This window comes from Esox lucius, chromosome 11 (assembly GCF_011004845.1).
Source record: "Esox lucius isolate fEsoLuc1 chromosome 11, fEsoLuc1.pri, whole genome shotgun sequence".
In the NCBI taxonomy this organism is placed as follows: Eukaryota; Metazoa; Chordata; class Actinopteri; order Esociformes; family Esocidae; genus Esox; species Esox lucius.
The window spans coordinates 17693064-17811085 of NC_047579.1; the positions used below are offsets into that span (position 1 = coordinate 17693064).

General features: G+C 42.2%; 2 protein-coding genes across 5 annotated transcripts; one reads left to right on the forward strand and one right to left on the reverse strand.

The window, feature by feature from the left end:
- Positions 1-19169: 19169 nt before the first annotated feature.
- Positions 19170-72837, reverse strand: LOC117595152 (ribonuclease inhibitor-like; the record flags this gene model as incomplete). Its single annotated transcript, XM_034294951.1, has 9 exons — positions 72627-72837; positions 57669-57834; positions 42194-42299; positions 40480-40550; positions 40031-40204; positions 33334-33507; positions 32588-32761; positions 25967-26140; positions 19170-19236 (listed from the first exon to the last, which is right to left on the reverse strand). Coding segments are annotated over exons 1-9 (1317 nt in total), but the record flags the coding sequence as incomplete, so codon positions are not given.
- A 15820-nt stretch (positions 72838-88657) lies between these two features.
- LOC117595336 (NLR family CARD domain-containing protein 3-like) lies at positions 88658-112396 on the forward strand. 4 transcript variants are annotated; one of them, XM_034295618.1, is made up of 10 exons: positions 88658-88928; positions 91188-91234; positions 96006-96211; positions 96467-98384; positions 98470-98643; positions 100244-100417; positions 100494-100667; positions 102985-103158; positions 108002-108048; positions 110982-112396. In XM_034295618.1, exons 4-10 carry the CDS (start codon positions 96601-96603, stop codon positions 111539-111541), a joined length of 3087 nt encoding a protein of 1028 aa, XP_034151509.1. In that variant the 5' UTR covers positions 88658-88928; positions 91188-91234; positions 96006-96211; positions 96467-96600; the 3' UTR covers positions 111542-112396. The 4 variants fall into 4 exon arrangements, with proteins under 4 accessions (XP_034151509.1, XP_034151508.1, XP_034151507.1 ...); XM_034295617.1 differs by having other exon boundaries at positions 88658-88923; XM_034295616.1 differs by lacking the exon at positions 96006-96211.
- Positions 112397-118022: the final 5626 nt, after the last annotated feature.

Consider the following 118022-nt stretch of genomic DNA (forward strand, 5'->3'; position numbering starts at 1 on the left):
CCTCACGGATGGCTGAGCTTCTCACCCTATCCCTAAGGGAGAATCCAGCCACCCTTCTGAGAAAACCCATTTCAGCCGCTTGTACTCGTGATCTTGTTCTTTCGGTCATGACCCAGCCTTCATGACCATAGGTGAGGGTAGGAAGGAAAATTTACCGGTATATCAAGAGCTTTGCCTTCCGGCTCAGCTCTATTTTCGTCATAACGGTGCGGTAAAGCGAATGCAATCTCCCGCTCCATTGTCCCCTCACTCGCGAACAAGACCCCGAGATACTTGAACTCCTTTACTTGGGGTAACGCCTCATTCCCTTCCCTGGAGGAAGCACATTATCGGTTTCCTACTGAGAACCAGGGCCTCAGATTTAGAACTGCTAATCCTCATCCCAACTGCTTCGCACTCAGATGCGAACCGGTCCAGTGAGTGCTGAAGGTCACAGACCGTTGATGCCATCAGGACCACATCATTCGCAAAAAGCAGTGATGAGATCCCCAGGACACCGAACTGCAACCCCTCCCCACCCCAACTACGCCTCGATATCCTGTCCATAAAAGTTACTAACAGGATTGGTGACGCAGCCCTGGCGGAGGCCAACCCCCACCTGGAACGAGTCTGACTTACTACCGAGAACCCGAACACAGCTCTCACTTTGGACATACAGGGATTGGATAGCCCTCAGAAGGGACTCTTAATAAAAACACTCTTCTGTAATGGAATAGTTCAATTTTGTGATTTACTTTTGTCATAACTGAAAAAAAGATTATTAGCCGAATCCCTCATCAGAATCTCCCTTCTATCAGATGTTGGCCCCTCTGTAATAATTACAGTCCATATAAGGCCCCTCTGTAATAATTACTGTCCCCATAGGGCCCCTCTGTAATATTTACTGTCCCCATACGGCCCCCACTACAATCCTGCTAAATTTACTTCATCTGTCTCTGCTTGCACTGAACTCCAGATAGGTGACACGATGTCCCTAGATAATTTTGCCTGCTAACCTGAATCATTTTCAGCTAAATATGCAGGTTTAAAAACATTTTAAATTATTGCATAGTTGTCTATGCAACCAGCACCCATTTGGCCCATTTCATGTTAGCTCCAATATTATATGTGCATTATACACTCATTTACTGAATTGTATCAGCTATGTTCAGCTAACTAGTGATTTTGCTACGCGTCTCCTCACGTAAATGATGAGGAAGTGGTGTTGTGTTTGTTTGTGTTGCATTTATGTAAGGTGTGTGTGTGTGTGTCATTGTGTCACGTTTTTATATGTCACTGAATGACAGTCTGTTCCTCTACTTCTTCCACAGTATGGATGATGGTGAAGAGTTGAGGTTGAAATCAGGACAGAAGAGTAAGTAATTTATTATACAGAACACATATACAGCTGTGTGTGTGTGTGTGTGTGGTGGGGGGTTGTGTGTACATGTGTGTCTAAGTTTGTGCTTTATTTTTATGTTTTTACGTGAGTGTGTTTCTGTGTTTTGTCTGATCGTCTTAATATCCAATATATGACAATAAACAAATACAAAATACAGGTTTATAATATGAATGATAATGTGTTTATAATATGAATGTTAATGTGTTTATAATATGAATGATAATGTGTTTATAATATGAATGATAATGTGTTTATAATATGAATGATGATGTGTTTATAATATGAATGATAATGTGTTTATAATATGAATGATGATGTGTTTATAATATGAATGATGATGTGTTTATAATATGAATGATGATGTGTTTATAATATGAATGATAATGTGTAATATTGTGTCTTTTCCCTCAGATGACTGTGATCTCACCAATGTTTTATTTTTTATTATTATAATGTTTATATTTTATTTTATTTTTTAAAAACCTTTTTTTAACCAGGATAGCCTCATTGAGATTAAAAATCTATTTCCTGGCCAAGAATAGGCAGCATTAAGTCATTACATAAAATGTTTCAGAATACAATACAACAAGTATAATCAATACACTGGACCTAAACACAGTAAACAGACAACTCTCTCTGTCTGAAGAGAACAGAAAGGTGAGATTGCTGAGAGGGGAGAAGTCATATCCTGATCACCCAGAGGGATTTGCCTACTGGCCACATGTGTTGTGTAGAGAGGTTCTGACTGGACGCTGTTACTGGGAGGAAGAGTGGGTTGGGAAGTGGGCTGATATAGGAGATATATACAATGACACATCCTGGGGTCTCTTGTGTGATGATGACCGTTACTCTGCCTGGCTCAATGAAGATATAACCTGTAAACTAGATGTAACCTGTCATTAATCAATAGAATGAATCACCACACTGGTCTGTAAAACCTTCTCATTTAGAAATCTTTAACCTGGTTGTTATTGTTTATCATTGGTGTTTGTATATATTGATTTCTGTAAAAATTTTATTTTGACAAATCATTCCTGCTGCTGGAAATAAATTACAATGTTCCAGACTTCAAAAACCCCTTAATGATGATAAATAATTTGTGTCCTGTGACGTCGCCCGGCATGGCGCAGCCGGGGCCCCACCCTGGAGCCAGGCCCGGGGTTGGGGCTCGTTCGCGAGCGCCTGGTGGCCGGGCCTTTCCCCATGGGGCCCGGCCGGGCCCAGCCCGAACGAGCGACATGGGGCCGCCCTCCCGTGGGCTCACCACCCACAGGAGGGACCATAAGGGGCCGGTGCAGAGGATCGGGTGGCAGTCGAAGGCGGGGGCCTAGACAACCCGATCCCCGGACACGGAAACTAGCTCTAGGGACGTGGAATGTCACCTCGCTGGCGGGGAAGGAGCCTGAGATGGTGCGTGAGGTTGAGATGTTCCGACTAGAGGTAGTCGGGATCACCTCTACGCACGGCTTGGGCTCTGGAACCACACTCCTTGAGAGAGGATGGACTCTTCACCACTCTGGAGTTGCCCATGGTGAGAGGCGGCGGGCTGGTGTGGGTTTGCTTATAGCTCCCCAGCTCTGCCGCCATGTGTTGGAGTTTACCCCGGTGAATGAGAGGGTCGTTTCCCTGCGCCTACGGGTCGGGGATAGGTCTCTCACTGTTGTTTGTGCCTATGGGCCGAACGGCAGTGCACAGTACCCGACCTTCTTGGAGTCTCTGGGAGGGGTGCTGGAAAGTGCTCCGACTGGGGACTCTATCGTTCTACTGGGGGACTTCAACGCCCACGTGGGCAACGACAGTGACACCTGGAGGGGCGTGATTGGGAGGAACGGCCCCCCTGATCTGAACCCGAGCGGTGTTCAGTTATTGGACTTCTGTGCTAGTCACAGTTTGTCCATAACGAACACCATGTTCAAGCATAAGGGTGTCCATCAGTGCACGTGGCACCAGGACACCCTAGGCCGCAGGTCGATGATCGACTTTGTTGTCGTTTCATCTGACTTGCGGCCACATGTCTTGGACACTCGGGTGAAGAGAGGGGCGGAGCTGTCAACTGATCACCACCTGGTTGTGAGTTGGATCCGATGGCGGGGGAGGAAGCTGGACAGACTCGGCAGGCCCAAGCGTACTGTAAGGGTCTGCTGGGAACGTCTGGCCGAGTCTCCTGTCAGAGAGATCTTTAACTCCCACCTCCGGCAGAGCTTTGACTGGATCCCGAGGGAGGCTGGAGATATTGAGTCCGAGTGGACCATGTTCTCCACCGCCATTGTCGAAGCGGCCGCTCGGAGCTGTGGCCGTAAGGTCTCCGGTGCCTGTCGAGGCGGCAATCCCCGAACCCGGTGGTGGACACCGGAAGTAAGGGATGCTGTCAAGCTGAAGAAGGAGTCCTATCAGGCCTGGTTGGCTTGTGGGACTCCAGAGGCAGCTGACGGGTACCGACAGGCCAAGCGGACTGCAGCCCGGGTGGTTGTGGAGGCAAAAACTCGGGCCTGGGAGGAGTTCGGTGAGGCCATGGAGAAGGACTATCGGCTGGCCTCGAAGAGATTCTGGCAAACCATCCGGCGCCTCAGGAGAGGGAAACAGTGCCCTACCAACGCTGTTTACAGTAGAGGTGGGCAGCTGTTGACCTCAACTGGGGATGTCGTCGGGCGGTGGAAGGAGTACTTCGAGGATCTCCTCAATCCCGCCGTCACGTCTTCCATTGAGGAAGCAGAGGATGAGGGCTCAGAGGTGGACTCGTCCATCACCCGGGCTGAAGTCACCGAGGTGGTTAAGAAACTCCTCGGTGGCAAGGCACCGGGGGTGGATGAGATCCGCCCTGAGTACCTCAAGTCTCTGGATGTTGTGGGACTGTCTTGGTTGACATGCCTGTGCAACATCGCGTGGCAGTCGGGGACAGTGCCTTTGGGATGGCAGACCGGGGTGGTGGTCCCTCTTTATAAGAAGGGGGACCGGAGGGTGTGTTCCAACTATAGGGGGATCACACTTCTCAGCCTCCCCGGGAAAGTCTATGCCAGGGTTCTGGAGAGGAGAATACGGCCGATAGTAGAACCTCGGATTCAGGAGGAACAGTGTGGTTTTCGTCCAGGCCGTGGAACACTGGACCAACTCTATACCCTCTACAGGGTGATGGAGGGTTCATGGGAGTTTGCCCAACCAGTCCACATGTGTTTTGTGGATTTGGAGAAGGCATTCGACTGTGTCCCTCGCGGCATCCTGTGGAGAGTGCTTGGGGAATATGGGGTCCTGGGTCCTTTGCTAAGGGCTGTCAGGTCCCTGTACGACCGAAGCAGGAGCTTGGTCCGCATTGCCGGCAGTAAGTCAGACTTGTTCCCTGTGCATGTTGGACTCCGGCAGGGCTGCCCTTTGTCACCGGTTCTGTTCGTAATTTTTATGGACAGAATTTCTAGGCGCAGCCAGGGGCCGGAGGGTGTCAGGTTTGGGGACCACACGATTTCGTCTATGCTCTTTGCGGATGATGTTGTCGTGTTGGCCCCTTCAAGCCAGGACCTTCAGCATGCACTTGGACGGTTTGGACACGCTGGAGGGACTATGTCTCCCGGCTGGCCTGGGAACGCCTCGGTGTCCCCCCGGAAGAGCTGGAGGAAGTGTCTGGGGAGAGGGAAGTCTGGGCATCCCTGCTTAGACTGCTGCCCCCGCGACCCGGCCCCGGATAAGTGGAAGATGATGCGATGCGATGCGATGCAGACTTCACAGAATTAATAAAGGACTTCTTAAAAAGTTGTGTTGTGTGTGTGCGTGTGTGTGTGTGGGTGTGTAGAAAGATGCTGTTAATAGTTTCTTATCACAGACCACCAAAGCCATTAGATTGATATGACAGTTGACCATCCAACAACAGAAACTTATTGAACCTCCTCCTGTCAACTTGGCTACTAACCATGAAGAAAGAGAACCATGTAGCACACGAGGTGAACAGAAACTGATAGAAACATGGATAGAAAACACACACACATCTTCTCCTGTGTTTCAGGGTGTCTCTGTCCCCTCTGATCCAGTGTCTCCTCTCTACCTCCCTCTCCTGTCCCCTCTGATCCAGTGTCTCCTCTCTACCTCCCTCTCCTGTCCCCTCTGATCCAGTGTCTCCTCTCTACCTCCCTCTCCTGTCCCCTCTGATCCAGTGTCTCCTCTCTACCTCCCTCTCCTGTCCCCTCTGATCCAGTGTCTCCTCTCTACCTCCCTCTCCTGTCCCCTCTGATCCAGTGTCTCCTCTCTACCTCCCTCTCCTGTCCCCTCTGATCCAGTGTCTCCTCTCTACCTCCCTCTCTGTCCCCTCTGATCCAGTGTCTCCTCTCTACCTCCCTCTCCTGTCTCCCTCTGATCCAGTGTCTCCTCTCTACCTCCCTCTCCTGTCCCCTCTGATCCAGTGTCTCCTCTCTACCTCCCTCTCCTGTCCCCTCTGATCCAGTGTCTCCTCTCTACCTCCCTCTCCTGTCCCCTCTGATCCAGTGTCTCCTCTCTACCTCCCTCTCTGTCCCCTCTGATCCAGTGTCTCCTCTCTACCTCCCTCTCCTGTCCCCTCTGATCCAGTGTCTCCTCTCTACCTCCCTCTCCTGTCCCCTCTGATCCAGTGTCTCCTCTCTACCTCCCTCTCCTTTTCTCTTCCTCTTCTCTTCCTCACTTCCTCTCCCCTTTGCCATCTTTATCAAACCCTCTCCTCTGTTTCTCTCTTCCTCACACCCTCTCCTCTTTTCCTTTCTTCCTCTTTCTTTGCTCTTCTCCCCATTTCCACCTTTATTCACCTCCCCTGTCTTCCTCTCCTCCCCCATCTCTTTTTCTTTGGTTCTGCTCCTCTCTTCCTCTCCTCATCTCCTCTCCTTCTTTCTTCCTCTCTTCAACTCTCCTGTCCTCCTCCCCAGTCATCCTCTTATCCTCTTTTCTCCTGCATTCTACCTCTCCTCTTCTTATTCTCCTTACTCCCTCTCCTTTCTTCCTCCCATTTCTCATCCTCTACTCTCCTCCTCTTCCCCTCTGCTCCTCTTTTTCTTTTCCTCTTTTTCTTTCCTACCCTCCTCTATGCTTATTTCTTCCTCACCCCATTTCCTCCTTGACTCTATTCTTCCTCTCCTTCACACACAATTTTTCTCTACCTATTTCTTCCTCTCCCCCTCTACTCTTCTCCTCTTTCCTCCTCATCCTCTGTCTCTCCTAACCTCCTCTTGCTCTCCCACTTCCTTGTCCATCACCTCTCTACCTCTATTCCTCTCCCTTTCTCCTTTCCACATCTCTTCCCCTCCCTGTACATCTCCCCTGCTCTCTCTCTTCTTCTCCTTTTATTTTCCTCTCATCATATTTTCCTCTCCTTTCTTCCTCCCATTTCTCATCCTCTACTCTCCTCCTCTTCCCCTCTGCTCCTCTTTTTCTTTTCCTCTTTTTCTTTCCTACCCTCCTCTATGCTTATTTCTTCCTCACCCGATTTCCTCCTTGACTCTATTCTTCCTCTCCTTCACACACAATTTTTCTCTACCTATTTCTTCCTCTCCCCCTCTACTCTTCTCCTCTTTCCTCCTCATCCTCTGTCTCTCCTAACCTCCTCTTGCTCTCCCACTTCCTTGTCCATCACCTCTCTACCTCTATTCCTCTCCCTTTCTCCTTTCCACATCTCTTCCCCTCCCTGTACATCTCCCCTGCTCTCTCTCTTCTTCTCCTTTTATTTTCCTCTCATCATATTTTCCTCTTCCTTTCATCCTCTCCTGGTCTCCCCCTTTCCTCCTTTCTTCCTCCCCTCTTCCCTTCTCCTGTTATTTCTTCCTCTCCCCCTCTTCCTGTCCTCCTCCTGCTCTCCCACTTCTTTGTCCATCACCTCTCTAACTCTTCCTCTCCCTATCTCATTTCCAGCTGTCTTCCCCTCCCTCTCTCCCTCCCAGAGAGATTTGAGTACTATCCACATGTGTTGTGTAGAGAGGGTCTGTCTGGATGCTGATACTGAGAGGTAGAGTGGGTTGGGAAATGGGCTGATATAGGAGTGACATTTAAAGGAATAAATAGGAAAGGAGGGATTTTTCACTCTATTATACACTGGCAGCCATTTTAAATAATAAATGGCAGCCATTTTGTGGGTCTATGGTGGGGGATGCAAAGAATGCTTTGGTTGGTTGGTTGGTTACCAGTTGAAGGGGGGTTGGTTTTAGAAGTATGTCCCTGGGGTGTGGCTAAATAATCCAGTGTGTCGCCAGGCATTTGTTTTCACAGTTTGATTTAATGCCTTACAAGCTCATTTGGAATAGTTGTAAAAGGCATGTTGAGACATGTCATGGCCTCTAAGAACTACCCCCACCCCAAAGGCCTACTAGCATCAGCAATTTTGTTGGTTGCTGTCACACTTTTAACCAGATCCAACAGGTGGGAACCCTTTAGGACAAACCCATCCGCACACATACACATGCAAACTTTATCTTAATATTTACATTTAATTTTATTTTTAAACGACATAAGTCTATAATACAGCATACAAAATTCTGAATTAATTTCATGCTGTAATACCCAGAGGTCTCACATCCCTGCACACACAACACAGTATTTACGCATCATTGCCTGTTAAACAATTCTACCAATTTGAAGACAACATTCTCACGATAATCACTGTTGTACAATTTGATAAGACACAAATGTTTTGTTTTCCAGAAATAACTTATCTTTTGCTGGCACCAAATCAGTTGTTCATGCAAATTTATACTCCACATTCTGGGTACGTTTGTAACCTTTTGTCATATAATACAACTCAGAGGTTAATGATGACCTAAAATACCCATTCTGATTTCACAAATAATTATTGATCATACATACACATGTACCAAAGTCATTACTTAACACTATTTGTAAATCCAACCATAATGCAATCAACCGAGGCATAATGTCTGTTCGACCCAAGTTACATTTTCAATTAGAATACTGTCATCCATATGATGTATGTATTAAGTAGTACAATGATAGATTAAAAAGCATGAAATTAGTTGTGTTTATCAACAACAACATTTTGTGCTGAGGATTATTTTCTATTATTGTGGACCATTACAATGGGCGGATCTGATGTTAAGACCCATTTCATGTTAAAATAATAAATGGGCAGAAACTCGTAAGTCCCAACACCCTCTTTATATCTTACGTAAGGAATTCTGTACTTGTTTAAATGGCAGAAATCCATTTTACACAAACACTGCAAAACATGAAAGGTACCACCCACTGGTTAACTGTTGTACACACTTAGAACTTGTCGTAACAGTCTTTGTCTTGTTGACAAATGGGTAGAGACTACAGACATCATTATACTGAATAGTCTCCCCTTCTAGAGCCGTAAACTTCAAATGAATGTTGTTGGTATGACCGCCCTAAAGAGCATCCCAAGGGTCAAGGCGCTCTGGAGCATCAAAGGTCTTCAAGAAAGTTTGTACATCTGCAGATGTGTTTTTAAGCTGATTCCACTCATTCCCATATGTATTGAAAATGTACGTTGTGTTGTTCTTTTAAAGCCTCTAGCTTTGTCAGCCATTGCTGGTGCATCAACCCGTACTGAATCTTTGTCACTGGATTGATGCTTGTTGAACAATGACACTTTGGGTGACCGTGCCAGAAACAGCCCAGAAATACATAGACTGTTCACCCCCAATCACGTTCAGCATATCCATCAACGTAGTAGGCACCGATTTTCACTTCCCCCCTGTTCAGGGCGTGCTGTATTGATATATTCTCATCGGAGGCCACATATTCAAGCCACTGGAATAAGCTGTTTGAGAATGTCTTCTGACAATGGTTGTAGTTGTCTGAGGGGACCAATGCAAAGGTTTCCTTGGTGAGGAATCTGTTGCAAAAGACATTCATGCAAGCCGAAGCAATCGTAATTGACCAGAATGGGTCAACACCACCACACTCCAGGAACTCGAGTCTGTAGCGCATACAATCCTCTCTCAAGATGACCACATCATTCACGCAGTAAGCCTTTATTTCATCCTGCATGACAAAGAGGTCTGCGGAAACAGTTGCATACCATTGCAAAAACTCGTCTTTTTCTTTAGCCATCATGGTATTCACACCATAGTAATGCGGTTCCGGATGGGGGCCAACATAGTTCTCATTCTCCTTGATGTTAAACTTGTAAGGAAAGTAGCCTTTTTTCAAATCCTTAAAACCCATAGCACGTGGCAAGGCCGACAGTTTCATAGGTAGGAAGCAATGACTATCAATGTATCTCTGATTGAATGTGCTGTCTGTAAAAATCATGAGCTTGCTACCATTAGCAATGTGTCATTCCAATACCATTGTAAGCAAGGTACTGAATCAATCGAAACCTTTAGAGTTGTGTGCTATAAATGTGTAGTCATTATTTCGGCTGCCTAAACTTTTGGAAAAAAGCAGCGACACAACCATCTCCGGCTGAACACCACGTCTTGTTATCAAAGCTTATTGCGCAGACAAAATTTGCAGTGTGTACACCATTCACCGGAGTGGCAATTGTCTCAAAATCATAAAATATGTAGCGCTCAATGTGGTCCTCGGGCTTGGAGGGTTTTATAAAACACTGATGATTCATTTCAACCGCCAGATCCACGTTACAATTGGGACACTTTTTAGCCATGCACCTGTGCGCTTTATAAAACTAACATTGTAATGACGGTCGCAATTGAGACAGTATCTCTTCTGGTCACACCTACTAACCCAACGATCCACACTTTTATGGTGCTTCAAGCATTCATGCTGTCCATTACAAAAGTCAGAAAAACATATTTGCTTACAGTCTGGGCACTGCTTTGTGTTACGGGGTTGGGTATGACAATCTTCATGAAGACAGACACTACAGCTATGTTAACAGCCATGATCACCTTGGGTGTTAAAACCTGTACAACACCAATCACAAACATATGACACACCCAGAAAACCCTTCAGATTCAGGATGCCATAGAAATGGTTATCATGTGAATATATTCTATGATGGGTGTCCTCGCTGTTTTGAAACTTGGTAAAGTGACCATCCCATGTTCGATGAAAGACAACAATTTTACACCCTGTAATTTCTTCAAACCGAACAATATCTGTGAATGCCACACAATCATCTAAAGCTAAACCAGTGCCCGTATGTAGCTCACAACAACTAACCAGGGCCTCAGCGTGTGTACTGTGGGTTCAATATACCCATCAAACAAACAGAAAACATGTAGAAACATTATTCACAGCCACATATAAATGCCTTTGTTTTTTTATTGATAATCTGCTCTATCAACAGTGTTTGAGCTTTACGTCGCGGGGCACCACCCTCACGGTTTTTGACAATTTGTACCACCAGCTCTAGTGATTCATCAATCAGAATCTCTGCATTACTCTGCATAACACTTTCAAGTAAATTACCAAATGTGCGTTCATTATATTCATCCGCTCTCATGGTCACATGTACGGGGTCTATCAGAGATTCACCAATCAACTCAATCTGCAGATGATCACCAGGCCCGTGTACAAAGTCTGAAGCTCTAACTATCAAAGTATCCAAGCTTGCCATAATAATTGCATAGAATGTGCCAAAATCACCAACTTCACCAGTATTTTGTAAATTTATCAACTGTCGTAATTCAACATTGTCAAACGCATTACGCTGTATAACTCTAACATCGCCATCACTGCAATGAGTTTTCATCAGAGAGCTCGAAGGAGTGTCACCTTCATCATGTGAAAAATGAGGGCTGCTAAACTCGGTTAACAAACCTTGCATCTGATGATTATTGTGTGCATTGCTGTGTAACAAAGTAATGGTTGGTTCATTTGTATTTTGGGGTGTGGTCGGTTGATTAAATGTAGATGGTTTTTTTTGTTCCGTGTCTGGTCTGTTAGCATTATCATTCACAATTTCTCTAGCTTAACCTGTAAATAACGATCCACTTATGGGTTAAAATATTCTAACTCAAACATACATTTACTTATATCACAGTTTTGATGAGTCGACAATAAAATATGTATTACCTTCAGCTTTCACGCATGAAAGAAAACAATGAAACAAAAATCCCCTGATGCTGTGCAGCCACAAGGTGGAGTGTCTGTACCTGAAACCATTATGGTGATGTATTCTGTATCATTACCGGGGGTCCTCAATCTGTTGGTTGGTAAATAGAGTACAAAGGTTCAGTTGTATGCATATTGTCCTAATTGTTAAAAACATTTTAGCACAAGGCAAAACATTTCTGTAAATAATTAGACTTACCTAAAAAGTATATGCTCAGGCTACAACCAGCCAGTCCAGCTGACACTGATGCTGGTCACTTGGTCTGAAATAAATACATTAAAGAGTATTAAAAAGCCTATATGGATAATTAAAGCTGATTAACAATAATATCAGAAGTCTACTTACCAAGATTTGAAGGCCCAAAAATGTGTTTAACAAACTAGGCAGAGTTTAATTCCGCTTAACCTAAACCACAGATTTAAACAGACCATATGAATGACAGATAAAAGCGCAAGGATTGCTCAATCTTAAATTTATTTAAACATTCTTAAAAAGGTGGTTTGTTAGCGTTGGTAATTACAACACAATTCAAATCAACTACTTCAAATTAAATAACTTGTACTTACAACGTAAGTCGCATACTCCACACTGGAAAACAACAGCTGACTTGTGTTGAATCTGCTGATTTAAGAGTCTTAGTTGCAGTCTACATGGCAGCCGGGGCGCCTCAAGCAGGTCACGCCTCTTAACTTTGTCATTGGTTACATGTCATCGTTCTTCACATTAGATTAAAATTGTGTGAGAACTATACAGGCTACAAAGATAAAAATTCTGGATAAAACAACTAGTTCTGGTGATAGTTGACCTTTGACAACCAAATATATTGATACTTCCTGTCCGGTAGAAACGCCATTCTCGTTAGTTATCGCGGCTCAGCCGTGACATCACGTCATATCATTTCATATGTTAACGATAAACTAATCCGCTTACATATAAACGCTGGCTACCATGGTCACCATATTGCCATTAATCTCTTCAACATTTAACAAACACATTTTCATAATATAGCAATCAAAAATCGAATTTCACAAGAATGCAGCCCATCTTACCTGGAAGTCCCAGCATCAGCCCACACTAATACAGACCGGTATTCTCAAATACTAGTTTGTAACAGTTGTTTAACAGCAAGTTAAACATTTCTACCAATGTGAAGGAAACAATCTCGCGTTGATCTCCGTTGTACAATTTCAAAAGACGCCTTTACGAATGTTTTGATTACCTGAAATAACATATCTTGACCTGTCAACGATTTACCGTTGTTCATGCAAATTTAAACTGTTGAGAAAAAGGGCAGAGTACAGGAGGTGGGTCGAGGGTTTCGGGAGCAGCAGCCGACAACAGATCAACAATCTACACCAGGACCTGAAACGGATGACGTACAACTACCCCCCTCCCCCTTAGTGTTAATCTACAACAGGACCGGAGACGGATGACGTACAACTACCCCCCTCCCCCTTAGTGTTAATGTACAACAGGACCTGAGATGGATGACATACAACTACCCCCCTCCCACTTGGTGTTTGTGTATGAACCGAACGACCCCAGTACAACAGAAAACTTTAAACAGCTCTGTGAAGAAATAGGGAGGGCCTACATAAACCCCAAATAAGGACTATGGGAGGGGTGGTAATGTCTGGGGTCATGTGATAATGATAAACCAATCATTGAACAATGTGGTATAATATGTATATACCTCATACACAAAGGGAAGGAACTGAAATATGATATTATGGTAAACCAATCATTGTACAGTTACGTAAAATGTGTAACTCCCTCATGAACCTCATGAATAAAAATAATTATAAAAGGGCCTGGAGGGTCCGCATTCATGGTGGCAACATAAAAATGTCCTCCGTCGGAGGATTGGTCGATAGAACCGTTCCAGACTTAGGACGCATGTCATAAGCCAGGGTGGCCTTGCAGTGGGTCAAGTTACACCTTACACTACATTCCAGTGCCTGGTAAACTGAGTTCGGTGTAATCCCTCCAAATATGTAAAATCTAACTAAAAAGATCCTAAGGCAAGTGTGAAATAACCAAAGACACTTGGCGCTGTCACCTGATTAAAACTGAGGCCTTGTAAATAACAGCAGGTATGTTGATCGGTGATTCCAGAGGTAAAAGCAGCGAAAAAACGCTACCTTCCCGGTAACTATGTAAAGTTTTTCCGTATAATGCAACTTAAAAGTTAATGCTGACTTAAAACAACAATATTTATTATAAAATTCACCATTGCACATACATACACATGTACCAAAATCCTTGGTTTTATTTTAACAATATTTTAAACCCCAACCGCGACACAATCAACCTAGGAATATTGTGTGATCGGCCCAGGCCATGACTGTTCTTTCTAAATAATAGCATTGCTCATGCGATGTTTGTTTACTGTAGTGCTGTGTTGGACTATAAACCGTGAAAATTTTTATGATTTTCAACCTGCATATACTACAGTTTGTAATAGTGGTTATTAAGGGATCATTACTACAGGGCAGATCTGAAAAATGGGCTGAAACTCTCCAAAGCGTAAGTCCCGACCCCTTCTTTATATTTTATAAGATTGTTTCCCACATGTAATTCTGTGCTTGTGGAGAAACACCATGCTACACGCACATTGTAAAACCCACCGGTTGTATGACATCTGTTGCACCACTTGTCAGAAGATAAAACCCAGGGGGGGTTTATAGAATAAATGCTGGACCCTGGCACCTATTTGTTGAACACCAAACATCTTACCGCTGACACAACACTTATTTATTGCCTGGGAATTTAAAATTCCGGACACCTAAGACCCATTTGTTAATCATCAAACATAACCCACCTGTTATAACACTAGTCTGGATTGTTCATCAGTCGTTGTAAAATGTCCGGGGTCACAAATCACAAAGTCACCGGACATGCACACTCCAGAAGTCCCGCCCTACAAACCGGGTGTCCCTTCCCACCTGTCACATCAATCTGGAAGCCCCGCCCTCCATTCTGACACATTATACCCTACATTTACTACTCGGGATCACAGTTTTTAGTATGAGCCTGACATTACTTACAGAGACGGGATCAGGGTCCTTAGTATGAGCCTGACATTACCTATAGAGATGGGATCAGACATTTGCACACAGAAACAAACTCTGGTAGTAGGATAAAGTCCCGTAGATTAGCAAATAACCTAGAGTGACAGATTGTCTGACCAGATGCTGTTAGGAACCCACGCTGGTGCCACAGAGTACCAACATTATGCACGACCCCAATGGCATATCTGCTGTCTGTGTAGATATTAAACATGTCAGCTTCTTGAGCAGATTGGTGTGAGGGCAATATGGCACTTTCCACAACCTCGACTACTGAAGTGAAGGCATATGCTACCAAGGGCTCGCCTTTAGGGGAACATTGGGCTGAGCCATCAACAAAAAACTTAAGATCAGCATTATCTGCTGTAAAGTAGATAATGTGTAGGTTACTTGAGAAATTCCGCTATCTCAAACAAAAAAATCATATCACGGTAGCCATGAGCCCTCAGCACCGCCCCCATGTCCGGTAACCCCAGCGCCGGTCCCCCGCACCAGACAGGACCCCAGTGTTGGGCCCCTACACTAGAGCCTCCAGTGCCAGTCCCCTGCCCCGAGCCTCTCTTGGAGGGGTGGGACGACGAGCTCCTATAGGCACCGCCTCCGGAGTGGCTCCCAGTGGGTGGATAAGCCATATCATGACATAAAATGTGAACAATGTCAGGGTTGTATTCACCATGCAAAAGACATTCACTAGACAGTCCCTTCGCCTGTCCCACTAGATAATTTACTAGACAGTCCCTTCGCCTGTCCCACTAGATACTTTACTAGACAGTCCCTTCATCTATATGTACCAATTCAGGGAACATCATCCTCCTCTCAGAGATGAGTCCAGACCCAAAACACCCAGCCACCCCATCACCTCCAGGTCAACCTGCTCCAGATCCAGATGGAACAATTGCCTATCATACCCAAGACCTCCTGCCCTCCTCAGAAAAGTAGTGTCTCTCCAGAACACACCTTGTATATGCAGACTTCTCTGAGCAGCTTAGAAATGGAACACTTATTCCAGATACAATGTCCACATATCTCTGGAAGAGAGAAGAGAGGAAGAGAAGAGTAGCAAATGGGAGGAAAGAAGAAGAAAAGAGGAGATTGGAGAGATGGACACTGGGAGAGGAAGAGAGAAAAGACAGGATTGAGAGCAGGATAAGGAGAAAGAAAGTAAGGTGAGCAAAAGGAGGAAAGAAGAAGAAAAGAGGAGAGTGAGGAAGAGAGAGGAAAGACAGGATGGAGAGCAGGAGATAAGAACAGGGAGGGGAAGAGAGGTGGAAAGGAGAAAGGGAGGAGAAGTAGAGAGGTGATGGAGGGAGAAGAGGCAGAACAAGAGGAGGACTGGAGAGACAGAGGATGAGGAGGAAAGAGAAGAGAGGAGGAGAGGAGGAGAGGAAAAGAGAAGAAGACAAGGGGGGCAAGAAAGTGATGAGAACAGGTAGAGGAGCAGAGGGGGAAAGGAAAAGACTGGAAACACAGAGAACTAGAAGAGAGGAGAGAGGGTGAGGAAGAGAAGAGACGAAGAGGATCAGAGAATAGGACGAAAGGAGCATCGGAGGAGAGGGAGAGACAAGAGAGAAGAGCAGAGTGTAGGAAGAGACAAAATGAGAAGGAGAGGGGGAGAGGGGGAGTTGAAGAAAGGAGAAAATGGGGAGACCAGGAGAGGATGAAAGGAAGAGAGGAGGGAGAGCATGGGAGAGAGAGGGGGGGAAGACAGCTGGAAAGGACACATGGAGAGGAATAGAGTTAGAGAGGTGATGGACAAGGAAGTGGGAGAGCAGGAGGAGGACAGGAAGAGGGGAAAAATAGGAAATAAGAAGGAGAGAGGGAGTTGAAGAAAGGAGAAAAGGGGGAGTGCCAGAGATCAGAGGAAGAGAGGAGGCGAGAAGAGGAAGAGAGGAGAGCTTGAGAGGAGGTGGAAATTGGCAGAGGAAGAGAGGAGCATGGGGTAAAGGAAAATAGAGGAAGCATAGAGGACATGAAGAGAGGAGAGGAGGTGAGAGGGACTGGAAGAGAGGAGCAGAGGAAGAGGAGAGACGACAGGTTACATCTTCAGTGGTGTTTAATCAATTTACAATTATATGATATATTTACTCACTACTAGAGAGTTATTGTCAGTGTTTTACTACAGTGCGTCCTACTGAACATGACCAAGATTAGAGTGAAACATCATGTTGTGTTGTGATTTGACTATTATCATCAACACCTGATGATAATAGTCAAATCTCTCTGGGAGGGAGAGAGGGAGGGGAAGACAGCTGGAAAGGAGATAGGGAGAGGAAGAGTTAGAGAGGTGATGGACAAGGAAGTGGGAGGGAGAACAAGAGGAGTTTATGAGAGACAGAGGATGAGGAGGAAAGAGGAGACCGGAGAAGAGGGGGAGAGGAAGAGTAGAGTCAAGAAGGAGATAAGGAGAGGAAGAGAGGAGCAGAACCAAAGAGAAAGAGATGGGGGAGGAGAGGAAGACAGGGGAAGTGAATAAAATTGGAAATGGGGAAAAGAGCAAAGATATAGGAGGAAAGGAAAAGAGGAGAGGGTGTGAGGAAGAGAGAAACAGAGGAGAGGGTTTGATAAAGATGGCAGAAGGGAGAGGAAGTGAGGAAGAGAAGAGAAAGAGAAAAGGAGATGGAGACAGGAGAGGGAGGTAGAGAGGACACTGGATCAGAGGGGACAGGAGAGGGAGGAAGAGAGGAGACACTGGATCAGAGGGGACAGGAGAGGGAGGTAGAGAGGAGACACTGGATCAGAGGGGACAGGAGAGGGAGGTAGAGAGGAGACACTGGATCAGAGGGGACAGGAGAGGGAGGTAGAGAGGAGACACTGGATCAGAGGGGACAGGAGAGGGAGGTAGAGAGGAGACACTGGATCAGAGGGGACAGGAGAGGGAGGTAGAGAGGAGACACTGGATCAGAGGGGACAGAGACACCCTGAAACACAGGAGAAGATGTGTGTGTGTGTTTTCTATCCATGTTTCTATCAGGTTCTGTTCACCTGGTGTGCTACATGGTTCTCTTTCTTCATGGTTAGTAGATCAGTTAACAGGAGGAGGTTCACTAAGTTTCTGTTGTTGGACGGTCAACTGTCACATCAATCTAATGGCTTTGGTGGTCTGTGTTAAACTATTAACAGCATCTTTCCACACACACGCAACAACATCATATTGATAAAAACTTTTTTAGAAGTCCTTTATTAATTCTGTGAAGTCTGGAACATTTTTATTTATTTCCAGAAACAGGAATTATTTGAAATAAAAAATTTACAGAAATCAATGTTTACAAAAACCAATGATAAACAATCACAACCAGGTTAATGATTTCTAAATGAGAAGGTTTTACAGACCAGTGTGGTGATTCATTCTATTGATTAATGACAGGTTACATCTAGTTTACAGGTTATATCTTCATTGGTGTCTAATTAGTAATGTTAACAATCATATTATATATTTACTCAATACTAGAGAGTTATTGTCAGTGTTTTACTACAGTGTGTCCTACTGAACATGACCAAGATTAGAGTGAAAAATCATGTTGTGTTTGACACAGGAACCATCTGACAGAGAGGAGTCAGAATAAACAATAAACCCTGGATAGAGGGGCTCAGTGAATGTGGTGTTGAATGTGTGCAGGTGGGTCAGTGTGTCAGAGGAGACCCTGTAGAAGGACAGAGTGCCACTTTGCCAGTCAAGGTACACTCCTACTCTGTGGGAGCCTGAGGAGGTGACAGATGTGACAGCTCTCTTCTCATTGAGCCAGGCAGAGTAATGGTCATCATCACACAAGAGACCCCAGGATGTGTCTTTGTATCCAAGCCAGCAGTCATCATCTCTTCCTCCCCTGTTGATTCATTCAGATGTCACTCCTATATAAGCCCCTCTCCCCCTCCACTCCACCTCCCAGTAACAGCGTCCAGACAGACCCTCTCTACACAACACATGTGGCCAGTAGGCAAATCTCTCTGGGTGATCAGGATATGACTTCTCCCCTCTCAGCAATCTCACCTTTCTGTTCTCTTCAGACAGAGAGAGTTGTCTGTTTACTGTGTTTAGGTCCAGTGTATTGATTATACTTGTATTTGTTGTGTTGTATTCTGAAACATTTTATGTAATGACTTAAGGCTGCCTATTCTTGGCCAGGAAGCTCTTGGAAAAGAGATTTTTAATCTAAATTGATTATACTAATAAAACATTGGTGAGATCACAGTCATCTGAGGAATGAGACAATATTACACATCATCATTCATATTATAAACACATCATCATTCATATTATAAACACATCATCATTCATATTATAAACACATTATCATTCATATTATAAACACATTATCATTCATATTATAAACACATTATCATTCATATTATAAACACATTATCATTCATATTATAAACACATCATCATTCATATTATAAACACATCATCATTCATATTATAAACACATCATCATTCATATTATAAACACATTATCATTCATATTATAAACACATTATCATTCATATTATAAACACATCATCATTCATATTATAAACACATCATCATTCATATTATAAACACATCATCATTCATATTATAAACACATTATCATTCATATTATAAACACATTATCATTCATATTATAAACACATCATCATTCATATTATAAACACATCATCATGCATATTATAAACACATCATCATTCATATTATAAACACATCATCATTCATATTATAAACACACACAGCTGTATATGTGTTCTGTATAATAAATGACTTACTCTTCGGTCCTGATTTCATCCTCAAATTTTCACCATGATCCACACTGTGGAAGAAGTAGAGGAACAGACTGTCATTCAGTGACACATAAAAGGTGACACACACACACACACACACCTTACATAAATGCAACACAAACACACACAAACACAACACCACTCCCCCATCATTCACACACCACACCAGGGTTGGACAACTGATCAAATTATGATCAAATTGTGATATAAACATGGACAATATTTGAATCACAAACTTCTGTGATTCCTAAAATATTTTGAATGAGACACGTCAACACCAGTCCGGGCTTGTTGTTATTCATAGAAAAGTGTCCATGAGGAGACGCGTTGCAGTCTGACCACCTGTCACACATCACAGCATCAAAAGGACCTTTTAAATTGCTAGCTGGCATGAAATATATCTTTCAGAAAGAAATCTATCTATATAAAATCACTAGTTAGCTGAACATAACTGATATGTTCGTGTCACCTCTCTGGAGTTCAGTTGGGGCATGATATAGAGGATGAGTGGGGTCAGAAGTGAGTGGGATTATCCAGTGTTGGATAGTGGGGATGATATAGAGGATGAGTGGGGTCAGAAGTGAGTGGGATTATCCAGTGTTGGGTAGTAGGGATGATATAGAGGATGAGTGGGGTCAGAAGGGAGTGGGATTATAATGTGTTGGGTAGTGGGGATGATATAGAGGATGAGTGGGGTCAGAAGGGAGTGGGATTATCCAGTGTTGGGTAGTGGGGATGATATAGAGGATGAGTGGGGTCAGAAGGGAGTGGGATTATAATGTGTTGGGTAGTGGGGATGATAAAGAGGATGTAGTGTTTTCAATCTGTTTAGTGATGAGGTGCTGGACACGGTTCTGGGTCTATATAATAGAGTGTGGGAGGAGGGGAAACTACCAGGATCCTGGAAGGAGACAGTAGTGGTGCCGTCTGGAAGACAGGGAAAGACCCAACCAACACAACTAGATATAGACCAATAGCATTAACATCACATGTGCAAGATTATGGAACGTATTGTTGATAGGTTGTTGTATTTCTTGGAGAGCCGGGGGTTGGTGGCACTGTATTAGAGTGGTTTCAGGAAGGGGAGGGGCACTATGGACACTGTGTTCTGTTTAGAAGCAGAGGTCAGGAAGGGGATGGGTACACCATCCGCCTCTAGCATCAACAAGGCATTTTCGCCCACAGGACTGCCGCATACTGGATGTTTTTCCCTTTTCACACCATTCTTTGTAAACCCTAGAAATGGTTGTGCGTGAAAATCCCAGTAACTGAGCAGATTGTGAAATACTCAGACCGGCCCGTCTGGCACCAACAACCATGCCACGCTCAAAATTGCTTAAATCACCTTTCTTTCCCATTCTGGCATTCAGTTTGGAGTTCAGGAGATTGTCTTGACCAGGACCACACCCCTAAATGCATTGAGTGGGTCTACAGGTGCTGGTCATAAAATTAGAATATCATCAAAAAGTTGATTTATATAAGTAATCCATTCAAAAAGTGAAACTTGTATAATGTACACATTAATTACACACAAACTGATATATTTCAAATGTTTATTTCTTTTAATCCATCCATCATCTTCCGCTTATCCGGGGCCGGGTCGCGGGGGCAGCAGTCTAAGCAGGGATGCCCAGACTTCCCTCTCCCCAGACACTTCCTCCAGCTCTTCCGGGGGGACACCGAGGCGTTCCCAGGCCAGCCGGGAGACATAGTCCCTCCAGCGTGTCCTAGGTCTTCCCCGGGGTCTCCTCCCGGTGGGACGGGACCGGAACACCTTCCCAGGAAGGCATTCCGGAGGCATCCGAAACAGATGCCCAAGCCACCTCAGCTGACCCCTCTCGATGTGGAGGAGCAGCGGCTCTACTCTGAGCTCCTCCCGGGTGACCGAGCTTCTCACCCTATCGCTAAGGGATCGCCCAGCCACCCTGCGGAGAAAGCTTATTTCGGCCTCCTGTATCCGGGATCTTGTCCTTTCGGTCATGATCCAAAGCTCATGACCATAGGTGAGAGTAGGAACATAGATTGACTGGTAAATCGAGAGCTTCGCCTTGCAGCTCAGCTCTTTCTTCACCACGACAGACCGATACATCGACCGCATTACTGCAGAAGCTGCACCGATCCGTCTGTCAATCTCCCGTTCCATCCTTCCCTCACTCGTGAACAAGACCCCTAGATACTTAAACTCCTCCACTTGAGGCAGGCACTCTCCACCAACCTGAAGTGGGTAAGCCACCCTTTTCCGACTGAGGACCATGGCCTCGGATTTGGAGGTACTGATTCTCATCCCCACCGCTTCACACTCGGCTGCAAACCGTCCAAGTGCATGCTGAAGGTACTGGTTTGAAGGGGCCAACACGACAACATCATCCGCAAAGAGCAGAGACAAAATCGTGTGGTCCCCAAACCTGACACCCTCCTCAATATCTCCAGCCTCCCTCGGGATCCAGTCAAAGCTCTGCCGGAGGTGGGAGTTAAAGATCTCTATGACAGGAGACTCGGCCAGACGTTCCCAGCAGACCCTTACAGTACGCTTGGGCCTGCCGAGTCTGTCCAGCTTCCTCCCCCGCCATTGGATCCAGCTCACCACCAGGTGGTGATCAGTTGACAGCTCCGCCCCTCTCTTTACCCGAGTGTCCAAGACATACGGCCGCAGGTAAAATGTAACGACAACAAAGTCGATCATTGACCTACGGCCTATGGTGTCCTGGTGCCACGTGCACTGATGGACACCCTTATGCTTGAACATGGTGTTCGTTATGGACAAACTGTGACTAGCACAGAAGTCCAATAACTGAACACCGTTCGGGTTCAGATCAGGGGGGCCTTTCCTCCCAATCACGCCCCTCCAGGTGTCACTGTCGTTGCCCACGTGGGCGTTGAAGTCCCCCAGTAGAACGATAGAGTCCCCAGTCGGAGCACTTTCCAGCACCCCTCCCAGAGACTCCAAGAAGGTCGGGTACTCTGCACTGCCGTTCGGCCCGTAGGCACAAACAACAGTGAGAGACCTATCCCCGACCCGTAGGCACAGGGAAACGACCCTCTCGTTCACCGGGGTAAACTCCAACACATGACGGCAGAGCTGGGGAGCTATAAGCAAACCCACACCAGCCCGCCACCTCTTACCATGGACAACTCCAGAGTGGTGAAGACTCCATCCTCTCTCAAGGAGTGTGGTTCCAGAGCACAAGCCGTGCGTAGAGGTGATCCCGACTACCTCTAGTTGTTACCTCTCAACCTCACGCACGATCTCAGGCTCCTTCCCCACCAGCGAGGTGACGTTCCACGTCCCTAGAGCTAGTTTCCGTGTCCAGGGATCGGGTTGTTTAGGCCCCCGCCTTCGACTGCTGCCCGATCCTCTCCGCACCGGCCCCTTATGGTCCCTCTTGTGGGTGGTGAGCCCACGGGAAAGTGGCCCCATGTTGCTCGTTCGGGCTGAGCCCGGCCGGGCCCCATGGGGAAAGGCCCGGCCACCAGGCGCTCGCGAACAAGCCCCAACCCCGGCCTTGGCTCCAGGGTGTGGCCCCGGCTGCGCCATACCGGGCGACGTCACAGAACACAAAATGTTTTTCATCATTAAGGGGGTTTTGAACCGCTCTTAGTCTGACCCGTCGCCTCGGACCTGTTTGCCTTGGGAGACCCTACCAGGGGCATATAGCCCCAGACAACATAGCTCCTAGGGTCACTCGGGTACTCAAACCCCTCCACCACGTTAAGGTGGCAGTTCAAGGAGGGGCACAATTATTTATTTTAATTGTGATGATAATAACTGACAACTAATGAAAATCCCAAATTAAGTATCTCAGAAAATTAGAATATTACTTAAGACCAATACAAAAAAAGGATTTTTAGAAATGTTGGTCAACTGAAAAGTATGAGCATGTACAGCACTCAATACTTAGTGGGGGTTCCTTTTGCCTGAATTACTGCAGCAATGCGGCGTGGCACTGCTCAGGTGTTATAAGAGCCCAGGTTGCTCTGATAGTGGCCTTCAGCTCTTCTGCATTGTTGGGTCTGGCGTATCGCATCTTCCTCTTCATAATACCCCATAGATTTTCTATAGGGTTAAGGTCAGGTGAGTTTGCTGGCCAATTAAGAACAGGGATACCATGGTCCTTAAACCAGGTACTGGTAGCTTTGGCACTGTGTGCCGGTGCCAAGTCCTATTGGAAAATGAAATTTGCATCTCCATAAAGTTGCTCAGCAGCAGGAAGCATGAAGTACTCTAAAACTTCCTGGTAGATGGCTGTGTTGACCTTGGACCTCAGAAAACCCAATGGACCAACACCAGCAGATGACATGGCACCCCAAACCATCACTAACTGTGGAAACTTTACAATGGACTTTAAGCAACATGGATTCTATGCCTCTCCTCTCTTCCTCCAGACTCTGGGACCTTGATTTCCAAAGGAAATGCAAAATGTACTTTAATCAGAGAACATAACTTTGGACCACTCAGCAGCAGTCCAGTCCTTTTTCTCTCTAGCCCAGGTGAGACGCTTCTGACGCTGTTTCTTGTTCAAGAGTGGCTTGACACAAGGAACGCGACAGCTGAAACCCATGTCTTGCATACGTCTGTGCGTGGTGGTTCTTGAAGCAATGACTCCAGCTGCAGTCCACTCTTTGTGAATCTCCCCCACATTTTTGAATGGGTTTTGTTTCACAATCCTCTCCAGGGTGCGGTTATCCCTATTGCTTGTGCACTATTTTCGAGCACATCTTTTCCTTCCCTTCGCCTCTCTATTAATGTGCTTGGACACAGAGCTCTGTGAACAGCCAGCCTCTTTAGCTATGACCTTTTGTGTCTTGCCCTCCTTGTGCAAGGTGTCAATGGTCGTCTTTTGGACAGCTGTCAAGTCAGCAGTCTTCCCCATGATTGTGTTGCCTACAGAACTAGAGTGAGAGACTTTGCGGGTGTTTTGAGTTAATTAGATGATTAGAGTGTGGCACCAGGTGTCTTCAATACTGAATCTTTTCACAATATTCAAATTTTCTGAGATACTGAATTTGCGGTTTTCATTAGTTGTCAGTTATAATCATCAAAATTAAGAGAAATAAACACTTGAAATATATCAGTCTGTGTGGAATGAATGTAAACATTATACAAGTTTAACTTTTTGAATGGAATTACTGATATAAATCAACTTTTTGATGATATTATAATTTCATGACCAGCACCTATATGTAGCTGGGCTGAAGGAGCAAGAGCAGGAGGGGTGTCAAATTACTAGGGTTCCCTCCTGGTCTTCCCTGGTCCACTGGTTGTGTGTGTTATATTACATCAGTTATGTATGACGACGGACCTGTGAGGGATGTGATTTGCCTTCTTGGTTGTCGTGGTGCCCAATATGCCTTTTCACCATGTTAGCTGCAGTGTAGTGTGATAGCCGCGTTGCGGTTGCCAAGTGTGTCGATGAGTGGGGTTTGAACTCAATTATTCCAGCCTGAATGCATGTCAGTTCGATAGACCCTGCTGTATCCTTGCCCCACCCCTCTGGTAACTATAGAAATCAGTTGGATTGCCCCTGCTGTATCCTAGCCACACTCTTCCTGTAACTATAGAAGTCAGTCACTGTGCCTTCAGCTACATTTTACTGATCTGTTTGTTATGTGTAGGGAAGGAGCTCATACTAATATACTGTCTTTGCATAATGATGTACCAATAAAGATACATGGCTTTGTAAACAGTTTTGCATGTGTTTTGGTCCTGGGGATCTGAAAATGTTGTGGGCTTTTTTTTAGGCCTTTTTTGAGAATTTTGAGGCCAATGTGAGAAGCGTCTCAACAAATACCATGCAAATGATGTCCGTTTCCATAGGATAACAGAGCGTTTCATAGCTATAGCTATAATGTTATAGGTGCAGATCGTTTACGAACACTTGTTTGCTTCTAAATTTCAATACATTTAAATATAGTTTAGAATTGTTTTGCAATGCATCAAAATGTAGCCACATTTTGCAGCATTATTATTTAATAGATAAACGCGTTTCAGACGCTTAATCGTCAGCCTTAACTCTGATCGACCAAAGAAAGAAGCAATCAAGCGTTTGTAAAATATTTGGACTAATATTGTATGTCGAAATGTGTCATTTTCAACCATATTTTCAAATTAAATAATGCACATTAAAATGTATGGATATAAATATGTTGTACTATTGCATATTAAATGTTGAAATACAAATAAGGAAGTTTACTTCAAATAACTACACTATTTCAAATAACTACGCTTTTCTGTGGTCTTGCTGGCATCTAAATAGGCTCCACATGTATACATGTTTAGGACTAGAAACATTTACAGTGTGTTTATTACTGTCACATCCTGATTGTGTTCACCAGTGTTGTCTTGTCTCACCCCCACCAGGTGTCTCCCATCCCCTTGTTATCCCTGACTACTTAACCTGTCTTCTCTCTTTGTTCCAGTTTCCAGTTCGTGTTGTGCATTTATACTGAGTGTTCCCGCAATAACCCCGTTACCAGTAACTAGTTCTGTCCCTGTCCCTTGCTGACATCAAATTCAAAGTGGGTATATGTTTTTCCAGAAACAAACACATTTTTCAACATTTGATATGTTGTCTTTGTACTACTTTCTATTGAAAATGATTTGCACATCATTGCATTCGGTTTTTCTTTACATTTTACACAGCATCCCAACTTTTCTGGGAACGGAGTTGTAGTACAGGTAGGTAGGTCTGAATTTGGTACATATACATTTTGCAATACCACATTACTGATATCGATAGAGAAAACATCTACAGGACATACTTCAGTTTCCCCAGTCTCCAGTGTGGATCCTCCAGTCCAGCAGAGAGCAGTCTGACTCCTGATTCTCCTAGTTGATTGTTACTCAGATCCAGTTCTTTCAGGTGTGAGGGATTTGACTTCAAAGCTGAGTCCAGATAACCACAGCCTTTCTCTGTCACCAGACAGCCTGACAACCTGCAGAGAGTCAATCATGATTTTACAAACTTCCATTAAAATCATGTTTAGTAGGGCCCAATAAAAGCTGTGCTATTTTATTCTAGTTCTGTGATATCCTTTTCATTTTTATGTAATTCAATTTTCAATGTCACACGACCATATAAAACCCATATACAGTAGTGGGATGCAGGTGGGTCAGCTATTTCTTCACCTGCAACAGCATCCAATTCTTAGTAACTCATCCAACTACATGGGAAAGTGAAATTCTCAACCCACACCAACCTTGAACACACAAATATAGAGGCATCATTGGTCAATAGGCTACACTGTTTGCAGAAAAGTTAGCTTAAATATATTTGGTAGATTATCTGAATCACATGTAAACATGTCAAAGATAAAAAACAATAACAGGCAGGTGCAGGCTTAGATAACTGTATAAACATTTATCATTTGAGTAATCTGCTACACAGTATGTTTGTGGATAGGACAAATAGCCCTAGTGAGTGCTGTTAAAACTTACAGATTTACATTGGTTTGTTGAAATATTGCTCTGTTTCTGCACCGTTAATGTCGTTTATTATTTTGGTTCTGGGCAAATGTGTCTTATATTTTTCACAACAGTAACATTATGTACAGTGAGTGACAAGTTCCAAACGGAAAATCACATGACACTGCCATAACCACTGAGGTAGAATTAAAGAAAAACACAGAGACACACATACCACTTGCAGAGCCCAATGTCCTTCCAGATTCACTGCACTTTTAGAGAAGACGAAATGCAATGGTAATTATTGTTAATATCGAAAAGTAAAATGCCAATATCTGTGTTTACGTCTAGATTCTGTGATCAAGTGCAACATCTGCACCACGTGGCACCGTAGCTCCTCTTCCAATCCGGCGCTCCACCTCACCGGTGTTCTAACCACTGGCTGGAGAGTGATGGCAGCAGCACACCCCACTGTTTTCACTTAGGCCTTAGTTCAGTTTATACACCTGTGCTCATATGTTTGCATACTCTGGCAGCATGTGTGAAATTTTGGCATTGATTTTGAAAATATGCAAAATAATGTTATTTATTTATGGATAGTGATCATATGAAGCCATTTATTATAGCATAGTTGTTTGGCTCCATTTTAAATAATAACAGATATCACCCAAATGGCCCTGATCAAAAGTTTACATACCCTTGAATGTTTGGTCTTGTTACAGACACATAAGGTGACACACATAGGTGAAAATGGCAATTACATGTTCATTTCCCACACCTGTGTATTTTTAAATTGCAATTAGTGTTTGTGTATAAATAGTCAATGAGTTTGTTAACACTCACGTGGATGCACTGAGCAGGGTAGTTACTGAGCCATGGGGAGCAGAAAAAAAAGGTCATAAGACCTGCGTAATGGAACTTTATAAAAATGGAAAAGGATATATAAAGATATCAAAAGACTTGCAAATGCCAGTCAGTACTGTACAATCACTTATTAAGAAGTGGAACATTTAGGGATCTCTTGATACCAAACCAAGGTCAGGTAGACCAAGAAAGATTTCAGCCAAAACTGCCAGAAGAATTGTTTGGGATACAAAGAAAGGTAAGCTCAAGAAAAATACAGGCTGCTCTGGAAGCATGGTGGTGGCTCACTGATGTTATGGAGGTGCGTGAGTTCAAAAGGCATGGGGAATCTTGAGAAAATGTATAGCAAGATGAATGTAGCATGTAATTAGGAAATACTGGCAAGACTGAAAATGTGCATTCTTCTCCACAAAGCTACACATGGGACGCTCTTGGACTTTCCAGCATGACACTGAACCTAAGTACAAGGCCATGTTGACCTTCCAGAGGTTACAGCATGAAAAGGTGAAGGTTCTGGAGTGACAATCACAGGCTTCTGACCTTAATATCATCGAGCTACTCTGGGAGTAGATCCAAAACTTGCGGTTCATTCAAGACGACCAAAGACTTTGCATGACCTGGAAGCATTTTGCCAAGAAGAATGTAGACCTTTTTTTTCACTGCCAAATTTTTACACACACACAGCACCGCCACAGAATAATCACCAATGACACATTTATTACTTTCTTTTTGCTCCAATTTGATCCTTTTTTCTTTTTGCCTCTCGATGCTCCGTACCATTCACGGACAGATCACTAGGTTAGTAACAGCATTGGGCGAGATGATGTCCCACCTGGCAGCACCATCAAGAGAGGAGGGGCCTATTGAGGCTGCCGGTCTAGCGGCTCCCCCTCCGGTTACTCGGGTGGAGTCTAGTTGAGATCAGGAGAGGGTACTTCGGAGAGCTTTGCCGGAGATGTATGACGACAATCTGGAAAGTTGTTTTCGGTTTCCTTGTCACTGGACGCCTTCATTGCCTGAGCGATTGCTATTGATTGGCAGCTCTGGGACCGCCTGGCGCACATTTCCCATGTCATGCCCACTTGGTGGTGCTGGAGTCTGAGCCTATAGACCTGGAAATCAACAGACTCTCCGCGGAGGAGAGAGAATGCCGGAGTCATCAGGCTGTGCCAGTTCTGTGGAGAGAAGGGGCATTTCCGGAAGGGGTGTACCTTGGTCCAGACTGTGGAGCAGGAAAGGGGTGAGTAACAAGACTGAACAATCGAGCACAGTAGGTGCCTTGTGTCTAAGCAACATAGCCAGCCCATTCTGTTACCCAATTATTCTGTCCGATGGTTCTTTCTCTCACCCCACAACAGCCCTGATTGACTCCAGAGCCGTAGGGAGCTTCATATACCAGTCCCCGGTTACTGTTGTCATTGCAGCGTTTGAGGTCCTTGATGGATGGTCGTCCTGTGGGGGTACGGCTCAATAACCCACGTGACTCTCCCTCTCACTCTTACCATCAACGGCTGCCATCAGGAGAGGCTTGAACTACTGGTGCTGTCGTCCTCCATACATCCTGTGACCCCTGGCCTTCTGTGACTTCAACAGCACGACCCTACCATCAAATGGTATAAGCGGAAGATTCTGGGATGGTCGACGAGGAGCCGTAAAGCCTGCCTGGCCGTTACATGTGGATCTACGATGGTGCAGAGCCCCTAAGCCGCCCCTCCCAGCAAATATCCCTCCTGAGTATGCGGACCTCAGCGGGGTGTTCTCCAGCGAGAAACCCAGGTGTCTCCCTCCCCACCGCTCCTGGGACTGCGCCATTGACCTCCTCCTGGAGACAACGCCCCCTAGGAACAGGATCTACCCGCTCTCTGTGGCTGAGAACTAAGCTATAGGGACCTACATAAAAGAGACGCTGGAGCAGGGTTACATACGCCACTCAACCTCCCCTGCTTCAGCCAGCTTATTTTTTGTGAAGAAGAAGGACATGGGTCTGAGACCCTGTATAGACTATGGAAGACTGAACTCCTATACTGAGAAGCACTGCTAACCAATGCCCCTCCTCCCGTTGGCCAAAGACCAGTTAAGGGGGGTGCGCGTCTTCACCAAGCTTGAGCGCGTACAATCTATCGGAGCGCGTATCCGGGAGGGAGATGAGTGGAAAACTGTGTTCAGCACGGTGTCGGGCCACTACGAATACCTTGTTTTGCCGTATGGGTTAGCCAATGCAGCAGCGTTTCAGGCCTTTCCAAACGAGGTGTTCCGGGATATGTTGGGGAGGTACATTTATAATGATGACAACTTGATTTACTCCCCAACATACTCGTAACACGTGGCCCAAGTTTGTGCTGTCCTGCAATGTCTCCTTAAACACCATCTCTAAGTAATAGGGGAAAAGGGTGTTCCACACCCCCACCGTCTCCTTCCTCGGGTACCACATCGCTCTGGAGGGCGTGCGAATGGAACAGCTGAAGCTGGAGGCGGTGAGGTCAAAGCGATTCCTTAAGACCATCAAAAAGCTGTACAGTTTCATTGGGTTTCCCAACTTTTACAGCCGGTTCTTCAAGGATATCAGCACCATCACCGGGCCAATCACGTCACTGTTTAAAGGCCAACCTCAATGCCACCGCTGGACCCCGGACACGGAGAGAGAGTTCCTCCATCTTAAGGACAGGTTCACAACGGCACCACTTCTGAAACATCCAGAGCCCCTCAGGCCATTCACAGTGGAGGTGGTCCTCTCCCAGGAACACGGAAACCCCCCTTAGCAACACCCCTGTGCCAACTATTCAACACTGCTGTTGTTTGCTCCTTGGGGTTTAAGGCAGAGTGTTTCTGTAAAAGCACTTTGTGACAACTGCTGTTGTAAAAAGGGCTTTATAAAAATACTATTTTATTGATATTCCAAGAAACTGTCTGCTGCGGAGAGGAACTACACATTGGGTGACCAGGAGTTACTGGCGGTTAAGTTGGCACTGGAGTAGTGGAGACACTGGCTAGAGGGCACCAGGGAGCCATTTAGTGTCCTAAAGGACCACAGGAACCTTGAATACTTCAGGGCAGCGTGGTGCCTCAAACCCTGCCAGGCCCGCTGGACTCTATTCTTCATGCACTTCCAGTTCACCCTGACGTACCGTCCCAGAAGCACTGTCCCGCCTCTATGACCGGGGGACTGAACAACCCAGAGGCATGCCCATCCTCCCCCCTCGTCCATCGTGGGTCCTGTCTCCTGGGATATTAACACAGACATTCAGAAGGCATGAAGACAAGACCCTACACCAGTGATGTGCCCCCCTGGACAAGACCTACATGCCCCGGAGAGTTCCCGGGTCAGCTAGTGATGTGGATGCACCCCGTCACAGGCCATGTAGGCATCAGTCAGGCCCTGGAGGCTCTCAGGGTGATATACAGGGGGTTTGGTATGGGGAGGACTGTCCGAACACTGTCATGTAGTGTTTCTTGTGCACAGTCTTAAGATGCCGCGAACAGCTCCAGCAGGGAAGCTCTACCCCCTCCCAGTTGGCTCAGCAACCTTGGTCACAACTGTCAGTGGACTTTGTCAGGGACCTACCACCTGAAGAGGGGAAAATATCCATTGTGCAAAGTAGTGTGGTGTAAAGGAACAGTGAGAACAAAAGACACAGACAAACCAAGCTACCGTCAAACATAAGATTTTTATTATAAACACACGTTGAACAGTTTGTGAAAAGGGGCTGAGGTGGACAAAATAACAATGAGTAAAAAAATGTAATGAACTGATCTTGCCTGCCTCAAGAACCGCTTAGCTCACTACTAACCTACACAAAAATACAGTGGGTGGTCCACTCAATTCTATCTAGCGTTTTCATAAGACAAACCTGTGATTAGGGCAGATGGAGGGGAAAAACACAAATTCACATAAAGGGTGCATCCCTAACATCCGGGTATCACCCACATGCTAACGGGCAGGAAGAGCACACTAACCAAGAACTGGGAAGGTTCTTCCGGTCCTGCTGCATGGACCATCCAGGTGAGTGATCCCGCTTTCTCCCCTGGGCGGAATACGCCATTCCTCCACAGTCTAATACCTCTAACTCCCTTCCCAGTGGTGCTCGGATTCCAGCCGCCGCTGTGCCCCTAGGTGGGGAGGTCCAGTGACATCCAGGCCGCTGAGGAGTGGTACAGGACGTCCGACGTGTTCTGATCCGCCTCCCGTGTCCGCCTGCAAGAGGCCGGCCAACGTCAGAAAGGGCAGGCAGACAGAGGTCAGGGCGGCACCCCTGAGTAGCACCCATGGGACAAGTAGCACCCATGCTGACCACGAGGGATCTTCCTCTTCGTTTGCCCTGCCGTAAGCTTGGGCACCGGTGTGTGGGTCCGTACACCTTACAGTTAACACCCCCATACGATAACATCTCTCCCAGCTTCCATGTCTCTCTCCTCAGGTTGGTGGTTCCTGGTCCGCTGGGGAGATCCGGCTCTGCAGGTTCACCTCCACTCCCGGAAGAGGTAGCTGGGGGTTTGTGGCCCGATGCCGGGGTACTGTGATGTCTGCTCCGAATGTCACCATAGCTCATCTTCCTATCTGGTGCTCCACATCGGTGGTGTACTAACTACCGGCCGGAGAGTGATGGCTGCAGGGCACCACGCACCTGTTTCCACTTAGTCCACTTAAGTATTTTGTTTTTTGTCCAAACATGATGTGTATTTTTCAACTCCAGATAAACTATTGAACTGTTTTCAAAGATTATTTTCCTTTTTTTCACTGCCTCATGTTTTTGCACACTTTGCACTCGGACCATGACATTTATTCCACAATCTCTGTGATTTTAAAGTTATAGGTCGCTACTTGAGTGAAGAACAAAAGTCTGTCAATAAAAAATGTTTGGGTGTCTCTACCAATTTAACTGCCCTCCCAGTTTCAGGATAACCATAGGTTTATTAAGGCCTTTCCATATCTCAACATCACCACAGAAGTTATGTGGTAGTCAAAAGATTTACTATAAGCATGTTTTACCAAGCTGTTCTGATTCTTATCACATTGCTCACTCAATCAGGAAGTGTTTATCTGATACATGTGTTACCAGGTAAAAACCTCCCCATATTCCCCATTGTCAGTTGTGTTGTTGTTTATTATTACTCACCTAAGAGTCTCCAGTCTACATTGTGGCTCCTTCAGCAAAGCAGAGAGCCTCTCCACTCCTGTATCCTTCAGGTTGTTGTTACTCAGATCCAGTTCTTTCAGGTGTGAGGGGTTTGACATCAGAACTGAGACCAGACGAGCACAGCGACTCTCAGTGATTCCACAACCTGACAGTCTTGAGAGAAATTGTCATGATGTTACAAACAGAACAATAGTTCTGAATAACTTTTGAATAGCTTCTATATATTCCAAGCTGAGAATATTAACACTGACGGTACAGACACATTTAAAAAGAAAGAATGAATAGATGTTTTCCTCAAATCATACAGTGTGAAATCACATAAATACACATTAAAATTGAAACTGTGTTCATGCAATAAAAAATTAGTACATTATGCCATAATGCAAAAAACAAACATGCCAACATTATACGACATTACCGACTACAAATAGAGAAATATCTACAGGACATACTTGAGTTTCTCCAGTCTCCAGTGTGGATCCTCAAGTAAAGCAAATATCAGTTTGAACCCCAGGTCTCCTGGGTGATTGAAGCTAAGATCCAGTTCTTTCAGGTGTGAGTGGTTTGCAATCAGAGCTGAGACCACAGAAATCCGGTATTTCTCTGTGACCAGACAGCCTGACAGCCTGCAGAGAGTCAATCATGATGCCACAAATTACTTCTTCTATTAACATTAGAAACACCAGGCTCTTCAAACCCTCAGAATCTGCTGGGGCCCAACTCACCTCAGAGTCTCCAGTCTACATTGTGGATCCTTCAGCAAAGCAGAGAGCTGCTTCACTCCCGTATCCTTCAGGTCATTGTTACTCAGATCCAGCTCTTTCAGATGTGAGGGGTTTGAATTCAGAGCTGAGACTAGAGAAGCACAGCCACTCTCAGTGATTCTACAACCTGACAGTCTGGAGAGAGATTATAATGATGTAACAAACAGAACAATAGTTTAGAATAACTTTTGAATAGCTTCTATTTCTTCCATCCTGAGAATATTAACACTGACGGTGCAGTCAAATTTAAAAAGAAAAAAATTATTAGTGTTTTCCTCAAATTTGTATTTTTTCACAATTATTTAGGATGAAATCATAAAAATATACATTAAAATTGAAACTGTGTTCATGCAATAAAAAATGAGTACATTATGCAAAAAGGCAAAAAAAACATGTCAAATTTATACCACTTTACCGATTACCAATAGAGAAAATATCTACAGGACATACTTGAGTTTCTCCAGTCTCCAGCTTGGATCCTTCAGTCCAGCATTGAGCCGTTTGACTCCTGACTCTCCTGGATGATTGAAGCTCAGATCCAGTTCTTTCAGGTATGAGGCGTTTTCCTTCAGAGCTGAGACCAGAGAATCCCAGTATTCCTCTTTGACCAGACAGCCTGACAGCCTGCAGAGAGTCAATCATGATTGAATCACAAACTACTTCTTCTATTATCACTAGAACCACCAGGCTTTTTAGACCTCCAGTATCCACCAGAGCCGAACACTGTTTCTCATCATTAGCATACGAATCTCCCTATTACCGCTTGCAGAGCCCAATGTCCTTCCAGATTTAGTGTTCTTTTAGAGAAGACGAAATGCGATGGTAATTACTATTTATCTTGAAAATGAAAATGTTTATATCTAGATTCTGTGATCAAGTCCACGATCTCTGTGGTGGTATAATTATAGGTCCTATGTGTGTGACTGTCGAGGTTAATGCTTGTTATGTTTAGATTCAAAGCGCAACAGTAACCCAGTGAGCAATCGCTTTTGACGCTTTTCTCCTGATCTCAATTTGCACAAGCTAATTTGCATCTCAGGCAAATTTTCCACCAGCGGCCCGACTGCGTTACGCTGGCGGCTAGCCGCCAAAAAGAGGGCATGCTCTTTAGTCTGCTGTATCTGCTGGTGTTGCCATTTTCTTCCAGCAGAGATGCTATTGTACTGATTATTTGATTCATTTAATATTGTTAAATCTTAGTGTACAGAATTTTGGTCAACATGGGTAGTTTCTAAATAAAATAGACTTTGACTATTGCACTATTGCTTGTGTAAAGGACCTTTGTGTAGACATGCACAGTAAACACATCTCGTCATTGCTTACCATAATATTTTCCCGAACTAATGGCCATTTTCCACTGCATGGTTCCAGCTCAACTACTTATCTATAGCCTCAACTTTAATGCTTAATGGGGGGCAGTTATATGTCGTGGAGCTCCGCCGCCTAGAGGGGGTTTAGCTCCTAGTGGTTTACCCATGCCGCATCCACGGCCGTACTGAAAACTCATTATGCAAGATGCGTCAGCCAATCAGGGCACGCCTGCCCCTATATATGACCCGTGAGCCCAGAGAACGTCCTTTTTTTTAATTCAGCAAACGCTTGTTGAGTACTACTGATTACTTATTCAGCCTGATAATTTTTTCGCCGTCGACATTCTTTAGCTCGACGTCTCACAATGAAGAAGTTCTTCGCCACCGCTTGCCGTGGCGCCGACCTGTCTCCTGATCAGGATTCCCATCTCTCGTGTGTTTCCTGCCTGGGACCGGCACACGCTCGTGAGGGTCTCACAGATCTCCCGGCTTGCTCCTCCTGTGCCGCCTTGTCCCTCTCTACACGTGTAGAGAGGGCGGGCTACTTCGAACAGGAGGTGGGCGTCTCTGCCGTGTTAAGCTCCAGCGAGGACAACAACGAGGACGATGAGATGTCCAAGGAGGACGCTCCTACGCAGGACCGAACTCCTCTGACACAGACGAACCCGCCCCCTCCCTCACGTGGGTTGTGGTGGCGTTTCTATTTACTAGACGTATACATCTCATAGCATTAAAGATAATATTCTGCCAGCTGACAAGGAGTATAAAGAACTAGAAGCCATAATATGTAATCAGAAAAATTATGACACTACTCTGTTGGTCTCTGTACTTGCACTCTGTTTTGTGAAGGCAACTGTTCCCGTGGATATGCAATTGTTCCCGTGGAACTCCATATCGAATGGATTCCAGATCCATCCTTATTACCAATTCTCTATTTTTCATGTCTGTCCTGAGATGAAGGCCAGTGCGGGTTCAGGATGGTCGTATTTGTCATTGTTCTGCATTCACTCATGGTGTCACTTTCCATTGACTTAATGAAGTGAAAGCAGGGGGGATGTATTAATGATTAATGATTATGATTGGAAAGAGTTGAGCTTAGGGCCCAAAGCAAATCAAATTGGTATTTCACAAAATATTTTTTCGGTTTGCATAGTTATAACGGACTATTGGCATCTGTTATGTTTTAAATTTTCCATTCACAGAATTTGTTTTTAATTGATTTATTGGGAAATTGTTTTGTTTGATGTAAGGTCTAACATTGTAATGGTTGAATAGAATAGATCTAACCATTTATGATTTGGCTAAGCAAACTCAAGTCTAAAGTCTTATTCCAGTGCTAGTTGCTATCAGGCAAAATTAATCAAACATCAACCAAGCCTGTTCTGGATGGCAAAGGAACTTTGACATAGACTATTATGGAAACTTGTCTGAATAGGGTGTACGCTTCACTCTGATGATGGAACTTCTGAGATCCACAAGTTTTCAGGACTGATCTATTGTCTTCATTGTTGGGAGTTGACGGAAAATTACCTAGTGGATGAAAGTCCGATGGACTGTTGAACCACACTAATCGTTGTTTTGCAGTTATACTTTCAACAGATCAGGACATCACAAACCCTTTTCTGATGAAACATCACGTTACTGATTGGATACAGACAACTGACTGTGTGAGTACCAGCAACATGTTCAAGAAGGATTTCTAGAAAAACAATGGTCGAATCTGTTACAAATCTTCCTGACCACTCACATGGCAGAACGATACCAGGGTCAGATCACTTGGCTTCACACTCCATTTCTAGATGAATCGTCGACAGCGAGATGAGAGGAGAATCCACCTGAGTCCTGAAGGACTCCACAATCTACAGGTCAGAGTACCACGGGCAAGTTGACTGGAAATATTCCACATTCTTCAGGTCAGAGTACCATGGGCCAGTTAACTGGAAAGGTCACATGGTCCCAACACACTGGAAGACACTGTTGTGGTGTTAATCTTGAATTGGAAATTCACTGTTCCATTATACACCTACACTGACTTGTTAGGACAACCAGGCAATTTGCTGGGTCCACATCACACTGACTGCAATAACTGATATTGGAACTTTCATCACTGATACAAAAAAAGAAAACTGAAGACAAGAACAAAAGGGCACTTGATTGGAATCTAACTTCATTCCTTACAATCTAAGGTTTTCCTAAATGAACTGATATGGTGATTTAATATATGTAATGGTTTGTTTCTCTCAAGACAGGTAGGAAACTCTGTACGATTACAATCCCAATATTGAACTTCGACTTAGTTGTGATGATGCTTAATGATCTACATTATGAGTGCTATCCTGGTATGTTTGGATAGTGAATTGATCCCTATTTACAGATAGAATTGTTCCCTGTTAAAAGTAGCATGTTTCACAGGTACAACAGGATATGCCCAAGTCTTTTGTATGATATTGTCACATGATACAAACAAGTTGTTTTTGTTTTTGTTCAATGGACTTGGGGAAATGTTTTAATCTGTTTTAATCTGTTTTTCTGCTGAACACCATTAACACTGATTGTAGCCTATTGATGTCAAAATGTTTCTAGACCCTTGTAATCTGAGGTGGGGAGGGATTGATGACTGTCATACATTGAGTTATGTGTCGGAGTGTTGTGTGTCAATTGTCTTGTTTACATTCATTTTCATTTGAGGAATAATAAGACCTAATTGGTCAGATACTCCTTTTTGTTGTTTTGTCTTAGTCAATTGTAACATACACTCATGTGAAAAAATTAGGACACCCTATGAAAACGTGTGTTTTTTAACATATTTAGACAGATGGATATTTAATATCAATTTTAACAATACTGAGAGACTCAAGTAATATAACTAAACAAGTAAAACTGAAGGAAAAACTTTTTAAAACTTTTAAATAAAATAAAATAAACATGCAATTTCTGGTGAGGAATAAATTAGCACACCCCCAAATTTTGTCCCACTTAAAACAGTGTTACTCAGCATTTTGAAGGAGGCTTGCCCTATTTAAACCTCAGACATTCAGTTGGTGTGCTCCTGACTGTTGACGTGAGAGTGAACACCATGGCGAGATCGAAAGACCTGTCTGAGGCCTTCAGAAAGAAGATTGTTACAGCTTATGAGTCTGGTAAGGGATTTAATTATTTAATTATTTGGACACCAGAACAGAGGACATGTTTGGCGCACACCAAATACAGCGTTCTAGGAAAAGAACCTCATACCAATTGTGAAGCATGGAGGTGGAAGTGTCATGGTTTGGGGATGCTTTGCTGCAGCTGGATCTGGCCAGCTCACCATCATAGAATCCATCATGAATTCTACAGTGTATCAGAGGGTGCTTGAGCAACATGCACCCTCTGTAAAAAAATTAAAGCTGAAGCGGAACTGGACCCTACAACATGACGATGACCCTAAACATACCAGTAAATCCACCAAGGACTGGCTGAAAACTAAGAAATGGAGAGTCCTGGAGTGGCCCAGTCAAAGCCCAGATCTTAATCCCATTGAGATGCTGTGGGGTGACTTGAAACTGTTTATACATGCAAGAAACCCCTAAAACATCATACAGGTTAAAGCATTCTGCATTTAGGAGTGGGGCAAACTTTCCTCAGACCGATGTCAGAGACTGGTAGAGGGTTACAAGAAGCGCCTCACTGAAGTTATTTCAGCCAAAGGGGGTAACACTGGGTATTAGGGGGTAACACCAGGTATTAAGGGGTAACACCAGGTATTAGGGGGTAACACCAGGTATTAGGGGGTAACACTAGGTATTAGGGGGTAACACCAGGTATTAGGGGGTAACACTAGGTATTAGGGGGTAACACTAGGTATTAGGGGGTAACACCAGGTATTAGGGGGTAACACTAGGTATTAGGGGGTAACACTAGGTATTAGGGGGTAACACCAGGTATTAGGGGGTAACACCAGGTATTAGGGGGTAACACTAGGTATTAGGGGGTAACACCAGGTATTAGGGGGTAGGGTGTCCTAACTTTTTCATCAGTTAGAATATGCATTTATGTTGATGTCTTTTTTTTTATGAGTAAAACATTGTTCTTTTTTGCCGTTTACCTGCAATTGGATCACTTTCTTTTCCAGAGATGAATAAAACAAGATTAGACATCGATATGTGAACATTTCTAAATGAATAACTGAATTATTAATGGGGTGTCCTTATTTTTTTCACATGACTAAGTGTATGGGCCAATTCATTAGGAATTGAAATGTACTTGTAATGTTTTCTCAGACATGTAAAGTTATTCTTTAAATGTTTGATTTGGGGGAGTGTCAAGGTATATTCTTGTTATGTTTAGATAGCAAAAGACCATATGTTTATAAATACACAGGAAGGCACGTTAATTCATAGCACGACAGGAAGTAGCCCATGGCCTTACAGTAATTCTGTCCTCTATTTCGATAAAGATGAGGTACGTCGAGAAGTTTCTTTGAGATGAGATTGAGTGAGCTCGAGTTTGTAAGAGAGAGTATCGAGTCTGTAACATTTTGAGAGGAAATTAACATGAGAAACTTAACACAACACATATGTGCTGACTAACTCTGAACAAAGGACAATAGATAGTACATGATGCCCGTTACAAATGGGCCCCACACCTCCTGTCCATACCTCCTGATAGGAGTTATAGACTTCAATGGATAGGCCCATTGACCATAGGTTGGAACATAACATACAAGGGTCTTTTGTAGGATAACCCTTTCTTATTGAAGGATATTGGACTGTATTATGGCTAGTTATGACCACTGACCGCCTCCCATGTGTTCTGGCAAGAAAGACATTTGTAACTTTGTAATAATTGGAGAACATGTAAGAACTATGGAAGGTCAAAATCATGAACACATGCTGAATAAGGATGTCTCTCCCCTGACTTCCGGTTACATACATTTTGTTCATGAATCAAAAATGGACAGAATCTTACAATTAATAGCAATTTAATATCAAATGCTGCAATTCATAATTGAATTCATCTCTCCCCTGACAGCCAGGTACGCAAACAAAATTTCAACCACTATACAAAATGGCTGATTTCTAACATGACAAACATACATCAAAATCTGTCAATAAGGAAAATGTTTGGGTTTCTCTACTTATTTTACTCCCCTCCCAGTTTCACGATATCCAAATGTCTATTATGGCCTTTCCTTATCTCAACATCTCTACATAGGTTACGTGATAGTCATTTCCTATTACCATGTTTCAACAAGCTTTTCAGATTTTTTTCACACTGCTCCCTCAATCAGGAAGTGTTTATTTGATACATGTGTTTCACATTCCTCACATTCCCCATTGTCAGTTCTGTTGTTGTTTATTATTACTCACCTAAGAGTCTCCAGTCTACATTGTGGATCCTTCAGCAAAGCAGAGAGCTCCTTCACTCCTGAATTATTCAGATGGTTGTTACTCAGATCCAGCTCTCTCAGGTGTGAGGGGTTTGACTTTAGAGCTGAGACCAAAGATACACAGCCATCCTCAGTGATTTTACAACCTGACAGTCTGGAGAGAGATTATCATGATGTAACAAACAGAACAACAGTTTGGAATAACTTTAGAAAAGCCTCTATATATTCCATGTCTTAGAATATTAACATTGCAGTCATATTTAACAAGTAAAACTTAATAGATATTGTTTTCGTCAAATTTATACACATTGAATTTGAAAATGTGTTCATGCCATACAAAATGAATACATTACGTCACAATGAAAAAGAATATGCCAACTTTATACCACATTACTGATTACCAATATTGAAAATAAGGATAGGACATACTTCAGTTTCTCCAGTCTCCAATGTGGATCCTCCAGTCCAGCAGAGAGCAGTCTGATTCCCGAGTCTCCTGGGTGATTGAAGCTCAGATCCAGTTCTTTCAGGTGTAAGGGGTTTTCCTTCAGAGCTGATACCAGATCATTCCAGTATTCCTCTTTGACCAGACAGCCTGGCAGCCTGCAGAGAGTCAATCATGATTTCACAAATGTCTTCTATTAACACTAGAACCGCCAAGCCTTTCCAACCTTGTAATGAAAATGTTGAACTAAGGTGCATTTGAGAAATGTCTGTCTTTCCATTGGCTGGTATGTAAATCTTTACTTTGATTGTGACACACGTCTGTATAATATCAGAGGATAATTAGGTATTTGGGCCATGTCCTCCTGCCTAGACAAAGAAGGGTGTCAGTCCTTTCTGTTCCTTTGGAATGTAGGAGAGGGGGATCTGGTATTTGTCCTAGGGGGGCATCTTTGACCGGCACCAGTAGATTATAGGGTTAATCGTGAATCTCCAGATGCTTAAGTTTCGCTCAAGGGTTGAGAAAGTTAACCAGATGGGGGAATACAACATGTGACTTGTTTGAAACCTAGGACATGTGATAGAACAAAGGGAATGTGTTTTATTGACAAGACAGATGGGCAACAACTTACCACACCCCTTTTCTATGTAATAAATACAGATTGTGTATGTTTTGAGTCAGAGACTCCTCAGACGATTATGTCTGTAAGCGGTTGACGCGTCTCTCTTATTTGCAAATAATTAATAAACTGTTACTTATGCCAAGAGAATTGTTTCTTACTCCTTAAAGGTCGATCGATGAATTACCATCACAACCTCCAGTATCTAACAGAGCTGAACATTGTTTCTTGTCATTAGCATATGAATTGTCCCTATTAGCATACACATTCTCCTCCATAGAATCACCATCCAGTCAGAGCATCAGTTCATCTACTGGATCGTCACTGAACTATGTAGAATAGTCTAAAATGTAATGAGTTACTGCATTTGTTTTAATTGGTATTTTTCGTTCTGTTCTGGACAGATATGTCTCTGGAAATTTTTCACAACAGTAACGTTATGCAAAGTAAGTGAAAACTAGTTCCACAGGGAGATTAGCATGACACACTGTCACAACCACTGAGGTAGAATTAAAGAACAATATACACACAGTTTTCAGAGCCCAATGTCCTTCCAGATTTACTCTACTTTTAGGGAAGACGAAATCCAATGATAAGTATTATTAATATTGAAATGTAAAATGCCAAACTCTCCGTTATTGTCTAGATTCTGGGATCAAGTTGACAATCTCTGTGGTGCTATAATAATAGGTCTCTGCTTGTGTGATGAACACATATCCAAATCCATCAATAAGGAAAATCTTTGGGTTTCTCTACTTATTTTAGTCCCCTCCCAATGTCATGATATCCAAATGACTATTAAGGCCTGCCCTTTTCTCAGCATCTCCACAGAAGTTACATGATAGTCAAAAGATTGAGATATTTCCTATTACCATGTTTCACCAAGCCATTCAGATTCTTATCACACTGCTCACTCGATCAGGAAGTGTTTATCTGATACATGTGTGTTTCAGGGTAACACATTCCTCACATTCCCCATTGTCATTTGTGTTGTAGTTTATTATTACTCACCTAAGAGTCTCCAGTCTACATTGTGGATCCTTCAGCAAAGCAGAGAGCTCCTCCACTCCTGAATCCATAAGGACATTGTTACTCAGATCCAGTTCTTTTAGGTGTGAGGGGTTTAACTTCAAAGCTGAGACCAAAGATACACAGCCTTCCTCAGTGATTCCACAACCTGACAGTCTGGAGATAGATTATCACAATGTCAGAAATAGAACAATAGTTCAGAATAACTTTAAAATAGCTTCTATATATTCCATGTCTGCAAATATTAACATTTAATGGTGTTAGACTCCCACTGAAGAACCATTGTCTGTCATTCATTTCCATTCATTTATTTCCTATGGAGCCTAATGCCTTTGTTGATTATAGGACCAGCATCAAGCCGATCATCTTGAAATTGTGTGGAGGTCTTCCTGCCATGGGCGTGAACCCATATACCAAGTTGGGTTGCAGCCCATTTTCTGCTATACAACCTGTTTTGAAGTTGGGACGATGCATAAAATCCAAATAAAAACAGAGCGATGCTGTACAAATCATTAATCCCTATATTTAACTGAAAAAAGTACAAAAACAAAATATCAAATGTTGAAACTGAGAAATGTTTTTGTTTTTGGAAAAAAAATGTCAATTTTGGAAAAAGTTGGCAGAGGGGCATGTTTACCACTGTGCTGCATCAGATGTTTTTTTAAACTTACTCTATAAGTGTTTGGGAACTGAGGAGACCAGTTGCTGTAGTTTGGATGTATTCCCATTCTTGCTTGATATAGGATTTAAGCAGATCAACATTTCGGGGTCTCCTTTCGGGGTCGTATTTTTCATTTCATAGTGTGCCAAATGTTTTCAATGGGGAAAGGTCTGGACTCCAGGCAGGTAAGTTTAGTACTCCCTTACTACGGAACCTTGCTGTTGTAATATGCAGAATGTAGTTTGGCATTTTCTTGCTGAAATAAGCAAGGCCTTTCATGAGAAAGAAGTTGTCTTGATGGCATGTTGCTCCAAAACCTATATTGTTCAGCATTAATGGTGCCTTCACAGATGTGCAAGTCACCCATGCAAGTCACCCATGTACACTAATGCACCCGATATACTATGTTCTCAGGCAATTGTTCACAGACAATCTGAAGTGTTCCTGTTCCGATGCAGTGATGTCCATTACAGAATTGTGTCTGTTTTTAATGCAGTGCTGCATAATTTCCATGGATATACCATGGAACACAGTGAAGACAGCCATCATCAAGTGGAGAAAATATGGCACAACAGAGACATAACCAAGAACTGGACATCCCTCCAAAATTGATGAAAAGACGAGAAGTACTGGCTGTGTGCTACATGTGACAACAATCTCCCGTGTTCTTCATATGAATGGGCTATGGGGTAGGGTGGCAAGACGGAAGCCTTTTCTTACAAAGAAATACAGCCAAGCCCGGCTGAAGTTTGCAAAAACAAACATCAAATCTCCTAAAAGCAAGTGGGAAAATGTTATGGTGTGACTAAACCAAGATTGAACTTTCTGGCCATAATTCCAAAAGGTATGTTTGGTGCAAAAACAACACTGCACATCACCCAAAGAATACCATACCCACAGTGAAGGAAGGTGGTGACAGCATCATGTTTTGGAGCTGAATTATGAACAGTTCCAAACACCAGGAAATGTTGGCACAAAACTGAAGATTAAGAGGAAGTTCACCTTTCAGCATTACAATTACCCAAAGCACACATCCAAATCCACAAAAGCATGGCTTCACCAGAACAAGATTAATGTTTTGGAATGGCCCAGCCAGAGTCCAGACCTGAATCCAATTGAACATCTGTGGGATGATCTAAAGAGGACTGTGCACAGGAGATGTCCTCGCAATCTGACAGATTTGGAGTGCTTTGGCAAAGAATAGTGGGCAAATACTGCCACGTCAAGATGTGCCAGGCTAATAGACTCCTACCCAAAAAGACTGAGTGATGTAATAAAATCAAAAGGTGCTTCAACAAAGTATTAGTTTAAGGGTTTGCACACTTATGCAACCAGGTAATAGTGATTTTATTATTTTTCCCCCTCAAAGATTTCAGTTTTTCTCAATTGAATTGTTCACATTATAGGTCACATTAAAGGTGGAAAAAGTTCTGACATGATTTATCTTTGTCTCATTGTTTTGCATCACAAGAACCTGGCATTTTAACAGGGGTGTGTAGACTTTCTATATACATTGTATACTTGCAGTATGTAGTATGTGATTTGAGATTCAGCCATAGAGTGGCTGTTGCAAGGGACTTGTGGTCAGGGATAGTATTGTGGCAGGTAGATTAAAATATCAGATGTGATAAAAAATTTCTGCTACCACTTTAAGTGAGACATGATTGCAAACCAGCTGGATACAGGGGAGGGCACTAGTGAGGGTACAGGGGAGGACACTGGTGAGGGTACAGGGGAGGGCACTGGTGAGGGTACAGGGGAGGACACTGGTGAGGGTACAGGGGAGGGCACTGGTGAGGGTACAGGGGAGGGCACTGGTGAGGGTACAGGTGAGGGCACAGGTGAGGGTACAGGGGAGGGCACTGGTGAGGGTACAGGGGAGGGCACTGGTGAGGGTACAGGGGAGGACACTGGTGAGGATACAGGGGAGGACACTGGTGAGGGTACAGGGGAGGGCACTAGTGAGGGTACAGGGGAGGACACTGGTGAGGGTACAGGGGAGGCTGGTCTCTTCTGATAGATTAGTCTTCAACACAACAGAGACCCACTGTACCTCTCTCATCTACTCTGAGATGGGTAACAAAGATTCTTAGAATGGTATATCATTTTAAAATTAATTTAGTAAGCCATTTATTTTATTCACTATTTATGATTATTTGACATGGGTAAGCAAATGCGTTCAATTGCAGGAGAAAAGGTCTACACACCACACAAATATTCTTTCATTATCAACTCTGACCACAGATGGGAAAACAACCATTTTATTATGTGCAGTGGTCTGAAGAACACAGAGTTATTTAACTGTACCATGTTGTGACTATTCAGAAATACCCAATGGGTCAGTAGTCGATATTGAGCATCAACAGAGAGGAGAAATTTTTAATAGTCAGTCCAGGGTACAGAAAAACACTGTGCCACTTAGCTGTGCCACTATTAGATTGCTAATATTAAAACATCACAATATTATTGTAGTGTTAATATTATATCATAAAAGTATTGCTATAGTGTTAATTTCAGAACATGATTATTATAACTTAAAATTGGAAACTTACCTTTTAGCTATGGTTTCATATTTTCCAGAGAGACTTGTTTTTGAGTCAGAGCCCTCTTCACCTCTCTCCTCAGAGAGATCTATTTTAGAGTCAGTACCGTTCTCCTCTCTCTCCCCAGTGAGACTAGTTTTAGAGTCAGGGCCCTCTTCAACTCTCTCCTCAGCGAGATTTATTGTAGAGGCAGTGCCCTTCTCTTTATCCCCAGATAGATTAATTTTAGAGTCAGGGCACTCTTCACCTCTCTCCTCAGTGAGACACATTTTAGAGTCAGGGACCTCTTCACCTCTCTCCCCAATGAGACTAGTTTTAGAGTCAGGGCCCTCTTCAACTCTCTCCTCAGCGAGATTTATTGTAGAGTCAGTGCCCTTCTCTTTATCCCCAGAAAGATTAATTTTAGAGTCAGGGCACTCTTCACCTCTCTCCTCAATGTTACTTGTTTTAGAGTCAGTTCCCTGTTCACCTCTCTCCCCAGTGAGACTTGTTTTAGAGTCAGGGCCCTCTTCACCTCTCTCTCCAGGTAGACTAGTTTTAGAGTCAGGGCCCACTTCACCTCTCTCCCCAGTGAGACTTGTTTTAGAGTCAGTGCCCTCTTCACCTCTATCCTCAGCGAGACATGTTTTAGAGTCAGGGCCCTCTTCACCTCTCTCTCCAGGTAGACTAGTTTTAGAGTCAGGGCCCTCTTCACCTCTCTCCCCAGTGAGACTTGTTTTAGAGTCAGTGCCCTCTTCACCTCTATCCTCAGCGAGACTCGTTTTAGAGTCAGGGCCCTCTTCACCTCTCTTCTCAGTGAGACTTGTTTTAGAGTCAGGCCCCTCTTCACCTCTCTCTCCAGGTAGACTAGTTTTAGAGTCAGGGCCCTCTTCACCTCTCTCCCCAGTGAGACTTGTTTTAGAGTCAGTGCCCTCTTCACCTCTATCCTCAGCGAGACTCGTTTTAGAGTCAGGGCCCTCTTCACCTCTCTTCTCAGTGAGACTTGTTTTAGAGTCAGGGCCCTCTTCACCTCTCTCTCCAGGTAGACTAGTTTTAGAGTCAGGGCCCTCTTCACCTCTCTCCCCAGTGAGACTTGTTTTAGAGTCAGTGCCCTCTTCACCTCTATCCTCAGCGAGACTCGTTTTAGAGGCAGGGCCCTCTTCACCTCTCTTCTCAGTGAGACTTGTTTTAGAGTCAGGGCCCTCTTCACCTCTCTCCTCAGTGAGACGTGTTTTAGAGTCAGGGCCCTCTTCACCTCTCTCCCCAGGGAGACTCATTTTAGTGGCTATGCCCTTCTCCTCTTTCTCGCCTAATAGATTCATTTTAGAGGTTCAGTCCAGTACTCTCTCCTCTCAATAAACCTGTAAACACAAAACGGAAACACTTCCTGGATCAACTGTAAAAACCATATCTACATAAGACACAAACTGAAAAGAATTACACATAATTACATTGAACAAACAAATACACATCACTAGCAAAAGGGGACTGCTCTTGTTGTGACTTCCATTTTCAACAATATTTTACTGATAACATAGACCATCTGATTTACTTTCTTTTGGAAAAAGTAGAGTGACTAACAAAGCTTTAGTAGCACTACTTTAAAAAATGCATGACTTTTATAATAAATGTTGTGAAATACTCCATCTCTTTCCAGTTGGAAGATTAAATAAAAATACGCTGCTCCATCAGATCAACATGGATCCTGTATGTACATTTCTATAGAATTTTCAGAGAATTCCGCCAAAAAGTGTGGAGCTAATTCATTTGACCAGGTTAATTTTTAATTGAAAACATTTTGTCTTTATGCTAATCGCAAACATGAATCTTTTAATACATTATATTTTTTATTATATGATATCTATATGTAATTCTATTTACTGTACAAATGAATTGATGAATAAATGTTCTTCTCGTGTGTCTAATAGCTCATGTGAATAATAATATTGTGTCACACTTTATCTAACAAAGTGTCCCACTCAAAGATAAAATAGCCTAAATAGCAGGATTATTTCTAAGAACACAGGCAATAATATTTTCATTCGCTTATTAGGCCCTACAAATGTACACAATGAAAATAACAAAACACTTAAATTATTCAAAATAAATCCATTAGAATTTAGTTTTCATTTCCATCTCATTTTGATGATGTACAAGGTAAAATAAGAAATATTGTCGACCAGTTTGCTACGATCAAAGGATATCTGCATGGATAGCCTTAAAGCACAGTTGCTTGAATAAATCTGATCATTTATTGTGCCGGCAAATTCCGCAGGTATCAGGTGTAGTCCGGCAGATTAAAATATCAATTGCCAAAATGTCAGGCGGGAAATATGCCAAATGAATTAGTAAATAGATGAATAGCCTATTAAATAGCCTAATCTTGGGTGACCTGTATGATCTGTTGCCAAGAAAACAGCGAGCCTCTGCTCACTCTCACGGTATGACATCACTGAGTCATGTGACTAAGCTTGGTACCAGAATCAAATCCCGTACACTCCGGCAGCAACCCAATCAAACAACTCAGAATTGTCGAAGGCGGAGACATAACTGGGCCAGTAAAAAAAAGAAAAAAACAGTGATGGTGCAAGTCTAGCCAGCAAATGAGGTTCAGTAAATGATGAGCCTATAGTGTAACTTTCCACAAAGCCGTCAAATGCTCTTTTGCACGCGTGGGCTAGACATTCTATGGAAACTGATATGATTTGCGTGGTAGGCTATTTGTTGAGACGTTTCTAACAAGACCTCAAAATCCCTTTTCCTCAGATTGGAAACATGACTTTGGAATAAAAATATTGTGCAAAAAGGTTGTTGTCTTTAAAAATAATTGCTATCTAGCTCAAATTATTTAGATTAGGCAAAATATAACTGCAACAGCAATGCAGTAGGTAGGCCTATATTCATCTTCTGTTTGGAAATATTTTGGGATCCAGTGCAATGTCTCAATCTAATGTAGGCCTAATATTAAAAATCTGTAAAACGGTGGTTAGAACAACACACAGCTTCACAACGTATTTCAACACTTCAGCCAGCACCAAAGGGACTTCCATGAAAAAGTCCCTATGAGGGCAACTAACCCTCGAATGTATTGCGATCCTAGCAACGCCTCTGGCAAATTCCCTACGGTAGGTATACAGTGGCCTGTATGCTCAGTTCATTCTGCTGACTAATGCAAATGAATTACTTAAAAATCCTACAATGTGATTTTCTGGATTTTTGTTTTAGATTCCGTCACTCACAGTTGAAGAGTACCTATGATAAAAATTACAGACTTCTACATGCTTTGTGAGTGGGAAAACCTGCAAAATCGGCAGTGAATCAAATACTTGTTCTCCCCACTGTAGGTGTAGCATATGTAACATTTTTCCATTATTCCACAACTCTAAACTCACAAACCGAAAAGTATTTTTGAGGCTTATTGACCTTTTTGTACACTGTAATCCTACTTAATAACTGATTAGGCATGTGACAGTACAAGTCTTGTAACAGGCGCTTTTTCTCACCCGTCTCTCTCCTTGGGTTAATGTGGAGTAATTTACAGTAATTTGTCGACTACTGGCCATTGTACAGTAAATAAGCGAATTACATTCTGTTCTGTTCAAACCCCATTTTATTAGAAACTTTTGGGGGAAAAAATCTATTGATATTTACTTCTGAATATTTTAATTTAACAGACTAAACTTCCTTCATGTAAATGTGCTATGTTAAAAACTTTTTGTTTGGGTCTACTGTGACATATTGTACTGTATTAAATAAATCTGGTGGGAAAGGTAATTTCTTATTTTTTATTTTAATACGTTTTTATAAATTGAAACAGATGCAGTCTTCGAGAAAGGTTTGTGCAGAAAAGTATCCTCAATGACACAGACTAATGTTCACTTGGTAAAAGTCTGTAATAAGCCTACATAAATGTTAACTTCATCGATGTAATAAACAGCAATATTGCCGCCTTGACCCTGGAATTAGATAAGTGACATCTGTACAAATGCTTATGTGCATAGGTCAGCTAACAGAATTCTAAAGACACCAAAAAAGTAATTTTTAAAGACAAGGCAGATTCATTAGACTTGATTTGTGTTTTTGGCTAATGTCTATGCAAGTCTATGCGACAAAGCAAAAAATTACCTGGGTAGCAGCTATTCATTTTCTACCCTGCATAGGAACTAGGGGTGCTGGAGGTGAGGCAGACCCCTGTTGTAGTCAAAGTAAATGTCAAATAAATTTCAGGAAATTAATGAGGAAATAAAGTTGTTTTTACTCAGTATTCCCTGAAGAACTTTACTTAATTTGTGAACACTGCATATGTGCTATTGGCTTTACTGTTATTGTTACCAACATTTTGTCATTTTCAATAACAACTATAGAGAAACAATAACTTGTGTTCTTTATTGTATTAGTTCTGCTATACTGTATGAATGCATGGAGTATATTACTTAAATATAATATTAAATATTATATAAATATTAAATATAATAAAATGTAACCATCAAAGTATGACGACCACATCATTACTACTGGAACCTATAGGTCTTAAATCCTCTTCCTCAGTACCAAATCATTACTACTGGAACCTATAGGTCTTTAATCCTCCTCCGTACCACATCATTACTACAGGAACCTATAGGTCTTTAATCCTCCTCAGTACCACATCATTACTACTGGAACCTATAGGTCTTTAATCCTCCTCAGTACCACATCATTACTACTTGAACCTATAGGTGTTTAATCCTCCTTCTCAGAACCAAATCATTACTTCAGATGACTGTCTCTGTGATATTAAACTGGCGTTGCATTGAAACACATTATAAAAGTGAAAATACAAACAAGAATTTATAACGGAGGTAGAGCACGGGTCCCCTCATCACCAAACACGGGCCCTCCACCCACCGCGGACCCTGGTGAATCCGCACCCCCGATAACTACGCCAGTGGTCTAGTACTCACCATGAAGTATGTAGTTTCTCTGTATGTATTTTCTCTGTCCACCTGCTCTGTGTTGTGTGCTCCCTCCTGTCCCCCTTATATCTGTATCGGACAGTAATGATGTACAGTCATGTGACAGACAGGAACGTAGTTTGTACCTGGTTGGACCAGTTGTGCTAGTTGGACACATTCTGATGAGAACCCACTTTGCCAGTAACTCTGGTAGGTAACCTACTGTCTTGTCAGCTGTTATGGGCATTTCCTTTTCCTGTGTTCTATTGTTAATTAATGTACATGTATCTGAGAGAAATAGGCCTTTTGTGTACGTAGAGAAAGTCTTAGATCTTTGAGTTCAGCTCATGATTAATGGGAGCAAAAACAAAAGTGTTGCGTTTATAATTTTGTTCTGTGTATTAGCTAAAGATAATCATTAGCAGAGGTGTAAAAAGTAAACATACTTGGATGTGTTCCACAGTTTTGGAAAGTTTCTAAGGAAGAACAAAATGATCAGGTAAACATAGTTCATAACTAACTTGTGATGTTCTGTTCTGTTTTGGTTTGGTTTTGAATGTAGCTCTGTCACGTTTGGATTTTGTTTGTGTTCTTAACCGCAACCTGTGCCTTTCCTTGTTGTTTGCTCCTGTGTCTTGTTGGTCCTCGTTAGCTCCCTATTTAGTTTGCCTTCTTCTGTTATCCCTTTGTCAGTCATTGTGTTTTTCTGCTTGGTTTATGTCCGTCCCTGCCACCAGCCCGAGTTTTTGCCTGTTTTTCTGCCGTTTTCTTGTTTTGTGTCTACCTGCTTCAGTTCCACCATTATATCCTTTATTTTTCCTTCACTCTAAACACAAAACCACAAACACAAAATGCAAAACTCTACAAATCTATAGCAAGAGCAAACACTGAATTCAAAACAGTTTTGTCTCTTTCCGAATATCTTTGCATCAAAATGACACATGGATATGAATAGATCTGTCTACCAATCAACAACACACAGATGTGCTCAACACAAAACACTACTATGAATATCCCATCAGTAGCTTTAGGCATTTTGCACTCTCAGTGTTACACTATCTGGTTGGAAAAGATTGTTATAGTAAGGTATTCCTATTCAGTAATGTATACTTAACCTAATTGCTCATAAACACATTTATCCTAGTAATGCATTTATGAAAAATAAATACTAACATCAAAATTACAAGTGTGTTCTCTGTTGAGTTGATAAAAAATTCAGCTGTAGATATACAAAAATGTTTTTCCTGAAGTTCTTTTAATGAGGAGTTCAGTTATAGCAATGAATTTTGGCCCCAGAAAATAATAATTATATAAATAAATACGTAAGTACATTAATGAATAAATTCACTGCAATCATTGAATCAATTATTGATCCTTTATTGACCCTGCCTCTCAATTACATCTGGCCAGAGGATTTCATCAACATCACAGCGTACATTTTAACGAGTCATGCATCATGGGATAACATGCTGTGAATGCTGGATCCATCCGTGACAAGCTTGTGCCTCAATTTCTCCACAGGCCTCTTCCATCTCTTGGAGAAGACTTACTTGGTTGTAAAAGTTGCGATCATATACTTGTCACCTCTAAGAGGAGAAGAACTCCTCAGTTGGATTCAGGAAAGGAGAATATGGTGGAAGGCACACCATCCTGAAATGTGGGTGATGCTCAAACCACTCTACCACCAGGGGAATCAAACCACTCTAACACCAGTGGAATCAAACCATTGTACCACCAGTGGAATCAAACCACTCTGTACTGATCGGTGGAATTGGACATTGTCCCAAACAACTATAAAATTCCACTTCACTTGCTCCTGATCACCCTGAAGGAGGATTTCATTGAGGAAGTTAAAAAAATGGAGGAATCACATCTCCTTGACTCTAACAGAGTTCTTCTCAATCGGCACTTTGTATGCCTTCTTCATTCGGGTGACATTTATCCTTAGAACATGATCAATGGTGGGGAGACTGCATTGGTGAATATTGTGGAATAGTTGATTGTCCTGTATTATTCTTTGCTGTATTTCTTTGAGGTGGAGGGTGTTGTTCTGGAATGCAATGTCAACAGTGACATGTTCTTGTTCAATTGAAAATAGTTTTGCTTTTCCACCTTGATGTTCTACTTCAATTCTGAAAATGTTTTGGACAAGCAGGAACATTTAAAGTACAAAACTAGAACTATGTAAGACTACAAAGACTCTCACTGTAGAAGAAGAATGTTATAGTTTCTTACCGGTTTTCCCTCTGAAATGTGTGGATAATTGAAGCCACTGTGGATCTGTTAATATTGGGCTGAACTCTCTGCTCAAGAGAGACCATGTTTATGTGTATGTACCCTATCCTTCTGCCTCTCCTCCCTCCTCTTATACCTTCTCTTCCCCTTCCTCTCTGTCCATGTCTTCTTAGATTTTATTCTCTTGCTCTTTCCACTTGATCACCTTGGGCAGAAAGGCTGGGTTAGGGAGCAGTACAGCCTTGCTACAATCGCCGTTGATGGAGTGACAGCCAGGCTGCGTCGACAGCGCATAAAGGTCACTGACCCTCTTAGCAGAGATCAGAGCCAACAAAAGCGCCTTTTTAAGGGACAGCATCTTCAACGGTATCTGATCAATCGGTTCGAACGGCGTGTCACACAGCGCCTCCAGAACCAAAGCCAAATCCCACTGTGGCAACGTCCGTCGGGCCACCGGCCGGAGACGGCGGGACCCGACCAGAAACTGTTTCACCAAGGGAAGACTAAACACAGACACTCCATTGAAACCCTTCATGACACGCTAAGATCACACATGCGTACCCCTTGAGCGTGCCAGGGGATCTTCGCTGCTCAAACAGACACTGCAGGAACGACAGGACAAAGGGGCTCAACCCCCGCGTCCCCACACCAGCGGGAAAAGATCCCCCAACGGCCAGGATAGCTAGCAGACGTGGGGGCCGCCCTCGCACCCTGAATGGTCACGACCACCTCCTCAGTCAGTCCTCCCCACAGCAGCCTGGCCTTCTCAGCAGCCAGGCCCGTAACGGCTGACCCAACACAGGGAACGCCCCGATCGAGCCGTTCGCTTTGTCAACGCCCCGCTTCGTCTTCCGACCATTCCGCGATGAAGACTTTTCATCAAGCATTCACACCATCTTACATTCATACATTCCAAACCAGTTATGCGTCTAGACTATATTAAAAACCTTTCCCATCAAGATCTGAGATGCTAATAATGTTTCTTTTACACATATTATTTCACTGATACTGAATTATACGTGATTGTTTCCTAGATGTTTGTTTCATGGTTTAGCTAAATTTGGGGGCCTTATTTTGATCTATGGTGTCATGGTAGCCCTTAACAAAGTGTGTGTAATATCTACATTTCATTGACGAATTGGCTATAACGCCTTATCGTCTTAAAATCATGTCACATGATTATTCTACAAAACAGCACCACCTTCAATATACTCATAGGGTCCGGCCTAGTTTGTTGCTCTGAAATGGTTAATTGTTAATTGTTTCTCTTCAGCTGTCATTGATTTTCTTTCTGTAACCATGTACCTGCATTTCATCAGGGTAATCTTACTTTAATGTGAATGCTTACCATGTGTGTCCTTTTAGACACAAAAGGGGACTGAAAGAACTGAGAAATGTCAATTCTATGTTTATTTACATATTCAGTGATTCTTCATTATTTATTATAGACCCATGTACTTAATTTCTATCCAAGTAGGCAATCATTGGAATGTTAACGGTTAACATATGTTTCGGTAAGGTGTGAATATAGGGACAAAAGGTTTGCTTGTTATTACCTAGCTGGCTTGCTTCTCGAGACAACACCATTCTGACATATGAGATGGCCCCAGAAAAGATTGGAATGTGTCCCTAATTGATAAGGGGTCTATTCTTCAGGACTAGTTTTGTTATCCTTAGGTCAGTAGACCAACGCCAAAACCTTTAGTTAGGGGATATAAACCAGAGCGGAGTTTGGGAAATCTCTCTCTTGCTTTTGCCTCTCTCCTGCCTGCATCTTCAATCTCCTGAGAAATATTATCTTTGCAACTTGAACTGTAATTGCATTAAATTCATTGGTTACATTTATTAACTGACTATTTGGATCTTACATGTGCAGTCGGAACCTAACATGGACTGGGTGTGTTAGAACTGCTTGGCCTCCCTAATTATTTTGAAGCATGTGACTTCCCTACACACACAAGCGCTTCAATCACATTCATTTTGAATTTAAAGAGATCCATGATATTCTGTGGCTGAGTTCCCTTGCCTTCATTGTCTCTGTGAAGCATAATGTAATAAAAGTAAAATTACAATGATGATTTTTGATTAATTTCGCATTTTATGAGGTCTTATGGGTAAATTCAAACAAATTATAAGGTGTAATGACCCCTTATGGTACATAAATGTAATGCTTCTGGGTCACCATACGCTCCCTTGCTACAGTGTATGCTGCAATTGGGAAGATGTCACACAACTCACTTGGTTCAATCACACTTGTATTTTCAAGCTCATAGCTTCTAAGGTGTTCAGTATACCATGCATTTAAAAATTTCACAATGATGCCAACCTTCCCATTTCCCACAGATATTTGAATTAACTCCTCAAGACCACCTGTTGAACCATAATGTCAAGATCATTCCAGTGGAGAAACTGGTGCCACTGTAACAGACTGCGGTTTCCTTCTGGACAAATGATTCACCAGGGAATTTTGTATCCACTGCTTTGTTAATGTCTTCCCTCAGCACAGTCAAATCCACCGTTGACAGTTTGGTACCTGTAGAGATGGTTGAACAATTTTACTGCCATGTAGACGGTATGCAAGCATTATCTAATGCTTCACTGCGAGAGGCAAGAGAATGTTCCGAAAGCTGTGTGTATGCTTGACCACATGCTTTAAAAAAAACTGTGTTTATCTTCAAAGCGCATAGTCCACAGTGGAACAAAACCCTGTATTAGCTGTGGGTAATGCTCTTGAAAATTATGCTTTAGAATATGTTTTTCCTGAGGGAAAGCCTTCAGGAATCTATGCTGATGCTCATAAATCTTGCTGACAAGGAAAGCACTTGTTAAGCCTGAATGAACAGAAGAAAGGACAAGTTCAAATATGTCCTTAAGGTGCATAAGGACCAGCCATGTTGGTTCACTCTTTGGTATTCTATCTCCAACTATTATTGAAAGCAGCCGAAGCAAAATTAAATGTTCATGGGCATTACTAATAACAGTTTCTCTTGCAGCAAAAGTCAATGGAATTGGTTGTGGTGCATCTGTTTTATCTGCCCATCAGGATGGGAACTTTATAATTATTTAATTTATCAAGTGGGGAAATATTTCCCTTTGATTAAGGCATTTTAGGCACAGTGCTAACTCTAAAGCTACAATAACTTCAAAGAGATCATGTAGCAAATCAGGTGGGTACCCAGAAAAAACAACAAAATGTTTCAGTTTTTCAGTCGGTGGGCACTGTTTCTTTACTCCATAACATTGAGACAAACTTGCATCTTCCTGTGCTTTCTCAGTATGCACCCAGTGCTCTTGTATTATCCTAGGACAAAAAGCTCCAGTTGTAACTTCACTTACTTGGAACTGGAATCTTTTTCCAAGACAGAACCTGCAGACATGTGAACTTGAGAAGCTCTCCACAAATCCTACGATAGAGTGGGCATCAAGGTTATCTGAAACAACACATTACCTTAGACTTGTATGCCTAATGAAGGAATGTAAAGTCCATCCTTTTCTAGACTGACAAGATCTTTTTGCAGTGGTTCGAACACAGCACTAAGGATTGTCCTACCAGGTGGGGTACTAAGCAAAAGATGATCGAGCACGTTCTTGAGCAAGCCATAGCCATTAGGAGGGGTGTTGTTGGACGACAGGCATAGCCAACATTCGAATCCCACGTGGCAGGACGTTGAAGTCCTAGAATCCGTTAATGCAGGGCTGAAGAAAGTCGCTGATTTTACAGATGCGCTGTCTTTGGAGAAGATGGTTACAGGATCCTCAGTGAAACCGGTCCTACAGTCGCTGACTCAGGATCTTCTGCTCTCAACCAAGGAAGACACACAGTTGTGTCTTCCACCACACTGAACTAACTGCCACCACACTGTACTAACACCACACTGAACACTGCAGGTTTCCTTGCTAGTCAATGTGTTCCATCTAGTACTATTGCAGAGATCATTTGTAGTCAAAATAGGCTACTAAGATACACTCCAGGGGTAAAAAACATTGATGTTGTGGTTATGACTACTGAAAACAAAGATAGACCTGCTGATATTAACATTGATGGTGCACTCATCACTCATCTTCATCCACTTATCCGGTATCGGGTCGCGGGGGCAGCAGCTCCAGCAGGGGACACCAAACGTCCCTTTCCCGAGCCATATTTGCCAGCTCTGACTGGGGGATCCCGAGGTGTTCCCAGGCCAGTGTCAAAATATAATCTCTCCACCTAGTCCTGGGCCTACCCTGAGGTCTCATCCCAGCTGGACGTGCCTGGAACACCTCCCTAGGGAGACGTCCTGGGGGCATCCTTACCAGATGCCCGAACCACCTCAACTGGCTCCTTTCGATGCAAAGGAGCAGCAGCTCTACTCCGAGTTCCTCACGGATGGCTGAGCTTCTCACCCTATCCCTAAGGGAGAAGCCAGACATCCTTCTAAGAAAACCCATTTCAGCCGCTTGTACTCGCGATCTTGTTCTTTCGGTCATGACCCATCCTTCATGACCATAGGTGAGGGTAGGAAGGAAAATTGACCGGTATATCGAGAGCTTTGCCTTCCGGCTCAGCTCTCTTTTTGTCACACCGGTGCGGTAAAGCGAATGAACCATGGCCTCAGATTTAGATGTGCTAATCCTCATCCCAACCGCTTCGCACTTGGCTGCGAACCGGTCCAGTGAGTGCTGAAGGTCACAGACCGTTGATGCCATCAGGACCACATCATCCGCAAAAAGCAGTGATGAGATCCCCAGCCCACCGAACTGCAACCCCTCCCCACCCCGACTACACCTCGATATCTTGTCCATAAAAGTTACAAACAGGATTGGTGACAAAGCGCAGCCCTGGCGGAGGCCAACCCCACCTTGAACGAGTCCAGACTTACCACCGAGAACCCGAACCCAGCTCTCACTTTGGACGTACAGGGATTGGATAGCCCTCAGAAGGGACCTCCTCACCCCATACTCCCGCAGCACCTCCCACAGTATCTCCCGGGGGACCCATAATGAATGCAGTCATACTTAAATAGTAATGACACAAATTTGTGTTTGAATTATGTGATATTCAGTGTGATATCACATAAGTATACTTTGATCTCGAAACTGTGTTCAAGCTACACAACATGAGTACATTATTTCATAATGCAAGAAACATGACAACTTCATGATTGCCAATAGAGAAAATATCTACAGGACATACATGGGTTTCTCCAGTCTCCAGTGTGGATCCTCCAGTCCAGCAGAGAGCAGTCTGGCTCCCGAGTCTCCTGGGTGATTGTAACTCAGATCCAGCTCTTTCAGGTGTGAGGGGTTTGATTTCAGAGCTGAGACCAGAGAAGCACATCCTTCTTCTGTGACCACAGAGCCTGACAGCCTGCAGACAATCAATTATGATTTCACAAACTGCTTCTTCCAATAAAAATCCTCTGTGTGCATGGCCCAATAAAATCAACAATGTTTTTTGCCAAATTCTGTGATATCCATTTTATATTTTGTAATTCTGTTTTCAATGTCACACCTCCAAACAAAACCCCTATACAATAGTGGGATGTGGGTGGGTCAGCTGTTTCTTAACCCTTCCTCAACTACATGTATAAAATGTAATTCTCAACCCCACACAAACCCTGAACACACAAATATAGAAAATGCTGCATTAACAAGCAGTTCTGGCGTAATTTGTCAATAACTGCATTGTAAACTTTGCAGAAGAGGAAAATGAACCTCTGATGACACATAGACAAAGGTCTGTCACAAAATAGGCATAAATATATTTATCATGTTATCTTTTTCACATGTAAACATGTCTGAGATAAATAACAATAGCAAGTAGGTGCAGGCTTAGATCACAGTATACACTTTTAGCATTAGAATAATATTGTACACAATGGCCCTCATTTATCAAAAGTGCGTACACCACATTTCCAGCGTATACCTGGCGTACACCCAAAACCACGGTGACTTTGAGATTTATCAATATGGACGTTGGCGTACGGCACTCTCAAATCCTACGCCAGCTCAGGAGGTGGTGTACGCACGTTTTGAGTTAGTGCAGAAATGCGCATAAAAAAAAATCCTAACGCACTGACAAACTAAAAGATATGATATATTATGACCCACTGTAAAAAAAACAACAACATAATTACAAACTTCAGTGTTTATTTTTGTGCAACATGGACTTCAATGTTTAATTTGTGTGACTTTACCAAAGCATTTGATTTATATGTATTCCTTCAGATGCGAGCCTGTGCGCTTTACATTACTTTTCAGTGTTAGGCCCGGCAGTTGCGCACGGACTGGGTTCAGTAATAAAAGGCTTTTAATGACCAAAATATAATTCAGACTGACAAAATAATAAAAATGACATTCTTCTTCTTTTAAATAATAATAATAATAATAATAGAAATAATAATAATAACGACATTGAAAGACGGATCGGTGCAGCTTCTGCAGTAATGCAGTCGATGTATTGGTCTGTCGTGGTGAAGAAAGAGCTGAGCCACAAGGCGAAGCTCTCGATTTACCAGTCAATCTACGTTCCTACTCTCAGTCTATGTTCCTACTCTCAATCTACGTTCCTACTCTCACCTATGGTCATGAGCTTTGGGTCATGACCGAAAGGACAAGATCCCGGATACAGGCGGCCGAAATGAGCTTTCTCCGCAGGGTGGCTGGGCGATCCCTTAGAGATAGGGTGAGAAGCTCGGTCACCGGGGAGGAGCTCAGAGTAGAGCCGCTGCTCCTCCACATCGAGAGCGGTCAGCTGAGGTGGCTTGGGCATCTGTTTCGGATGCCTCCGGAACGCCTTCCTGGGAAGGTGTTCCGGTCCCGTCCCACCGGGAGGAGACCCCGGGGAAGACCTAGGACACGCTGGAGGGACTATGTCTCCCGGCTGGCCTGGGAACGCCTCGGTGTCCCCCCGGAAGAGCTAGAGGAAGTGTCTGGGGAGAGGGAAGTCTGGGCATCCCTGCTTAGACTGCTGCCCCCGCGATGGATGGATGGATGGAACGACATTCTTCTTCTAAATAACAATAAACTTCATTTATAATAAATATAATAAAATAATAAGACGAATATTACAAATTGTAATGCAATTATTAATGTGAATGAATGGCACTCCACATCACATCATCATCTTTTATTCCGCTTTTTTAAACTGCTTTCTTCCTCCCTGGTGATCGTCTCAATCTCCACGTCAGAGAAGTTTCTCTTTTTTGCCGTCTTCCGTGTGTCCATGGCGTAAAATGAGGGCGTGGGGGATGCGGAGACTTGAATATATAGGGGCGTGTTATTCTAATGACGATCGTTTTCAGCCGTGGCATTTATCAAGGGAAGGTATCGCGTACACCTGGATTTTAAAGGTACGCACAGTTTCATAAATCAGGCGGTGAGAGGAGTGTAAGCAAAATCGTACGCCAACATATACGCCCGTTTCTACGCAAGAATGATAAATGAGGGCCACTGTCCTCTGTTCCTGACGTGCGCTCGGTGAGAAGCTCGATTTCAAAATCAAATACCATTCCGTCTCTGGTTAGAATCCTGCTGCGTCCATAGCAACGCGCTGTTTTTCATGGCAGCGGTCTGTTATCCAGAAATAACACGCATTCTGCACTGGAATTCAGCCAATCCATGTAATAAGGGCTAATAATAACAACCTTATAAACTAATTATTGTGACTGGAAAAACGGCCTAATATGTAATTACGCTGTAATTATTCTTGTCTGTATGAGTAAAAAAATTAAACTCTTCGAAATGTTTAGGTGCTAGTAATCACATCGGCGCCTCCATGTTAGCCTTTCATGCAGTAAAGTTAACTGTTATGGTGTAAGCACAATGCTTTTTAGTTTCCACGCGCAGTCCACAAACACTTGAAAATGCGCATATTTAATACAGACATTATAGCCTACGTGTAATAATATACATCCCCGCTCATTTTAAGATGCCCATCAACATTAAAATTCAGGCTATGCCACTGTTATAGTCAAATTCCCTTACATCTATTTACCAGATGTATTCAGTAATGATAATGGTCACATTTCTAATAAGAAAAAAACAAACATAATATACAACCAAGGCCAAATTATGACAAACAAAAGATTAATTCATTACATTAGTAACTTAATCGTTTTAGATCTTAGTGAAACTGAATATAAAGAGATTACTTTCTTACCTTTCCTTGTGGTTCTTAAAATGACGAATGAAATTTGACGTTATTGCATATTTAGCATCTGGCAAATCTTTTTTTATTCACACAGTCCAGTTCAAAGTCCTTGTATCCAAACGATACTATTTGTGGAGCTCGACTAACTGTCTGCCATGTTTGGCGCGGTTTGAATTGTGCAGCGTTAAAGGCACATACGCTGATTAGTGGTGCTGATGTCACAACATATAAAATAATTTTATTGCTGTTTGTTTATTATAAGTTCAAGTCATTGTCGAGTCTTCCACTTCAAGTCAAGTCAAGTCTCAAGTAACTTGTTCTCAAGTCAAAGTCAAGTCAAGTAATTTTCATACTTTAATCAAGCAAGTCACAAGTCCTGAAAATTGTGACTCGAGTCAGACTCGAGTCAAGTCATGTGACTTGAGTCCCCCACCTCTGCTTTCTTTAATCCTTTGATTTCTTACCTACATTTGGGGAATGGTTTATGTGAAAATTGGAGACTGACATATAAACCCACAATTCTGTCTCATCCACCATGACAAATTGGGACGTGATGACAACTGGGTATTTGATTTAGTATTCTTTCTATTACTGTTATTTAGTGCAGACAATAGACTGAACTCTTGAAGCTTGCTTAATGTTAACCATAGTGAATTCAATTTTTTAAATTCAGATTCAAAATTGCTTTGGAAGTGGCAGCAAATCAGATAGCACAGTGCTTGACTGCTCTCCATGAAGGATTCGCAAGGCTACAGATAATATGTCCAATAACTGACAGTATTTTTGACTGCTCTTATATCCACACATACATTTCAGTGCTATTTATCAAACACACGTAGTGCTGATACTGATGTTCAGGCCACTGATCTTTCTTTAATTTGCCTCTGTTCCTTGCTGACCATGTTTCTTGGTGTTTGTATTTGTTGTCAAAAAATAATCAGTTACTCTGATACGTCCCCACATTCTTTTTATTTTGCAGTTGTGACAGTCCACAAATAAATGTCATTTAATATTTTCTAAATTAAGAAAGTTTAGTTCTTCAATTCCTAATGATTCGTTTGCCTTTCTGCTGCTATTCTGTTGTTGACATAAAACTTTACTTCAACCGAATTTACATTTTTAAGTGCAACAGGTTTAGCCAGAAGACATGCCAGAGAATACTTCTTGTAAGGAACTTGGCATCACCATATACATTCCATGAATTGGTCTTCAAACACTTGTACTTTGGGGTTCTCCGACTTCGTCCTCTCACTCACATTTTTACCTAGTAATGAATATACAAATTAAAGCGATCAGCACACTGCAATTCTATCTTTAGTATGTTTCCTTAGCTTCCATTTACAGCGGATTGAATGGGTGTTAATCCCAAAATTACTTCTTCACAATCTGTTGTGTTGGTAATTGATCTGCAAAGTATTACACAATGTTGACGTAAAGATATATTTATCTAAATTACAAATAAAAAACCTATAAGTATATTTTATGTTATTAGCATCCTCACTAATAGCTGGCCTAGGGGAACTTTGTAGTTACACAAAACACTGACAGTGGCATTCCCTTTACATCTCCAGAAATGTTCAGTTAATTAGTCACTTTGGTATTACTTTTTTTGGACGCTTGGGTACTATTCACACAGGTGGGAATATTCCTACACTCTTGGTACAAAAACCCTATCTGAAATTCACTGAGTACAACAAAGATCAAACATCATTATGTCATCTAGAAACATATTGTGAGACGCGAGGGCAGTTGTAAAGGTGAGGCAAAAATTAAAAAATAACAAAAGAACACGAATAACAACGTTTCTGACTCTTTATCTCAATTGCAACGTGATCTGCACCATGCAATCTCAACTGAGAGAACACAATAATCTGTGAGGAGCACATATTGTATCATGGCAAGACAATGTTAGGACATAAAAGTTTAAAAAACACAATGTCTGACCAACATACAAAATTGGGACCAAACACCATACTGATTTAATTGCAAAAACAATGTTAGGACACACAATTTTAAACATCACCTACATACACACACTTAAGCTAAACATTATTGGGACCAATGAGTCATTTTTCATTCTGATAGCAATTGCATCCTTTTTGCCTCTGGACAAAATGGGGAAATTATTTGTATGTTGAGGTCAACTACTGAACATGTGTTTACAGTACACTATATTTTCAAATTCAATGTCTATTACTCATGTGTCTGACTGGATTTCAAATCTGACAGGAGAACAACCACCAATTTAAGGGTATGCAAGTTATTAACATACCCTGAGAACTTTGAGTCTAAATTGTAGACAGATGAACGGGCAAAAACATAATGTTGCTTAAAACATAATATTTATGCATAACACTTAAATTATTCCTAAAAGCATTTGCATTCTTACCAAGTTCTTAGATTTTTGTTATTAAATACTTTACATGGGTAATGTCACGCATGTGACAGGCTTTAATTTGAACCATTATCAAAAAGTATTGTATGGTGAAAAAAAAACACAGAATGTGTGTCAAGTACAATTAATATTTTGACCTCCAATGGTCTTATTTGATATACCTATTTTAAATATGAAAGAGGAACACCAACAAAATAAAGGGTTCACATGTTATTAATACACCCTTGGACCGTAGTGTAAATTTTAGTTTGTCGAACTGGGATAATTTTTTATCTTTGAAAATATCTCTTATATTTGACATTTCTTTTGCACTTAAAAATGTCTTATTTTAGGACATAGTCTTTTTCGAATAAACTTGGGTCAATGAAAATCTTCCAACTGATCTATATGGATCCTATGTACTCAGCAAAAGAGAAACCAGGAATAAAACCAGGAATAAAAGCATTCAGTTGTAGTTGGACCTATGACGATATCATTTACTTAATGCAGGACCAATGTAAGAAGCTGCGGGTTCCTGGATTTCTTCAGCAATTTCTGGAAGTCTCACTATAGTGGATATAAAAAGTCTACACACACCAGTTAAAATGCCAGGTTTTTGCAACAAAAAAGAATGAGACAAAGATGAATCATGTCAGAACTTTTTCCACTATTAATGTGACTTATAATGTGAACAATTCAATTGAAAAACTAACTGAAATCTTTGAAGGGGAACAATGAAAAATAAAAACCTTACAATAACCTGGTTGCATAAGTGTGCTCACCCTCTTATAACTGTGTATGTGGCTGTGTTCAGAATTAACCAATCACATTCAAACTCATGTTAAATAGAAGTCATTACACACCTGCCATCATTTAAAATGACTCAAAATAATCACAAATAAAGTTCAGCTGTTCTTGTAGGATTTTCTGACCTTTTCTTAGTTGCATCTCAGAGCAAAAGCCATGGTCCGCAGAGAGCTTCCAAAGCATCAGAAAGATCTAATTGTTGAAAGATATCAGTCGGGAGAAGGGTACAAAATAATTTCCAAAGCATTAGATATACCATGAAACACAGTGAAGACAGTCATCATCAAGTGGAGATAATATGGCAGAACAGAGACATTACCAAGAACTGGACGTCCCTCCAAATTTGATGAAAAGACAAGAAGAAAACTGGTCACGGAGACTAACAAGTGGCCTACATCAACATTAAAGGAACTGCAGAAATTTCTTGCAAGTACTGGCTGTGTGCTACATGTGACAACAATCTCCCATATTCTTCATATGAATGGGCTATGGGGTAGGGTGGCAAGACGGAAGCCTTTTTTTACAAAGAAAAACATCCAAGCCCAGCTGAAATTTGCAAAAACAAACATCAAGTCCCCCAAAAACACGTGGGAAAATGTGTTATGGTCTGATGGAACCAAGGATGAACTTTTTGGCCATAATTCCAAAAGGTATGTTTGGCGCGCAAACAACACTGCACATCACCCAAAGAAAACCATACCCACACTGAAGCATAGTGGTGGCAGAATCATGCTTTGGGGATGTTTTTCTTCACCTGGAACCAGGGCCTTAGTCAGGGTGGAGGGAATTATGAACAGTTCCAAATACCAGGCAAAACTGGTGTCCGATAGGAAGCTGAAGATGAAGAGGAAGTTCTCCTTTCAGCACAACAACGACCCAAAACACACATCCAAATCCACAAAAGCATGGCTTCACCAGAAGAAGATTAACGTTTTGGAATGGCCCAGCCAGAGCCCTGACCTAAATCCAGTTGAACATCTGTGGGGTGATCTGAAGAGGGCTGTGCACAGGAGATGTCCTCGAAATCGGACATAATTGGAGCGCTTTTGCAAAGAAGAGTGGGCAAATATTGCCACGTCAAGATGTGCCATGCTAATAGACTCCTACCCAAAAAGACTGAGTGCTGTAATGAAATCAAAAGGTGCTTCAACAAAGTATTAGTTTAAGGGTGTGCACATTTATGCCACCAGGTTATTGTTATTGAGTTTTTTATTTTTCCTCTCAAAGATTTCAGTTTGTTCTTCAATTGAATTGTTCACATTATAGGTCACATTAAAGATGGAAAACAGCCTGACATGATTTATCTTTGTCTTATTTTTTTACATCACAAAAACCTGGCATTTTAACAGGGGTGTGTATACTTTTTATATCCACTGTATGTCTCTGGGCATTTTTCGCAACAGTAACATTATGCACAGTGAGTGACAAGTTCCAAATGGAGAATCATATGACACACTGCCACAACCACTGAGGTAGAATTAAGGAACAACACACACACACATACTGCTTCTAGAGCAGTATAGATTTATTGCACTTTTAGGGAAGACAAAATGTGATGGTAACTATTATTAATATTAAAACAATTAAATACAGAATGACGTGTTTATGTCTGGATTCTTTGACTCCATCCACAATCTCTGTGATCCTAAAATTATAGGTCCCTACTTGTGTGACGAACACAAGTAAACATTTTCTATTTCAGAATATTAAATTACTAATCAATAATCAAGCCTTTCCTTATCTCAACATACCCACAGAAGTTATGAGATAATCAAAAGATTGAGGCATTTACTAAAAGAATGTTTCACCAAGCCGTTCTGATTCTTATCACACTGCTCACTCAATCAGGAAGTGTTCATCTGATAAACATTTGTTTCTGGGGAAAAATTCTTCAGATTCCCCTTTGACAGTTGTGTTGTTGTTTATTGTTACTCATCTCAGAGTCTCAAGTCTACATTGTGGATCCTTCAGCAAAGCCGAGAGCTTCTCCACTCCTGTATCCTTCTGATCTTGTTACTCAGATCCAGTTCTTTCAGGTGTGAGGGGTTTGACTTCAGGCTTTCTCTGTGAATCCACAACCAGACAGTCTGGAAAAAGTCAATCATGATTTCACAAACTGCTTCTTCCATTAAGATCCTCTGTCTGTAGGGCCCAATTCAATCTGTGTTCTTTTTTGTCAAATTCTGTAAAATCCATTTAATCTTTTTATAATTAGGTTCTCTATATCACACATCTGGGCATCTCCGCTTAGACTGCTGCCCCCGTGACCCGGCCCCGGATAAGCAGAAGAAGATGTGTGATGTGATGATGTCACACATCCATTTAAAACCCCTATAGTGGGATGAGGGCGGGTCAGCTGTTTCTTCAACTGCAAACACACACAATTCTTAATAACCCATCCTCACCTAAATGGATAAAATGAAATGCTCAACCCAACACAAACTATGAACACACAAATACAGAAATTGCTGCTGTAACATGCAGTTCAGGTGTCATTGGTCAATAACTGCATTGTAAACTTTGCAGAAGAGGAAAATGAACCTCTGACGACACATATACTAAGGTGTGTCACAAAATGAGATTAAATATATTTATCATGTTATCTTGATCACATGTATATATGTCTGAGATAAATAACAATAACAGGCAGGTGCAGACGTAGGTAACAGTATAACCGTTTAGCGAATAATCTTGTACACAGTACGTTTGTGGATAGGACAAGTACCCCAAGTGGTCCTAGTCCCCCTGGTTGGGAACCACTGGTAGGTAAAGAGGTTCACACTAAGTGATAGAGAGGAGGGTCCTGGCAGCTGAAATGTAGCCTACTTCAGAGGCATAATATTGTCTAATTATTTAAGAAGTAACTTACATTAGAAAAACATTGTTAGGCCTAGAAATGCAATCCAACCTGCCCTTTATCCAAACATTATTTTCTGAAACTCTGCCTGGCTGTACCATGGATATAACCGCTGGGCTGTGGATTATGACACACAGTTATGTGGGTCACTTCTCGACGGTTTCTGGCATAGTGCTCCAGTGTTGAACTACTGTTAAGAGGTAGGTTATATCAGCATCTGCACACACCTCAACAAAGTCATCTATGAATTCCTGCCTTGCCTCACTAGAGTTTATATGCTTGGTAATATTGTTTGAATAGGTGAAGATCCTTAATTTAATTGTTTTTTGCGGGTAGGCTACATTTGATTGGAGGTGGTTGCTGCAGAAATCTTACCTTAGCAGTCGACTGTGCTGGTTAAACTTACACAGAATGACATTTTATAGAAATATTGCTCTGCTTCTGCACCAGTAGTGTAGTTTCCTTGTTTTATCTTTTGAGCAAATTTGTCTCTGGACATTTTTCACAACAGTAACATTATGCACAGTGAGTGACAAGTTCCAAATGCAGAATCATATGACACACTGCCACAACCACTGAGGTAGAATTAAGGAACAACACACACACATACTGCTTATAGAGCCCTATGTCCTTTCTGATTTACTGCACTTTTAGGGAAGACAAAATGCAATGGCAACTATTATTAATATTGAAATAATTAAATACAGAATTCAATGTTTATGTCTGGATTCTGTGATTCCATCCACAATCTCATTGATCCTGAAACTATAGGTCCCTACTTGTGAGACGAACACTTATTAAAATCCATCAAAAGTAAAAAAAAAAATAGGTTTCTCTACCCACTCATCTACATTTTCTATTTCAAAATATATCAAATTACTAATCAATAATCAAGCCTTTCCATATCTCAACATACACACAGAAGTTATGAGATAGTCAAAACATTGAGACATTTACTATAAGCATGTTTCACCAAGAGGTTCTGATTCTTATCACACTGCTCACTCAATCAGGAAGTGTTAATCTGATAAATGTTTGCTTCTGTGGAAAAATTCCTCACATTCCCCTTTGACAGTTGTGTTGTTTTTTATTGTTACTCACCTCAGAGTCTCTAGACTACATTGTGGATCCTTCAGCAAACCCGAGAGCTTCTCCATTCCTGTATCCTTCTGATCGTTGTTACTCAGATCCAGTTCTTTCAGGTGTGAGGGGTTTGACTTCAGAGCTGAGACCAGAGAACTACAGGCTTTCCCTGTGATTCCACAACCTGAAAGTCTGGTCTTTGTCAATCATGATTTCACAAACTGCTTCTTCCATTAAAATCCTCCTTGTGTATGGCCCAGTAAAAGCTGTTATTTTTAGCCAAATTCTGTGATATGCTTTTTATTTTTCTGAAATTCTGTTTTCAATGTCACACTCCAAATAAACCCCCTACTAGTGGGATGTGGGTGTGTCAGCTGTTTCATTAACCTGCCATCACACACAATTCTTAATAAACCATCCATCTATCTTCTTCCAATTATCCGGGGCCGGGTCGCAGGGGCAGCAGTCTAAGCAGAGATGCCCAGACTTCCCTCTCCCTAGACACTTCCTCCAGCTCTTCCGGGGGGACACTGAGGTGTTCCCAGGCCAGCCGGGAGACATAGTCCCTCCAGCGTGTCCTAAGTCTTCCCCGGGGTCTCCTCCCGGTGGGATGGGCCCGGAACACCTTCCCGGGAAGGCGTTCAGGAGGCATCCAGAACAGATGCCCAAGCCACCTCAGCTGACCCCTCTCGATGTGGAGGAGCAGCGGCTCTACTCTGAGCTCCTCCCGGTTGACCGAGCTTCTCACCCTATCTCTAAGGGATCGCCCAGCCACCCTGCGGAGAAAGCTCATTTCGGTCACCTGTATCCGGGATCTTGTCCTTTCGGTCATGACCCAAAGCTCATGACCATAGGTGAGAGTAGGAACGTAGATTGACCGGTAAATCGAGAGCTTCGCCTTACGGCTCAGCTCTATCTTCACCATGACAGACGATACATCGACCGCATTACTGCAGAAGCTGCACCGATCCGTCTGTCAATCTACCGGTCCATCCTTCCCTCACTCGTGAACAAGACCCCTAGATACTTAAACTCCTCCACTTGAGGCAGGCACTCTCCACCAACCTGAAGTGGGCAAGCCACCCTTTTCCGACTGAGGCGACAAAGGGCAGCCCTGCCGGAGTCCAACATGCACTGGGAACAAGTCTAAAGTACTGCCGGCAATGCAGACCAAGCTCCTGCTTCGGTCGTACAGGGACCTGACAGCATCCTTCTTCAGCTTGAGGGCATCCCTTACTTCAGATGTCCACCACCGGGTTCGGGGATTGCCGCCTCGACAGGCACAGGAGACCTTACGGCCACAGCTCCGAGCGGCTGCTTCGACAATGGCGGTGGAGAACATGGTCCACTCGGACTCAATATCTCCAACCTCCCTCGGGATCCAGTCGAAGCTCTGCCGGAGGTGGGAGTTAAAGATCTCTCTGACAGGAGACTCGGCCAGACGTTCCCAACAGACCCTTACAGTACGCTTGGGTCTGCCGAGTCTGTCCAGCTTCCTCCCCCGCCATCGGATCTAACTCACCACCAGGTGGTGATCAGTTGACAGCTCCGCCCCTCTCTTCACCAGAGTGTCCTGGACATACGGCCGCAGGTCAGATGAAACGACAACAAAGTCGATCATCGACCTACGGCCTAGGGTGTCCTGGTGCCACGTGCACTGATGGACACCCTTATGCTTGAACATGGTGTTCGTTATTGACAAACTGTGACTAGCACAAAAGTCCAATAACTGAACACTGCTCGGGTTCAGATTAGGGGGGCCGTTCCTCCCAATCACACCCCTCCAGGTGTCACTGTCGTTGCCCACGTGGGCGTTGAAATCCCCCAGCAGAACGATGGAGTCCCCAGTCGGAGCACTTTCCAGCACCCCTCCTAGAGACTCCAAGAAGGTCGGGTACTCTGCACTGCCATTCGGCCCGTAGGCACAAACAACAGTGAGAGACCTATCCCGACCCGTAGGCGCAGGGAAACGACCCTCTTGTTCACCTGGGGTAAACTCCAACACATGGCGGCAGAGCTGGGGAGCTATGAGCAAACCCACACCAGCCCACCGCCTCTCACCATGGGCAACTCCAGAGTGGTGAAGAGTCCATCCTCTCTCAAGGAGTGTGTTTCCAGAGCCCAACCCATGCGTAGAGGTGATCCCGACTATCTCTAGTCGGAACCTCTCAACCTCACGCACAATCTCAGGCTCCTTCCCCGCCAGCGAGGTGAAGTTCCACGTCCCTAGAGCTAGTTTCCGTGTCCAGGGATTGCGTTGTCGAGGCCCCCGCCTTCAACTGCCGCCCAATCCTCTACGCACCGACCCCTTATGGTCCCTCCTGCATGTGGTGAGCCAACGGGAAGGCGGCCCCACGTCGCTCCTTCGGGCTGAACCTGACCGGACCCCGTGGGGAAAGGCCCGGCCACCAGGCGCTCGCATACGAGCCCAAACCCCGGGCCTGGCTCCAGGGTGGGGCCCCAGCTGCACCATACCGGGCAACGTCACAGTCCTCAAAATGTTTTTCATCATTAAAGGATTTTGAACCGCTCTTAGTCCGACCCGTCGCCTAGGACCTGTTTGCCTTGGGAGACCCTACCAGGGGCATATAGCCCCAGACAACATAGCTCCTAGGGTCACTCGGGTACTCAAACCCCTCCACCACATTAAGGTGGCAGTTCATGGAGGGGTCTTAATAAAACATTCTCAACCAAATGGATAAAGTGAAATGCTAAGAGATTATCATGATGTCACAATAAGAACAATTGTTCTGAATAACATTAGAATATCCTCTATAGATTACATAATTTTCATGTGAACTCTACTTCAGGGCATACCTTTAAAAATTACATTGCCTATACATGAATCTAGAATATAACTTCCTATTTAGAAAATGTTCTCAGTCAGTAATTACACTGAAGACATAAGTGGATGGTTTGTGTGTGTGTGTGTGTGTATGTATGTGTTTGTTTGTATGCATGTGTGTGGGGGCGGATTTGCATGACTGTACTTACAGAGTGGTTCTGCAGGTTTTCACAACTGGCAGCAATCCCAGAAGAACTTCCTGTGATGTAGAATATTTATTTAGGTCAAACACATCAATCTCCTCTTCTGAAGTCAGTATCACAAAGACCAGATCTGACCACCATGTTTTTTTCTGGAGAGACTTCCTGAACTCAGGTATCTTTGGATTTCCTCCACTAGAGAATGGTCATTCAGTTCATTCAGACAGTGGAAAAGATTGATGCACCTCTCTGAAGAGGGATTCTCCCTGATCTTCTCCTTGATGTACTTGTTTCTTCATGGCTCTGTGAGCAGCTGCTGGTCTTTGTCAGTAGACCTTGTAAATTCTTCTGATTTCATTCCAGTGAGAGTCCCAGAAGATGTCATTTTGTGAAGAAACCCCAAATATTTTTCAGGTACTTTCCAGGGCAGTCGTCTTACAATGGTCAATTGTTTTTCATCCTTAGAATCTTTATTTTTATAAGGACAGAAACACATATAGAGCAGCTAGAAACTCTTGAACTTAGATGGACAAAGCAGAACACCTTCTCCTGGTCCTGGTTCAGGCCACATTCCTCTTTAAAGATCTGTGTGCAGACTCCTGAGTACATTGATGCTTCATTGATATCAATGCCACACTCTTTCAGGTCTTCTTCATAGAAAATCTGATTGCCTTTCTACAGCTGCTGAAAAGCCAGTCTTCACAGTATCAGAATACTCTCTTTATTCCAGTGCAGATCTTTCTCTTTATTCTGTCATACTTCACATTCCTGTGTGTGGACTGAAACACAAGGAAGTGTGAGTACATGTCTGTTAGGGTCTTGGGCAGCTCTACTTTATCATCTTTAGTCAACATGTGCTCAAGTATTGTAGCAACGATCCAACAGAAGACTGGTATGTGACACATGATGTGGAGGCTCCTTGATGTCTTTATGTGTGAGATGATTCTGCTGGCCAGGTCCTCATCACTGAATCTCTTCCTGAAGTACTCCTCTTTCTGTGGGTCATTGAACCCTCTCAACACCTGGTCAACACACCCTGAAGGGATCTGATTGGCTGCTGCAGGTCTGGTAGTTTTCCAGAGGAGAGCAGAGGGAATCAAATCTCCTATGATGATGTTAGTCAGCAGCATATCCACTGTGGTCGACTCTGTAACATCATAACAGCTCTTGTTGTTCTTGAAGTCAAGGGGCAGTCGGCACTCATCCAAGCCATCAAAGATGAAAATAACTTTATATATTTTTTTTCTTTTTTTGGTTTCATTTGAGACATGATTGATTATTTGAATCAAATTGAGTTCTTCCCCTTTCATCACATTCAGCTCCCTAGGAGGGATGGACAATACAAATTGTACATCTTAAATGGCTTTTCCTTTAGCCCAGTCCAGAATAAACTTCTGCACAGAGAGTGTTCCAATTTCAACTACTTCCTTTGTCAGCACAGTTCTGATAGGTTTGGGTTTGAAGATTGTCGTTACATTTGATCGCTGTCTCTGGTCTTGCTTGTTTCCTGGTTGTTGTCTCAATCTGTCTCACCTCTTGTTCATTACTGACTCCTCCGTTTCCACCCTTTGTGATGTAGAGCTCGGTGTAGATCTTTTTGAGAAGTGTTGGGTTCCCTTGTTTTGCGATACCCTCAAATAAGCACTTAAACTTCTTCAGGATAGATTTGAGATCATGTTGGCAAATCACAGCAAGCTCATCTGAAATTACACATGATATTGTCTCTTTAAATGCCTACAGTGTTTTATGAATTAATTAACTTAGAGGAATTACGCTATTTGTAACTATCTGTCTCTTCTTTTTCTTTTCTAAATGTTAAATTATGTTATATGTTGTCTCAAGGCCACTATAATATAATTTGGAACATTTAACAGTGAAATCAGACAACTCATACTTTTCACCAGTGAGTCAGCAAGATCCTTCTGGTTCATGTGCCTTAGGACCTGCAGTGTGATCTTCAGAGCCCCCTCTTTGGCACTGCTCTCCTGCTTCTTATCTTCGGGGTTCATACCTTCCTCATCCTGTCTCTGGCTCTTAAATCCTTCTGGGAGATCTGAGCACAGGATTGTCTTGAACCTCTTCAACTCTTGCTTCACAAATATCATAATATTCTGTTTAAGTAACTTAAAGAGAGCAGAGTGAAATAGTTCAAATTAGACTGAATTGAAGTAAATATCAGAGTAATATTAACAAATTCATGAATGATTGACAAATAAACTTTACTTGAGTTAAACATAAACAAATGTACATAAGAGGACCACATACACTGAATATACACTTGTGAAATTTTACTGTTGCACAATCGAGCGCATTCTGACAAATTGCACCACAGTGGGGTTTAGTGGTTGCTCCGTAGCCATCCAGAAGGCCATGCAACAGGTGATGAAAACAGCCCTGCACATCAGTGGTGCCCAGCTTCCTGCCATCGCAGACCTCCAGTGCAAAGGGAAGATGAACTGTTAACAAACAAACATCTATGGCTACTGTGATATTATTTTTTTGTTTGAGATGTCAATAACGTAATTTCTGTCTCAAGTATCTCACACATTATCTACTCTACAGCAGATAATGCTGATCTTGAGTTTTTTATGGATGGCTCAGGCCAGCGTTCCCCTAAAGGGGAGCCCTTGGTAGCATATGCCATCACTTCAGCATAACGTTGGTACTCTGTGGCACCAGCGTGGGTTCCTAACAGCATCTGGTCAGACAATCTGTCACTCTAGGTTATTTGCTAATCTACTGGACTATCCTGCTACCAGAGTCTGTTTCTGTGTGCAAATGTCTGATCCCATCTCTAAAGGTAATGTCAGGCTCATACTAATGTCTCTGATCCCATCTCTAAAGGTAATGTCAGGCTCATACTAATGTATCTGATCCCATCTCTAAAGGTAATGTCAGGCTCATACTAATGTCTCTGATCCCATCTCTAAAGGTAATGTCAGGCTCAAACTAATGTCTCTGATCCCATTTCTAAAGGTAATGTCAGGCTCATACTAATGTCTCTGATCCCATCTCTAAAGGTAATGTCAGGCTCATACTGATGTATCTGATCCCATCTCTAAAGGTAATGTCAGGCTCATACTAATGTATCTGATCTCATCTCTAAAGGTAATGTCAGGCTCATACTAATGTATCTGATCCCATCTCTAAAGGTAATGTCAGGCTCATACTAATGTCTCTGATCCCATCTCTAAAGGTAATGTCAGGCTCATACTAATGTCTCTGATCCCATCTCTAAAGGTAATGTCAGGCTCATACTAATGTCTCTGATCCCATCTCTAAAGGTAATGTCAGGCTCATACTAATGTCTCTGATCCCATTTCTAAAGGTAATGTCAGGCTCATACTAATGTCTCTGATCCCATCTCTAAAGGTAATGTCAGGCTCATACTGATGTATCTGATCCCATCTCTAAAGGTAATGTCAGGCTCATACTAATGTCTCTGATCCCATTTCTAAAGGTAATGTCAGGCTCATACTAATGTCTCTGATCCCATCTCTAAAGGTAATGTCAGGCTCATACTGATGTATCTGATCCCATCTCTAAAGGTAATGTCAGGCTCATACTAATGTATCTGATCTCATCTCTAAAGGTAATGTCAGGCTCATACTAATGTATCTGATCCCATCTCTAAAGGTAATGTCAGGCTCATACTAATGTCTCTGATCCCATCTCTAAAGGTAATGTCAGGCTCATACTAATGTCTCTGATCCCATCTCTAAAGGTAATGTCAGGCTCATACTAATGTCTCTGATCCCATCTCTAAAGGTAATGTCAGGCTCATACTAATGTCTCTGATCCCATTTCTAAAGGTAATGTCAGGCTCATACTAATGTCTCTGATCCCATCTCTAAAGGTAATGTCAGGCTCATACTGATGTATCTGATCCCATCTCTAAAGGTAATGTCAGGCTCATACTAATGTCTCTGATCCCGTCTCTAAAGGTAATGTCAGGCTCATACTAAGGTCTCTGATCCCATCTCTAAAGGTAATGTCAGGCTCATACTAATGTCTCTGATCCCATCTCTAAAGGTAATGTCAGGCTCATACTAATGTCTCTGATCCCGTCTCTAAAGGTAATGTCAGGCTCATACTAATGTATCTGATCCCGTCTCTAAAGGTAATGTCAGGCTCATACTGATGTATCTGATCCCATCTCTAAAGGTAATGTCAGGCTCATACTAATGTATCTGATCTCATCTCTAAAGGTAATGTCAGGCTCATACTAATGTATCTGATCCCATCTCTAAAGGTAATGGCAGGCTCATACTAAGGCCTCTGATCAGTCTCTAAAGGTAATGTCAGGCTCATACTAAGGTCTCTGATCCCATCTCTAAAGGTAATGTCAGGCTCATACTAAGGTCTCTGATCCCATCTATAAGGTAATGTCAGGCTCATACTAAGGCCTCTGATCCCATCTCTAAAGGTAATGGCAGGCTCATACTAAGGCCTCTGATCAGTCTCTAAAGGTAATGTCAGGCTCATACTAAGGTCTCTGATCCCATCTCTAAAGGTAATGTCAGGCTCATACTAAGGTCTCTGATCCCATCTATAAGGTAATGTCAGGCTCATACTAAGGCCTCTGATCCCGTTTCTAAAGATAATACTGTAGCTGACATGGCTTCTATGGAATTTCACATAGATATTGCTAGATTAATAACACAAAGAAACCTTAATTTAGTATAGCTGAGTCATTTAATAAGTTTTAACATGCTGCATGGAAAGAGTCTGCATGCAAGGAATCTCTCCCGAATGACCTGATCCCTCCTGCTGATATAAAATCTATCATTGTAATCTCAACCTATGGAAGTTCAGACAATTACTCATACCATTGTATTACTTCCTGAGGACCAAATAAGGGCTTTAGACAACGTGGCACTGTATCTTGCCAGACAGGGCAAGTGGAAGTACAGGAGGTAACACATGGTTAGGATGAATATCTTTTGGGTATAAAGTGGGGAGTAGGTATATGAAGGGAGAGGCAGAGTTACATGACAATAGGGCCAGTAGAAACAATGGACCTCTTAAGGAGTCGAATTGAAAGGCTAGATAAAATTTCTCCCACACGACCCACCTAAGGCCTGAAGGGCTGTTTGAGGACTTAATGATGGATTGCTTTGAGTTGACTCCTTGCCAGGGAAACAAATAATGCCTGGTAATGGTGGATGCATTCTCCAAGTAGGTAGAAGCATTTCCATGCAAACATGCAATAGCCATCGCTGTAAAAAAAAATATGTTTACGAGAAAATAATTCAACCATCAAAATTGTAAATAGTCATTTTGTAAATAATGTAATTCAATGCATCGCCACACGTCTGAAGATAGATCTGCACACACATTGTAGTTAACATCCGGACAGTGGTGGCTTGGTTGAGAGAGCTAATCCGACTCTAAAAAACAAATTGACCAATTTTTTGGCTCAGAAAGAGTGGTCATGGGTAACAGTGATCCCATTTGCCTTAACGTACATGCGAGGCATTGCACTAGGGGTCTTTCTCCTCATGAGGTTCTTATAGGCAGACCAATGAGGATAATCACCACTTCTTTCCCACAGAATAGACTGATGTTGCAGGGCTGCGATGACAAGATGGTAAGTTATTGTCTTGAAGTCAATTTATCCTAGGGTGAAAGCAGCCCTGCCTGAGCCAAACAGAGGACCACTCCACATGATCCAACGGGGTGACTGGGTTGTCTTGAGGGACCTTCGTAGGAAGTACTGGCATCAGCATAGGTGGTTGCATAGGCCATACAATCCTGACAACAATTTATCAGCTGCTGCAAGGACGATGACCACTACGATGGCCATGGAGGAATAAGGACAGCATGCTTAAAGTCACGTTCACAGCCTTCATCGCCGGTTTTGTTCTGGATCATAACTTAGGCAGGCGACAACAGAGAACCACTAGGAACCAACAGCAGCACCATTGTCCAACGGCAGGATTTAAATAATAGCTGCCTCAGCGCAAGCACATGGTGGGCTCAAGACTACAGTCTAGCAAATAACAGCCCCCCCAGCCGATACAGTAGGACCGCTGAACAGCGTAATTGGGCAAAAGCCCACAGGAAACACCAACATGAGAAGAGCTAGTGGATGCTGATGAACCACACGCCTTGTTCCCATTGTTTCCCCACATAATCCCACTTACACTGACATAGAATACAAGACCAGACCTAGTTTTCAAGCGTGACTTTGCCACTATGGTAGACATCAGGCCCAGAAGGGGCCCAGTGTAGTGAGTCAACAGGAGGCACATGACTGTTATGGGATTTTACAGAGGATCAAAAAGAAGACCATCGGCAAAAACAAAAACGAAACCAAGTCAACATGACTATTGCTCGCTGAAAGTAGTTTTGTGACTGCAACACAAAGTATTTAAAAGCCTCCCATTCCTTATGATATGGGATGAAAACTGTATGCATTATTAAAAGAAAGTTGATTGTTTAGCATCTAATCAATATTAGTTTTATGACAATTGATGGTAAATGATAATCTGTGCTATTACCGGAATTGTATGATGTACATTCGACTGCTATGTGATTTCCGTCCCTTATTATGTAGAAAGTGAAATGTATTGCTCTGAGGGTTGGAAGCTTGATAAGACGAATGCTGTTATTTACAAGTGTTGCACTGATAGAGGAACGACTCCCTAAACGTATATTTTTTCTACTGTTTAAAAAAAATTATTGTTAAGACTTAGTCTCAAAAGGAGGGAATGTGGTGGAAATGTGTTACTCCATAGTACAATTAAATCATATTGCTTATTCTAAGTATAATCTAAGTAATTTAGTAAGGCCATTGTGTGTTTCAGCTCTGCACACTTGTACAGGATGTGCCTACAGCAGATAACTATAAGCTTTGGTTAAAAGCTTCTCAAGGGCTGCAGGCATTTTGTTATTATGGTAGGCCGAAGTTCACAGAGCAGCTGTGAGACATGTAGTCTAACCATTGAGATGATAATTCCATCGATCGACACTCTTAAAGGAGTAAGAAACAGAGACAAAATTCTCTTGGCACATTCTAACAGTTTTATTAATTATTTGCGAATAAGAGAGACGCGTCGAACGCTTACAAACATAATCGTCTGAGGAGTCTCTAACTCTATACAGGTCATTCAACAGTATATAAGGAAGGAAAAGGGGTGTGGTAAGATGCTGCCCATCTGTCTTATGTCAATACAACACATTCCCTTTGTCCTATCCCACAAGTCACATGCTGTTCTCCCCCACCTTATCCTTCCTGCCATAACGTTTACTGTTGTGTTTACCTAAAGGGCCAATTGACCATACTTCCCCCCAAGGACCACATTCCTTTTGTTCTATTACTACCTATCTAAACAATGGGACTCAGTCCTTTAAACAGTAAGAATGCATCAGGTTTCAGAAGTTTCCACAACAATCCATCCTCTTAATACCATGTCAAACCTTGGTATCAAACCTTAAACACTTCACTCATTAGGATGTAAACTGCAACAAAACAGTACTCTTTAACAACATGACCCAGTCAATATTATTACCCTAATGATTAGAGAACGGAACAAATCCGAAAAGTCTGGATCCTCATTTACATTCTTCTAGACGATTACCTTCGTATAAACTCCAAGATCACACATTGTCATTATACAGACTTATAACATAGTACAGCAAATCCTTTTATGTTAAATTCATTGGTCAAAGAAAATGAAATCAAGTGACACATGTATTGACAGGATGGGATATGTAGCATCGACACGTGGGTGTGTAAACCCCTATCACCGAATACATCCTTCAATTTGTCACTGGTACAAAGTCCTCTCATGCCAATTACTCAATTCACTGAAAAGTCCTCTCCATGGTTCCAATTAGATGTACTTCCAAAGTCATCACAAATGTTCTGCTCCTCCAAACATCAGACAGTCAGTTATGAACCATTTCTTGGCAGGCCGGTGTAACAGAACGTAAAAGTTGGATGTATATTCCAAGGTGTTGTCCTTCATAGCTCAAATGCAGACACAGCTGTTGTTGAGCCCGGTCAGGAGAATCTGTGTGTTCTCCCTTGTAAATGCCAAGATGACCAGTTTTAGCTAAAGGCTCTATAGCTAACGGCCGGGTCGAAAGTGACTTTTACTAGAACCAAAAATTCACTTTTCCCTCAGTGACTACAATTCACTGTGCCTAACCTTTAAACACCGAAACCCTCAGTGAGTGAAGCGCTCCAGGGGGTCTGTACCTCTCAGAATTACTTTCTCAAGATTATTCACATAACTTCTTTAAGTACCTATTTCATTTGCTTTGAACTCTAAGTTGCAAACTTGAAAGCAGAACCACAACAGGACGTCTAATTTTACAGTTTTACTTAAACAGGGAATAAACAGGCTTTGGCTATTTGGGGAATAAACAGGCTTTGGCTATTTTGCCCACTGTTGCAGGCTATGACTATATAGGCTGCGAATCCAGTCTTAACACGGAAAACAGCTTGTTATCTTAATATTAAAAACTTTCGCCATGGTCTGCATTGTACTCCATACAAGGATAGAGAAAACACTATTTTAACCCTTCATTACGAAATCAGATTTCACCAAATTAGAGGAGCATCATTATACCAATTTCCAAAATATCCCTCCAATGAAATGTAGGACATTATTCACGTATACAATCCTAAGTTAGCAGGCTAACACTCCCACGTGTGCCAGCCACCAGCACAACACTAGAAGGCAAATTTAAATTACGCAGATTCGGCACAAAGGGCGAAAAAGTAGGCCTCGCAAAATAACCACATTAACGAACAACCTCGAACAAATACACAAACATTCCACCAAGGAACACACAATGCAGCCAATCAGAACCCTTGTGCACAGGGAATACCAAAATGGAAAAATGCATTACTATATGATGACCACAAACAGATAATGTTACGTCCTCCCTCCCTTGAGGTGCCGTGTTTTGGTTTCTCCAGGTTGTCGGGGCAACGCATTAGGGGCGTGGCGTCACTCTTTGGAATAGAGCCGGTACCAGCTGTTCCCTCTTACCAATCACACACCTGTTCCCGCTTGGCTCATCACCAGCTGTATATCTGAGGAGCCCTGACGACCAGTCCCTGCCGGATCGTTGATCCACATTCGTATGTGTTACGGCTCATAATGAAATCCTGAAATAGACTTGCTATTCGGTCTTAATTAATCTTGTCTCCCAGTGACTATAGGAATCTTCCTGACGACCATCATCAGCCCGTGTACTGACCTCCTGCCTGTCCACTACTACTCTGCCTACTCCCTGCCTGTACCTCTGCCGTCAGCCCGTGTACCAACCTCCTGCCCGCCCACTACTACTCTGACTACTACCTGCCTGTGCCTCCGCCGCCAGCCGGTGTACCGAACCTCTGCTTGCCCACGACTACCCTGCACCTACTCCTGCCCTCGAACCTACCCCTCTCCTTCCCCGATCTTCCCCTCTCATATTAAACAAATTTTCGCACTTCACTCATCCGGTCTGCGTTTGGGTTCCTTTCAGATCTGACAGATAATGACAAATGCCCATGACTCAGGCCATAATCACATACAGAACAAACACACTCGGCGTGCGCATACACAACTTCAGTAGCATAACTACTGATTCAAACCATAAGCTGACCAATAATCTCGCAGTCCAATTACCGCAGGCCAACTTATGTTAGATCTTAACCGGGAGAGGCTGTTCGGACATGGAACAAATATGCCGTTCTCTAACAATTAATGTTCTACCATTCCTGGGCTCTAAGGACAGAATATCCCTCTCCAGAATCAACCAAAAATTCTATCTGTTTACCATTAATTGTAAGAAACATTGTGGGTTTAACTTGGTACTCTACGTGTTCTCTAAATGCTTGTACATTAAGTGTAACAACATCAATATATGCTCACCGGCAGACGCTCCCTGGTCTGTCACCTCTGACCGTCAGCACCACTCCCCCAGGCGGGTCAGCGTCCTTGTGTGTTCCCGTTGGATCGCTCATAGCGAGGCCAAAGAGAAGCCGAAATTGTCTCTATTCTTGCGGGAACAATACGTCTGTACAGCCGTTGTCTTGATTCGCACAGGCATCTTCCCAAATCCAATGTCCAGTCGAATGTCTAGTGGTAGCTTCATAAATGTAAACGTAACGGTTAGCATAGTCACTTCCTCAACCCCGGGTCTGTAGACTTCGTTGATCTCAGTCGCTGCAAACTCCCCACTTCTGGACCATTTCTTGACCGGCGTAGACTCCCTCAACACTTCCAAAGTGGAGCAAGCACCACCACGGTCCCAACGAAAAGGTCCATAGAGCGAATCCAAACGGCGTCCGGTCGGCCTCCAGCAGGCTTGGCCAGGTCGACTGTACGACTCCAACAATGCAGTGCCTCCAGGCGTGATGGGACAACGCAAGGAGTCCCAGCGATCGCTGGAAACTCTGCGGGAAGGTGAGGGCTGTCAGAGGGGACGATCTATCTACCTGAGCAAAAAAATTTAAATACAACAAAGATCAATAAACCTCACACAAACTTTCCCAAAGCTTCCATCAGTCACCATGTTTTACATACCGTAACCTACTTTCCGAACAACCTCATAGAATACCTCCTGTAACTTCCACAGGACAACTCGGCCATAATCCACCAACGGCCATAAACCTCAGGTAATTAATTCACATATTTATCATTTTAGTTGGTTCTGTCATGGCCCATGTTGCCAATTTACCCCTTACTGTAGATCGAAAGAGATCCAATCTCTCAAAAAGTCAAACTTTTGCTGCAGATTTGAAACGATAAAGTCTAACCTCAACTGCAGATTTTAACCCTCGTGGTCCAACCGCAACTGTATTGCGCTCTAACCTCCTTAGTACTAAATTTAAGCCTGAGTACCTGTACTGATGAATCCCAAAAATCATACAAGCCGGGCGCCCTCGTGCTCATCCCTTTTGCAGCCAGTCCACGAGTGGGGGGGCATATAAGGCTCCAGGGACCTAGTCCCCGGCCGTGCACGGATAACCAGCTAGGATATGATCAGAGACACCAGGGTAAGGAACCAAGGACGGGCTCCCAGATTGTGATGGTAATTCCATCGGGATGGGACTCAGTCCTTTAATCAGTAATAATGCATCAGGTTTCAGAAATGTCCACAACACCATGCATGGGAGGGAACACAGTGGGCTGTACTAAATGTATATAGGCCTGAGCTCAACTTTCAATGGGGAGCTCTTGACCTGACTCTGGTGAGAGTGTTGTTAACGGCTCTAGGTTTGCAAATCTTGAATAAAGTTTTACTTGGGAAAATAATCTACAGTCTCTGTGAGTAGTTAATATAGGAATGCTTCTGTCACTTTTGGGATGATTGATTGACACTTGGCGGTGGTGGGACTTCCGGTGTGATGTGTTCTGGGGTGGTACTTATTGTGTGAAGTATGTTAGGGGTTGTAACTTCCTTTATGCATAATCCGGGGGATGGAATATGGTATGGGGGTGTGTGGTTTGTATTTTATGGTGGCTTTGAGGTTTAACAATAGGGCGCCAGGGTTCTGAAATGTTTAATCCCACAGGCAATCAATGTTACGACCAGTTCTAATTGTGTACAACAGATAACCAGTGGGTGGTACCTTTCATGTTTTGCAGTGTTTGTGCAAAATGGGTTTGTACCATTTTAACAAGTACAGAATTCCTTACGTAAGATATAAAGAGGGTTTCTTATTTTAACATGAAAAGGGTCTTAAGATCAGATCCGCCCATTATAACGGTCCACAATAATAGATAATAATCTCCCCGCACAAAATGCAATACAGTCAGGTTCAAAAAGACCTAATTTCACACACAGATAATGCACCACAGATATACTTAACCTTTTCACGTATTCCTTACCGACCCCCCCAGCGTGAGTTTTTGCACGTGACTTCCGTACTCTCCAGCATTTGAACTCACACCAGCATTTGAACAGTCACCTTGCTAGGTAAGGAACACTACATGCATTGCATTGCAAGCTTCTCTTGTTGACTCGAATTCTAAGAGCTGCAAAAGTTGGTTGATTTATAACTGTAGCTAGCTAGAAAATGTCAGCTAACCGCTAGCAAACGTCAGCTACCCGCTAGTGTTAAAAATAAAATTGATGACTTTGGTACATGTGTATGTATGATCAATGATAGTTTGTGAAATCAGAATGGGTATTTTAGATCAGCATTAACCTCTGAGTTGCATTATATGACAAAAAGTTACAAACATACCCAGAATGTGAAGCATAAATTTGCATGAACAACACTGATTCGTTGACAGCAAAATATTATTTCTGGAAAACAAAACATCTGTAAATGCATCTTATCAAATTGTACAACAGCGATTAACGTGAGAATGTTGTCTCCAAATTGGTAGAATTGTTTAACAGGCAATGATGCGTACAAACTTGTGTGTTCAATAGTTTCAAGGGTTTATTTGTAATTTGAAATAAGTTGTGGCAATGAAATGCTTGGTTTTCCTACTCCCAACATTGCAGTTAAAAGTTAAAAAGTAACTGTAATTATAATATATAAATAAGAAGATAACACAAACTATCAATAATAACACTATACAAAAAACATGCATCAATAATAATAACTATACAACTGTACAACCGTAGTGCAATGTAAAAGTGAAAAGGTGACAGGTGTGCATGATATGATTGGCAGATGAGCATGATATAAAGTGACAGGTTTTCATGGGACTATGGATGAAAGGGAGGAGGGGTACCTGAATTGAGCAGCCTTACGGCCTGAGGAAAGAACCAGTCCCGAAGCCTGTTTGTTTTGGAATGAATACTCCTGTACCTTCTGCCTGACAGGAGTTTGGTAAACAGTCCGTGGCATGGGTGGCTGGGATCATTAATGATCTGTTTGCTCCTTCTGTGTAGAGATCCTGCAGGGATGGCAGGCCAGAACTTGTGATGCTCTCTGCTGTTTTAATCACCCTCCGGGAATCCATGCCGAATCTTCTTAATCGGCATAGGAAGAAGAGCCATTTCCTGGCCTCCTTCACCAAGATGTTAGAGTGATGAGACCAGGTCAAGTCATCGCTGATGTTGACACCAAGGAACCGGATGTTGGGAACTCTCTCTACTGCAGACCCAGGAGTACAAGAGCAGACTCAGCACACAGCCCTGGGGGGAACCAGTAATGAGAGTCAGCCCGTGAGGAAGTTCAGGATCCATCTGCACATAGAGGGGTCGAGACCCAGATCCCTGAGCTTCACCGCTCAGATCCCTGAGCTTCACCGCTTCACCTACGATACAAATTACAGACCTCTACATGCTTTGTAAGTAGGAAAACCTGCAAAATCGGCACTGTATCAAATAGTTGTTCTCCCCACTGTACATATTCACCCATCAAAAAAATCACTTTTACCATCTTCAAACCACACTTTCTCAAAACCAAAATCCTGACTTTCCGAAACATTCGCTGAGCAACGCAAGTTGCTCATATCCATAAACAGAACCAAACCTGTTTCTACTCTATTCATCACCTAATTTACCAACTCATGTGAAACAGCTCTAGGCACTGTACTTTCTAAATCCCACGAATAACAATAATCAACAGGCTGCGCACCATTTTGAACTGCTTGCAAAACAGTACGTTTAATTCCCATGACTTTGTCTGAACATTCTAGTGTGATCCCTAACTGTGTCATCAAGTCCCTGGCTAACAAATTAACTGGGCAACAATTGGAAAACAGAAATGAATGTCTTGGGTAACGCTGGCCCTCGTTGTCTACAACCGACAGAGGGGTAGTAAATCGCTCAGTGGTCTGTCCTCCACTAGCACCTACAATATTATAGTTCTACCACTCAATTTCGGAAGCGGGTCCCATTCCTGGGCCCTAAGGACAGAATAACCCGCTCCAGAATCAACCATTTACCATTAATTGTAAGAAACATTGTGGGTTTACTCTATACTCTACGTTTTCTCTAAATGCTTGTACATTAAGTGTCTGCATAACATCAATATATGCAGGGTCATGTAATGGATTGATCTCCCCGGTTGATGTGTCCTGTCCTGCCCCCTCTGATAAAAAATTAGGAGACAGCAGTTGTTCTGACGTAACGCTGGCCAATTTCACTGCTCTAGGTGCCCTACTTAAATTAGTTTATCTTAGCTATGATGAGAGGGCATTTAGCTGCATTCCAAAGGATAGGGGCGGAGTGTGCAATATGGCACATTTAGTACCCTTAATTAGACATTAGATAGAAATGGCAGCACTGTAGCAGGCCCCAAGTCAGCATCAGCGAACACACAACGTATATTCAGTGTATTGATTCAAGGATATGGCACCTACACCTCGCAGGAGGAAATAATTACTTTGTCTTCAGTTATGGAAGAGCACATGAATTTAAACGCTGACACGATCACAGCAAAAGGCAAGGACCTCAGTGAAACTCGTTCTGTTGCTTTACAAAACAGAAAACAGAATGGGGTTAGATATGATGTTGGCTTCCCCAGGAGGTGAGCAAGGTGGATGGTTCTGATGGTGCTGTACTTTTATTTCTGATGCACCAGACAAGGTATTTAACTTGGTGCATGGAATGTGGCAATTCTTTGTTTTTTAAAGTTGTTATTTATATACATACAAATCGTGAGCTCAGACTTGACCTTTGACCCTTATTCGGAAGTCAATGCACTCTGCCTTTGCAATTGTTTGCAAAAATAATAAGGGGTCCTGCCAATGCAAAAGGCATTAACTTCAATTTGATCGCTCATTTCGTTGTGTGCACACTATATTAACGCATTTCCAACTAGAGATGAAAGCCTTGGAGCAGTCCTAACATTAAGATGGACAACAATCGCAAGCCAAAGGCATAGCTTCGGCCGGTGTAGCCGCGCCAGGGGCTATGCGGACCCATTTTCTGGGCGTCTGCTACTAAAAGAGCGCTAAGCATGTGCATGAAACATGCATCATAGTAAGCATAGAAAATGTTTGGGAACAGGATATTTTTTAGGTTACCAAACATGATAATTGATCCCACTTTGATTGATCACCAATTATTATTCAAAGCGTTGTTGTTTCGATAGTTACCCACACATACAATCGAACATGGGCTGATGTCATAGAGGCCCTATAAATCAGTACAGCGCAATTTGACAGCCGTCTTACCCGGGACCTGTTTTAAACAATCTACAATACAAACACATGGTAGAAGTGGCATTTCAGTTCTTATAATAGTTACAATTCCTTAATAATATATAAATAGCCACTGTCGTACAAAGCATAATACATAAGACTGTACTTCTCAGAATAGTCAAACAAATCCATTTGAAATAGTTTTGAATAATTTATTAATTTAAGAGTACAAAATGGCTATGGTCTAATGTAGGATAAAACAAGATAGTACTTTAAATACAGTGCAAGTTTGTATTCCTTTATTTCCAAAGATAAAAATTAACTAGCAATTTAGCGGGACAAGAAGATGATGAAGGTTTTTCATCGCCAGCGGCAGCTTTTAGGTGAACCAAGGCCAAGCATTTCTACAGTTAAAAAATAACCAACTTTGAGTGAGAAGTACACAAGTAGGAGTCAGGTATCTCCGGATATGATCCTGTGCCCAAGCCAAGCCGAACAAGCTATCCCGGGCCTTCTATATTATTCTTATGTAGGCTATAAGAATAATAGTAAGCACATACGCACAGATCATAAAAAATAATGCCATGTCCGCACTGTGAGACGTCTAAGACAGTGCTACAGGGAGACAGGAAGGACAGCTGATCATCCTCGCAGTGGAAGACCACGTGTAACAACGCCTGCACAGGATCGGTACATCCGAATATCACACCTGGGTGACAGATACAGGATGGCCACAACAACTGCCCGAGTCACACCAGGAACACACAGTCCAGCCTCTCTCAGCCTATTGCGGACAGTCTGAGCACTGATTGAGGGCTTGTAGGCCTCTTGTAAGGCAGGTCCTTACCAGACATCACAAGCAACAACGCCGCATACTTTTGATTTTGAGCCTCCCTTCATTCAGTGACACATTTCTGTTAGTCCCATGTCTGTGAAACATTTTTAGTTTATGTCTTATGGTGTTGACTCTTTTAGTGTTCATAGAAATATTTACACACATTAAGTTTACTGAAAGTAAAAACAGTTGAAAGTCAGAGGGTGTTTCTTTTTTTGCTGAGTATATGTCTGGGTGAATTTGAGGGGAAACCTGAGGCTGAAAATTATAATATCCTGTAGTTTTGCACCAAGTGGTGACCAAGTTGGCTTGCAACGTGACCAAGATCCAACGAAGAGGGCTGCAATGGCTTGATGAATGCAAGAAACGATTATGCTTTAATGACTTCAGCTGATAATGATATTTGTAAAACACCACCTGTACTGATTCACAACCAGATGTGATGCTACATGGTGGCAAAGGGTGAAGCATTGCCACCCCACTGGCCACCCAAGTTACGGCAAGCAAAGCAGTCAGAGGGGAGGAAATCATTATCATCATTATTGCTTTCAAAGAACAAGGACGTTTCCAACTTCGTATCACCAAACAACACAGAAACAGTCTCTTCTAACGTAAAAAGTTGCGGACGCTTTGCTGCTAGCATTTTGTGTAAATAAATTATAAAAAGTAAAAAAAATACAACATACCCTTTTTCTGTTTTCTTATTAATGGCAACATCTACAGGAATACAGTAACATGTTGTTATCAGGTATATTTTGTGATATTTACACAAATATTATTGTTAAAGGAACACTGCTGTCTGCGGCCACTATGGGAATCTAAAAGGCCATTGACGGCCATTATGGGATCTAAAGGGTTTTAAACAAGTATGTATGGCAGATAGAGGATCATGTGACCGGGGCGTTTCTTTAGAGAAAAAAAACTGCGTTTTACTTTATGGGAAGTAAAACCCTTGTCTCTCTTTTTTCAAAAGCATTTTGTTGTTTCATTTTCTGTGCAGCAGAGAATCCTGGGAGTTTTGTGAGGCAGGTGATGAATAAAATGAGTGGCTTTTGATGTATATTTGCTTGTTTGGATACATATTATAAGTATAAAACATTTCATTTTGGGCTCTTGTATGTTTTAACCGTTTGCATTTAATCTGCTTGAAATTTTAATTTCTGGTGTGTTTTAACAGGAGCCTTAATTCAAGGGTTGAACCAATATATCAGCCAGTATATCAGCCATAAGAAATTATTCTATATTTAGTTGCTTTACATTTTTATTGAGTACCTTATGTTGTATTAGAACAAGAGGATAAACAAGCCTTCTTAATCTAAGGCTACCAGTCTACCACCTCGTACACAGTTTAGGCTAGTGTTTTCCAATCCTGGTCCTGGGGAACACAAGCGGTGCCAGTTTTTGTTTTTTCCCTAGTAATCACACACCTGACTCAAATTAAAGACTTGATGATAGGTTTATTACGTCAATCAAGTGTGTAGTAGGGCAACAGAATCAGATGTGTGTATGCTATGACACGATCCGGACGTTCGTTCTAATTACTCCGTTGTGGTTGTGACTCAAATTAAAGACTTGATGATAGGTTTATTACGTCAATCAAGTGTGTAAGTTGTAGGGCAACAGAATCAGATGTGTGTTTGCTATGACACGACCCGGACGTTCGTTCTAATTACTCCGTTGTGGTTGGGACTCAAATTAAAGACTTGATAGGTTTATTACGTAAATCAAGTGTGTAAGTTGTAGGGCAACAGAATCAGCTGTGTGTTTGCAATGACACGACCCGGACGTTCGTTCTATTACTCCATATAGTGGTTGTCAAAATTAATACTTTGTACATTCTACACAGATAATATTTTCTGCTTGTTTTGCACACCATACTGTGGCCTTCACGTCATGATTTCCAGTAACCCAAACATATCCTGCTGTGATTTAATAAGTTGCACACGCAGAGCTTACTGTAATGAACAATGTCATTTATTACAAATGTATAATACATTATACAATTATTTTTAAAAGTAACAATGAAAACAGTTTCATAATAGCGTGGTTCGTAAATTAGTTTAAAGTAAAATCATGTATTTGATTGCATATGTATTTAATATTTACTCCTATGGTCCTCCATTAATAATTTCGTCTTCAGTCTGTTCCTGGTTAAGTTTTATGGTATGGCGTCATTCTGACCTCCTTGCTCCTCCTAGTACACGTGAAAGTGTTTCTGTTTAGGATCCATTTGGTGAGAGAACAGAAGACGGTCGCAGAAGAGAGGAAATAAAGAGTGTATTTCTCCCCACTGCTCAGAGGTTAGGTAATACATTTGAATAATGCAACACCAACTGTTCAAATGCTAGCAAACCGTTTCATGCCAAGATATCGTAGATTCTAGCTATATGCTAACGTTTCCTGCTAGCTTATACTGTACACTGACGCTAACATCCATTTACTTGACCCGACTACTTTGTGACAATACGCAAAACAATTTGAAGGTCATGGGGAACAACTTCATTAATTCACTCCCTCCTCCATCGCAAACTAAATAATGTAGACATTACTTTCTACGTTTGCCTACTCCCTCTTCTACTTACCCTGACAGTTACAGGGTCGGATTTCTTAAAGAGACAGCACACACTTAAAAAAAGAAGAAGCTTTTAATGTAAATACAGTTGATCACACGCAAACGACATGTTCTACTAGCAAATGCCAATTAAAATACAAAGGTCCAACGAAGTAATTGTTTGTAGCTTGAAATAGAATAGGCCAAATAATATTAAGGTAAAATTGTGTTTAGTTTGTAGCTGTTAAAAAGGTTTGAAAACTTGTAATCCTTTTTGTAGTTGTAAAAAACTTAAACTTAAAACTACTTTAATTACATTTGCCAATGTGAAATGCAACTTGATATTTGCAATCATGAAACACATTAATTGCACTTGCAAATGGCAAATACCCAGCTCACACAATGTTTGTCGCACAATGTTTTTTTATGCTGCCTTACATTGACCCTTTTTGTATTAGACCCATTGTAATTAATCAGTCTCATTACTCCTAAAATATAGTTACTTTGTGAGTGTTTTTACATTTAGTCTGCACATCTTGTTTTACAACTGCAAAACTGATTATGCAATTACAACTATACAGTTACAAGTTTATACAACAAAACAGGATTACAAGTTTGAAAATATTTTTTAGCAAGTTTCCAAATATTTTTAACAGTTACAAATCTTAGGTTGCTAATTTACCTTAATAGTATAACGCAATGCTGTACACTTATATTGTGATTTTAATATCAATATATTTACCATTCAAATAATAGAAGAACGTTATCTTTTTAGATCGGTAAGAACATTTATTGCATGATTGTATTATTGAGTCATCCATACTTATTGGATTAGATTCAGCTTTATTGCCATTGAACAAGTACAAGTACAGCACTACGAAATGCAGTTTGCGTCTAACCAGAAGTGCAAATAGAAGAGGGTAGAAAAATGTACAAGTATCAAGGATGCATGTTACGAGTGGAATGTATAGATGTGCAATAAATGCAAATGCGATACAATGGCAATTCTAAATGTGCAATAGAGGGCAGAACATTTACAAATATTAAATATAATGTATGTTACAAGTGGAAAAAATAGCGGTGCAGGTACAAATGGCAATTCTAATTGGCATTCTGAATGTGCACTTGAGGTAAGGTGAAGGAGTAGGGTAGCAAATGCAACTGAAATGCAGAGATAGCAGCAATGAGGTTCCTGAAGTTGGCGTGTATATGTAACAACTAAAACTTCCTTATCAGACTTGCAAGGCAGTGACTGAGTCCAATATTACAAGGGGTGGGTATGGTCAACGAGTGATGGTTAGTGATGGGTCACAGTGTTCAGCAGGGTTACAGTAGATGGAAGGAAAATGTTCCTGAGCCTGCTGGTGCAGGAACGAAGAGACCTGTATCGCCTGACTGATGGGAGAAGGGCAAACAGTTTGTGGCCTGGATGTTAAGGGTCCCTGATGATGCCGCGTGCCCTGTGATGGCTGGGAGCTGGGTACCAGTGATGTGCTGGGCGGTTTTCACCAGCGTTGTAGGGCCTTCCGGTTGGCTACGGAGCAACTGCCAAACCACACTGTGGCGTAGTTAGTCAGAATGCTCTCGATTGTGCTGCGGTAAAAGTACACAAATGATTAAACAAACAGTGAAGTACACAGAGAAAATTCATATTGTGAAAAAACTATACAGCTCTGGAAAAAATTAAGACACCACTGCAGATTTTGAGTGCAGAACAGAAGAGTTCAAATTAAGACGCCACTGCAAATTGAACACTTCTGTTCCTCACTCAAAACCTTCCTTTTTGACTTTTTTGGAAAGGACAGAAACGGTGCAGTGGTCCAAAAAATTTCTGGAGCAATATATATATATTTTTTTTAAACACATTCTTTACATATTTGTACATTTGTTTCATAGATGTCAACTTAGTATATTTGCCAATATTGTTTCAACAGCAGCAGAGGTCACCTAACAAACGTCTGTTCATCTGGAGAGAGAGTTCACCTAACAACTGCTCCTCTGCTTTTTCCACAGTATGGACCATTGTGGAGATTTCAGGGTGACACCAACACCAAGAAAAGGTGAGATTTTATTTATTTATTCAACATAGACATCAGATCCTGTGTATCTTCACTGGTAATTGTCTCCCAGGCTTGTACTACAGCTATCTTAGGCTCCTCCTTGGTTCTGGCCTTTTGGTCTTTAGTGATGTTTTCAACATGTTAAAGGAATGTCTCAGTTGGATTCAGGTTGAGTGATTGATTGGACCAGTCAAGCACTAGGTAGCTATTGTAATGTGTTTGCGGTAACTGTCCTGCTTTGCAATGAAGCACCGTTCAATGAGTTTAGAGGCATACAGTGGTGAGGATAAGTATTTGATACACTGCCGATTTTGCAGGTTTTCCCATTTACAAAGCATGTAGAAGTCTGTAATTTTTATCATCGGTACTCTTCAACTGTGAGTGACGGAATCTAAAACAAAAATCCAGAAAATCACATTGTATGATTTTGAAATAATTGATTTGCATTTTATTGCATTGTATTTGATACATCAGAAAATATTGCGACTGTTTCTGGCATGGAAAAGTTCATCTTCAGTCTCGCTACCAATTGCTCAATTCTTATGATTATTCCTAAGTAAGTAGATACTGGAAAAGCCTAGCAAATAAGCTGTTCATAGATGTTATATGTGGTGGAGGTAAACTATGGAGTTAGATATCTGCCAAAAGGTTAAGCGTAAGTATTGTTAGGATCGTGAGAAAATACATTGGTAACTTGGTATGATCGTAAAAAAGGTCAGAACGTACAAACACCCTTTTACGACTTTCCACACGTTCAGTTCTTACTTTACGTCACAATTTATTTGTTTACAAATACTTTTTCTACGTACAAACTGTTGTTTGTAATATGGCATATGCAAAGATAAGACCTGAACATAGCTCTTTGAAACTGTAAAGCTTGCAACAATAAATTGGACCACTAGCCCCGGGTTCAACCATAGAGTTGCCATTTCCGGATATCATGTTTAAAATAAAAGTCCATAGCTGTTATTTTTAAGGCTGCTTAACAACATTACACCAGTAGGTTTTCAAGCATTTAGGCATTAGTATTCTTGACAAGGACACGGTATACCATTGCACAGAATATCTTTCTGAGCTGCAAAAAAGTGATTTCTTTAAATATTAGTCTGGCATGTGCTATTTGTCCATCTGTCCATGCTATTTATGATGGCTGTATGTGGCCTGGAACATCTGTAGTAATTGCTTAACATTTTGTTTTAGTTATTCAGTATTTTAACAAATTCTTATTATACAGCAACAAAAAAAAAACATAAAGCAACACTGTTTGAATATTTGGGACCAACTGTTTAGGCCAGAGATATTGAGTCCGAGTGGACCATGTTCTCCACCGCCATTGTCGAAGAGGCCGCTCGGAGCTGTGGCCGTAAGGTCTCCGGTGCCTGTCGAGGCGGCAATCCCCGAACCCGATGGTGGACACCGGAAGTAAGGGATGCCGTCAAGCTGAAGAAGGAGTCCTATCAGGCCTGGTTGGCTTGTGGGACTCCTGAGGCAGCTGACGCGTACCGGCAGGCCAAGCGGACTGCATTCCGGGTGGTTGTGGAGGCAAAAACTCGGGCCTGGGAGGAGTTCGGTGAAGCCATGGAGAAGGACTATCGGCTGGCCTCGAAGAGATTCTGGCAAACCGTCCGGCGCCTCAGGAGAGGGAAACAGTGCCCTACCAACGCTGTTTACAGTAGAGGTGGGCAGCTGTTGACCTCAACTGGGGATGTCGTCGGGCGGTGGAAGGAGTACTTTGAGGATCTCCTCAATCCCGCCGTCACGTCTTCCATTGAGGAAGCAGAGGATGAGGGCTCAGAGGTGAACTCGTCCATCACCTGGGCTGAAGTCACAGAGGTAGTCAAGAAACTCCTCGGTGGCAAGGCACCGGGGGTGTTTGAGATCCGCCCTGAGTACCTCAAGTCTCTGCATGTTGTGGGGCAGTCTTGGTTGACACGCCTGTGCAACATCGTGTGGCGGTCGGGGACAGTGCCTCTGGGATGGCAGACCGGGGTGGTGGTCCCTCTTTTTAAGAAGGGGGACCGGAGGGTGTGTTCCAACTATAGGGGGATGACACTTCTCAGCCTTCCCGGGAAAGTCTATGCCAGGGTACTGGAGAGGAGAATGCGGCCGATAGTAGAACCTCGGATTCAGGAGGAACAGTGTGGTTTTCATCCGGGCCGTGGAACACTGGACCAGCTCTATACCCTCTACGAGGTGCTGGAGGGTTCATGGGAGTTTGCCCAACATGTGTTTTGTGGATTTGGAGAAGGCATTTGACTGTGTCCCTCGCGGCATCCTGTGGAGGGTGCTTCGGGAATATGGGGTCCAGGGTCCTTTGCTAAGGGCTGTCAGGTCCCTGTACGACCGAAGCAGAAGCTTGGTCCACATTGCCGGCAATGAGTCAGACTTGTTCCCAGTGCATGTTGGACTCCGGCAGGGCTGCCCTTTGTCACCGGTTCTGTTCGTAATTTTTATGGACAGAATTTCTAGGCGCAGCCAGGGGCCGGAGGGTGTCAGGTTTGGGGACCACACAATTTCGTCTCTGCTCTTTGAAGATGATATTGTCGTGGTGGCCCCTTCAAACCAGGACCTTCAGCATGCACTGGGACGGTTTGCAGCCAAGTGTGAAGCGGTGGGGATGAGAATCAGTACCTCCAAATCCGAGGCCATGGTCCTCAGTTGGAAAAGGGTGGCTTGCCCCCTTCAGGTTGGTGGAGAGTGCCTGCCTCAAATGGAGGAGTTTAAGTATCTGTGGGTCTTGTTCACGAGTGAGGGAAGGATGGAACGGGAGATTGACAGATGGATCGGTGCAGCTTCTGCAGTAATGCGGTCGATGTATCGGTCTGTCGTGGTGAAGAAAGAGCTGAGCCGTAAGGCGAAGCTCTCGATTTACTGGTCAATCTACGTTCCTACTCTCACCTATGGTCATGAGCTTTGGGTCATGACCGAAAGGACAAGATTCCGGATACAGGCGGCCGAAATGAGCTTTCTCCGCAGGGTGGCTGGGCGATCCCTTAGAGATCTCGGTCACCCGGGAGGAGCTCAGAGTAGAGCCGCTGCTTCTCCACATCGAGAGGGGTCAGCTGAGGTGGCTTGGGCATCTGTTTCGGATGCCTCCGGAACGCCTTCCTGGGAAGGTGTTCTGGTCCCGTCCCATCGGGAGGAGACCCCCGGGAAGGCCTAGAACACGCTGGAGGGACTATGCCTCCCGGCTGGCCGCCTCGGTGTCCCCCCGGAAGAGCTGGAGGAAGTGTCTGGGGAGAGGGAAGTCTGGGCATCTCTGCTTAGACTGCTGCCCCCGCTATCCGGCCCCGGATAAGCGGAAGAAGATGTATGTATGTATGTGTTCAGGCCTACACAATAATACGATTAATATAAGTTCATGTGATTTTTATTACACATGAAACCTATGCACAAAGAGCACTTACGCACATGAAAATCAGCATTCACTATGCATACATGAAGAAAGAAGAGACTTTTAAAATGATATCTTGCAGGATACCTATTTCCAGTTTCCCTGATTTCCTGTTGGTCACACTGCCTCTGCTTGTTATTGGCATTCACCTCGGAAAGTTTCGGTTGCGTTTTTTGGGAGGATGAGATGAAACTGCCAAAACTCCAGATTGTGAAGCTGGATTTTAGAATTGTAAACCTAATTTGTACAAGCAAAATATATTTGTCCGTCATCATAACAGGGAGTTTGTACGTTCACAGATCTAATTTCATGCATATGGTTCATGTTTTGCGTATTTTTTTTTTTACGATTTTGGCAACAAATCTTTGTTCTCCCCACTGTATGCTGGTATGTAGAATCTCTTGGGAATTCCAGTAACCTATTCATCTCCTAATAGGATTTATTAATAAAGTAATTGTGCAATAAAACAAACACATTTCTGTAATATTGAAGCAGATTCTTTAAAGCTCATATTCTGAACTAGCCATTAAGACAATATGGTGTACAGATCTAAATGTTGCGGAACAATGTTTAAATTGATATGTTATATGGAATAATGTCACCTTGGCATCCTGCAATCCACATGTGATGTGGGAATATCCTACAGGTCGTTTCTTCATGTGATGTGGGAATATCCTACAGGTCTTTTTTTCATGTGATGTGGGAATATCCTACAGGTCGTTTCTTCATGTGATGTGGGAATGTCCTTCAGTAAGATGTTTTTGGCAGAAAGTCACACATTTCATTTAAATATTCAGTGCCTTGCATATGTTATGTTAATAAATGATAATAGATCCTTGAGTCATTCAATGGACAGAGAAGACTACTTTTGGGAGTCAGTACCACCTCAAAATGTAAGCTCCCATTTAATCAGTGGATTCAGTATCTTTTAGAGGTTATATCACTGGAATTATGAACAGTGAGATTTTATGATGTTAGTCAAGGAACAAGGCTGGTAGTAAGCTCATAGCTTTTTTTCTTTAACATACAGAGATTTCAATATTCTATGTATGTGGGTGTGTGTGTGTGTGGGGGGGGGGGGTACATCATTATTTGAAGAAATATTGTTATTATGTTTATTCATAAATGTGTGTGTGTCTTGTATGTGAAAGTATATTTGTAGACATGTAGATCTTTATTAATGTATTCATTTACATATGTATTTATGTATGTGGATGTACTTCTGTTTGAATGTATGTGTATATAGGTAGATTAATTAATTCATTAGATTATTATTGTGAATAGGAGGCATGTAAAAAAAAGAAAAGGAAAACTTGGTCTCTAAAAAGGTGGTGGTAGTAAACATTAACATAACACCATCTCCACCATGTTTCACAGAGGTGGTATACGTAAGGAATAAACCCCAACGTTCTGTACATTAGCTTGGAATAATGGACAGTGCAAGAGGAAGAGGTACAGCTGAATCAAATCCAAATAAACTGGTCAACGTCCAAACTGAATGTGACGCAGTGGTCAGACAAGCAACCAGAAAAAGGAATCCAAAGCTCTAATAGTTTATTAAAGGATAAAGAGCAAGGATGATGGTGAGAGGGGAAGGGGAGAAAGGAAGAGAATGATGAAAGTATCTCTACCGCTTACAGACTCATCTTTGAGGCATTGGTCCCCTCTTCTCTCTCCACAGAAAGGCACACTCACACCCACATTATTCTCTATTAATTTACAGGCCTTTTTAATAGCAGATCCTTCTAATCAATTTTTTTATTAAAAGGTTGTCAGTGAATTTAACATTAATTTTATAGTTTGATGCTACTAATAAAAATCTAATTATTTTTCTATAGGTCAAACTCTACTGAGAGTTCAACAAGACATTAAGGCTAAACTGAAACAGAAGTATGAAATACTATGTGAAGGAATTGGAAAACATGGAAACCAAACTCTCTTAAAGGACATCTACACAGAGCTCTACATCACAATGGGTGAAAGTGGAGAATTCAGTAACGAACATGAGGTGAAGCAGATTGAGATGGCATCCAGGTGGGAAACCACACCAGATGCCCAAATCACATGCAATGACATCTTCAAGCCACTAAAGCAACATCAGAAGTGGGAACTGAACCCTGGATTCATGGCTCAGAGTCACACTGAATCTGAAGCTGTAAGCAGGGCTGCCTCATCACAAGAGTCAGAATCACCTCTGATGCATTTACCTGGACCAGACAAACACATCCAAGGTAAAGGTTTAAGAAACATGACTAAAGGAATTGCTGGAATTGGAAAAACTGTCTCTGTGCAGAAGTTCATCCTTGACTGGGCAGAGGGAAAAGCCAATCAGCACATTCAGTTCTTATTTCCTCTCCCTTTTCGTGATCTGAACTTGAAAAAGGAACAATGTAGTTTGATGCAACTTCTTTCCCAGTATTTTCCTGAGTTAAAAGAGATTAACAGCATTGAAGACGGTGAGGCCAAAACTATTTTTATTTTTGATGGTCTGGATGAGTGTCGACTTCCTCTAGACTTTAAAAACAATAAGAAGTGCTGTGATGTCACAGAACCAACCTCAGTGGATGTGTTGCTGACAAACCTTATCGAGAGGAATCTGCTTCCCTCTGCTCACCTCTGGATAACCACAAGACCTGCAGCAGCCAATCGCATCCCAATTGATTGTGTTGACCAAGTCACAGAGATACAAGGGTTCAATGAACCACAGAAAGAGGAGTACTTCAGGAAGAAAATCACAGACCAGAATCGGTCCAATGAAGTAATCAACCACATAAAAACATCCAGAAGCCTCCACATCAGATGCCGCATACCAGTCTTCTGTTGGATATCAGCCACTGTCCTTGAGACGATGCTGAAAGAAGCAGAGGAAATCCCAAAAACTCTGACTCAGATGTATGAACACTTCCTGCTCATCCAAACCAGTGCGAAGAACAAGAAGTACAACATAGCCACAGAGACAAACCCAGAGGAACTGTCACAATCTGACAGAGAAATGATCCTGAAACTGTCAGAGCTGGCTTTCCAACAACTGCAGAAGAACAACCTGATATTTTATGAAGAGGATCTGAGAGAGTGTGGCATTGATGTCACAGAGGCGTCAGAGTACTCAGCACTGTGTACAGAGATCTTTAAAGAAGAATCTGGGTTTTGCCAAGAGAAGGTCTTTAGCTTTGTTCATCTGAGCATTCAGGAGTTTCTAGCTGCAGTACATGCTCTAGAATCCTGCCTGGGCAAGGAGGAACATGTTTCCCCCCCTAATGAGAAAGTTAGGAAGTTGGACAAGTTATCTGACTTACACAGGGAAGCAGTAGTCCAGGCCTTGAAGAGTAAGAATGGACACCTGGACCTGTTCCTCCGCTTTTTTCTGGGTCTCTCACTGGAGACCAATCAGAATCTCTTACGAGGCCTTCTGACACAGACAGGAAGTACAACACAGAGTAATGAGGAAGAGGTTAAGAGAACAATTGAGTACATTTTAGAGAAGCTCAAGATGGAATCCTCACCAGAAAAGATCATCAACTTGTTCCACTGTCTGAATGAACTTGGTACCAACTCTCTAGTTGAAGACATTCAGACCTCGCTGCGATCAGGAAATCTTTCAGAAACATACCTAGAACCTCACATATGTTCAGCCCTGGCCTACCTGTTACTGATGTCAGAGGAGGTACTGGAGGAATTTGACATGAAGACATACAAGACATTCAAGGAGGGTTATCAGAGGTTGCTGCCGTTGGTGAAAACCTGCAAGAGAGCACTGTAAGTTATGTTATTGTATGGATGTACATGTATAGTACCATTATTCTGAAGACTGTTTATCTAAAATATTTTCTTCTCTGTCCAGGCTAGATAACTGTAACCTCACATATAAATACTGTGAGACTCTGGCCTCAGTTCTGCAGATACCAAACTGCCCCCTGAGAGAACTGGACCTCAGCAGCAATCACCTGAATGACAGAGGAGTGGAGCTGCTCTGTGCTGGACAAAGCAGTCCACTCTGCAACATACATACACTTGTGTGAGCCATATTGACTTCATCAGTGGATTAACTTCACATTCAGTTTTTGTAATTTTTCTGACGCTTTTATCCAGAACAATTTACAGTAACACACACACACACACACACGTTTGTTTTTCTAGCCTTATGGCAATGGGAAACATATTTTTTGTGCTATGACCTGAACTACTCTCCAATTCAGATTTCCAATTGATTGTCTGCTATCTAAAATAAACAGATGATTTTCCTGGGGCAGAGTCTGAGGAAGTCAGAGAAAGGCTGATTTACCATGCTAACAGCAACCCTATTTTCAACAGGACAGCAATTTTCAACTCTTTTTTTTCAACTATATTCTCAGTTGGATTGAGGTCCAAGTATTGACTGGGCCACTCAAGGACATTCACAGACTTGTCCCAATGCCACTCCAGCATTGTCTCGGTTGTGCGCTTTGTGTCGTTTTTGTGCTGAAAGATTAATCTCCTCCCCAATCTCGGATCCTGTGTGCTTCTTCAAAGACATTTCTGTGTTTTGCTCCAATCATCATTCCCTCAATCCTGATCAGTCTCCCAGTCCCTGCTGCTGAGAAGCGTACCCATAGCATAATGCTTCCACCACAATGCTTCACGGGAGGGATGGTGTTGTCACAGTGAAATGTGGTTTTAGAATTGCATAGTGCCCTTCTCGCCTACCGTATATCTCAAGAATTACATTCCCTGGGAACTATTGTAAATAACACAATTACGTTCTATGCCAACATATCTAGTGCCATTACGTCGGTCAAGAACGTTATATATCAATCCACATTTAGAATGGCCACACGCGGCGCTCTCAATATGCGGCGTATTGTATTATTCTTTTAAAAACAACTAATTTGGCTTGAGTGGGGTTGTTGATTGGGGATGGCCTACATAAATTGCCTTATTTGGATAGGTGAAATCATAAAAAAATATTGAATTATTTCAATACACATATATGTTATATATATTCTACATATATAACATTCTTGACCGACGTAATGGCAACTAGATATGTTGGTATAGAACGTAACCGCGGTTTTTACAATAGTTCCCAGAGTACGTAATTCTTGAGATATAGGGTTGCTTCTCGCTCGTACACTCAGTTTTGAGGCAGTCTGTTCTAGACAGATTCACAATTGTGCCATATGCTCTCCATTTCTTAAGAATGGACTTTACTGTCCTTTGGGGGCTATTCAATGCCGTAAAAAGTTTCTGATATCCCACCACTGCTGCTCTTCAAGAACCAAATTTCTGATTTGCTTTAAATGTTTCTTCATGATGTATTTTTGGGGAAGAATTGTACTAATCAACTGTGGGACCTCCCAAAGATTGGTGTATTTAACCTGAAGTCATGTGAAGCACTTAAACAGATCAGCCGTCCGTATAGTGTTGAAAATCCTGATTCCTGATTGTATTTTTCTCTTTAAAATTAAGGACACTTACCTTGATCATGGGCAGACATTTTTATTTTAATCAATGTTGATTTCCTCTTGTAACACAATAAAATGCGGAGAAGTCCAATGGGGGCGAATTCATACATTTATTTGAATAATAGTGTTGTTCTGAATGCTTTGTATATCTAACAGATTATGTCCTGTCTCCAGACTGGCTGGCTGTAACCTCACATATATATCCAGTCAGACTCTGGCCTCAGCCTTGCAGACACCCAACTTCCCCCTGAAAAAACTGGACCTCAGCTACAATCACCTTGAAGACCGAGGAGTGGAGCTTCTCTCTGCTGGACTAACCGGTCCACTCTGTAACTTACAGACTCTTGTGTGAGTCAACTATCTGGAGTTGAAGTTATATGTATTTTTTGAACATTTATTAACCATGTGTATTTCTGTTCTTTAGACTTGGCCATTGTGGTCTGACAGAGGGTTGCTGTTCAGATCTGGCTTCTGTCCTGCGTTCCCTCAACTCACAGCTGAAACAACTGGACATGAAAGACAATGACCTGCAAGACTCAGGTGTTATACTGCTCTCTGCTGGACTTGAGGATCCAAACTGTCAACTACACACACTGGGGTATGTACAGCTGGAATGTGTGTTGTTAATAGTTTAGCAAAATAAACCTGAAAGTTTGAAAGATTTGAAGTATGAAAACATGTAGTTTGAAGGTACTGAAAGGCAATTCTGCAATACGGTTGGGCTCATAAATGTGCATATCCTGACTGAATTTGTGAAATTTTGGCAATGATTTTAAAAATAAGATAATGCAAAAGATAATGTCTTTTTTTTATGGAAGCCATTTATTATCACATAGTTTGGCTCCTTTTGAAATCATAATGAGAACAGAAATCACCCAAATGGCCCTGATCAAAAGTTGACATACCATTGAATGAAGGTGACACACACAGGTGAAAATGGCAATTAAAGGAGAATTTCACGTGGATGCACTGAGCAGGCTAGCTACTGACCCATGCATTCCTGCTACAATGGATATAAAAAGTCTACTCACCCCTGTTAAAATGTGAGGGTTTTGTGATGTAAAAGAATGAGACAAAGTATAAATAATGTCAGAACTTTTTCCACTCTTTATTTGGGCTATAATGTGAACAATTCAATTGAAAAACAAACTGAAATCTTTGAGGGGGAAAAATGAAAAATAAAAACCTTACAATAACCTGGTTGCATAAGTGTGTACACCCTCTTATAACTGGGGATGTGGCTCAGGTTAAATAGAAGTCATTACACACCTGCCATCATTTAAAGTGACTCTGACAGTTGTTCTAGTAGAATTTTCCAGACATTTTCTTAGTTGCATGTCAGAGCAAAAGCTATGGTCCGCAGAGAGCTTCCACAGCATCAGAGGGATCTCATTATTGAAAGATATCAGTCAGAAGAAGGGTAAAAATTTTTTTCCAAAGCATTAGATATACCATGGAACACAGTGAAGACAGTCATCATCAAGTGGAGAAAATATGGCACAACAGAGACATTACCAAGAACTCGAAGTCCCTCCAAAATTGATGAAAAGACAAGAAGAAAACTGTTCAGCGAGGCTTCCAAGAAGCCTGCAGCAACATTCTAGGAACTGCAGGTATTTCTGGCAATTACTGGCTGCGTGCTATGTGACAATTCTTCATAAACATTAGCAAGACAGAAGCATTTTCTTATAAAGAAAAACATCCAAGCCTGTTTGAAGTTTGCAAAATAAAGCATCAAGTCCCCGAAAAGCATGTGGGAAAATGTGTATGGTCTGATGAAACCAAGGTTGACCTTTTTGGCCATAATTCCAAAAGGTATGTTTGACGCAAAAACAACACTCAATATCATCCAAAGAACACCATACCTACAGTGAAGCATGGTGGTGGCAGTATCATGCTTTGGGGCTGTTGTTCTTCAGCTGGAACGGGGGCTTTAGTCAGGGTTGATGGAATTATGAACAGTTCCAATTACCAGGCAATTTTGGCACAGAACCTTCAGGCGTCCATTAGAAAGCTGAAGATGAAAAGGAAATTCACCTTTCAGCACAACAACGACCCAAAGCACACATCCAAATCCAACACATGGAATGGCCCTGCCAGAGCCCAGACCTGAATCCAATTGAACATCTGTGGGGTGATCTGAAGAGGGCTGTGCACAGGAGATGTCCTCGCAATCTGACATATTTGGAGTGCTTTTGCAAAGAGGGGTGGGCAAATATTGCCACGTCAATGTGTGCCATGCTAGTAAACTCCTTACCAAAAAGTGCTGTAATAAAATCAATTGGTGGTTCAACAAAGTATTAGTTTAAGGGTTTGCACACCTTTGCAATCAGGTTATTGTTTTTTATTTAAATTTTTCCCCCTCAAATATTTCAGTTTGTTTTTCAATTGAATTGTTCATGTGATAGGTCACATTAAATGTGGATAAAGTTCCGACATGATTTATCTTTGTCTCATTCTTTTACATCACAAGAATCTGGCATTTTAGCATGGTTCTGTAGACTTTTTATATCCACTGTATATCAATAATCCTACCCAGAATGATGCTAGTTTACAGTACTCTTTTTATATTGCTGCTAGTGTACAGTGTTTTGTATATTCTTGCTTTTATTATTATTTTCTATCTAGCTATATTTTTCTGCTTATATACTCTTCTTAACTCTCACTACATAGTTTGTCGGGTGCCATGTCATAAGAATTTAATTGTTCAGGATGATGCTGTGTTGTTCAGTGGATTCTACAAATAAACCTTGAAACATTGTAAACATTACTCTCTATTCTAGGACCTTTTCCTTATGGTGTTTCAAGTGTTTCATGAACATTTTTGTGTCAGTATAAATGTACCGTCACCAACATGGTAGGAAATTGACACCTGTACACCAACCTAGACAGCTGTTTTATCTCTCTCTCTTTAGGCTGTCAGGCTGTCTGGTCACAGAGAAAGGATGTGCTTTTCTGGTCTCAGCTCTGAAGTTAAACCCTTCACACCTGAAAGAGCTGGATCTGAGCTACAATCACCCTGGAGACTCGGGAGTCAGACTGCTCTCTGCTTTACTGGAGGATCCACGCTCGAGACTGGAGATACTCCGGTATATAAAGGGTTTGCATTAATCAGTATGAAGTAATGATCAAGTTGAAAATATGGTGAAATTGTACAACCTGCTTTGGGGAAGAACTAAATGTTGTATATATTCATACATTTTAAAATTTATTCAGTATAAAATAGATTTTTAACACTAGAACCACCAAGACTTTCAGAATATCATTAACAGCCAGAGCTGAACGCCGTTTCTCATCATTCGCTTACGGCCCTATTAGCGTGGACATTCTGTTCCGCAGCATCACCATCCAGCCAGAGCATCAGTTTATCTAGTGGGTCGTTATCAAAATAAATTACTGAATTTGTTTGTTTTAAATGGTTATTGAATTTGGAAAAATACAAATAATGTATTTTTATTAAAGGTCTTATCTTATGAAAAAAACTATTATTTCTAAGAACACAGACTATAGCATTTTCATTCGTTTGTTAGGCCCTGCAAACATTTAATTATTTAAAAATTAATCCGATAGATTTTAGTTTTCATTTTGATAATGTACAAGGTAAAATAACCGACATTGGCGACCAGTTTGCGCTGATCTGAGGATATCCGCATGAAAAGCCGTACATAGATCTAAAGCACAGCTGCTTGATAAAAACGATACCTGTGATAAATAAAGAAAGGATGATTTACAGTAGCCTTCACTGTTACAGTGCCTCCCGTGTTCACGCAAGTGTCTGGCTGCTAGCTCCGTATTCACGGAACACCCAAGACTGTCTAGTATTACACACACCTGTTCCTCATCACATCACCCAGGACTTCCATCATTACGCACACCAGATTCCATTACCACAGCTTATAAATGCCCTTCACGGCATTCTATTAAAGTACAAATATTGCAGTGTATTATTAAATGAATTGTATTTGTAAATTCGATTAGGAGAGTAAAAGGATGATTAAAGGATTATTTACAGTAGCCTAAATGAATAATTGAATTGACTTTTTGATAAAATATAGAAAAGTCATTTGATTCAGGGGTTTGTGTGAGCAAGACTGGCAAACAAAAAAGACTGGTTGCACTGCACACAGTTCTCATTGGTCTTGTTCCGTGTGCACTTGGAGACTTGACACAGGCTTGGGAAGAGGAAGAGTGGGACGTGCTGCCTTCTTGGTGGCTTGCTTCTTGGCTTTCTTGGTGTTCATATAGTTTTTACGAAGCTCACATGCCAGATCAATTATGAAATATCTCCTGCCATTTGTCTTATTGAGACATTCCTTGTACAGCATGTGTGCATTGACAGCAGCCGTGTCTGAAAGGTTGTAGAACAACGCAACAGGCCAGCAATGAGTACCTCCTTTTACAGAGTACAGTCTTGTCATTTGGTCAAGGGTATCCACACTCACCTATTGCACACAAAAAATAATGTTTAGATTATAAAGAATCCGAAATGGAACCAGGCAAACCTAGTTCAGCCAGCCCGCAATTAAAAGTGAAGAATGTTGTTGCACTCACTGGAATCCAACCTGGGAGGCTGTGTCTTTAGCCACTACACCACAGTGCTATAGGTTTGTGTGTGTCTTGATAACATTAGATCATTTTGTCAAGCATTAACATCACGCCAAGTTTGAATATTTCACTAGACAGCATTACCTTTGTGTTAAACAGACTAAAGTTTACTTTTAAGTTTACCTCCACCCCAAATAGCATCTATGAACTGTATGGCTTTTGCCACTGTCTATTTTAACAGCTTATTAGTCAGTAACAGGCTTACTAGTATCTATTAACTTATTAAATGGAATAGTCATAAGAAGTTCTGCAATAGTTAGGGAGACTGAAGATTGCACTGCCAAAGCTATTTAATTTCATGGCACAACAAAGTTAGTTTTTCTTTCATTGGTGAATGACATTGATACATTAACTATTAATATAGGTGACGATAACTAACTTTTTGTCAATTGAAAAGACTAGAGAATCCAAGGGGTTTTGATCTAGCCTATATTGTCCCAAAAAGCATAGACAAATGCGTACTTCCGCCAGAAATTGTCCCAATATAATTGTCAACAGTTTTATTTTAGGCTAACTATAACGTAGCTACTGAAGGTTGTAGCCAGCAAAGTTTTTGTCTGTCCTGACCCAAAAAGCATGCACGGATGCATACTATGAAAATGCACCAGAAATAGTCGCAATTTAACTGTATAAAGTTTTATTTTAGGCTTACTATAACGTAGGTTTTAGCCAGGGATGTTTCTATCCTCAACAAATCCTAATGCATAATTTGTTTTGAAATGCAGTTCGCATCTAACCAGAAACTTACTGTTCAGTGAAATAAGCAGAGGAAATTCAAAGAGAGATGATAGGATGTGTATGTGATTTAGTTTTTCTCTCCTAATAAAAACAGTAACGGCTTAATAAGTTTAACAAACGTACTTGCCATGGAAAACTACCCAAAAGGCCTAGTACAAGGCAAGGAGTAGTTGTAGCAGTCAACAAAATAGGCAGGAATCAATCTCTGTGACCATCTTTAAATCCATAAAAGTATAAATATTAAAACAAAGGTGAATGAACTTTCGACGCCCAACTGGCGTCTTACTCAGAGTGATGTGATTCTTTTATATGGTCTGCTAGTGTAATAGAATTGTTGAATTGATAATTGGTGATTGTTGGTATTTCTTTTTGTAAATACTTATTTAGCCTAATAGCCTAATTTGTAGAATCTTACTCTTCAGTAAAATAAGCAGAGAAAATTAAATTATGATTCAATAATAGCCTAATTAAATTGTTGAATTGTCATGAAAATCTTGTATTTAATTTGTATTCATTCAAATTCAACCAAGACTCTCTTAATCATCTGGGAGTTTCACGCATTTATCCCCTGACATCATGCTTTCAGTGAGGGGTGATTAGCACCTGACAACGGAACAATGCAATATACGCCTATTTAGGAAAAGTTATGGTGGGTGTAGCTTTCAAAATGGCAGTTTTATTTTAATTGCATACTCAAACGCCAATTCACATAGGCATTTGGTTGTTAATAAATATATTAAAGTGGACAATTTTAAACACTTAAATACATTTAACAAATGTATATAAGATTGATTTAAAGTAGATTTTCTTTCCGTATGGAATACACTCCAAGCAAAATCATTAAGACTTCTTTTTTTAAATACATAAAAAAATGTAAGCCGAATTATATAACATTTACATAGATATTCAGACCCTTTGCTATGAAATTCCAAATTAAACTCAAGTGAATTCTGTCTCCATTGATCATCATTTCAATGTTTCTACAACTTGATTGGACTCCACCTGTATTTAATTCCATGAATTGGACTTGAATTAGAAAGGGACACATCTACAGTGGGGAGAACAAGTATTTGAAGGTTTCCACACTTCAAATACTTCCACAAAGCATGTAGAACTCTGTATTATCATAGGTACTCTTCAACTGTGAGTGACGGAATAAAATTCTCCAGAAAATCACATTGTATGATTTTTACATAATTAATTAGCATTTTATTGCATGACATCACAAGTATTTGATATATCAGAAAAACAGAACTTAATATTTGGTACAGAAACCTTTGTTTGCAATTACAGAGATCATACGTTTCCTGTAGTTCTTGACCAGGTTTGCACACACTGCAGCAGGGATTTTGGCCCACTCCTCCATACAGACCTTTTTCAGGTCCTTCAGGTTTCGGGGCTGTCGCTGGTCAATACGGACTTTCAGCTCCCTTTCAAAGATTTTCTATTGGGTTCAGGTCTGGAGACTGGCTAGGCCACTCCAGGACCTTGAGATACTTCTTACAGAGCCACTCCTTAGTTGCCCTGGCTGTGTGTTTTGGGTCGTTGTCATGCTGGAAGACCCAGCCACGACCCATCCTCAATGCTCTTACTGAGGGAAGGAGGTTGTTGGCCAAGATCTTGCGATACATGGCCCCATCCATCCTTCACAAAAATACGGTGCAGTAGTTCTGTCCCCTTTGCAGACAAGCATCCCCAAAGAAGGTTGTTTCCACCTCTATGCTTCACGGTTGGGATGGTGTTCTTGGGGTTGTACTCATCCTTCTTCTTCCTCCAAACACGGCGAAAGGAGTATAGACCAAAAAGCTACATTTTGTCTCATCAGACCACATGACCATCTCCCGTTCCTCCTCTGGATCATCCAGACCATCATCTTGAACTTCTTCCATTTTCTAATAATTGTGCCAACAGTTGTTGCCTTCTCAACAAGCTGCTTTGCTATTGTCCTGTAGCCCATCCCAGCCTTGTGCAGGTCTACTATTAAATCCCTGATGTCCTTACACAGCTCTCTGGTCTTGGCCATTGTGGAGAGGTTGGAGTCTGTTTGATTGAGTGTGCTGACAGGTGTCTTTTATACAGGTAACAAGTTCAAACAGGTACAGTTAATACAGGTAATGAGAGGAGAACAGGAGGGCTTCCTAAAGAAAACCTAACAGGTCTGTGAAAGCCAGAATTCTTACTGGTTGGTAGGTGATCAAATGCTTATGTCATGCAATAAAATGCAAATTTATTATTTAAAAATCATGCAGTGTGATTTTCTGTTTTAGATTCCGTCTCTCACAGTTGAGGGATACCTATGATAAAAATGACAGAACTCTACATGCTTTGTAAGTAGGAAAACCTGAATATCGGCAGTGTATCAAATACTTGTTCTCCCCACTGTATACACACATAAACCCTTGTCTGGTCCTTCTGGTAGTCAGGGAGTCCCAGCCAACCGAAAGGTATAAAAAAACAATGATGTTTGAAACCAGTAAAAAACGAGCTGCATGACAGACTTTATCCAGAATTTTTGAGACTGAAGCATCTATATACATCACTATAGTCTCTCATAAACATAATGACTGTGCTCTTCTGTTTTTCTTACAGTATGGACCATGGCGGAGAGTGCTGTTTGAAATCAGGACCCCGAAAATGTGAATGTTTTTTTCTTGCTTTTTACTTTTTGACTTTGTTTGTGTTTGAAGAGAGGCGGTTGGGGGTAGAGAGAATGTTAGAGAGAGAGGGGAGTGGAGAGGTTGTGGAGGTAGGTAGTGAGAGGGAAGGTAGATGGAGAGTGCTAGCTAGATAAGTGTGTAGAAAGAGAGTACTATAGAGAGAAGGGAGTACATAGAGTGGGCTAGAGAAAGAGGGGTGGGGAGACAGGATAGAGGGAGGGTAGGTAAATTGAGAAAGGGTAGATAGAGATAGTGGGGGTTAGACTAGGCTCCTGTTACAGCCCCTGGTTTAATTAGGAACCTCTCTGAGCTAATCAAGTTCAAACATGTTGCAACAGCTAGTCGTACACAGGTCGTGCACAAGTTGCGCTCCATGTCAGACTTTAGAATTATATCATTTGCACCACCCTTAATGAGCTTGGTAGATTTGACGCCTAATAGCCAGCTGGCACAGTGTACCTTTTGGTTGAGAAAATCCTCCACCTCCATCAATCCCTATTCTTCATAGCAATGTTATTTTGAAAAAACTAAAATCTAATTTATTTATGAAGACATTTTTACATCAGCAGTTGTCATAAAGTTATTTTACAGCCACCCAGCCTGGAACCCCAAAGAGCAAACTACAACAGTTAATGCACAGCTGCTAGGAAAATCTCCCTTGTAGGGTCGAAAATTAGCAAGTAACCTAGAGAGGATCTGGACTCTAAAGGGTGGCCAGTCCTCTTCTGGCTGTGCTGGGGGAAGATTATAAGAGTCAATTAATCTTTATCAATGAATCTTTCTGTAAACAGAAGTTGACCTTACCTCTAAATGGTACAAAGTGCGACATTTTATACAGGACTATGATTTATTTGCAGTGAACAAAAGTCAAAATAGCATGTGCAAAAGTTTGGGCACCCTCTAACATAGTACATGGTAACACATCCTTTGGCAGATATAACTCCTTCCAAAAGTTTTCTGTAGACAGCTATTAGCAAGCAAGCAAGCAAGTTTATTTATATAGCACAATCCATACATTGAAGCAATTCAATGTGCTTTACTAAGAAAGGAAAAAAAAAATATATATATATACACATAAAAATACAACAACAACAAATACTCAAAACAATACATCAAAACAAATGAAAACATCATAATAATAGAAAATGTGAATTATAAAAACGTGATAAAAACATAGGATTTAAAAATGGATACGTTTGAGGCACTTCTAAGATCTTCTGGTAGTTTATTCCAGTTGTGTACAGCATATAAGTGCAGCTTCTCCATGTTTAGTTTAGACTCTATTAGTCTTTCTATTCTTGATTTTGGAATTTTCTGTCTCGCTATCTGCCCACATGTTTGCATACAACTGTACAGCAATAGACAGGGAGTGTTTTGAGTGGTCCTGCTTTAGCCGGTGTGATCTGTTTGAAATTGTAGTTGCGTTCTCGCTGCAGTTGGCTTGTGTTGGATACAAACCATGCATTATCCTTAGCGTTACAGACTCTAGTTGCGCCAATATTTTTATCAAATGGGGCATTTCTGAAGATGGTGAGAGATATGACCAATGTCCACAAATCCACAAGTCTATGGTTTTCCTAATTCCTTTGTCTCCATTGGGCCTGAAATATTAGCTAGTTTTCCCGCATTTGTTATTTGTAGATATGGATTGTTACCAAGCAAAGAGTGCTGCCTAAAAACTATCACCAAGAATCTGCATATCTCATGAATGCACATTGCTTATGACATACTTATCTATGACTGGTCTTATTTTTATTTGGTGCAATAGAAGGCAATTCTAAACACAACATAGGATGTAGCTACACTCAACTTTCTTAAGTCCATTTGGTGCAACCGAGCCCAGTGCATAGATTTGGCCTCCAAGGGCCCCTCTGACAAGCACTTTTTGCTACTAGCAACCACTACTGCCTGTACTCTACCTTTTACTTCATCCAGAGCTCAACCTCGGCTCACTCCACATTTCTCCTTTAGGCTATTATTAGTAAATGAGGTGCAGGAGTCACTTTGGACCCATACAAGTCCGCTGGGTTGGATGATATGGAGCCCTTTTTTATGACATAATTGCCATGATGATCTCAGCCACAATCACCTGTCTTTAAACCTCTCGTTACATTAACCTGTAATCCCACATCATTGGAAGGCTAGTATTAGCAAGTCCAGGGTGGTTTAGGGTGGGGGAATAGTACTGCGGCTGTCTAAAGCGAGTATGAGTAGACTACAAGTCAATGCTAACAGACGAACCGACAAGAATGTTTTAATGGGGACTCAGGCACTGAACATTTCTTTGGAAAAAATATTAGAAAAAAATAGCTTAAAACAATAACTGCAAATGTCTTCTGGTCATTTGTCTCTATTTGTGCTGGTAGTACAGTAAGAAATATAATTTGGCCCTTTTAAGCTTGAAATCCAAAATATAATAAGCAGATCTTGTTGATTTAATTTAATGTTTAGTTGTCTATTTTTATTTATGATAATATCTTACATTAGTTATGATTTTCTGTGTACTCTGGTCCTGAATTAAATGCCTCTGGCCAGGTCAACCTTGGAAAGGAGACTTGGTTCTCAAGTGACTTTCTTTGTTAAATGACAATTAAATAAATAAAAAGGATCAAGAGAGAATATGTACAAATATAAAGAAGGATAGGGTGATACATAGAAAGGAGGATGGAGAGATAGATGGGTAGATAAAGAAATAGGGGAGTGAATAAAGATGTCCTGGTCATTGGATAGATGCCTGTGTGTTTGTGTGAATGCATGTCTGTATGTTAAAGTGCATGGCTATGTATTACTTTTCCTATATGTGTGTTACAGAATGCATTGGCTGTATTATAATATCCAGTATCTAAGAATACATTTTTGTGTAATATAAATGATGATGATGTGTAATATTTTGTCTTGTTCTCATCCATCAGATGCCTGTGATCTCACACTGGACCTAAACACAATTAACAGAGACCTTTGTCTGTCTGAGGAGAACAGAAAGGTGACATGTGGGTTAGAGGATCAGCAGTATCCTGATCACCCGGAGAGATTTGAGGACTATCAACAGGTGTTGTGTAGAGAGGGTCTGTCTGGACGCTGTTACTGGGAGGTAGAGTGGAGTGGGGATGGGGTTGAAATAGCCGTGACATATAAAGGAATCAGCAGGAAAGGAGAGGGTGACGACTGTAGGCTTGGATACAATGACATTTCCTGGAGGCTGTTCTGTAATGACGACTGTAATTGTGACAGTTTCTCAGCCGCTCACAATGATAAGAGTACTGAGATATCTGTCACCCCCTCGCACAGAGTAGGAGTGTATCTGGACTGGCCAGCCGGCACTCTGTCCTTCTACAGCGTCTCTGACACACTGACCCACCTGTACACATTCAACACCACATTCACTGAGCCCCTCTATCCAGGGTTTGGGTTTATTTTTGATGATTCTTCAGTGTCTCTGTGTCAGATGATCCCTGTGTCAAACACAAAATGATTTTTCACTGTTACCATGGTGTGTTCCGTAGGACACACTCTAGTAAAACATTGACAAAAACTTCACTAGTAGTGAGTAAATATATCATGATTATAATTATTCGTAATTATACACCACTGAAGATGTAACCTGTTAACTAGAGTAATTCATTGATTTAGCTATTTCTTCTATGGCTCTAATTGAGTTTTCTTGTCTTTAAGCATTCAAATCGCATGCTTTTCTTTCATAGACAGCTGTGGTCTTCCTGTTGCATTATTTCTACTGACACCAAACGCAGCCTCCAAAGTCAAAAGCAAAAGAATAGAACTGTGACTACACATTCACAGCTGTTTTATTAGTGAACAATCAATAAAACAGGAAACACCTGATCATTTTGAAACACCTGTGGGCCAAATGTTCCAATACATAGGCTCACATAAAATAAGGGAATGAAACTTTGAAAGTACTGTTATTTTTTGGTGGTTTTAACATGTATTGGAACAGACAGAAATGAAGGTTGACATTCTGAATTTATGCCACATATTAATCTTGTAATCGAGCAAAAATAGGTACTAGGTAAATGATAATGTCTGTCCCAACTATTGAGGGCACTTTATAATCTCTAATTTCATAGGTTCAAGTACCTGAAGACACTCCACTTACAAACATTCACATTCTTGTACTGTACGTATTTTGCATATTTGTTCAATTTAATAATGGAACTTTAGAGTTTGCTAATATCATATGCTTCACCAACGTCACTTCCAGAAAACTGAGAAGCAGCATCAATGGAGTCTTGACATACAGACATTAAAAACATCCATTCATCATCTAAACAAATCAGTACCAGAACCCTTACTTTTATTTTGATTAAAGAAATTACTCTTTTACTAATAAAAGATTATTCACGTCTGATTTTTTTTTTTTAATAACAAAATGTTCTCTGGTGATAAGATAATAATAAAACCATTTTACTTTGACATAGGTGTTTAGAGGGAAGGAGGGAGGGAGGGACACTGGTGTAGATAGAGATGTATTACAACACTGATGATCAGCCCAACAAACAGAGCAAGACGGACAACAGAAACCAGACAGACAACAGAAAGACAACTGGCAGAAAGATACCCAACAGACAAACACCAGACTGACAACAGACAAACAGTATCAGTGTCCTAGTTCCTTGCTGGTTGGGTGGCCTGTGGCTGTGCTGATTAGGGGGGTGAACAAGTAGCTTGCTGGTCCCAGATCTTTTGGTTATGTATTTTCAACAGTGGTGGGCTGTCAGGGCCATCAGGGCCTTCTCTGCTGGCCCTGTTAAAATCAAAAATATATTTTTTCATAATTACATTTATGTGTCTAAAAATCAATTGCTTTTTCAGCACGTTACGATTATATTTCCAGAAAGACTATGGTTATAGTAGCTGGATTTTCCATGTCATTCAGTTCTTAATACATCCATGACCAGCACTAGCAGTATTGCTAGCTTTTAGTTGAAGCTGCCATTTCCCATTTGATTATAACTTTGACTGACGTGTGTCATCAGCCAATCAAATTTTGATGCGTAGTGACAGAACGTCCTAGTGTCCCAGCGTTGTGTCGACACTAGTCCCCCGCTAATGTCATAAACGAAGTTTGAACTTTTTAGCAGGTTATGAGTGAACCAGGAGTGAACTAAGCTATGGCCGCTGCCTTCACACCTCCTAACGATACTCTTTCCGATCTCCTTCGTGTGCCTTTCTCAAGGCGATCGTTTGGAGAGAAGAAACAAATAATTTTAAGAGGAAGACCTACACCTAAGCTGGATGGGCTGACCAAGGCTGGCAAAGGTGTTGTGCGGCACTTCACTGAGGGTAACTACAACCGCTATTACAGGCTAACAGCTAGCACGGAGCGTAACAAGCTATTTTGCTGGCCGTGTTTGCTTTTTAATACCAGTGAGGGAACATGGAACACCACAGGTTTTAACAGCCTTAATAGCTTCACCAAGGCAGCTATCAAACATCAGGCATCTGAGCGACACCTCACAATGGTGGTACATTTGAAGACCTTTGGTGAGTCCAGAAAAAGCCCCTGAGTCGAGGTAATTATTTGGAGCTATTATCTCTGCTATCAGAATATGATGCTGATTTGCGACACCACCTTGCCACCGCCACCGTTTTTACGGGAACATATGGGAAAATTCTAAATTATTTTATAAATGCTGTTGCCGAGGTGCTAAATGATGCCATCAAAAAGGAGATCAACAACACCAAGTTTGTCGCAGTTATGGTGGATGAGACCACAGATTTGAGCAACACTGCACAGCTGTCGTTAGCGGTCCGTTACTGACACTGGAGTAAAATAGATTTTTAAAGTTTGAGGATGTCACAGAAAGAAAATGATTTCATGATCTAGCAGCTTCAGTGTTGGGCAGCTACGATTGCAAAACAAAGTTAGTGGCACAGTGTTATGACGGAGCCGCTGTAATGGCATTGGGACTTAATGGCGTACTGGCGCGTAAAAGAAGAAATCCCTCAGGCTCTGTTTGTGCACTGTTATGTACACACATGAAATCTTGTGATGTCTCAAGGAGCATCAAATATAAGGGACTGCAAGATTTTTTTGCGAATTTGGGAGGATTGTATGCATTTTTTACACATTCTCCCAAGCGAACAAAACTGCGGGATGAGTTTTGCGAGAGGCGGCTGCCGCGGGTCTCTCAGGTGAAATGGAACTTCAACTCCAGGTTGGTGGGCACGGTCCACGACAAAAGAGCTGAGCTGGTCGAGCTTTTCCAGCACATCCTCGATCACGCGGAGGATTTTGACCGTGAAACGGTACATTGTGCGTCAGGACACTTGTCACGGTTGAAAAGCTTTGACTTCTGTTTTTTTCTCTTTGCTTTCATCGGCATTTTTGACTTTGCTGATGTGCTCTTCGGAATACTGCAAAATAAGAGGTTAGACGTGCAGTTCAGTCTGGCCAGAATTGGATATTTTTTGCCAGAGTCTTGAAGGTGAGCGTGGAAAATTTGATCCCATCTATGAGAGAACCGGGGAGGCCGCGGGACAGCGGAGCGCAGCTAGAGGCGGAACAGACCCGCACGCGCACTACAGACAGCTACACACTGCGCTAATCGACAGCATCATCACGTAAATCAGGAATCGATTTGAGTATCACAAGCGACTACTGTTTGTTGCATTGCTGGACGCACAGCTGTTTACCAAGTTCAAGCAGACATTTCCCGAAACAGAGCTGAGGAGCCTGGATGAGAGCTACGGCGCACAGTTTGACTGGGAAAGAGTCCAAGTGACCTACTGAAATTTTTGAGGAGCATGGGGCTTGGAGTCAGCATGTCACAGCTTTATGCCCTCACATGCTTGATCGTGACAATACCAGTGTCCACCTTATCAGTTGAGCGATCTTTCTCAGCTCTCAAGCGCATCAAAACGTATACGGAATGCAACCGGACAAACACCACTCTCTGCACTGGCATCTATTGCCATAGAGAAGGAGCTGCTCATTCATCTTAAGCAGAACGTGCAACTGCATGAGGAGGTCATTGGACGTTTCATCAGAAAGGATTGGAGGATGGATTTCATTTACAAGTAGGCCTAATGGGTGAGTGTTACTTCTTACTGTTTAGGAGAGATAAAGTTATTGCTGTATTTTATTTATATACATTTGTATTGCTGTTGTATGGATATAGATTGTGATGCTGTGTTGATGTGCCTAAATCTGTTTAATGCACTGTGGTGTGTGTGTGTGTGTGTGTGTGTGGTGGGGGGGGTGGGTTGGAGGTCATTAAGGAAGGCTCTGACTGAAAGCCCATGGTACGCTACTGATATATAATCACATGAAATATATTAATGTGCAATCTAGAGACACAGACAATAAGTTCTTGAATGATGTAATCCACACACACACAGACAATAAGTTCTTAGAGAGTGCATGTTTGTTATGATGTGTGTATCTTGTCCTGAGAGCCATCATGAGTGTGTCAGCAGCAGGGCTCCTCAACAGAGCATCATCATGTGTCCGGACATTAATGGCCCTGAAATGTATGGCCTTTTGGGTTCACTGGAAGTGTGACCTGAATGTGAACCATGAGGTTGTCATGAATTACTGCTTTGAACTAAGGACACTCAGGAAGAGATAGGGAACAAGAGGTGAGCCCCGCCCTAGGGGACTCCCTAAAAAGGATGGTCAGATGGCGTGATGTGTGAACGTTTTCTATAAAAAGCCATAGTCCATATTTAGAACTTGGGGGTGTATCTGCAGAAGGACCAGGCTTTGATGTCTGTCGTTGTTTTTGATTTTCATTAAAGTCTATTGGAAAGAAAGTAAAAGTTAAAGAAACCCCCCTCTCCTATCCTACCTGCCTATCTAGTACCATACTGGTAAGCGACGTGCTAACCAAAATACAGGGGGTGGTACGCCCAGATCAAAAACAAAAATACACCTGTGCTAAAAAAACTAAGGTAATTCCTACATGCCAGACACTCTAAAGCAACAAACAGCATACCAAAACCAAAGCAACCAACACAGAACACAAAAGAGCAACATCATGCAAGGGCAGAGAGCAAGAATATGGGAAAACAGAGCTCTTGTGGTAAATTATGGGAGATGCTACATATATATACACAGGTGCTGGTCATAAAATTAGAATATCATCAAAAAGTTGATTTATTTCAGTAATTCCATTCAAAAAGTGAAACTTGTATATTATATTCATTCATTACACACAGACTGATATATTTCAAATGTTTATTTCTTTTAATTGTGATGATTATAACTGGCAACTAATGAAAATCCCAAATTCAGTATCTCAGAAAATTTGAATATTACTTAAGACCAATACAAAAAAAGTATTTTTAGAAATGTTGGCCAACTGAAAGGTATGAACATGAAAAGTATGAGCATGTACAGCACTCAATACTTAGTTGGGGCTCCTTTTGCCTGAATTACTGCAGCTATGCGGCGTGGCATGGAGTCGATCAGTCTGTGGCACTGCCCAGGTGTTATGAGAGCCCAGGGGTCTGGCATTGTTGGGTCTGGCGCATCGCATCTTCCTCTTCACAATACCCAATATATTTTCTATAGGGTTAAGGTCAGGCAAGTTTGTTGGCCAATTAAGAACAGGGATACCATGGTCCTTAAACCAGGTACTGGTAGCTTTGGCACTGTGTGCAGGTGCCAAGTCCTGTTGGAAAATGAAATCTGCATCTCCATAAAGTTGGTCAGCAACAGGAAGCATGAGGTGTTCTAAAACTTCCTGGTAGATGGCTGCGTTGACCTCAGAAAACACAGTGGACCAACACCAGCAGATGACATGGCACCCCAAACCATCACTGACTGTGGAAACTTTACACTGGACTTCAAGCAACGTGGATTCTGTACCTCTCCTCTCTTACTCCAGACGCTGGGACCTTGATTTCAAAAGGAAATGCAAAATGTACTTTTATCAGAGAACATAACTCAGCAGCAGTCCAGTCCTTTTTGTCTTTTGCCCAGGTGAGACGCTTCTGACGCTGTGTCTTGTTCAAGAGTGGCTTGACACAAGGAATGCGACAGCTGAAACCCATGTCTTACATATGTCTGTGCGTGGTGGTTCTTGAAGCACTAATTCCAGCTGCAGTCCACTCTTTGTGAATCTCCCCCACATTTTTGAATGGGTTTTGTTTCACAATCCTCTCCAGGGTGCGGTTATCCCTTTTGATTGTATACTTGTTTCTACCACATCTTTTCCATCCCTTCGCCTCTCTATTAATGTGCTTTGACACAGAGCTCTGTGAACAGCCAGCCTCTTTAGCTATGACCTTTTGTGTCTTGCCCTCCTTGTGCAAGGTGTCAATGGTCGTCTTTTGGACAGCTGTCAAGTCAGCACTCTTCCCCATGATTGTGTTCCCTACAGAACTAGACTGAGAGACAATTTAAAGGTTTTGGGTTAATTCGCTGATTAGAGTGTGGCACCAGGTGTCTTCAAAATTGAACCTTTTCACAATATTCAAATTTTCGAAGATACTGAATTTTCATTAGATGTCAGATATAATCAAAATTAAAAGACAAAAACATTTGAAATATCAGTCTGTGTGAAATGAATGTATACATTATACAAGTTTCACTCTTTGAATGGAATTACAGAAATAAATCAACTTTTTGATGATATAATAAATGTATGACCAGCACCTGTATACTCAATCAGTACTAATGAGGTTGACTGGGGGTATGTGTTTGGAGGAGCTACATATTTGACCCATATCTCTACACCTCGCAAAGATTACATGGTCCCTGGGACTAACACCTACCTCTGACCGGTAGGAGGGTCTAGATTACATGGTCCCTGGGACTAACACCTACCTCTGACCGGTAGGAGGGTCTGGATTACATGGTCCCTGGGACTAACACCTCACTCTGACCGGTAGGAGGGTCTGGATTACATGGTACCTGGGACTAACACCTCACTCTGACCAGTACGAGGGTCTAGATTACATGGTCCCTGGGACTAACACCTCACTCTGAC

Excerpts from the sequence above, each read along its gene's own strand:
- LOC117595336 (XM_034295616.1), top strand. The coding sequence starts at position 91,189 with ATGGACCATTGTGGAGATTTCAGGGTGACACCAACACCAAGAAAAG. Across the intron at positions 91,235-96,466 it reads GACACCAACACCAAGAAAAG|GTCAAACTCTACTGAGAGTT; the intron begins GTGAGATTTTAT and ends ATTTTTCTATAG. Across the intron at positions 103,159-108,001 it reads TCGAGACTGGAGATACTCCG|TATGGACCATGGCGGAGAGT; the intron begins GTATATAAAGGG and ends TTTTTCTTACAG.